At 43.4% G+C, this 117,757-nt stretch overlaps 3 protein-coding genes across 10 annotated transcripts; 1 reads left to right on the forward strand and 2 right to left on the reverse strand.

Annotated features, from left to right (window-relative positions):
- Positions 1–24,001: 24,001 nt before the first annotated feature.
- On the reverse strand, positions 24,002–82,855 carry srl (sarcalumenin). 5 transcript variants are annotated; one of them, XM_055651530.1, is made up of 8 exons: positions 82,441–82,855; positions 50,536–50,646; positions 47,626–47,751; positions 47,168–47,263; positions 40,026–40,058; positions 29,433–29,549; positions 28,242–28,475; positions 24,002–28,053 (listed from the first exon to the last, which is right to left on the reverse strand). In XM_055651530.1, the coding sequence occupies exons 1-8, from the start codon at positions 82,496–82,498 to the stop codon at positions 27,242–27,244; spliced, it is 1,587 nt and encodes a 528-aa protein (XP_055507505.1). In that variant the 5' UTR covers positions 82,499–82,855; the 3' UTR covers positions 24,002–27,241. The 5 variants fall into 5 exon arrangements, with proteins under 5 accessions (XP_055507505.1, XP_055507508.1, XP_055507507.1 ...); XM_055651533.1 differs by lacking the exon at positions 50,536–50,646; XM_055651532.1 differs by lacking the exon at positions 40,026–40,058.
- Positions 82,856–91,497: 8,642 nt separating this feature from the next.
- Positions 91,498–110,027, reverse strand: tfap4 (transcription factor AP-4 (activating enhancer binding protein 4)). 4 transcript variants are annotated; one of them, XM_055651539.1, is made up of 7 exons: positions 109,802–110,027; positions 99,955–100,120; positions 99,273–99,371; positions 98,059–98,229; positions 96,013–96,156; positions 94,312–94,479; positions 91,498–92,232 (listed from the first exon to the last, which is right to left on the reverse strand). In XM_055651539.1, exons 1-7 carry the CDS (start codon positions 109,888–109,890, stop codon positions 92,056–92,058), a joined length of 1,014 nt encoding a protein of 337 aa, XP_055507514.1. In that variant the 5' UTR covers positions 109,891–110,027; the 3' UTR covers positions 91,498–92,055. The 4 variants fall into 4 exon arrangements, with proteins under 4 accessions (XP_055507514.1, XP_055507512.1, XP_055507516.1 ...); XM_055651537.1 differs by having other exon boundaries at positions 96,013–96,159; XM_055651541.1 differs by lacking the exon at positions 109,802–110,027 and adding an exon at positions 108,516–108,701 and having other exon boundaries at positions 96,013–96,159.
- A 75-nt stretch (positions 110,028–110,102) lies between these two features.
- LOC129706906 (uncharacterized) lies at positions 110,103–116,707 on the forward strand. The gene is made up of 2 exons (XM_055651542.1): positions 110,103–110,190; positions 111,858–116,707. Exon 2 carries the CDS (start codon positions 112,382–112,384, stop codon positions 113,366–113,368), a length of 987 nt encoding a protein of 328 aa, XP_055507517.1. The 5' UTR covers positions 110,103–110,190; positions 111,858–112,381; the 3' UTR covers positions 113,369–116,707.
- The last annotated feature ends 1,050 nt before the right edge of the window (positions 116,708–117,757 follow it).

The following is a 117,757-nucleotide window of genomic DNA, read 5'->3' on the forward strand; positions in this document are numbered from 1 at the left end:
GCCAGAGTGCAGTGGTACAAAGTACGTACTACACAGAACACTGCAGCACAGGAGCAGACTCTTCGCCCAGAATGTCTCTACTGGGCATGATGTCAGGTGAAACTAATCTACTTTACCTACATATCCCTCCATTCCTTGCATATCCGTGTGCCTATCTAAAAGCCTTTCAACCGTCACTATTCTATCTGCCTCCACCACCACCCCTGGCAGCGTGTTACAGGCACCCACCACCCTCTGTCTAAAAAAACATACCCTGCACATCTCCTTTAAACTGCAAGTAAATTGACCTAATGGAACTCATTCTGTCCCAAATCTGGCCATACTAATGACAGCCAGCGTTTTGTGATCAAAGTGATCATCCTCCTCCCTCTTGATCTCTCTGCAGTTTGAGTATGCCCATCTCCACATTTGTCTACACTTGCTGACCCTATTCTTACTTAACCATCAAACATAATAGCTTGATGGTCTGAAGAAGGGTTTTGGCACGAAACATTGCCTATTTCCTTCGCTCCTAGATGCTGCTGCACCTGCTGAGTTTCTCCAGTATTTTTGTGTACCTTTGATTTTCTAGCATCTGCAGTTCCTTCTTAAACATAATAACTTTCCTTTCTGTACTATCTCTTACCATTGCTTGTCTACATGCAATGTGTTGAGTATCTGCTTCCTCAAATAATTGATAACATCAAGGTTTGCTTCATATCCACTGCCTCTGAATTTTCATTGTGCCCATACATCCACTGTCTAAATTTTAATTGTACCTGTACCTCACCATACTTGTACAGATGACAATAAACTCCACTTGACATGAGTTGCTAGATTGTATGCCCAATGCAGCAGTGGATGAAAAGAAATTACCCAAAAATCCAGGAAATAGTGAAACAATCCTGCAACCTGTCCTAAAATCTCGTTTAAACACCATTCACATCTCTCTTGGAAAAGGTCAATTTGCAACCTCAGTGGCACATTGGTGATGGACCTCACAGAAGAAGAAATCATCTAAGATCATAGGTTTAGAGCAAATGATGAGCTCAAAGCAAAGCAAAAGATAATTACTGGTACAGTGTACTGAAAATCTGAAATGAAAAGAAAAAATGTCATAAATGCTCAACAGGTCGTACAGCACATAGAAATAGAAACAGCTAACAACATTGCTAACACTTGCACCCAGTAGAGCAAGGAAAGAGAGAAAAGTTTGTTTTTTAAAGTACAGAAGGTAGCGAGAACGAGATGGTAGAACAGTGAAATTAGCAGAAATGAATTAGCATTAGTTGAAATAAAATTATTGGAGAAATTAAATAGATTGAGGGTGATAATTCCCTTGGATCTACACCCAATTTTGGGAAGGAAATGACAATGGAGAAAGTGACTCCACCAGCTATCATCTTTTAGAATGGCTCTATTGCAAGATAGTAAATGTAATGGGTGGAGTCAAACACATATCAAGATACAACACATGTTTATTATCTGAAGAAGGGTTTCGGCCCGAAACGTTGCCTATTTCCTTCGCTCCATAGATGCTGCTGCACCCGCTGAGTTTCTCCAGCTTTTTTGCGTAACCTTCGATTCTCCAGCATCTGCAGTTCCTTCTTAAACACATGTTTATTAGATCTACTTACAGCATCAATCTGCAGGACATTGCAGTTCCTAGCAGCTACTCATACTGAATGGTGCAGGCAAGCTCTTGTTAATATAAAACGCATTTTAGGCGGAGCCACTACTAACAAGCACTACAATTGGCTAGTAGGAAATAACCAATCTATAACTTTCCTTGAAGAAACAAAAGAAAGCAACGTTACCTAGGAGCATGGCTAAGCGATATAGGTGGCGGAACATTAATAACGCATATGGGGGAGTTTGTATAGTTACACAAAATCATCGTATCTAATGGGTGGCCTACTAACCCGTGTGCGGTACGAATCCGTCTCACCTCCTTTCACTGGAGAAGATACCAGGGAGGGAATGGGGGAAGTGACTGGGGACCCGGCAGGGAGGTGGTGAGTTAGGCGTCGAACGTCGCGGGGAGGCCGCGGTAGAAACGGTCGCTGATAGTGGAGCAGCAGGACCGGCAGTGGGAAGGGATACAAAACACGGGACATCTGGATATGGAGTCGCAGGACGCGGTTCCTTCACTGGAATGATATGTTGACAGTTGCGTCTTGAATGGCTCCGTCCGCTTCAACCAGATAAGAGCGTGGTTCTTTGGCAGGGCCTTGGATGTGACCCAGACGGCCATAGCCCTTGTTGATCTGGAGACGAACCAGACCGAGAGGTTTAAGAGGCTTACTGGATTTATCAAAAAAACGTATCTGAGTATCACGCTTGAATTGTAGTTGTTTCTGGACTGCAGGCGGGGAACGAATTTGTGGCTGCAAAAGCTGCTGGGACACAGGCAGGGGAGCATGGGTTTCGCGAGACATCAGTCGTTGGGTTGGGGAACCCAGTATGGGATCCCTTGCAATGTTCCTAAGGTTGAGCAGGTCCAGGTATACGTCCGATTTTGCAAGGTAAGACCACTCCATAAGTTGTTTTGCGCTTCGGACAGCGAGTTCGGCAAGTCCGTTGGACTGCGGTAACTCAAGGCTGCTGGTAATATGTCGGAAGTCCCATAGTTTTGCAAAGTTTTTGAAAGACTGGCTGGTGAACTGTCTGCCATTGTCAGACAGAAGATGTGCACGGAAACCGTGCACGGAGAAGTGGCACTGCAACTTCTCGATAACCGCTTCAGAAGTAATGGTTTGGAGTAAGTCGATGTCGAACCAACCCGAGTAAGAGTCAACAAGAACCAGATAGTGTTTCCCATGCCATTCGAATATGTCAGTGGCTAACGTGGACCACGGGAGAGGAGAGACTGGGTGCAGCAGTAAAGGCTGCTTCTGCTGATGTGGTGTCAGGCTTTTGCAAACGGCGCAAACTTCGTTTTTTTCGCGTATGTATTTGGTCATACCAGGTCAGTAAAACATGCTTTGTGTCCGTTGTAGGGTTGCCTCCACACTGGGGTGGGCCCTGTGGATGGCGGCGAAGTACTTGTTCAGGAGGACAGCTGGGGCAACTGCCTTGTGGCCCTTGACTATAATCCCGTCCTGTAACACCAATTCGTCACGAACCAGGAAGTATGGGCGGATTGCGAGCGGGGTGTTGTGTTTATCCGGCCAGCCACGCTGGTTGACTGCAGACAGCAATTGTAAAGTCTTGACAGCAGCCATTTGTTCTGCTAGGCTGCTCAAACAATCAGTAGGAACATACGATACCTTCATTACTGAGAACTGGTCCTGTTCAGAGAGTTGTTCATTGGTTTTGCGTGGGGCTCTTGATAGCGTGTCAGCTACGTGCATGTCCTTGCCTTTCTTATAGACAATATTGAAATCAAATCGCTGCAGCTGCATCATCATTCATTGTAGGCGGGCTGGGGCAGCATGGATGGTAACAAATAGTAACCAGCTGGTTGTCAGTTTCTATAGTCACAGACTTCTCAAAAATAATGTCCTTGAATATTGTGCAGGCGAAAACCACTGCGAGCAATTCTTTTTCGATCTGGGCGTAACGTTGTTCAGTGTCAGTTAGTGTGCGAGAGGCGTAAGAAACAGGCTTGTAGTCGCCATCTGTAGTGGTCTGCAGGCACGCAGCGGCAAGTCCGTACTGGGACGCATCGCAGGTGAGCTTTACTGGTAATTCCAAAGCAAAGTAGGCGAGAGTAGGTGCGCTAGCCAGCTGCAATTTGAGAGTGTCAAAAGCTCTTTGGTGCTGCGGATACCAGGACCATGCAGCGTCCTTGTGTGACAGTTCTCGCAGAGGGGCAGAAATGTCGCTAAGGTTGGGAATAAATTTCCCCAGATAGTTGACCATTCCAAGGAACCTTTGTAGACTCGCAACGTCAATAGGAACCGGCATTTTGTTGATAGCTGCAGTCTTTGATGGGTCTGGTCTGTGACCATCACTTGTGAAAACATGTCCGACGTAAGTAACTTCTAGGACTCGAAACTTGCACTTCAGGGGATTGAGTTTGAGCTGAATGTCTTTGGCACAGTCTAGTACTTTCTTCAGATTGGCGTCATGTTCAGCCAGGTCACGTCCGTAGACAATACTGTCATCAACAATCATGGTGCATGGATACTCAGAAAACAATTGTTCCATCGTACGGTGGAAAACTTCGCTGGCGGAGTTTATGCCAAAGGGCATTCTCAGAAATTTGTATCGGCCAAAGGGGGTGCCGAACGCAGTAGGATTGGACGAGTCTGAATCCAGTGGAATCTGCCCAAATGTGCGTTTGGCATCCAGAACATAGAATGCTGATGCGTTGCCTGTTTGAGCAGCAACTTCCTCTACTGTTCGCATAGGGTAGTGCGGGCGTTTGATAGCAGTGTTAAGATCTCTGGGGTTTATGCAGATACGGATCTCTTCCTTGTTTTTCTTTGTTGCGACCACCATGGTGGAAACGCAGTCAGATGGGTCTGTAACTTCGGCAATAACACCTATGGTGACCATCCGCTTGAGTTCATTGTGAACTCTGTCACGCATGGCATGCGGAACACTATGTGGTGCTCGGACCACAGGAGCAACGTTGGGTTCAACAACAATGTGGTATTTGAGGGGCAACTTGCCAAGCTCGTCGTTAAACAGATCTTTGTATTGAGAGAGTACTCGTTGAGTGGGCCCGTCAACGAGAAAGAGTTGATGGACTGCGTGGCCCAAGTATACCAGGCTTAGATCGTGGCATGCATTGATACCAAGCAAAGTCTCTGAATCCCCCTTGACAATATAACATTTTAAGGTATGGGGTTGCTCCTTCTTGACCTCAGCGCAGCATTTGACACTGTCGACCACACCATCCTAATTGACCTTATGGGGTTGGTATTGATGGCACTGCCCTGAGATGGTTCATCTCTTACCTCAAAGGTAGGAGTTTCTCGACTAACATAGGCAACTCTTTCTCCTCCCCAGCTAATCTCTGCTGTGGGGTTCCACAAGGTTCCATCCTTGGCCCCATTCTCTTCTCCCTGTATATGCTCCCACTAGGCCAAGTCATTGGAAGGCACGGCATTTCCTTCCATTGCTACACAGACGATACACAACTCTATCTCCCCCTGAAACAATCAAATCCGCTTAACCTTACCCGCTGCCTCGAGGATATAAAGTGCTGGATGGCCCAGAACTTCCTCCAACTAAATGAGAGTAAGTCTGAGGTCATCCTACTCGGCCCCTCGGACTCAATCAAAATGATAGCAGGCAGTCTTGGAAGCCTTACCCCACTACTCAAACCTCACGTCAAAAACCTCGGCGGGATATTTGACTCAGCACTGAAATTTGACAGACAAGTCAATGCCGTGGTAAAAAGCTAGCTTCTTTGAGCTTCGGACGATAACTAAAATAAAACAATTCCTCCACTTTGATTACCTCGAAAAGATCATCCACACATTTATTTCCTCCCGCCTAGATTACTGCAACTCTCTTTACACTGGCATCAGCCAATCCTCCCTGTCCCGCCTGTAACTGGTCCAAAACGCCGCAGCGAGATTCCTGATGGGCACCCGAAAAAGGGACCACATCATCCTGATCCAGTATCCCCTTCCTGCCTTTTCCCCCATATCCTTTAATTCCGTTAGCCCTAAGTGCTATATCTGACTCGCTCTTGAAAACATCCAGTGAATTAATTGGCCTCCGCTGTCTTCTGAGGCAGAGAATTCCACAGATTCACAACTCTCTGGGTGAAAAAGTTTTTCCTCATCTCAGTCCTAAATTGTCTACCACTTCTTAAACTGTTACCCCTGGTTCTGGAGTTCATCATTCTAAATTCCAGTGAATACAAGCCAAGTCGATCAACCCATTCTTTCATCATACATCAGTCCCGCCATCCCGGGAATTAACCTGGTGAACGAACCTATGCTGCACTCCTCAATAGCAAGAATGTCCTTTCTCAAATTAGGAGACCAAAACTGCACACAACGCTCCAGGTGTGATATCACCAGGGTCCTGTACAACTGCAGTATGACCTTCTTGCTCTTAGACTCAAATCTTTTCACAGTGAAGGCCAACATGCCATAAGCTTTCTTCACTGCTTGCTGTACCTGCATGCTTACTTTCAATGACTGATGTACAAGGACATTCAGATCTTGTTGCACCTCTCCTTTTCTTAATCTGACACCTTCAGCTAATAATCTGCCTTCCTGTTCTTGCCACCAGTGGATAACCTCACATTTATCCACATTATACTGCATTTGGCATGTAGTAATGTTACAAAATTTTGAGATTTAAAAAATCAAGTCTGTAATTTATCCCATCAGATAAAGCATAAAAAGAAGTTTAACTTGACACCTAATTCACTTTCATATCTTCAGTATTAAAAAAGCTATGGCCATTTTCATACTCGGAAATTAGCATCTTGTTTCCTATTGCTTTTCCATTGACTTAACACAAAAGCTGTGACCGAGGACAGTCAAAAGGCCATAACTTTCTTAAAAATTAAGAGAACTGAAATTTCTTTTCAGTTATTGTAGACTGAAGCATTCTGAAACAAATATGAAACAATCTTACTTAGATGACTTGAAATTAAAGCATATAATTAGTTAGTTACCTAATTGTAGCTAATTACAAAATCCAATTACTAGATCTAAACATCAATCAATTTCTTAAGACTAGATTAATAGAAATAACATTCACACAAGAACTCACAATATAACATAATTTTTAAATCTCATTGTCATGGATTTATAGGCCAAATGGAAGGAATTTAATGTTTAATGCCTGAAAATTAATGGCCATTTAAATCATCTTGCGATGGGGTTTTTCTGGAACGCGATCAATTGGAACGTTGCGGTTGCGATGAATTTAAACCCCATATCGGCAGGAAAAATACTGCTGGTTCGTATGGGGGGAAAAATCACTGTTTCGCAACGTAAAATGTGAATTAAAGGCATCTTAAGGAGCACTTTTATACATAAAATAAATGGCTTTCCTTTACCTGTCCCTTATGTGAAATCCGTCCCCGTTGTCGGCGTTGACGGCTTTAGAAGCTGATTTTAAAATTACTCCAGCGTTGAACTTGTCAGACGATTTAAAAAATAAGAAATACACAGAACGGCCGTCGGAACAATTCTTCAGCAAAAGCTTGCACTCCAACAAAATATAATCCAGGACAAGGTAGGAGAAACCTGCGTTTTAACCCTGCCCCCCACCCCCTCAAAGGTGCCAAAATCGCGCACACGGCCAGTGGCAGAATTGCAGCGCCGCTGAAGGTAAGTATTGTAACATACCTACTCATAGCATCCTCCTCGCAGCTCACTCTGCCACCCAGCTTTGTGTCATTCACAAACTTGGGGATGTTATATTTAATTCCCTCGTCTATATCGTTAATATATATTGTAAATAACTGTGGTCCCGGCACTGAGCCTTGCGGCACCCCACTAGTCACTGCCTGCCATTCTGAAAAGGACTCATTAATTCCTACTCTTTGCTTCGAGTCTGCCAACCAGTTCTCTATCCATGTCAATACCCTACCCCTAATACCATGTGCTCTAATTTTGCACGTCAATCTCTTTTGTGGAACCTTGTCAAAGGCTTTTTGAAAGTCCAGATATACCACATCTACTGGCTCTCCCTTATCCATTCTACGTGTTACATCCTCAAAAAATTCCAGAAGATTAGTCAAGCATGATGTCCCCTTCATAAATCCAAGCTGACTTTGACCGATCCTGTCACTGCTTTCCAAATGCGCTGCTATTAAATCTTTAATAATCGATAATAAAACAGTTGCTCATGTTTATATCAAGCAAGTTATTGATTTTCCTTTATTGGTGTTTGAAGATAAAATTATATGGGTGTCCAAGTTTCTTATCAGAATTGTAATTCTGATTATATTTGTCAACCTTGACTCAGTAGTAGAACTTTTACCCTTGAATCAGAAGTTCATGAGTTTAAATTGCACTCCAGTGAATTGAGAAGATAATCAAGACTGACACTTTTGTGTAGTATTGTTAGATCTGTTATCTTTTGGATGTTATATTAAACCTGTTCACAACTGCTTCCTCGGGTGACTAAAAATTCTGTGGCACTATTTTCAAAAAGATCAGGAGATTTTTTTCTTACTGTCTTGGCCAATGTTTCTCCCTAATAAACAGATTATCACATTGTTGTTTGTGGGAGTGAGATGTGTATACACTAGCTGCCATAGGTCCTGCCTTACAACTGTAATTATACATCAAATGTACTTCACCATGGTGGGTACTTGGGAACATTATGTAAATTCATATGTTTGTTATCTTGATATTAATTCTTGTCTAGATTTTTATTAAATCTCATCAGGTACCTAAGGCCATGTGGAAAGGTTCCATGCTGTACTATATTTAAAAGTGGTAATGGTGGTGTTGTTACAGGCATAATGTGATTTGTGGGTTTTACAAACTATTATAAAAATGCCAGGCTTGGGTAATGTTGTGAGGTTGTAAAGGCAGAGCAGGTCTCTGAGATTTGGCAGCACTGGAGAATTGAGTCTTATTTAATGATTTCTGTGGTGCAAGGAAAGAACAGTTTCATAGGTAGAAAGGTGCTTCTTATTGTGATCCTTCTCCCGTTTTACTTAGAATAAGATGGAAAAAAGACTGGTTATTTCTGATAATGATTTCCATGAGAGCAAATAAGCCTGAGCATCTAGCCAATCAGATCAATCGGGTTGGTTGTCAAAAATTACAGCAGGATCTTGATCAGTTGGGCAGGCGGGTTGAGGAATGGTTAATGAAATTTAAAACGGAGAATTGTGAGGTGTTGCCATTTGGGAGCAAAAAACCACCCCTACCCACTTGAAACCACCCCTACCCACTCGAAACCGCCCCTACCCACTCGAAACCGCCCCAACCCACTCGAAACCGCCCCAACCCACTCGAAACCGCCCCAACCCACTCGAAACCGCCCCAACCCACTCGCCCCAACCCACTCGAAACCGCCCCAACCCACTCGAAACCGCCCCAACCCACTCGAAACCGCCCCTACCCACTCGCAACCCCCCCTACCCACTCGCAACCGCCCCTACCCACTCGCAACCGCCCCTACCCACTCGCAACCGCCCCTACCCACTCGCAACCGCCCCTACCCACTCGAAACCGCCCCTACCCACTCGAAACCGCCCCAACCCACTCGAAACCACCCCTTACCACCCAAAACCACTCTTACCCACTGGAAACCACCCCTACCCACTCAAAACAACCCCTCCACACTTGAAACCAACCCTTACCCACTAACATGGGCAGAACCTACACCGTGAACGGTAGGGCTCTGGGGAGTGTTGTAGAGCAGAGGGATCTAGGAGTACAGGTACATAGTTCATTTATAGTGGCATTTCAGGTCGATAGGTTATTTAAAAAGACTTTTGGCACATTAGCCTAAGCCTTCATCAGTTAGAGCATTGAGTATTGAAGTTGGAAAGTCATGTTGCAGTTGTTTAAGACGTTGGTGAGGCAGCATTTAAAGTATTGTATTCAGTTTTAGGCATCGTGTTAAAGCAAATATGTTGTCAAGCTGGAAAGGGTGCAGAGAAGATTTACGAGGATGTTACCAGGACTGAAGGGCCTGAGATATAGAGAGAGGTTGAGCAGGCTAGGACTGTATTCTTTACAGTGCAGAAGGATGAGCGGTGATCTTATATCATGAGAGGAATAGATCGGGTAGACGCACAGAGTCTCTTGCACAGAGTAGGGTAATCAAGCACCAGAGGACAGAGGTTTAAGATGAGGGGGGAAACACTTAATAGCAACCTATGGGGCAACTTTTTCACGCAAAAAGTGGTAGATATATGGAATGAGCTGACAGAGGTAGTTGAGGCAGGTACTATCGCAACGTTTAAGAAACATTTAGATAGGTACATGGATAGGAAAGGTTTAGAGGGCAGAATGCAGAATATAGGCAGGTGGGACTAGTGTAGATGAGAAATGTTGGCCGGTGTGGGCAAGTTGGGCTAAAAGTTCTGTTTCTGTAGGACTACAACCACAACTCAAAATTATTTCCAAAGGCTTCCAATTACTGGGATTTCATCGTGGTAAGAACCTTACTCAGAATCAGAATCAGAATCAGAATCAGAATCACAATCAATTTATTTGTCATTTGGACCCCTGGAGGTCCAAACGAAATGCCGTTTCTGCAGCCATACAATACACACAAATAGACCCCAGACACAACATAATTACATTTAACATAAACATCCATCACATAACTGTGATGGAAGGCCAAATAAACGTATCTCTCCACTGCACTCTTCCCCCCCCCCCGATGTCAGAGTCAAAGTCATAGCCCCCGGCTGGCGATGGCGATTGTCCCGCGGCCATTAAAGCCACGCCGGGTGGTGCGAGGTCGCACACCGGGTCTTGATGTTGGAGCCCCCGGTGTGCGCTCGCAGAGTCCGCGGCCATTCCAGCCGCGCGGGGCAGCGGTGCTAGGCCCCGCTCCAGGAGCTCTTCGACCCCGCAACTCGGGCGGGAGAAGTCGCCGCCGCAGATGCCCCGAAAAGCGGTCTCCCCCCAGGGAGCCGTGGGCTCGGCGCCGTAGTCCACAGACCTGTAGAGAGCCTCAGACTCTCCGGCAGCAGCAGCAGCAGCAGCAGCAACAGCACCAGCAGCAGCAGCGCTCCTCCACCGCTCCGGACTCGGCCAGCTCCGCTACGGTGAGGTGAGTCGACACCTGAGTCCCCGGTCTCTTCCTGTTGGAGGCCGCTCCTCGTTGCGGCCTCAACGACGACTGAGACCCGACGAGAAAAGGTCGGGTCTCAGTGCAGGGAGAGATTCAAAAAGTTTTCCCCCCCCCCTCCCACCCCACCCCCGCCCCCCCACACACACACACCCCAACATAAAATAACACACACTACATAACAAAACACAGACAAAAAAATAATAAAAACGCGGACAGGCTGCAGAGGCCGCTGCTGGCCAGAGCCGCGCCGCCTACCGCCACCTACCGCCTACTCTTCCCTCAAAGTATACATTACTTTGTTTACCAAGATTTAGACTTATCAACCAATTCTTTCTCAAAATCTTTACCAACTATGGTAGTGTTGGGAGTACAGTCAACTCCATTTGAAAATATTTGGTTAATGTCTTATTGCAAAAATTTCAGGACAAATGAACATGCTGAATACATTCATCAGGTCTGGCACCATCTGTGGAAATAAAAACAAAATTTATATTGAGAGTTAATGACTCTTAGATGGAACTTTGAGCTTCTTGTGAATTAGGAGTTTCATTGCGCTCTAGCGTATATTGCAATGAACGGTTAGTACATGTGACATTTAAATTGAATCTTGATTCTTGAATCTGAATCTGGGAAAAGGGGAAAGAGAGTTGAATTTACAGTGAGCCTGGATGAAAAATTGATAGGACAAAGGGACATACATAGATACATATACCATAATAGATACAATCAGTTCAAACTCAAGTACAAAAGATAGAGAAAATAGGAAGACATAGAGTACATAATATAGTTCTCAACATCTAGCACATTGTAGATCATCGGTTCCTTCGACAAAGTCCAATGCCCTCAATGGGGTAGAGATGAATCAAACAGTTTTCTATATAACTCATGAATAGTTTTGCCAGTCAAACATGCATTAAGATCTGACCTCATCTGATATATGCAATGTCATACCACCCACCGACTGCAATTTGTACCATATTGTCTTTTAGTCCTACAGTGCCACCTGTTGATAATTTAGTATAAATACAGCGGGTTCCATATGGCATGGCGTACTATTGAAGGAGGTGCAGCAAGTGCAGAATGTCCAACCTGAAAAACGACAGCACTAAATTTGAGCCTAGATTTATGTGCTTATTCATTGGTATTAATCCCGAAACTTTTGACTTAAAGGTGAAAGCGCTACATTTGACAGTGTATCCAGGTCTTTTAATCACACAAAAAAGACACAAAGTACTGGAGTAACTCATCTGCTTTAAAAATGATTTAATAGTTAACTATGTGGCTAACTCCTCGGGATATCCAATCTTTTCAGATTAACCTTTTCTACAGCGTAAAAAGTGATTTCATGCTTCAAAAGGAAAATTCATCCTTTTGAGAGAATTATTGTTGGACACAGAAGAGGCGATAAAATTTCTAGCTGATAATTGAGTTTTGCTTTTTTGTTAGACAAAGCAAGAAGGCTGAGCTCAATAATGGTGTTCTCTTGGCTCTCTTTCATCTTCCCTCTATTGCTCTCTGCCTTGTGATATCTATATTTTAGCTTGATTGCAGTTCACAATTTTCTAAAGTAAATTCTTAAATGTAGCCAGAATAATCTTATGAAGATTGAAAAGTGTGAATACGTCAAGAAAAATCCAACCATGAAATTCAGCTTTGAGCTACAATAATAATTTCTGACTTTCTCCTCCATTTCATCAACTTATTTTGTGCCTTTAACAGAGCAAAATGCAAGGTGCTTCTTAGTAAGGTTATTAAATGATATTTGATACCAAGTAGCATCATGACATTTTATGCTCATGAAATTAAAAAAAAAAACATTTTATGGAAAGAGAGAAACATGTTGAAAAAGATTAAGATCTAGTGGTATTGGCAGTCAGACACAATGAATTTATTAAAATTGGCAACATTCAAGAGGCCAGAATTCCATGAATATTTACTGTGGGAGGAATAATAATCGGGGTGGAGCGTGATCACAGAAAGATGAGAAAATAATGGTGAGCATTTTGGGGAACAATGTGAGTTAAAGCAACTGGATGGCAAGTAAAGTGGATGTAAACTCGTAAAGGCTGAATTCAGGTTTAGACTTGCATCACATTTAGTGAAGGTAGAAGTCATGAGTCCAGGCAGGAGTGAATTGAAATAACAAATGCATAGTTGCTGGTTTTAGAGGGAGTCATTAGCAAGTTTACTGATGACATGAAAATTGCTGTCATCAACAATCATGAAAAAGGTTGCCTAAAGATGCAGAGGGACATAGATCAGCTGAAAAGTTGTGCAGAGCAGTCGCAGATGGAACTTAATGTAGACAAGTGTGAGGTCATTCATTTTGGGTGGTCAAATACAGGCAGACATGTGCAATAAATGGCAAGGAACCTAGGAATGCCAACGTTCAGAGATGGCTTCGGATGCAAGCTAATAGTTCCCTGAAGATGGTGACACAAGTGGATAGGGTAGTGAAGATAGCATTTACCAAGCTTGTCTTCATAGGCCAAGGCCTTGAGCAGAAACCTTCCAGATGTACAAAACATTGGTTACACCACCCATGGCATACCCACGTACAGTTCTGGTTGTCACGCTGCAGGAAGGAAGTGGTAGCATTGGAAAGAGTGAAAAATGGATTCATCCGGATGTTATGGTGGGCTTTAGTTAAAAAGAGAGATTGAATAGGCTGGATTTGTTCTCACCAGTGTGGATGAGGAATGATATAGAGATTGGGGGGAGGGAAGGGGGGGGGGAGAGTGGAGGGAGGGAGAGGAGGAGAGGGGGAGGGGGAAGGGAGGCTGGGCCTCGGGCGGGGCAGAGCGCTGCGGACAGCAGGCCGGTCGACTGCGTGAGATCTGATTGGGGAACAAGTTTGGTAAAAAAACTCGGGAAATAATGAATCAAATTTTCAGATGAGGCGATTTTTGAGATCATGAGGTAAATCTCCACGGGAATATGTAAAAATGGTTAGTGCAGAGTCACATGCACTGATCACCCCTACACATGCTATCTACCCCCCCGTGATATTATATTAATATTATTCATTAGCTCCTTTTACAGCATAGCCGCCCTATCCACAGACGCATAGCCCCCAACTCGCAGGCGTGTCTAGAGGGGGGGGGGGGGGGGGGGGGAGAGAGAGGGGGGGGGGAGAGAGAGGGGGAGAGAGAGGAGGGAGGGGGAGAGAGAGAACGGAGAGGGGAGAGGAAGAGAGAGAGAGAGAGGAGAGAGAGAGAGAGGGGAGAGAGGGGGAGAGAGAGAGAGGGAGAGGAGAGAGAGGGAGAGAGAGAGAGAGAGAGTGGGGTGAGAGTGAGGGAGAGAAAGAGAGAGAGAGGAGTGGCGGCAAGTCGCGGGGGACCCGAGTGAGCCTGGAGTGATCCGAGGACCAAAGATCCTATTGCGAGCTATAGGCTCTTTGCTGAGAACTGGCAAAAGCTTCCACCAGCGTTACAGATGATCGGGCACCAGACGGAGAGGAGGTCGTCCCCTGTGACGGGTAGAGAGGATAGGGGAGAAGGTGAGAAGAGGAGGAGAGGGGGGGGGGGGGGGGGCTAGTGAGTGGGCTGCGCTTGAAGGGCCTGTCCCACCAGCATGCGATTGCAAGCGTCTAGCGCGACCAAATGGAAGCGAGTGTCACCAAACTTCTGAATTCTCTGGGGTGGAACCCTCTCCAAGACAGACGTGAAGCTCACCGTTTGACCTGTTTTTACAAAATGTTAAGTGGTCAGCTCGACATAGACTACAAGACCTACACCAAACCCAAACCAATTAGGAGCAGACGAGGGCATTCGATCCAATTTGTGATCCCAGCTACAAAGACAGATGTATACAGCAATTCGTTCTTCCCCCGCACAATTAAAGCATGGAATAATTTCCACCCAACTATAGTTACCCAACCAGATGCAACTACATTTAAAGTAGCTCTTTCTTCCCAATAACCCTTTCTGGCTTAAGCCCTCCCTTCACCACCTCCAGTTTAAATTCCATTTGGAATATTTTGGAGGACCAAGAAACCAAGAACCAAGCTGAGTTCACGGTAAGTACGCGCAAAGTTCGCGCGTGACGTAATTTACGTCAAACTAACCAATCACCTGGGCAGAAGGCGGGCCGACTGAATTTGGACGTCGCACGGAGTCGGGCGGTGACGTCATCACGCAACGGCACGCCGGGAGGTGACGTCAGCGCGTAACAGCACGCGCTAGGCGTACGCCGTCAAGACGCTGCGTACGACGTCAAGATGCTGCATACGCCGTCGAGACGTTGCGTACACCCGTCGAGATGCTGCGTATGACCTCAATGCGCCTGTGTGCCGACATGCCATTGGCGTGCGGAGTTTTTGGACAGTGCAAGATTTTTGGAGCCCCGCGCGACATCGGGACCAGCCCCGCACAACTCCATACGCCTCTGGCGATCGAAGTGCGACCGGCCCCGCGAGGCAGTACGCCTCAAGCGACCGGCAGCTGGGCGGGCGGGGCTTCACGAGCTGCACAGGCAGCGAGAAAATCTTCCCTCAAGCGGCGGGGGGGGGGGGGGTGTGGCGGTGCCGCGAGCAAGGGCATTGTGACGTCCCAAGCTGCTGATTTTAAAGAAAAGACTACGTTTTGTGAAGGATTTTATTGAAAATGTGTACAGAAAAATGACTAACTATAATGGGGAGTGGATTTGCGAATGTAAAAGTAAAATCGCTAGTGAAATGGTAAAAATCTCTGCGTTTTTGCGTCTGGTTTTCGCGGAGTAACGAATCAAAGGCAAAATCAAAATGACATACACCCACACACACACACAGAGTTTTAAAAGTATACTAGACCAAGTGCAGACCCGTTGGGTCTGCTCTCCCAACGCAGCCGTTCCCTACCCGTAGACCCCCATGGGAGACGTGGTCCTCCAACTCAAGCGGCTCGGGAATCAGCAGTGCGGCTGTTTTTAAATAGCGTCTTTGAGGCGAGATGCGGGCGCCAGCAGCCGTTATGGTCGCTGGCCAGCAGGAGGCGACAAAATGAGTGGGTGGGGGGGGGGGGAGAAGGATTTTATTTAAAATGTGTACATAAATATGACGAAATTTAATGAGGAGTGGATACTTGGAATGAAAAGTGAAATCTCTACCGAAATGGAAAAAAACGCGGCATTTCTGGGTCGGGTGTTGGCGTAGCAACGAATCAAAGGCTGGCAGCCACAAGTCAGAAACACACACAGCCTCACAGCCAGACACACACAGAGTTTTAAATATAGATAGATAGATTAGTGTAGGTATGTTACAAAACGTACCTGAATCGTGGCTGAGCATCTGCCCCTCCCCTTGTGTGTGATTTTGGAGCTGTTTGGAGGGGGCGGGTTTAAAACCCGATTTTTACTAGGCTGTTCCAATCGCAGATGTTCAGCCTAGTAAATCATTAACGGAGAATCGCTGCAAGACCCGGTCCCAAAAGCTATTATTAGTTTTATAGGCCTCGAAGAGTAGATATAATAAATTTAAAAGCTCTCGTTCATTCCGCAAGCTCTGGCAGCCCCAGGGTTTTATAAAGCAAACAATTAAAGGTATGTACCTTATTTTTACATTAAATGGGGCATGTATATAACCCTATAATTATAATTTTCTATAGCGAGTAGTTCATTTTGGGCTTTTTATATCCCCCAGTATTTTTCTCGGCATTTGAGGGCACTAATCCAGCGCGCTGTCAACATTCTAAACCTGCGCGTTCCACATGAACCCACTAGAAAGCCGATTTAAATGGGCATTTATTTACAGCAATTGACCACTAAATTCCTTCCATTTGGCCTATAAATTAATGTAAATTAGATATAAAAATCATGTTATATTGTGAATTATTTGTGAATAATCTTTGGACACTTAGGCTATTTAAAAATGTTAATCTTTCCTTAAGAAATGTGCTTTTGACTATCAACGATCACAGCTTTTTTGTAATGCCCATTGAAAATCAATAGGGAACAAGATGCTAATTTCCGAGTATGAAAATGGTCATAACTTTTTTAATACTTGAGATATGAAAGTGAATTTGGTGTCAAATTAAACTTATTGTTATGCTTTATCTGATGGGATAAATTGCAGACTTGATTTTTTAAATCTCAAAATTTTGTAACATTGCTAATTAGTGTTTTAAAAATGTTGAGATTCTCTCTCCTGAAGGCACGCCCCTTCCGGAGGGACTATATAACCTGGAAGTGTTGTGTGTCTCAGTCAGTCTCTGCAAGATGGGGGAGCGAGAGGGTCACGTCTCTCAGTCTGAGCTGTGAATAACACTGAAAACATGTCACTAAACTGTGGGATGTTTTACTGACCTGTCAGTGCCCTTAATGTGGTTTGAAAATATAGTTTGGAAATGCTAAAGCTGTGTTGCCTTTGGTTTGGAAATGCTAAAGCTGTGTTGCCTTAGGTTTGGAAATGCTAAAGCTGTGTTGCCTGTTTGCGCTTTATATTGATTTTAGAAAAAACGCTGCCACGTACTGCTGTGATATTTGGCCATCTTACTCAGAGTTCCCATCCGCTCATCAGGTGCCGAGGAATTTTCCCATCGATGAAAAATAAAAGAGTTATTAGTGTTTAAAAAATGTTGTGATTCGCTCTCCTGTCAATCACGCCATGAATGCCACGCCCCTTCTGGTGGAAGGGGGGGGGAGAGACTATAAAACCCAGAAATGTGGGCGTGACTCAGTCTCTGCAAGATGGAGGAGGGAGAAGTCACGACTCGCTGTCTTTAGTTGCCTTGCACCCTGCTTGAAATGGTATGAAACTGCACATGAATTTGGTGGCCTTGCTCATTGCTTGAAGTGGAATTTCAAGGAATAGCTGTGAGTCAACTGCCAGCCCACCAGCCGTGAGAGAATGAGCTGCCAGCACAACAGGCCTGAGTGACCGAGCCGCCAGCCCAAGAATCCATTCGGCCCACAATATCCATACTAGCCCTCTGGAAACCAGTCCCTTCAGCCCACAACACCCATACAAGCCTTCCTTCGCCCCCCCCCCCACTGGCCACCAATATTGGAATTGGTGGAGAGGTGGAATATTGCGTTGGGAGAATATTGCCAACACTTAGTCTAGTATTATAATAGAAGTTGAGAGGCACAGATACAGGGCTCTCGCTTAACTTATTTTCCCTGTTGCCAGCCGGGCAACCTTGGTAGCTTTTTAGGTTGCCAAATGACAGTTTAGGTGGTCATTTAAGATGGCTTGCATGATGCACGCGATCATGTGCTCGGATACAGCGCGTAGTTACCAATCGGTAATTATACTCACATATTATTTCTGCTTCAAATAAAGTCACAAACTAAACATTCACCAATCAAGACATGACATATCCCACAATGACATGCAGCAAAATTATAAGACAGTATCTCAATTCTTTTTACACATTGCAGTTAATGCAATTTCTATTAGTTCTTTCCACTTCCAAACAAAAATGTGTTTGGATTATTCAGCATATGATCAACCTGTGTCATTAAATCCTGGACCATGGTAACATATATGCGTACGTATAATCGTGAATGTTGCTCATAACTACAGTACTGATACTCCATAGTAAGAGCATTGACTTGCCGTTAAAATGAATTCTGTATTAACATGTCAACGGTAGCGGTGACAATCGAACACTGCGGTTTTAATGTTTCACATGTTCACATTTTAATTAATCCATCTTTATGGATTAAAACAAATAATAACATTGGGAATGAAAACACATTTGATTGCATTCCGTTATCAAACATAGCCAATATTCGCTCTGAAGACATTTCCAGGACAATAGGGTCAGGGAAGGGGGTGTGTGTGAATCAGTGTGGGGTGGATAGATGGCCGGTGGGGGGGTTAGAAGGCAGTCGGTGCAGAATGGATGGATTGAGGCAGGTGAATTAGTACATGTTGGTTGTAGTAGGTAAAATTGTGAGGGGAGAGCACGGGGGATGTCAGTGGTGTTGAATGGGGGGGTTCAGTACGGGATGGATGGGGGTAGACAAAAGTGCTGGAGAAACTCAGTGGGTGAGGCAGCATCTATGGAGCAAAGGAAATAGGCAATAGGGGGGTGAGATCAGCACAGGATGAATTGGGGGGGGGTCAGTACAGGGTGGATCGAAGGGTCTGTGCAGGATGAATGGGCATTCACTACAGGATGAATGGGAGAAGGTGCAGGGTAAATGGAGGGTGGGTCAGTATGGGATGAATGCGTTGATTAGTACAGGATGGATGGGGAACCAGTGCAGGATGGATGGGGAGGGGGGGGGGGGGGGAGGAGGGAGAATAATGCGAGGTGGATAGGGTCATCAGCGCAGGATGAATAGATTGGGGGGGGGGGGAGATGGGGAGGGGGAGCACAGGGGATGTCAGTGAGGACTGAATAGAGGCGGGAATGGGGATCAGTGCCGGATGTAGAGGAGGGGTCCCAGGATAAAGGGGGGGGGGGGGGGGGGGGGGGTGCGTACAAGAAAGAGAGAGAGAGAAGGGAGGCGAGGTGGGGAGGAAGGAAAATCAGCGCTCCTCGGACAACATCGCCCGCTGCCTTGGCCGTTGGGATTTCCTCGCCACTGCCTCCCTCCTCCGCCAGCCAACAGCAAGGTGCGGGGCCGAGCGGTGCAGCTCAAAGATCCTACAGCTATAGGATCTATGGTGCAGCTGCTTCAGAAGTGTCGCAGCGAATGACGGGTCCCGCACAGCAGCAGCAGCGGCCGCGACAGCAATCCCGCTAACGGCGAAAACCGCTTTCAAAACAAACCCTCCCGCACGCCGAGGTCTCCCCCTCCCTCCCTCCTCCCGGCCTCGGCGTGCTGGAGGGTTTGTTTTTTAAAGCGCCATTAGTGGCAAAGATCCTATAGCGGAGCTCTGCTTTTAGATCTTTGATTAGAGGGTTTGCAAGCAGCAAGAGGAGGAGATGGAGCCGCTGTTCTGGGCCCGTCATTTGCTGTGACGCTTCGTCACCCTGCACCTAGTATCTCTCCCACGCAATACAGCTGTCACCGCCGACACAAAATGTTGCGTTCCTTCTCTCCAGAGATGCTGCCTGACCCGCGGAGGTACTCCAGTTTTTTGTGTCTATCTTCGGTACAAACCAGTATCTGGTTGCCAAGCCGGGCAAAATGACTCGGTGTTTAGGTTGCCCGACGGCGCTTTGAGTGGTCAATGGCACCCGGGCAACCGTTAATTTCGAGCTCTGAGATAGAGGACATATTCAAAATCTGTTCCCATGTTTAAAATTAGTGAGCAGAATTTTAAGGTGAAAGAGAAATTTACAGGAGATCTGAGTAGTAATTTTTCATACAGCGAGTGGTGGTAATGTGGAGGAAGCTTCCTGAGGAGGTGGTAACATCATTGTTTAAAAAGCATTTGGACAGGAACATTGATAGGAAAAGAATAGAGGGATACAGGCCTAATTAGGATAAATAGGCATCATTATGATGATATGCTCTAAGTATTTTAGTTTTTGCACTATCACGTTTAAGTTTATTTAGTATAACTGATTGTATATTAATTTTGTTATTTTATTGTTACATTTAACGTACCTGTGAAGCTGTAGCAAATAATTTTATTGTTTTGGTTTAAATTGGTATATATGACCAAATAATCTTGACTCTTGAATGCTGGGGTGATGGGCCATTCTCTACTGTACAGCGCTATGACTATATGACCTTTGTTGGCCTCTGCCCGCTGCTACAAATAAGGTGCAAATAAATTTTAAAAAAACAGCTGTTATGTCTAACCTGTTCTAATCCTGTTCACAAATTTTACTTCAGTTCGAATCATAATTTTGTATGTCAACCTTTAACATTGGAACTACCTTTTTCAATACCAGTTTCAGAATCGTACCTTAATATGTCAAGTTTTTTTATCTCATGTTCCAGATTAATTGACAATAAAACATCTTGGATGGCTCTTGCTTATGTTTATTAGTACTGGTACTGCAATGTTAGTGGCTTGTTGTAATGAAGTTCCTCAAAAGATTTTAATTCTCTATAATTTTAATATTCATTCCTGGTTGCTTCTGAATTATGGTAGACGTTCTGTGCTCTCCTAAAATGTCAATATAACTTTAGTAGGTGATCAGCGTAAATTTATTTTTCTTATCCGGGTGCTTATACTGATCTCTTGTCTGGATTAAATGTGAGGAAACCCATTGCAAAGAGATTATTTTCTTAATATACTTTTCTCTCCAATAAGACAAGGGCTCATGGATCTATACTCCCTCTAGTACTCGCACTACAGTGGCAATTCAGATGATTATGAAACTAAATGTACATGATAATACAGTAATGATCACAAACCTGAATCCTGACTGAATTTACTTCACCAGATCAGTTTAGTTTATTGTTTATTTTGTTGCGTGCTATCCAGTCAGCAGAAAGACAATACATGATTACAATTGAACCATTTACAGCGTATAGATGATGAAGGGAATAACGTTTAGTGCAAGGCAAAGCCAGCAAAGTCCGATCAAGGCTAGTCCGAGGGTCACCAAAGAGATAGATAATAGTTCAGCACTGCTCTCTGGGTTGTGGTAGGATGATTCAGTTGCCTGATCACAGCTGGGAAGAAACTGTTCCTGAATCTGGAGGTGTGCATTTTCATACTTCTATACCTTTTGCATAATGAGAGAGTGGAGAAAAGGGAGTGGCCAGGTTGCGACTCATCCTTGATTATGTTGCTGACCTGGCCGAGGCAGCATGAGGTATAAATGGAGTCAATAGAAGGGAGGTTGATTTGTGTGATGGTCTGGGCTGTGTTCACAATTCGCTGCAATTTCTTGCGGTCTTGGATGATGGAGCTGTTCCCAAACCATGCTGTGATGCATCCTGATAAAATGCTTTCTATGATTCATCTGTAGAAGTTGGTGAGAGTTGCAGGGGACATGCCGAACTTCCTAAGCCTTTTAAGGAAGTAGAGGCATTGGTGTGCTTTCTTATGGGCCTATCCCACTTAGGCGACTTTTTGGGCGACTGCAGGCGACTATGCAGTCACCACATGGTTGCCACATGTTCGCGGGTGGTTGCCGGGGTGTCGCCCTCATGGTCGTGAGGAGTTCCGGCATTCTGGGAACAAGTCTCGGCCTCATTATGGTCGCCGTGAAATTTTCAACATGTTGAAAAATTAGCGGCGACTAGAATGAAGCCGCCATGGAGAGTAGCGAGAATTCTCAAGCCGTAGGTGGGTTGTCAGGAGATCTGTAAAGGGCCTGTCCCACTTAGGAGACCTAAACAGCAACCTCTGGTGACCTTGCCCGCCACCCAAAAAAAATCAAGGTCGAGGTGACCTGCAACCTCCTACCATCTGCCACACATATGTTGAAAACCTTCATCGACGATGAAGAAAACCTCCTTCAACCTACAGCAACATCCTTCGACTATGTTGAAAACTGGCTTCGACCATGCACGTTTTACTCGAGGGTGGTCTCTGTTAAATTGGTCCGCAATTGAACAACACCCCCTTCGACCTCAAACAACCAAACTGAAAACCAACAACGACCAGCGTCAACTAGTTACAGCTCAGATGATCACATGATAAAATGATTTCATGAATGCATTTTTTTTCTTACAATAAAAGTCTCCCAGGTTTTTTAAATCATTCTGAATGCGAGCAGGGAAGGAAATAGTTAGAGGGATGTTACAATCTACTGCTGTCAGCAGCAGCCCTTTTGCTTCATCAGCCTTTCAAGAAAGGCAGAAGGGAAAGCACAAGAAAAGGTGTCGGTGGGTGAAGCCCCTCTTGCAAAGAAGATTGAGGTTTGGACAGTATGATAACCTGATGAATGTGTTGCAAGAGGAGGATTTGTCTGCATTTAAAAACTTTACACTTTTGCTGCCTTCAAATGTGGCAGTGAAGGATGGGGTGGTGGTGGGGACATTGACTACCTCCCTGTTCTCCTCTTCCAGGGGTCTCTCGTGCAGGGTTATCAACTCCTGTGGCATGTCCTCCTGCCACTCCTCCTCCTGGGTGTGCAACACATGCATGGCAGGCTTTTTGGAGGGTTCTGCTAAAAGAATTCTCCAACTTTGATTGAGCACACCCAGGAGTGACAGAGGTCACATGCTTATGTTTACATTTACATTTTTTTCAACCAATTTTTTTCCACCCCGGAGGCATTACCTTCGACCTCCCTTGACTACCTTCGACTAGCATCACAACCGGCTTCGACTAGACCTGCGACAAAAAAATTATCGATTTTTAAAACGGCAACCTATTTTTAGTCAAGGCCGGTTTTAATCATGATGAAAAAATAGCAGCAAACTAGATGAAGCCTCGACCACGCGGAAACCACTTTCGACCATTAGGGAGAGTGACCAAATCCTCCTGCGATCTCGTGAAAACCTTGGGTGGTGGGAAAGGTCACCAGAGGTTGCTGTTTAGGTCTCCTAAGTGGGACAGGCCCTTAATGGGTTTCCAGGAGGTCAAAGGTTCTCGGAGGTTCTCGTAGGTTGTAGCCAGTGCTGACCGGTGAATTTCATTGGCTCATTGGGGGAAAAAAAGGTAAGCAGTATTTTTCAGAAGCAAGGATACATTAAATGTCCGCCAAGCTTCACAGCCGTGTTCTCTGTCTTCTTAAAAATTGTCTATACTCCTTCTCCCCCCGCCTCCCCCCTCTCCTCAAGGACTTACCGTACACCGTGCTTTAGCCGTCTTAATTACAGCGCCAACCTTCCTGTTCATCGCGGTGGAGTGCTGCCTAAAAAATTCACACGGAGAAGGAAACAATGTGTTTGTGTGTGTGTTCCACTCTGACAGTCACCATTCCAGTTGCCGGTTTTTCAGGTGACTGCTGGCAACTTTACAGTTGCTGGCAGTCTGCTGAAAAATCGCCTAAGTGGGACAGGCCCATTAGTCGTTGATTCAATGTGGGTGGTCCAGGAGAAGTTGTTGGTGATATTGACTCCTCGGAATTTGAAGTTCAAGTCCAGTTCAAATTGAAGTATCAGTCCAAGGTAGTGGTATCTCAAACAATTGCTCAAGCTGAGATCAGTAGCCTAATGCGTAGCGAATCTCTTACATTTCATAGCGCATTAATCAGTTCAAAGATTTTATTTAGAATTATTTTCTTAATGCTCCTGGTGTATCTCCATCCAATTCATGTGGATGAAGAAGGATTGGATTAATTTGTTAGAAAAATGCACATTTTGTAATCATATGAAACAAAATGCATTCTCAAAAAGCTTTATTTCAAAGGTGTCAGTAGAAATTTTCAGAAAAATCAGGAAATATGTTACACGTAAGGAAAAAAAGTTAGCTCTCAAAGAAACATTTATAGTAAGTCTGATACCTTTGAGACTTCAAAGGAAACCAACTGATGCAATGAAATAAAATTGGACAGATTAGGAGTGCAACAGCATCTGAGGACACAAAAAAAACAAGAACAAAGTGAGGTGCTTGAAAATTAACTTTATTAGCAGGGGCTATGAAGTTTACAAATCAAAGTAAACTGATATTTGATTTATTCTGTACTCCTGGAGTGAAATACAAAAATTCGGAGAGTTTAATTGTAGGATATTTTGAAGCTTTCTAATTTTAGGCTTTAACTCTGATGCAATGCAGCAACAAAATATAAAAGATGAATTCAGGTTCAACCCAATAAAAAATACCCTTCAACCTATGTTAAATCCTAAAAAGTAGAAGGTTCCAACAACTAGCCATAAATAGTTACATTCAGCTGCTTCTTTGCTATCACGAGGGTCCTTTATTCAATCAGCTTATTTCCTACTGTCCTATAGTTTATAGCCTGCAGTTTTCAAATTCAAGTGAGTATATTTTGGAAAAAAAATTCTTAGCCTCAACTTTATCTAATTTTTGATATTTAGCCAGGGACAGGTAACAGACAGAATCGAAAAGCATCGATGAAAGGGCTAGCATCATAAACATTTCTTTGGAACAATCCAACTTTTGGAAACATCCATAACGTCCCAATGTTTCCAATGGTCAACACCCTCGCAAGCGCCATGTAGTTACGCAATCAACTGGAATATTGATTGCATGGATTTTGGAAATTCTCCAAATGGTGAGGAAATCACGAGATACAAAAAACACCAGGTCACCCTATAAACAGTTGCCAAAGCACAGACTTTCACAGGTTGCAAACACCATAGCTGTATCAATCTCTCTGTTTATCCCTCTCTCTCTCTCTCTCTCTCTCTCTCTCTCTCTCTCTCTCTCTCTAACAACTACAATGGCTATAATGCCAACGTTGGTGAGCTCCTGCCAACATCGAGAATCAACATATCATGAGCACGATCATCATATATTCAACACATTGCACTCTTCATCTATAGAAAATACTATGGGCTGTGTCCAATGGAACGTGGTTAGTTACCACAAAGTCCTAAGACCACATGTTTAGTACTATGCTGAAAGGTCCACCTCAAATTTCTGGAGTGGAACTAAATCTCAGTACCTGCGGACCCCAGAGGTGAGAGTTCAGTCAATTGTGCCATGGCTAACCACAAATCTATCAATTACATTACATAGTGTCAGCTTACCAAAAAGAACCAATCATTTACTGAGGTTCTTGGAAAATCATCATGGAATCATGAAATCATCTTCATTGTACAGCATGGAAACAGACTATTCAGCCCAATTGGTCCACGCTGACAGGCATTTCATTTTAATCCCATTGCACAGCACTTGGTCCATAGCCCTTTGTGTTTAAGCAATTCAAGTGTCCATCTAAACACTTTAACCACACTCTCAGTCACAGCATTCCAGATACTTACCACTCACTAGGTGAAGTGGGTCCCTCTCATATCCCCTCTTAATCACTACCCCCTTACTTTAAACCTATGCCTCTCAGTGTTATCTAACTCTGATATAGGGGAAAGGTTTCCCACTGAGTGCCCTATCTGTACCCTTCAATTGTATATACAATTGAACAATTTAAAATGGCCAGCTTTATGTGTTCTATGCTCTTTGGTATTTTGGGATATAGTTGAAAGTAAATAAGGCACTAATTAAGTCAATTATTTTCATTCACTTGGATAAAAGTAATGGTTTATGTATGTGAGGATTAGTTCCCTTCAATGCAGTTTCCAATGAAACAGGTACAACATATTAATTTAGTTAAAATATTTAAATATTGTGCAATCATTTTGCACAATTATTTCCTATCTTCTTGCATCTATTTTAATAGGTTATCAAAGACCACTCTTTCACATTGTCTCATATGTTGTTCTATTTCCCATACTGCATTTCAGTAATCTGCAGAACTGATTTGACAGATTATTGATTTCAGAATCCTGTTAGAAATGTATTTAATGAAGGTGGCGTGTTTAAGAAAGAATTGCAGATGCTGGAAAAATGTCTACCTTTCATGAAGGTGGAGTGGGATTTTGACTGGAAGAAAAAAGATAGTTATCTGTGCAGAGCCTTAGTTATCTGTGCAGGTTTCTTATGCATGTCTGTAGAAACAGAGGGCCAAATTCAAAGGAAGGAGTTTAAAAGAGATAGACAAAGAACAAATAGAAGCAATAAGGTCCATATGATCGCGAAGTAAACTTAATTTTGGCTGTCCTCTTAAATAAATCTACAACTTTTCTGCATGTGGTGTGCACACCATTTATTTTTAATATCTCAAGTTATTTTGCATCCCAATCTGAAATAATTTACAACTCGGGATGTTGTTGAAAACTGTTTCAGAGATGTCAGTGCAACATGCTCAAATGATGCCAAGACAGGATAGTACAGTGTACCTTGAAATACTGCTGTTTAAGGTGACTGATGAATCCCATATCACAGAACAATTCATAGACGATGTATCCATTTGTGTACCTGTTACATATTGAGCGTCATGTCAAAGACAATTGAAGGAAAAAATGGGGCAACAGTAAGAGAAAAAGTATGTTTTATGAAATGATTACATTTTTGATAGATTGTGAAACAATGTGTTTTATATTTTGTAACCAGGCCTCCTGAAACCTGCAATGATTTAAATCAATGTCCCTTTTACTGACCTGAATTTATTCTTCAGATTATACTGAGAAAATCTGAATGATTTGGCAATGATATTAGTCTGAGTTTCTCACCAGATTGCAAAACCACTAAAAACATAAACTTTTACATGCATTCTTGTGCAAGATTTGTGAATTGTTTGCCAATCAGATTAAAGGTGATTCCTAAATATGGGATGGTGGAGAATGGGAAACTATTTATCTGCAAGATGGGTTAGATGAAGGTGGAGCTGCATTTTAGACAAAACAAGCGATTCAAAGTGCTAAGGAATAACTAAAGGAAGAGGGAATATAAGAAAAATACAAGAACAAATTTTAGCACCGGCAAGAACTAGGAGTCAACATGCTCCAAACAGTGCAGAAATGTCATCAAAACTCTATACTAAACATGCACCATGAGACTTACCACCATAGCAAATAAATTAACCCTCTGAGCCCTTTACAAACTTTTCTAAACTGTTTCAAAAATGACCAAGTTGGTGTAACTTTGCTCATTGAATGGCATTTCTTGAAAAGTATCTTATGTACATATAGTTTTTAAATGTCCTTAAGGTTTACAACTGATGCATGAATGCAGAAAGTTCAGTTCTCAAAGGGTTAATGAACCATGGCTTCTTGGACACATAAGACATAAGCAATTCCACCCATAAATAATTTACAAGCGCTTTGTTCAGGGCTTTCTGTATCGGTTCTTTGGTGTTTCTCCACATCCAGTGATGTCACAGGATGAAAGGGGTGGGTTTTTCCCAGCGGAGATAGCTCCCAGCAAACCAGGAAGCTCATGGGCGATGATGCGCTCGATTTTCTCCAGCAGACATCCTCCCATGTACGAACATTGTGCTGACAACAATTTGAAACTATTGATGGGATTAATGCCAAAGAAATCTTTATAGATGCTAGGATTGGGCAGGTCAAACTTGCTGACGTTTGTTTTAGCCAGGATGGATTTAAAGATGTAAAATTTGTCAGGTTCATCCAGTATTTCATTGAAGACCAGCTCGGGATCACTGAAGAAGGTCATTTTGTCCTTAAAAGTCTGCAAGTATCGATCCACAAGCAGGGCATGAATGCGCACACGTATGGCATGCTGGCGGATGAAGGCAATTTTATTCTCTAGTCTGTTCTCAATGACTTGGTTAAGATCCTCCAGTAGGGAGACCTCCTCTTTCAAAAAGAGGTTTTGATTTGTATCGTATTGGTACTCATAGGGCCAGAAAGAGCTAACGTAGACCCTTGGTGGTTCAGTGACATTGATTAGTGGTGCCAAGCTCCAGAAGAGAGCTCCATAGACTCGCATTAGTTCTTGAGTGGCTATATTGTCAGCCTTGTTTAGAATTATTCTGATTTGAGACTCGCGACCTTTCAACTGACGGAAGAGCATTTCCAGTTCCAATCCAACGTCCAGCTTGGTCGGATCAAACACAACAAATATGAGATCAGCTCGGTCAATGAACCACTGGCAAACATCATTGAAAGGATAACCTTTAAAAGATAGAAAACATAAAATACTTATTTTTAAATTGTACATAAAAGTATTCATGTTAATAATCCTCCCAAATTTACATCTGCTTCCCAGTTTGCACTAATTTCCCAATCTGATAAAATTCACAACTTTCCACTCAGCTTACAATGTGAATTGTATTCAGTTATTATAGTTTTATGTTAAATACCTCTCTCTTGCTGTTTACGGTTCTCGATGATTCCAGGAGTGTCTACAACAGTCACTCGTTCCAGCAGCCTGTGTGGAAGCTCGATGCCAACTAGTTTCTCCAAAAAGTTCTGTCCGAATTTTTCCAGTGGAGAAAATGATCGAGCGCTGTCAGCAGCCATGACGATTCCTTCCACAGTCCGTACCTTATTTCCATGCATGAGAACAGTAAATTCTGATGTCGTTGGCTCTGCACCTAGGGGGTGGATAGAAAATATGCCAAAATTAAGACGGGAATATAGTTATTTGATATCTATAACCTACACCATATATTGATGGAGCTTTTTCTAACTTTCAAGGTTAACTTTAATGATCTTACCTTTGCACCTTAATTATTTTTCTTCTGATTAACACGTATTTGCCTCAACTCTATTTTCCTGCATATGCTGCATACCCCATTGCCCTTACTGAAGAAGCAATTCTTCCTGACCCGCTGTCTATTAGGGGTAGACCATTCCAATTTTATTTTACTCTAGAAAAACCATTCTGGGTGAGGTCTGCAAGATAATCATGCAGAAGTAATTTGAGGATCATAAATTGACTGTGGGGAGAAACCTTTGTAAATGTAGTGGAGTGGTGTGTTTTGGTTGTCCTTGGCCAATGGAGAAAAATTTCCACCACTAATGTGTGCATTCACCTGTCAAACCTATAAATTGATCCCATTTTCAGACCTTGGTCAGCTCTGTAGATTATGGTACTTCAGGTACTTATCCAGGTGCTTCTAAACAGTGCCCTTAAAATGCTTGGAGGATTAAAATTCCCAGCGGTATTATAATCCTACTGTCAATACTCAATTCATTCCTTAAAATCCATATTTCTTAGTTATTGACCAAACAGAAATGACCCTGCAGATTCTGGAGCATTGAATTGATATTTTGTTTGGAATAGTTAACAGTGATACAAATACATCGATAGATGCTCCTGAACATATCATCAGTGATAACATGATAACATCAGAGTGGCACAGACTGGAGGTTGGCACATTGCGCAGAATTTATCATAGTAAATTTCACAGATTGTCACAAAATTTAGGTTATATTTTTTTAAATAAGAATAATTTATATTTTTAAACAAAATATCCAATTTCCTTTAAATACATATTTATTTAACAAAAGAAATTGCTGAAAATTGAATCTTTATATCCTCCCAGTACCTGTATACAGTTGGTAAATATTCTCATCCAGTCCCAGGAGGTAGTTGACCATGGTGGATTTTCCAACACTCCATGGTCCCAAGAACAATATCATTGGTTTTGATACAATTTCTCCATCTGGAAGTAGAAGAGTTTACACATACAGTCATAGCAAAAGCTGTTCATTGTAATACATAGCAAGCCCACACTAGTTCACAGAATCATAGAATGGTCACAGCATAGAAGGCCCATTGAGTCTAAAGCAGCTCTACCTTAAAGCAATCTAGCTAGTCCTATTCCATCCCTCTCCCCACTAGGGGACTATGGGGCCATGAGGGAGGAGCTGGCCAAAGTTGACTGGAAAGATACACTAGCAGGGATGACAGTGGAATAAAAATGGCAGGTGTTTCTAGGAATAATACAGAAGGTGCAGGATCAGTTCATTTTTAGGAGGACATGGCTGACAAGGGACGTCAGGGACAGTATAAAAATTAAAGTGAAGAAGTGCAACGTAGCAAAGATGAGCGGGAAGCAAGAGGATTGGGTAATGTTTAAAGGACAACAGAAGATAACTAAAAAGACAATACGGGGAGAAAAGATGAGGTACAAAGGTAAGCTAGCCAAGAATATAAAGCAGGATAGTAAAAGCTTCTTTAGGTATGTGAAGAGGAAAAAATTAGTTAAGACCAAAGTTGGACCCTTGAAGACCAAAAAAGGTGAATTTATTATGGGGAACAAGGAAATGGCAGATGAGTTGAACAGGTACTTTGGATGTGTCTTCACTAAGGAGGACACAAACAATCTTCCTGCTATAGTAGTGGCTAGCGGATCTGGGGTGACAGAGGAACTGAAGGAAATCCACATTAGGCAGGAAATGGTGTTGGATAGACTGATGGGACTGAAGGCTGATAAATCCCTAGAGCCTGATGATCTGCATCCCAGGGTGCTTAAGGAAGTGGCTCTAGAAATTGTGGACGCATTGGTGATAATTTTCCAATGTTCTATAGACTCAGGATCAGTTTCTGTGGATTGGAGGGTAGCTAATGTAATCCACTTTTTAAGAAAGGCGGGAGAGAGAAAACAGGGAATTATAGACCAGTTAGCCTGACATCGTTGGTGGGGAAGATGCTGGAGTCAATTATAAAAGATGAGATAGTCGAAAATGGACAAGGGAGGGCCAGTGGATGTAGTGTACCTGGACTTTCAGAAAGCATTTGATAAGGTCCCACATATGAGATTAGTGGGCAAAATTAGGGCACATGGTATTGGGGATAGAGTGCTGACCAGGATAGAGTGCTGACATGGATAGAGAAGTGGTTGGCAGGCAGGAAACAAAGAGTAGGGATTAACGGATCCCTTTCAGAATGGCAGGCAGTGACTAGTGGGGTACCGCAAGGCTCGATGCTGGGACCGCAGCTATTTACAATATACATCAATGATTTGGATGAAAGGATTCAAAGTGACATTAGCAAATTTGCAGATGACACAACGCTGGGTGGCAGTGTGAACTGTGAGGAGAATGCTATGAGAATGCAGGGTGACTTGGACAGGTTGGGGGAGTGGCAGATGCATGGCTGATGAAGTTTAATGCGGATAAATGTGAGGATATCCACTTTGGTAGCAAAAAAACAGGAAGGCAGATTACTATCTAAATGGTGTCAAGTTGGGAAAAGGGGAAGTACAACAGGATCTGGGGGTCCTTGTACATCAGTCTATGAAAGTAAGCATGCGGGTACAGCAGGCAGTGAAGAAAGCAAATGGCATGTTGGCCTTTATAACAAGAAGAATTGAATATAAGAGCAAAGAGGTACTTCTGCAGTTGTACAGAGCCCTAGTGAGACCACACCTGGAGTATTGTGTCATCCCCTAATTTTGGTCCCCGAATTTGAGGAAGGACATTCTTGCTATTGAGGGAGTGCTGCGTAGGTTTACAAGGTTAATTCCTGGGATTGCGGGACTGTCATATGCTGAGAGATTGGAGCAGCTGGGCTTGTACACTCTGGAGTTTAGAAGGATGAGAGGACATGTCATTGAAACATATAAGATTGTTAAGGGCTTGGACACGCTAGAGGCAGGAAACATGTTCCCGGTGTTGGGGGAGTCCAGAACCAGGGGCCACAGTTTAAGAATAAGGAGTAAGCCATTTAGAACGGAGACGAGGAAACACTTTTTCTCACAGAGAGTGGTGAGTCTGTGGAATTCTCTGCCTCAGAGGGCGGTGGAGGCCATGATCACATTGAATGGCGGTGATGGCTCGAAGGGCCGAATGGCCTACTTCTGCACCTATTGTCTATTGTGTATTGTAAAACCTCACCTTTCTCAGCATTAAATTTCATCTACCACCAATTATACAGCTGTCCATAAATTGTTGTAGTCTCTTACTCTCATCCTCACAATTAACTATGCTTCCATGTTTTATATCAATTGCAAAATTGGAAATTGTTCATCTGTGCCCAAATCTTAATTATCAAGACATATTAAGAAGCACAGTTGTTCTTGTACTGACCCCTACAGAACACCATTGTTCATTTGTGACTAAACCAAAAAAAAGCTTATTATTACTATTCTGTTTCCTGTTCTTAGCCATTCTTCTATCTGCTGCAAAGAAGAATGGCTAATTGTTGTCAGGTCCACTTTAAATCTTTCCCTCTCACTTTAAACATATGTCCTCTGGTTTTAGTCAACCCTACCCTGGGAAGAAAACTGTGAACATCCACCTGATATATGCCCTTCATGATTTTGTAAACCTCTATAACATCACCCCTCAACCTCCTCCACTCCAAGGAAAATAGTTCCAGCCTATCCGATCTCGCCTTAACTCAAGCCTGCCAGTTCCAGCCACATGCTTGGAATTCTTTTCTGCACCCTATGTAGTTTAATCACACACTTCCTATAACAAGGCAATCAGAACTGCACATAGTATTCCAGGAGCATCTCACTGATGTCCTATCAGGCAACACAACGTGCCAACTCTGGTTCTCAATGCCCCGTTCAGTGAAGGCAAGAGTGCTATATGGCTTCTTCACCACTTTGTCTACCTGTTTCATAATTTTCAGGGAACTGTGTACCTGTATTCTTAGATCTCCTGTTCTGTAATACTCCCCATGACCCTGACATTTATTGAATCAGCTATTTACTATTGTTGGAATGGAAACCAAAGAGATGTAAATCTTGACTCGGAGGTAACACTTTGTCTCCAAGTCAGAAATTCATGGATTTTAAATGTCAGTCTCAAGATATGGGCACTTATCTGAGCCTGGTGCATATGACAGAAGCAAGGATGTCTAGCACTGGAAAAGTGTCTTTCAGATGAGGGGTTAAACCCAAGACCCTTTCTGCTCATAGATGTAAATTAACCCATGTAATTTTTGTGAACTATCAGGGAATTCTTCTCTGTTCTTGGACAATATATATGTTCAACCTCATTCAAAAAATTATCCAAATAAAATGGAATCTTTGTTGTTGTTAATTGGCTGCTGCATATCTCTACATAGTATATAAAAAGTATGAAAATTGGCCAGAAGCTTCTTAGGATTCCACTAAGGATATGGAAGTTAAGATACAATTGGATTATCTTTTTTATTAGTGATTGAAATGTTTAAGACCTCATTAAACATCTCAAGGTGCAAATAAATAAAGGAATTGTGCAATTGCATCACCTACCTCAGAAAATCTTCATCAGATTGTTGGTGTCTGACTGAAAACTGCCTATAATTCTTCTATAATTCAAATGACTAGTTGGATGGATACATATGTCTGGGTTATAAGAAAGCAAGGTGGATGCAAAGGATCGCAACATTTGGTTCAATCTATGCAAACAAGTTTAATAGTTTGTAAATTCAAATTTTAGGACAAAATTTCCCAAGTAAAGTATAGAAAAGTAGCCAAAATGAACAAAAGTACAGAGAAATAAAGCAAGAAACCTAGAAATAAGGAAATAAAAGATAAAAGCAGAGAGAAGAGATCAGACAAGCAAGTGATTGCAACTGAACGGGGACAGAAATGGGTAGTATAACAGAACTGAAAAACAGAAAATCTTAGAAATATTCAGCATGTGATTCAGCATCTGTGAAAATAAAAATAAACCTGAAACATTAAATCTGTTTTCTTTCTGTTTTTCACAAATGCTCTCTGACCTACTGAGCATTTTCAGCATTTTAATTATTATTTCAGGTTTCTAACATCTGCACTTTTGCTTACGTCCATAGGAATTGAGTGACTATGCCATAGAATAAGGTCAATTGAAATAAGGGGACTAAAACAGAACAGAGGGAGTTTAAAAGGAAGGAAAAAAGCAGGAGTGCATAACCAGGGCAAACAAATGGTGTTAAAATGGAGAGCAGCAAGTCTGATGAATGTGGTATGTGGCATCTGTGAACCATCAGTGTGCATATTATGTCGATTTATAGAAAATCATCAAACAAGAAAAATAATTTTCAATTTTATAGCACCATTTATATCTTCAAGATGCTCAAATTATTTTTATCCCAAATAAATACTTCTGGTACATTATCATGTTTGTAACATAAGGCTAGACTGTCATTTTGAAGACTGTCAAAATGGCATCATACCTATCTATCTTCTATCTTCTATCTATCTATCTTTAAAACTCTGTGCCTGACGACTGGCTGTCCTTTCTGCCTTTTGATTCGTGCCCAATACTCGCAGATGTCCAATCGGAAACGGCCGATGCTCGCAGATGTCCAATCGGAATGGCCGATGCTCGCAGATGTCCAATCGGAATGGATCCTTTTACTTTCTTCCTTTGATTCACTGCCACGCCGAATCCAGACGCTCAATCTCCCAGGTCTTTTCCATTTTGGTGGAGATTTCGCTTTTCTTTCTAAGTATCCGCTCCTCATTACATTTCGTCGCCTTTAAGTACACGTTTTTAATCAAATCCTTCTCCCCCCACCCCCCCCACCCACTCATTTTGTCGCCTCCTGCTGGCCAGCGACCATAACGGCTGCTGGCGCCCGCATTTCAACCTCAAGAGACGCCATTTAATTCGGCCTTTCAAGGACGGCTTCAGTTCGAGGACCACGTCTCCCGTGGGGGCTGCGGGTAGGGAACGGCTACCGGTAGGGAACGGCTACCAGTAGGGAACGGCTGCGTTGGGGGAGCAGACCCAACGGGTCTGCCATTGGTCTAGTAACTATTAAAACTCTGATCTTGGATGTGTGTGTGTCTTTACATATGTGATTCACATCTCCTCGAAAACCCGACGCGGTAACGGTGATATTTTTACATATTCCGGTAGAGATTTACCTCATGATTTCAAAAATTCCCTCTTCCGAAAATTTGATTCATTATTTCCCGAGTTTTTTACTAAAATTGCTCACCAATCCGATATCTTTATAAAATCTAATGTGCTGAAGCGAGCTGATGACTTTTCTCCTCGCAGCAAGCCGCGCAGTTCTCAACGCGCAGCCTTGAGCTGCGAGTTACCTGGGTAGAGCAGGCCTCTCCACCAGCCGCCCTATCCCCCCCCCTGGCTCTGGATTGAAGCTGTTGAAAACGATCAAGTGGTGCTGCGCGCTCCACTGGGCTCCTTTAAGTTCTACATAATGGCAGCGGCGGTCGTTATTGCAGAGCGGCTGCGGAAAAGCGCAGTGGAAAAGTAGCCATGGCGGCCGTCACAGGGGACGACCTCCACTCCGTCTCCCACGCCCGATCATTGTCACGCTGGTGGGTGGGCTTCCCCTTGCGGTAGCTACGATCAGCCGGCCCTCCGTTGTTTTTCACCGTCCTCAGATCACTCCGGACCTCGCTCTGGACCACGCCAGCCGCAGCCTAGCTCGGCGCCTGGTGGGGAGGCCTGCTCTACGACCTGGGCAAGTGCTGCCTCTACCCCCTTCCCCTCACTCTCTACCTCCTCCCCAGGACAGAGAAAGAGAGAGAGAGGGGTGGTGGAGGGGGGGGGGGGGGAGAGGAGGGGGGGGGGGGGTGGAGAGAGGGGGGTGTAGAGGGGGGGTGGAGAGGGAGGAGAGGGGGCCCTCCCTCTCTGTCCCCCCCCCTCTGTCCCCCCCTCTCTCCCCCCCTCCCTCTCTGCGCCACCCTCCCTCTCTGCCCCCCCCCCTCTCTGCCCCCCCCTCCTCTCTGCCCCCCCCCTCCCTCTCTGCCCCCCCCCTCTCTACCCTCCTCCTCTCTGCCCCCCTCCCCCTTTCTAGGGAGTGGTGAATATTGGGACCTATGGGTGAGTGGTGGAGTATTGCGTTCGGGAACCAGCCCTCCCCTGTGATGTTGCGCCACCCCCACCGCTCAATCTCTACTCCCTCTCTACCCCCTCCCCCTCCCTCTCCACTCCCCCCTCTCTAGCTGCGCCTGCGCAGTTGGGGGTTGTGCGTGAGTGGATGGGGCGGGGAATGGGGTAAAAGAAGCAAATTAATAATATTAATATATCAAAGTTAGTGTGTGTGTGACACCGAAGGCCGCGCCGCCCCCCCCCCCCCCCCCCCCCCTGCAATCACCCGTTGAGGGGACGGAACCCAACAGGTCCCCCTTGGTCTAGTCCAAGATATTTCTGCAGGGTATTATTTCTGTCATCTACCAGGACATATTTCCTCTTTCTGCAAGAGTACATTAGGACTACAGCACCATTATGATCAATTGAAATCTTATGGACAACGCTGAGGTTTCCACATGTGGATGAGGATTCAGCAATCACACTGTGAAGAAAGATTATTTCAATTGAAAAGTTTTAAAGTATCCTAATGATAACTGAGAAAGGAAGTGGGTAAAATTAATTGATAAATGGTTTGGTGCAATGGATTAATTATCAGATATGCAAGTTCTAAAAGATTCTCTGACAGTTTTTTGGAACAGCTTTCACATGGAAGGTTATTGGACCGTAGCTCAAGAAGCAGAGGGGTGAATACCAGAGGTAGACGGGTTTGAGGGAAAGTTTTGTGAATTTGTACCTACAATAGAGAATATTGTAAATCTGTTGAACAGCAATTAATCAAGTCACCCATTTCATCCCAAATGACCCAGTCGACGTTTCAACCTAAGGCATTGACTGTCTATTTCTGTTTGCAGATGTGCTGTCTGTCCTGCTGAGTTCTTCCAGCTGCTACAGATTCCAGCATCTGGAGGCTATCATACAATTATTTTATAGTTTCAGTAGAAGTTAAACATTGCTAGAAAATGATAAAGAATTGAGACAGCGAGTTTAGGAAGGGATTGGAAGGTGCACAATGTGTACAAATATAAGAGCGCACTAGGAGTTTAAGGTTCTTTATAGAATGATGAGACAGGTTAGATGAGGTAAAGATTTCAACAAAAATGTCCCAATTACTTAGCAGACTGCTTCAGGTGTATATAAACGTTGTTCTTTGTATATGTGTGACAAATTTCCAAATTTGCGCCTCCTGAAGCCAGAATTTCTTGCAAACTATGCTTACTCGAATTCCCTGTGCAATTGCAAAGCTACCTTTTGATGATAAACTGATGTCAACTTCGTGATTGAAACCTTCCAATCCTCATTGAAAAACCATGTGTAGCAAGGCCCCGCATGTGGAAATTCTGTCCTTTGGAGGAGTGGACAGGATAAATTCTGTACTGAAACAGCTGAAAAAATTGACAGTTGGCTGTCAAGCCTATCAGAAATTTCAAATGACTCTGAATATCTGTCATTTAGAAACATTAACATTTACAAAGACTTAAGCAAATTATTAAAATAAACACATTTATCCTAAACATGGAACAAATACTAAAGCATTTAAAAACAGAAAAATACATTGAACTAAACACAGCTCAAGAACCGTACATTACCTATTACTTACCTTTGAACCTTGCACCCATTCTTCTCCATTTAAATAGATGGAGATACTCCTGCACTGGGTCTAACCTATTAAAGGTCTTTTGAGCAGTTTCCTCATTATATGTGTTGGATAATTGTGGCAGCTTTATGACCATTCCAGAATTTCAACATTAAATTCATCAAGAAATGGCTGTCAAAGGCTCTCAATACAGGTTGAGACTTTTCTATTCATGCATACCTATCCACAATTCCTTGGCACTTCAATAACTTGGCACTTACACAGGGAAGTGCTGGCAATTCTGCATTTAACCCCAACATCTAGGCCCATATATTGAACGATGGGCTAAATGCAGAAATCTGGCCTGAAAACTCTTGTTTTAAGACAATTAGGGAATTTCATACATTGTCTACATGTATCATGACATCATTCATAGGTTTGTACACAGTGTGTAAGCTTTTTCAAGCTTGCAGAATTTCCAAGTGACCTCAAATTGTTTCCAGAGAGCCACGCCCTTTAATATGTTAGCTCCCAAAACCACATCCACTTTGGTGGCAAGAACAGGAAAGTAGACTATTATCCGAATGGTGGCCGATTAGGAATAGGGGAGATGCAACGAGACCTGGGTGTCATGGCACACCAGTCATTGAAAGTAGGCATGCAGGTACAGCAGGCAGTGAAGAAAGCGAATGGTATGTTAGCATTCATAGCAAAAGGATTTGAGTATAGGAGCAGGGAGGTTCTACTGCAGTTGTATAGGGCCTTGGTGAGACCACACCTGGAGTATTGTGTACAATTTTGGTCTTCTAATCTGAGGAAAGACATTCTTGCCATAGAGTGAGTACAGAGAAGGTTCACCAGACTGATTCCTGGGATGGCAGGACTTTCATATGAAGAAAGACTGGATAGACTCGGCTTGTACTCGCTAGAATTTAGAAGATTGAGGGGGGATCTTATAGAAACTTACAAAATTCTTAAGGGGTTGGACAGGCTAGATTCAGGAAGATTGTTCCCGATGTTGAGGAGGTCCAGAACAAGGGGTCACAGTTTAAGGATAAGGGGGAAGTCTTTTTGGACCGAGATGAGAAAAACATTTTTCACACAGAGAGTGGTGAATCTGTGGAATTCTCTGCCACAGAAGGTAGTTGAGGCCAGTTCATTGGCTATATTTAAGTGGGAGTTAGATGTGGCCCTTGTGGCTAAAGGGATCAGGGGGTATGGAGAGAAGGCAGGTACAAGATACTGAGTTGGATGATCAGCCATGATCATATTGAATGGCGGTGCAGGCTCGAAGGGCCGAATGGCCTACTCCTGCACCTTATTTCTATGTTTCTAAAACAAAATGGCATGAGATTTTCCTGGGTTTCCCTGGATTGTCTAACCGAACCAAGTAGGAAAGTGGATAGATTTATTTCCAATGGAGAGGTCCTATCCACATGTTATTTTTTAATACCTGTTGTGAACAAGCAATTCAGCTTCCTTGGGAAAGATTCTTTTCTCATGCTTTAGGATGTAACATTGTATATACACACCTATGACACTTGCCTTTAACCTTTACATATTGGAGAACATATTGACCAGGTTCTTGTGAATGCACGTAATCTATTTCCAGCCCAAAACACCAAAGTATCGACACCGATGCATCCAAATGAATATTTGAAATTGGAAAGTGTCATAAAGTGACAGGTTACATATATATGGAACTTAAGAGGAAAACTGAATGAAAAGGTAACAAAGTCCGGCAGCAGATCAGCAGCTGCCATGAGCAATAGTGAACTACACATCATCAGAATGTAGATATGACATATCTACATATGTACATATACACTTTGTCTGGTCTTGTTTACTACTGAAAAAGGGTAGAACATTTATTGACGGAACTTCACCCAATGTTCTTGCTTTTACTGAAATGTTGCTTCCTTTGTTTTTACTTCTGTGACAATGTGGTGTTTTACACTTTTCTCACCTTGTCAGTTAAAGATCACAGGTCCAGCACAGCATGGGTTAAATGCAGAGTAAAGCTACCTCTATGCTGTCCCACCATATTCTCTTGGGCAAGTACAGGTGTAGAGGGAGAATAATCCTCCCTCTACACTTCCTAACATTGTTTCTTACCTTCCATCTTGCCTGACTGGTACAGCATTTGTTTTTCACAGCCCAACCACTCTCCAGTTGGCATTCGAGTCTCAACCTGAGTATTGCATCTTTACCTTTCACACCCCACCCTAACACCACCCCCATTCCTACCCCAACATAGGTTATTTTATTATGCAGCAGCTTTTTACTTGTACAATTGCATTCTATGATTTACATCTCCATAATGAGATCCACAATCCGCTGCCTTTCAGACTAACCTCAAGGATCCGTGGCAAAGTTACCATCAACTAAAATGTGTTTTGCTAATGAATGTTATATAATCAGGACCAATTCACTTTACAAAACTTCATTGTTGGGACATGACAAAGCAACTTCTTTAATCTCCACATATCAACAAATTTGCTAATTACATTTTGGCAGTTAGCTGGACTTACTCAATGTTCTGAGCTTTCAAACAAATTATTCCATGCTATTCAACTATTGGCCAAAACATCAAAGCACACCACCCTACGTACTTTGTAGAGACTGCTTAGCATGATCGTCAGTGGGCCTAACAATCAAACAAACACAAAGTGTACACTGAAAATATGACAGATGGAGTTTGATAGCAGAAACCATTGATTGCCAAGCTTTTAAGGTCTGGCCACCTTCCAGTGGCAGGTCTCCAACCAAGCTGCACATTTGCTCAGTTGCTTTTAATTCTCTAACAATTAGAAGGTTGGGCTTGAGCATGCAAGAGGCAGAGAGTGTTACCAACCTTGAAATGAGGTCATGGAGCGTCCTGGATAGGCTGTTAGATGGGAGGGGAAGAAAAAGGCAGAGTGAGTGGAGTGAAGCAAAGGAAAAGAAATGAAGAGAGAGAGAGAGAGAGAGAGAGAGAGAGAGAGAGAGAGAGAGAGAGAGAGAGAGGGAGAAATGGTGATGACAAAATGTTAAACAAATACACAGAAAGTGGAAACTTTTGAGATTAATTTTACTCCTCCCAAATACTAGATTTATCCATGTTTCACTGTGTAATTAGTCTTTGAATAGATTTTCTCAAGAGCTTGTGTTGGAATCACTCAGGCGGTGGTCAGGACATAATGGGCAGCAAAACACGGACAAACAAGGAGGCCATTCAGCATAATGGATTCTTGGCAGCTCATTCCCACACTCATTTTCCCCAGAACTTATTCTCCCACATTCCTATTGATTCTCCCAGTTTCTACCACTTACCTATGCACGGGGCAATTTTAGAGTGGCCAATTTACCTGCCAGTCATTGGGATGTGGAAGAATAGCAGAACAACTAGAGGAAACCCACATGTTCAAAGGAAAACATGCGAACCACAGAGATACGGAGGTCAATATTAATCAGATTACTTTGAGACATCAGCTCTACTGGTTGCGCATTGCCACCATCTTAACCATGGTATTATGTGGCTTATGGGATCCAGCTGACCCTTTAGTTGCTCCCCATCACCATCATCGCAAACCTTCAACCTCATACCCTCACTTCTCTTCTAAGATAGCAGAAAGTAACAGCTGACTGGCAGGTGGCACTTAGGTAAGATTAGGAAGAGACTTTAGAGACCTTTATATTCAGGAGAGATGTTATGTTCTGTCAACAGAAAGCTATGCAGCAGTTACTAGGGGATTGTAGCCAACTGAGGATGGTCCAAACTATTTGTTTCCAATGAAATGCATTTTTAAGAGAACTTTGCATGTTTTCACAGTGTCCTCTTTGCCTGCTCAAAAGACTAGATTAAATTCGATCAAAGGGAATGGTGTTGGACATCAGCAAATGAATCACATAGGTATTTTAAAACTTCCCATGTGATTTCCAATGATCAGTCGTAGATAAATAACTCAAGTAGAATCTAGCTGGGCCTACCGGCAATGTACATGTCGGCTGAATAGAAAAATGTTGTTGGGTGGACAGAGAAGTGAAGGATAATGGGTAGATAGAGCCACATGGAGAAGGAGGGGTGGAGTTGACCACCTATCCCTCTATCAGCCCCAGGCTCAGCCCACCCCCTTGCTTCTGTATAATGGCTATCTTCCCTCTCTATTCTCAGTCTAGATGCAGGGAATTGACCCAAAACGTACAAAATTATTGTCCTTCTATAGATACAGCTTGACCCGCTGAGTTCCTATAGCAGAATGTTTTTTGCTCCAGATTTCAGTATCTGCAGTCTCGTGTTAGCTGTAGTAAGCATGATTACCAACCTGTTGGGAGGGATATTTACATAAAAAATAATTAATATGGTGTAATTGTGCCAAGTCATGAACAGGGCTAGAGTCCGAATTCACGGTGGTTCTGTGGCAAATACACAAGATCAGCTTTGCTGCCTCTCACATGCAATTGAATAAGCAAACGTGAAAGGCATTGCACGAACAAGCTAAATGCAGTTTATTGTAGATACACACTTACCAGAACGATCACGGACTAGCAATGGGAATAGTGGCTGAAATCCCCTGCTCACCTCCCCGCCCTGTAAAATCTTGTGTACCAGCAAAATTCCTGCTTTCAGTGGGTACTCATGTCAACATTTACATGTTAAACGGCATGTAAGCAGTTATAATGGCAATTTTCGAAGGTACCGTGAACTATTTCCTGCCTTAATGCAGTTGTGGTGATGACCAATAGAGCATGAGGGTTTTGAACAGTCTCTTTTGAAAAATTCACACGCATATTTTGTTTATCTCCAATTGTCAGGTGTTTTTCCAGTTTTGCTTTTTCACCTAACAATGAATCCATTTCTCTTCGAGACCATTACAAAACTGAAGAACATCTATAAATTCATGATGATGATAATAAAATGTTAGAATATAGCAGGACATAATACATTTTCTGCAAGACCAATTTGTATGATTCAACCTCTTGCCTTCCTGAAAATGTATGCTGAATCTGTATATTCCTACATTCCTGAGAGTGACAGCCAATCCGCATCAAAAACATAGACATTTCCAACAAAAGTCATTGTAAAAATAGCAAGGAAGTGGAACCTCAGATAATTGCCTCTAACTACATTGAGATAACTAGTTCTCATGTTAGTACCAATTCATTCGGTGTCAGCCAATTTATCTTCCTAGTGAGCTGCATTTCACACAGTGTGTTCCCTACTCTAATCATTAGGGGACTTGCATCATTACCAATCATCAGTTTGTTTTTAAAAACCTTTAGCTGACAGTTGATTTAAAAATTTAGTTCACCATGCTATCATTACAGAGGCAAGAGCTGATGAACAAAGGATTGAAGGAATGCTGAGGCTAAGACAAATATGTGTGCATATGAGCATTTGTGCACATGTTCGTCCATCACCATTGTCTGGACTGTTGTTCTATAATCAACTCTGATTATCAAAATACATCTTTTGACTGCAAACATTGAGTTAGGTTATTCTTGGACCTCCTCCCAGATCTAATCTAAAAATAAACAATTCATTGTTAATACTTTCATCTGTGAAAACCAGAACATACTGTTATAGTTGGAACAACCTTTGCCGAATAAAACAAAGTGGTGTTTATGGCCACATTCAATTTAACGTCAGTAGAAAGCAGCACACTAGAGGATTAGCAAACATAACCTCCAACATTTGGAAACCTGGCAATAAAAGGAAAGTACACCAGAAGGAAAAGATAAATAATGGTTTCATGTGAAGACATTTAATCAGAATTGGAAACGGCAAGGCAAAAGAACTTCCTTATAAAGCTAAGTGAAAGTGAAAAGGGAGGTAAAAGAGTCAGAATTGTGCCGAGATCCTCCCTCCTAACACAATGTCAGCGGTGGACTCAGAGAGTAGCACTTTCATCTGAGTGAGGAGATCCTTAGTTAATGTCTCACTCCACAGACTTGAGTATGAAATCTAGGTTGACCCAAAAGTGCAGGACACACAAAACACTACTTTTGGCAAGGTTACACAAAAAAGCTGGAGAAACTCAGCGGGTGCAGCAGCATCTATGGAGCGAAGGAAATAGGCAACGTTTCGGGCCGAAACCCTTCTTCAGACTGATCGGGGGCGGGGGTGGGTGGGGACAAGAAAGGGAAAAGGAGGAGTAGCCCGAAGGCTGGGGGATGGGAGGAGACAGCAGGGGGGCTGAGGAAGGGGAGGAGACAGCAAGGACTAACAAAATTGGGAGAATTCGATGTTCATGCCCCCGGGGTGCAGACTCCCCAAACGGAATATGAGGTGCTGTTCCTCCAATTTCCGGTGCTGCTCGCTGTGGCCATGGAGGAGACCCAGGACAGAGAGGTCGGAGACGGAGTGGGAGGGGGAGTTGAAGTGCTGAGCCACCGGGAGGTCAGCTTGGTTATTGCGGACCGAGCGGAGGTGTTCGGCGAAACGATCGCCCAACCTCCGCTCGGTCCGCAATAACCAAGCTGACCTCCCGGTGGCTCAGCACTTCAACTCCCCCTCCCACTCCGTCTCCGACCTCTCTGTTCTGGGTCTCCTCCATGGCCACAGCGAGCAGCACCGGAAATTGGAGGAACAGCACCTCATATTCTGTTTGGGGAGTCTGCACCCCGGGGGCATGAACATCGAATTCTCCCAATTTTGTTAGTCCTTGCTGTCTCCTCCCCTTCCTCAGCCCCCCTGCTGTCTCCTCCCATCCCCCAGCCTTCGGGCTACTCCTCCTTTTCCCTTTCTTGTCCCCACCCACCCCCGCCCCCGATCAGTCTGAAGAAGGGTTTCGGCCCGAAACGTTGCCTATTTCCTTCGCTCCATAGATGCTGCTGCACCCGCTAAGTTTCTCCAGCTTTTTTGTGTAACCTTCGATTCTCCAGCATCTGCAGTTCCCTCTTAAACTACTTTTGGCAATGTCATCTTTTAGATGAGACATTAAATCAACAATGCACAACATTTTTGAGGACAGAATCCAAATGACTAACAAATACAGAGCCCTCCATAATGTTTGGGACAAAGACCCATCATTTATTTATTTGCCTCTGTACTCCACAATTTGAGATTTGTAATATAAAAAATCACATGTGGTTAAAGTGAACATTGTCAGATTTTATTAAAGGGTATTTTTATACATTTTGGTTTCACCATGAAGAAATTACAGCTGTGTTAATGCATAGTTCCCCCCATTTCAGGGCGCCATAATGTTTGGGACACATGGCTTTATAGGTGCTTGTAATTGCTCAGGTGTGTCTAATAGCCCCCTAAATGCAGGTATAAGAGAGCTCTCAGCACCTAGTCTTTCCTCCAGTCTTTCCATCACTTTTGGAAATTTTTATTGCTGTTTATCAACATGAGGACCAAAGTTGTGCCAATGAAAGTCAAAGAAGCCATTATGAGATTGAGAAACAAGAATAAAACTGTTAGAGACATCAGCCAAACCTTAGGCTTACCAAAATCAACTGTTTGGGACATCATTAAGAAGAAAGAGAGCACTGGTGAGTTTACTAATCACAAAGGACTGGCAGGCCAAGGAAGACCATAGCTGATGACAGAAGAATTCTCTGTGCAATAAAGAAAAATCTCCCAAACACCTGTCTGACAGATCAGAAACACTCTTCATGAATCGGGTGTGGATTTGTCAATGACCACTGTCTGCAGAAGACGTTGTGAGTTAGTAAGGTCTGGACCCAGCAGCAGTTGGCAGTTAAGTGATGTTCCTTTGAAGACTGCACCACAGTCAAAGGCCACCCTCAAGGTCCCTTTCTTTGAGTGATACACCCCATGGATGGTTGGGTGGAGGTTGATGTAGGACCTGGGTCTTCTTGATATTTAAGGCTAGGCCCATGGCTCTGTATGCCTTGACAAAGGCATTCAGGATGCCCTGGAGGGCAGTACATCTGGATGTACGTTCAGGGCAGTACATTCAGGGAAGTACATTCAGGGCAGTACATCTGGAAGTTGCATCTACAGACACAGACTCCTGCATTCATGCCTTACGAAGATTCATCTGTCGATGAGGTCAAGTTTCATCTTTAAGATCAGACAATGGCACAAATTTTATCCAAGCGGAAAGAGATTTGAGAGAAGCACTCAATGGCTGAAATAAGAACAAGATACAGAATGCTATGCTTCAGCGAGGGATAAGGTGGAACTTTAATCCTCCAGCAGGATCCCATCACGGAGGTGTTTGGGAATGATTGATTCGCATGGTTCGAAATGTGCTGCGTTCTGTTCTTAAACTACATGTTCTGGACGATGAAGGATTGCAAACTTTATTTTGTGAAGTTGAAGCAATTTTAAATGATCGACCCATTACCAAGAATTCTGATGATCCAAGGGACCTGGAAGCACTTACACCAAACCATCTTCTTCTGTTGAAGACAAAGCCAATATTACCACCTGGACTCTTTGTGAAGGAAGATGTATACTAAACGCAGATGGAGACAGATACAATGTATGGCAGACCTTTTTATGGAAACGGACACAAGAATACTTGCCTCTAATCCAAGAACAACAACGATCGCCAAGGGTAAGAAGAAGCTTTCTTCCAGGTGACATCGTTTTGGTGGTTGATTCAACTGCTCCTCGCTAATGGGCAGAATATTGGAGATCATACCAGATGTACAAGGTCTTGTGCGTACAGTACGACTTCAGACTAAGAACAACATCTTGGTAAGACCAATAACTATGATATGTCTGCTCCAAAAAGCCAAACAAGATGCCCAAGAAGAAGTTTGAAGAATCACTAAAGAAGTTTGAATGCCAACACATAATGCATACCTTTTGTTTTTGATAATATGTTAAGCTTTTATAGCTCCTTTTAATGTTTATTGGTAATTGTTTTGTTGTATACGTAGAACAATTAGGGGCCGGTGTGTCGGAGTCATTCATGCTTAGGCTAGTTACTGTTAGCATATTTTATTGTTTTGTCTTGATATTTCTTGCAGAATTATTTGGTACGCTTGGGGGTGGGCTTTTGATACGTAGATGAACGTTACATATATCACAGGAGAGGGTGGCATGATGAGACTGGAACAGGCACGGGAGAAGGAATGCAGTTTTTACCAGAAGAGAGAGAGAGAACCGTCGGTTACAGCTTGTATGAGAATAAGAAATACCTGGTATGAATCATCTCTTCATTTGTACAACTACTTCAATAAAGAGTCAATTAAATTGGAAATAAAGACTGGAGGATCCGTTTCTTTTTATCGTCTGAGTACAATCACTCCTCCTCCCTGCCTGTGTAGTAATGGCAATGGAAAGTTGGACATTGGAAAAGTTTGAAATTGCCATTACAGATCCCATGACACAATTTTTCAAGCTGGGCAGGGCAATTCACCTACTACATTATGCTTGTGTACTCATTTGACTCTTCAAAGAATTCAATAAGTTTGTTTCTACCATTTCCGTTTCACTACCTTTGATTTTATCTTAGTGAATCTATTTGTATCCTCCTTTCATATTTATTTACTCCTAGAATACTAGAACATATGTTATTCTTTTAAAATTAAAGTAGGTACTCAAGAGTGATGTCCAGGATGTGACCTTATTTAAGGCTAATGGTTAGTATTTCCCCCTTTTAAATTCAAGCATGCGTGAATCATTTGATCAGATCATCTCCTTGGAATCACATCGGTGGTGCAGAAATCAGTTCATCAAACATGCATTTCCTTTCAAGAAGATTGTGATAGTTTAGTTAACCTATTTAACTATGATTTATATAATTTATTCATCCCCTTTGAATTGGAAGCAGTCTTGCTATTTGCTGTTAATTCCTTTTCATTTGCCTTTATTTCATTTCAACAAATTAGCATGAGTGTGCATGACATCACAGTGGATTTTTACATTGAGTTTTTTGTATTTCCATTTAATGGTATTGGCTTCAGTTGTTGAAGGCTGTATAACAAAGGCACTGAGCTGACAGCAAATATTTTCAAATAAATATTAATCACTGCTTCATTTCTGAATTCATGTTGTCCCGGTATCTGAATGCTTCCTATTGCTTTTCCTACCTGTAATTTCATGTTGCCTCAGTTCGTTGTATTTATATGCTTGCTCCATGGGTCTGATGGCATTGTGGTATATCTTTCGTAACCGCTGCAACACACCTAGTAATGAAGGAGGGCAGTCAATACATGAAGATAGCAAGAGCACACAGAATGAAATACAATTCAGTCTGCCAGTAACCGTGCTTTTTGTAATGTTTTGTAATAACCCTGTCCTCTGTTTAATTCTACCATACACAATCAACATAAATTCTCCCTCATTTCCAAAATGAATGGAATAATCTAGAAATTTCCCTGTATTTCCAGAACATTCCTTCACCCCATATACCTAGAAGATCTCGTCTCCAAATCTCCAAATAATTCTAAATTCCTCACAATTTAACCTCATGATTGGAAGTGGTGAAAGATGTAAAAGCTCTGTTGGAGATGCCAGTGGCTAAAAATGTAGTTTTATTCATACATACCCGAGTAATCATCAGATGTGGTCTTCTCATCCAGCCGGAGGGTTTTTTCAATGTGAGATCGATCTCTGAAAGGGAGCTGCAACTGAGGCTCCTCCTCTACCTCCACCTCTACCTCATCTCCTTCATCTGCAGGATCAAGAAACAGCAATACATCAGGATTGAAGTGTTAATCTCAATCTTAAATGCTCCATATCCCCAATTTCACAGTTTTGTTGGAATACAATTAGAGCATGAATAATCTGTACCTCTTCCAATTACCTCTTTATAAACCTCGTCCCTGGATATTCCTGTCCAAGAAAATCTGTCCTATCTCGGAAGCTATTAACCCAACAGCTATAATATTTGGAGAGAGAACATTTCAGGTTTCTATTAGCTTTATGTAAAAATGTATATTAGGTCATGATTTCACTCCAGCATGACTTACCTGAAATTTTAAGTTTACACTCATGTGTTGTGGATTCTGTTCCCCTTGGTTGCGCTATCTTTGCTCTGCTGGAACCATTATGGTGAGGGCGAGGAAGGGGTGAAATGACTAAATTCCAGAGGTTTTTCCTTTACCAGCCAGAAATGTGGCTTGACTCAGATTTGTCCTTGTTACATTGCAAGTAACTTTCACTTTGGAGGCATAAGAGACTGCAGATTCTGGAGTCTAGAACATTAAAATTGAAGCTTCTGGAGAAACTCATGCTACATCTATGGACTAAAATTCACAGTTGGCGTTTCAAGTCGAAACCCTTCATGTAAACTCATCCCCAAATATTTCACTGTCCTTTCATGTCACTCACATTTGTAACCTTTGGAAAAATGCAGCTACTTCAATGCAAATTGGATATAACACAATCAAAACTAGAGAACCATTTAAAAGTTACGTTCAAAATTGACAGAGTGTAAAAAACGCTATCTTGGAAAAAAACTATTTTGGGGTAAACAAGTTCCGAGGTGTAAATATCACCAATAATTTGTCCTAGACTAACCACATTGAAGCTACAGCCAAGAAAGCACATCTATGCTTATACTTCTTCAGAGGATTTAAATGGAATTCAACAATATCAGTTCCAAATTGCTGCAGCCCCTTTTCTCCATTGATACAATTGTTTGTATAACATGATTTTCTATTACGCAGGTTACTGCAAAACAGAACTATCATGCTATAACAGAACTGCTTGTAATTCCAAATTCATTTGCTTCTGCCAACTGTTCCTCAGTCTGCACGCATTGTGACTGAACCGTATTGCAAAATCCTATTTTCTGAAATAATCAATACTAATTGCCTCCTCGTTTCTCTGGGAAGCCTGGCCATAGATTGACTAATTAGAAATCTGATTTTCCAGCATCCCCCGTCCACCCCCACGCCATTGGTTGATGAGAATACAATCTACATTGATTGACATCAATTGATATACGTAAAATTCAGCTTACAAAAAAAAACCTAGTTGATTGAGCTACTTTTGGAGTAGTTCAGATCTTTCTTATTAATTAGTGTGATGACAAATGTCCAATAGTAAATTATTCAGCAGATAGGTCACACAGAAAGCATGAAGTCATGCATCATAGGAATTGTTTGTGATGTTATGAATGAATCATTCCAGCTAGTAATTGTGAAGTTAGTGACAACAAAAGTGAAAGTTACAAGTGCAATCACATTCCGTTGGTCAGTCTCACACCATGATGTTTGTTAGATGAAGTTGATGTGCGACACCAAATTAACCCATTAAATTCCGCAGCTGAATGTTAACACTACTGATCTGTGAGTGTTCCACTTGGCACTGTGGCATGGCAAATCCTTGCTGACTCACCATCCTTCTCCTGTTCCTGTACTTCAGAGGTCAGCCTGGTGTTCTCACTGATGTTTTTGGCCATTCTTGCTATAGATTCAGGAGTCTTTTTCCTTTTCTTTTGCATCAGATTCTGGGAAGGGGACACCTGCTCCTTCATCAGAAACAAAGCTTGCCTCATTAATCTCATCCTGGCCAATCTTGACTCCTACACTGAGTCCTTCAATTGTTTGATACATTTTGTTAACTTCCTTTGCAAAATTTTGGGAATTTTCCACACCTTCTTCAGATCCATTATCATTGTCTCTTTTTGCAATGTCCCCACCTTCAGCACCTTCCACCTTTTCTTCAGTAGTTCCATTATCATCCAACTTATCCTGAATTCTCTCATTGATTTGCTCCTCTTCCTCAGATTCACTTTTTTGAATATTAGCTTCCTGCTCCGAGTTTGCCATTTCAGTATTTTCCACCCCACTATCCAGTGCGTCCTCTTCCAGATCTTTGGTCTCGTCTTCCTTCTCTTCACATGATGCCTCACCTGTTTCCTTTGAAGAACTGTCCTTAAGATCTGACTCACCATTGGCATCCTCCTCAGGCCAATGCTGACTTCTGTTGTCATTGTATTTTTCAGTTTCTCCTTCAGGATCATGGTCAGATTCCAGAACCCTATTTTGTGTTGGTTCCATTACCTTTGCCTTTTCATCCCCATGGGATTCATTAACAGCCTTTTCTACAGATTCAATAGATCCCCTGTCCACAGTTGGAGCTATTTCTGTGTTATTGAGACCCAGTTCTTGAGATTTGTTGATGTCCTTATCAATAAGAACATTATCATCATTCTCTGTATTACCAGACCCAAGATTTTGATTTTTTTCATCATTTACAAGCGACTCTTCCAGTTCTCCAGTATCATTTTTGTTGATTTGATATTCCTCTTCTTCTTCAGCCCCCTTAGCAACGTGGTCATGTGCAGTAGCACACTTTGAACATGCTGATGCACAACTGTCACAGTGTGATTGACCCTCTTCCTTCGTACTGGATTCTTTTGTAGGTCTGGATGATCCCAAATCTGAACTACCATCAAATGCTGAGTCTGCATACACTGTGGGTCCAGCATCCACAGCTTGTTGCTTACCATTCACAAGCTCCTCCTCATTCACATCAACTCCTGGGTTTGAGGTCAAGGCTCCGTTCCCTGTTACAGTGACCACATCTTCACTGTTGGCCTTGGTGAAGTCTTGGGGTTCTAAATGATCAGAACATTATGAATCAGTTTACGAAAAGACTGTTTTGACTTGACTTCACTAAATCTAATTCTGGGTAGATGGGGCAATAAATATTGAAAACATTATTATTGTGGGCCCAGAAAGGTACTAATACGCATTGTTTAAAGGGAATGGGGAGATCAAACAGTGTTTGTTAAGGGAGAAACAGAAGATAACTAAAAAGGCAATACGGGGAGAAAAGATGAGGAATGAAGGTAAGTAGCCAAGTATCTAAAGGAGGATAATAAGAAGCTTTTTCGACAAGGTCCCTGCACAAAACTTGAGAGTCTTAATACAAACTTAAAGCACAATGCTTTGGGGTTCAATGCTGGATGTGGATAGAGAACTGGCTGCAAACAGGAACGCTAAGACAGGATAAACGGGTCCTATTCACAATGGCAGGCAGTTGACTCACGCTGCACCGCAGGAGCAACGGGTCCTGGGACCCCCACACAGTCCACCATACATCACATTCCCCCATTCCAGTTTGAAGGTCAATATTCCAAGTTTGACCTCGCTGACACTAAGCTGGGGGGCTTTTTTGCATTGTGAGGATCCTTGCTAAAGGCAAGGAACTTGGAGTTTACCTCGGTGAGTGGGCAAATGTTTGAAGAAATGTCAGTTTATTGTGCTTAATCTGAGGTTATCCATTTTGGTGGCAAAACTTAAAAGCAGTAGTATTTTTTAAATGTTTTCCGATTGGGAACATGGGAGATGCAGCGAGACCTTGCCGTCATGGGCGCCGTTTGTTAGATTACAGCAGCCAAGTAAAGACGGCGATGCATCGGGCTTCATAGCAAGAGCTTCGATGAGTATAGGAGGACCAAGGTTCTACTGCAGTTGTATAGGTCTCCTTCACACCTGGGTGAATGCGTGGTGCACTCTTTCGTCCAGTCCATTCATCTGAGGAAGGACATTTATGCCATAGTTGTTCACGGTTCACTTGCTGACCATGTTGCAATCCGGACTAGATGACAAAGCCATAGTTGATAGACGTGATAAATACTCTCAAGTCACGCTAGAAATTGATGGGATCTCATAGAATGGCGCACAGGGATGTATCTTCTTTACCACGACGATCATGCAGGAAGATTGTTTCCGATTGGGGGATCTGTGTCAGGGTCACACTTAAGGCGACAGGGCAAATACCTTTAAAACCGAATGAGGAGTCGTTTTTCATCACAAAGAGAGGATGTTGAATTTCTGTTTCGGCGCCACAGAGGGTCTCTGAGGCCAGTCCATGACCCATATTTACAGAGCCAGTTAGATGTCCACCCTGGGCCTGTAGATCAGAGGTATCGAGAAAAGGCCAAAATACGGGTCTTGAGTTGGTGATCGTAGACCACCGATCATATTAAATAGCGGTGCAGGCTCGAAGGGCCGATTTGGCCGACTCCTTTTGCGCTAATTTCTATTTTTCTATGTTTCTACGGATTAAAAAGGCACTACCTGGAGAAAAGATTTTCGGTAACAGGTAAGCAAACGGACTTGATATACAAGCACTCACGGTGATGATGAGCAGTCGAGCCGCACGGGTAGCAGGCCTTGAAAATTCAAGGCCATCTTAACACACTGCAGCACATTCTTCAATGAGATGTCCGATTCTTTGAGAATCGCCTCTGCTGGATGAATGCGTGCCTGCAGCCCTATGACCAGTCTATATACAAAAACATCTCCCTTTGCTCACGCTTGAGCTTTAGGATCACGGGCCTTTGCCCCACACAGTCGGCACCAAATTCATGATCGATTGCCCCATTCCTGTTGAACGTCTCCATTTGGTTGAAATCTCGCTTCACTCTTTTTTTTCGACTTTCTTCGAAATGCAGCTGCACAATCCTGTTTTGATTTCAGAATCAAACTTTGCAGTTAGTTCTTCTTTTGAAGTAAATTTCAGTATTTGCTTTATCTTTGCTGGAGATATTGATGTAGCAATGTTACAAAATTTTGAGATTTAAAAAATCAAGTCTGCAATTTATTCCATCAGATCATAAAAAGTTTAATTTGACACCTAATTCACTTTCATATCTTCAGTATTAAAAAAGTTATGGGCATTTTCATACTCGGAAATTAGCATCTTGTTCCCTATTGCTTTTCCATTGACTTAACACAAAAGCTGTGATCGAGGACAGTCAAAGGCCCATAACTTTCTTAAAAATTAAGAGAACTGTTATGATTGAAATTTTCAGACCATGTTGCAATCCGATAGATGACAATGCCATTCCGAAACAAATAGATAAACATCGTCAAGTCACTTGAAAGAAAGCATATATTCAGTCGATGGCGCACAGGGATGTAGCTAATTTACAAACGACGACCATTGTGACAACATCTGTCAGAAACATTACAGAAACGGCGAACTTTAATACCTTTCGTGGGACATGGGCTGTCGTCCGTAACCGAAAGGAAATAAATTACCGGTTCTAGCAATAGAGCAAGATCCGATTCTCTCTGAGATCAGTTGCCTGACCCACTAGCATACATAATCAGCAGCATCATCATACTCCACAGATTGTAACCAATAAGCATCGATGTACACCTTGTTTACCAAAAACTTTTCAATGTTGGTGATTGTAAACTACAGGTTTTTGCTCTTCAAACCACACATGCGATTTGGTTCTGCCCACTGTTTTTCCCATTTCTTGTCTTGTAGATTCCATTTCTTAAGAAAACAAAATTATTATGGAAAAACCTTTTCGGTAAGTATCCAAATAACAACTAACTCCCATTCACACAGCAATTCACAATATAACATGATTTTTAAATCCGCACTGTCATGAATTTCCATGCCTCCCCCCCACGAAGGAATTTAATGTTTAATTCCCATAAATTAATCCTAAAAATATACTCAAAATTATTGGTTTTTGCACAATACATGTGACTCAAACTGTTGTTATTATTTAAGTTAAAAATAATGATCATGGAGAGAGAATAACACAAAATATAGACAATTTAGACGGCTTATGGCATGATTGTCCAAATAAAATGGGCATTTTAATCATCTTGCTTCTGGAACGCGATCGATTGGAACGTTGCATTTGCGGTGCATTTGAACCCCATATCAGCAGGAAAAACACTGCCAGTTCGTATGGGGCCGAAATCACATTTTCGCAACGTGAAATTAGATTAAAGCCATCCCAAGAAGCAAGATTATATGTAAAATTCACGACTTACACTTTGTTTCGTCCTGTTCTTGCGATCCGCCACATTGTAGGTGTTGAGGGTGTTCGAAGTCGCTTTTTATTTTAATCCAAATATTAAATTGTACAGCGAGTTTTTTTTTTTAAATGTAGCGCGAACGGGAGTCGGATCAATTATTCTCCAGCAGCTAGCAGCCCGAGGAAGTCCGCCTCCGATAGGCAGTACAAAACTACATTTTAATCCCCTCCCCTCAAAGGCGCCAAAGTCGCGCACACGGGAAGTATTGTAACATCGCTAATTGATGAACACAAGAGAGCCTTCTTCTTCAGGTCAGTAGTAATTGCCATACTTTCAAAATAAAATTCAGCTTGCATTAAATATGACGACCACCTTTCCCGCTCGGGATCGAAACGATCGAATTGCCGAGACATGTTAAGTACACTACAAAACTGAAAAAAACTTTTTTTTAATCGAAAAATAGATTCTTATCTGGGTATTTGGACGCAATCCAAAGTATCCCACTACTGACACCACTTTCGTGTTCTTATTTCTAGGTCTGCACAAAACTTGAGAGTCTCTAATTTACAACAGAAGTCTTTAATGCTTTACTCAATGCTGGCAGCAAGCCAACTCAAAATGGCTGCACACACACACACACACACACAGACAGGAGAGAACAATGTATAAAACATCTCCCTTTGTTCTGTGCAGCGCCACCTGCTGCATGGGAGGAGCAACGGGTCCTCCCACCCCACACAGTCCACCAAACATCACAGCTGATTTAGGTATGTGAAGAGAAAAAGAATAGTTAAGACCAAAGTTGGACCCTTGAAGTCTGAAAATGGTGAATTTATTATGGGGAAGAAAGAAATAGCAGATGAGTTGAACAGGTACTTTGGATCTGTCTTCACTAAGGAGGATACAAACAATCTTCCTGATGTACTAGCCAGAGGATCTGGGGTGACGGAGGAACTGAAGGAAATCCACATTAGGCAGGAAATGGTGTTGAAAAGACTGATGGGACTGAAGGCTGATAAATCCCCAGGGCCCGATGGTCTGCATCCCAGGGTACTTAAGGAAGTTAGATACATTTGCGGGTGGAAGGGAGGGATTGTATGAATAATGAATCAGGCCTACTAAGCAATTCAATGCCGCCTGGATTGAGGCTGTTCTGACCAGTCTAGTGGAGGTTCTTTAGTGGAGGACTCCAAATTTAATCCCACCATCTGACATCCTCACACAGTCTTGGATTTGTTTTTCCTTATTGTTATTATGAATCCAGTTTTCCATTAGAAGATGCAATTGTACTTGTCGCAGTTATGATAATTAGCTGTTTGCTTTGTGATGCTGGTTCAACCATGATTCAGGCTTCAATTGGAGAGCATCAGATTTTATTCATTGCTCCATAGTCAAAGTACACGAGCTAATCCAGTCGGTTAAGCATTGGCCACCATCTTGATGCAGAGACCAAAACTGCTCTGCAACTGCAGCAAAACTGGACTACAGTCATTCCAGTTTTCTAGCATCTGTTTACACAACTTTTTGTACATCGTAAAATCCTATGAGCCATGTCATAGCTCCATAGCCAGGAAAAAGACCAAATTCAGCAAAATAACTCGTGTTCTTTAAAATTTGTAATTTAGTTCCAAAGGAAGTTCTTGCCGTTATACATAAAGGTACATTGATTGGGATAAGAATGAACCATGCTAACTTCACAACTCAAAGGACATTCAATATCTACTGCATTTCCTTCTCTTTATATTTCCATTTCCTGTTTATCTCCATTTCCTGTAGTCACACCTTAGCTGTGGAGTAGAGAATTCCAAAAAATCACAATTGTTTGAGTGAAGTAATGTCTCTTTATCTTCTTGTCTTGGGACTATGGTCTCTAAGCATAGATTCTCTAGTCAGTGAAAACAGACTTCTGGCACCCATCTGTCAAGCTCTGTTTTCATGAGATCACATTGCATTCTTCCAAACTTCACAAATCATAGGCCCCATTTGACTCCAAATCTCCTTTTAGAATAATCCTCCACTTCCAGCAATTGATCGTGAATCAGTGAATGATTGTTACCCCTCCTACATAATTCTGAAGGCTGAACTATCATCAACGGGTACTTCAGGGCATGGGAGAGATATCACACGTTCTTTCTGCAAAGTTCTCCAAATCTACTGGAACCATATACAAACTATTGTCAGTATACTTCCCAGGTCAACAATCACAGTATTGAGGGCCTAATTCTTCCCAGTCTGCCCTTTGGGCCGCATCATTTACATGCCCAATTCCAGAAATATTCTATTCAAAGTCCAGTGAAGATATAACTAGATGGACAGAATGAAAAATCCAAAGATGTTCTCAAAGCCTCCTTGAGAAAATGCAATAGCTCCACTGACTCCCACTGAGAACTTCAAATCCATGCATTGGGAGTGCACAGATACAGTAAATGGTGGAAGGAATTGGCTTCCTCACCAGTCACTTGTCTGCCCTCTGAAACCTCCTGTCCCATTTCTAGTAAGTTTTGCAGTTCATCAGCCACCCTAGAACGTACAAAGCCAGACAAAAAGATCAATCTCAGAACCATGTTCACAGATGAACATATTCAAGCCAAGTAACCTCTTGCTAGAAATCAGATCTGAGTAGAGAATACTTTGGTGACACCAGGATTCTTATATTTGTAATGAAACCTCCTTAGTTTTATGCCCCAACTACCCTGCTTTGTAATTGATTGCTGCACCTACATATAAATTTACTGTTATCTGTGTGCATAAAGCCCCATACAATTCTATAAACTAATATTTATTAGTATCTCCTCTTTTAAAAATGTATTCTACTTTTCCAGTCTTCCAGTCAAAATTCCCACATTATATTCCATTATATTACTGCCTTCTGTTTCAGGAAAATTGATCAAAGCGAGGTAGAACACACAAATTAATCCCAATTCAACATTGCATGGATTACTGTATATGCAAATGGAGGGCCCGAGGGGGAGAGATTACAAGCCTCTCCGAAATATCTGCATCTTTTTTGAAGGCAACAGGATACAGCCTACAGCATTGTTAGTCGCATTCTATTAAATAGCATAGGATATTTAAGTAGGATCAAGGACTTGATGGGCCGAAGGGAATTCGCTGACAGTCATTTTCCATTTGCAGCACAGGACGCAGACACGGTGTTTGAACGAAACATTTTACAGCGAGACAGATTTTCTTTTCTTTAAGCCAATTACATTTCAGGCTATAATGCACTCTCAGGTGTCTGTCATTCTATATATAAACCTACTAAACCCTTGACTGGATTGCAGCCTTAACTAGCTCCAGGGTATCCATTAATCTATATATAAATAGCACCGCACACACCCGCCCCCAGCTACAACTGTTGTCCTGGATTTGGTAACCTATGTATATATAAAGAAACCTTTTGGGAGTGTGAGGTTGTATCTTGGCAATGCTGTCACAATGCACTGACCTCAGCGACTATTTGAACAACCACGCAAGATATGTTAGAAGTCATGAACATTCCAGCAGAGACATGTGGATCTGCAGATGTTCCTAGACTGGGTGTGCAACCTTGACATGTTTCTTTGATACTACAGCGGAGGTGGATAACCTGATGTCTTCATAGAACATAGTGCAGTCTTCCTGATCGTTATCCCCGTGATTTTTCCTTTGTCAGTGTGTCTTTATTTCATGAGGTGGCATCACTGAAGCTCCTCGGCAGCAAGGCCATCCTCCTGTGCCTCATGTGGAGGGGTTGGAGTTCTTTAGTCATCGCATTGGATGTGATGTTCCCCAATCCCCGAATGGCCTACTCCTGCATCTATTGTCTATTGTCTAATCTCGTTACATTAAATACTTACTGGCAAGATCATTGTAGTCAGACAAGACCAATTATTTTTGCAAACCCCCTGGTTCATTGCTGTTCTTCAGGAGAGGAAAATCTGCCCTCCATTCTCATTCTTGCTTGTATCACTCCAGTGATATGAACTAACAAAGATGAGTGGGAAGTAAGATGAACTAGCAAAGATGAGCGAGAAGCAAGCCGATTGGGTAATGTTTAAAGAGCAACAGAAGATAACTAAAAAGACAATATGGGGAGAAAAGATGAGATACGAACGTAAGCTAGCCAAGAATATAAAGGAGGATTGTAAAAGCTTCTTTAGGTATGTGAAGAGGAAAAAAATAGTTTAGACCAGTGGTTCCCAACGTGGGGTGTACGCCCCACAGGGGGGCAATTTGATTTTTAAGGGGGGCAATTGAGCGCGACTGAGGAGGTCTGGGTCCAAATTTTCGATTTTTATTTTTTAGGATTTTCCATCAGGTAAACATATGCAGTTTATGTTTCAGATGTTATTTTGAGTAAATATTTTTTTTGGGGTAAAAAAGGTCTTTATTGTGTAGTTATTACAACCAAGGTATTGGCGTTTTAAGCTTCTTCAGCTGAAACGGAGTTCACTTTTTAAATTATAAGAATTATATATCACCACATGGGGGGGGGGGGGGGCAATCAGGATTTTAGAGGTGATTAGGTGGGGCATGGCCAAAAAAAGGTTGGGAACCACTGGTTTAGACCAAAGTTTGACCTTTGACCTTTGAATACTGAAAAAGGTGGATTTATTATGGGGAACAAGGAAATGACAGATGAGTTGAACAGGTACTTTGGATCCGTCTTCACTAAGGAGGACACAAGCAGTCTCCCTGATATAGTAGTGGCCAGAGGATGATGGAGGAACTGAAGGAAATCCACATTAGGCAGGAAATGGTGTTGGGTAGACTGATGGGACTGAAGGCTGATAACTCCCCAGGGCCTGATGGTCTGCATCCCAGGGTACTTAAGGAAGTGGCTCTAGAACCCGTGGACGCATTGGTGATCATTTCTATATGTTCTATAGATTCAGGATCAGTTCCTCTGGATTGGAGGGTAGTTAATGTTATCCCACTTTTTAAGAAAGGTAAGAGAGAGAAAACGGAATTATAGACCAGTTAGCCTACCATCGGTGGTGGGGAAGGTGCTGGAGTCAATTATAAAAGATGAAATAGCGGCATATTTGGATAGCAGTAACAGGATCAGTCCAAGTCAGCATGGATTTACGAAGGGGAAATCATGCTCGACTAATCTTCTGGAATTTTTTGAAGATGTAACTAGGAAAATGGACAAGGGAGAGATGAAGGGATTCAAAGTAACATTTGCAAATTTGCAGATGACACAAAGCTGGGTGGCAGTGTGAACTGTGAGGAGGATGCTATGAGAATGCAGGGTGACTTGGACAGGTTGGGGGAGTGGGCAGATGGAGTTTAATGTGGATAAATGTGAGGTTATCCACTTTGGTATAAGAATAAGGGGGAAGCCATTTAGAACGGAGATAAGAAAACACTTTTTCTCACAGAGAATTGTGAGTCTGTGGAATTCTCTGCCTCAGAGGGCGGTGGAGGCCAGTTCTCTGGATACTTTCAAGAGAGAACTAGATAGGGCTCTTAAAGATAGCGGAGTCAGGTTATATGGGGAGAAGGCAGGACGGGGTACTGATGGGGATGATCAGCCATGATCGCATTGAATGGCGGTGCTGGCTCGAAGGGCCGAATGGCCTACTCCTGCACCTATTGTCCATTGTCCAACTCTTAGATCCAATGCAATAGGGGTGAACAATAAATAAAGTATTAACACTGTGAACAAATTAAAAATAACACCTTAGACCAAGTTAGCAAAAGTGTCTTAATGTCAGAGATAGTCTGTCAGATTGTAGGTGACCTCAGACAACCACTGCACAAGTTAAAAGTTTGCCCTATATCTCAACCAACATTTGTTCCACAACCACTGTTGCCCTAAATAGACCAACTGGTCATCCTTCCCATAGTCGTTTGTGGATTCATCCTGGAGCACAGCAATGTTAATAAGTCATTTACTAAATGTGAAGGACTTTGGGATTTCCCAATGCTCCAATTTAGAGCAATATCCACGAGGTTTCAATTGCTTTCTTCAATAGCTCAGCAAGTTTTATCTCCATCACATTGTGCAGGTGTTGCCTGCTTCATGCCTCTTTTTAAAGTAGATTCTCTAGTTTTGTATGAAAAATCTCACTAGTCGACCCAGGCATTGACACCTGCTCCATGATGGTGGTCTCTGAACAAGGGAATGAAAGGATATCCACACCACGCGTATATGAGCACCAGTAAAGAGGGTCTTGGATTCTCATCAAGATGGCCACATGATCCAATAGCTAATTAATCTAAACACAAGATTTCTTTGGACTTAATATACCAGGGAAGTAGAAAACAGATATTCCAGAATCAGAGGGCCAAAGTTCAACAAAAACCTTGCATCTAAATGTAGATAGTAGATGGAAAGAATACTGGAGATCCAGAAATTAGTTAATAATCCTGCATACATTCATCAATACTGTCCATATAAAATACTCAAGGACCCATATAGTGAGGCGGCATTTAGAGTATTGTGTTCAGTTTTGGGCACCATGTTATAGGAAAGATGTTGTCAAGGGTACAGAGAAGATTTGTATACATCCTCACCAACACATAGGCTTTAACTGCTTAAATAAAGGAGAAGCATTCAGGAAGGCACTGAGCACATTGAGGCTCTGGGTGAGTAATGGAAGGAACATACTTGTGGAGTAATCTTCAGATCCCACCTAGGATTTTAACTTATGCCCCTGTCCCACTTAGGTGATTTTTTAGGCGTCTAGGCTGTCGCCGGGGTGTCACCTGTATGGTCGTGAGTAGTCTCCTCAGTCGCCCAAAGAATCGGAGCATTTGTCTGGTTGCCGCTGGATTTTGAAATGTTTAAAACTTTACGGCGACAGTTGGCTTGACTCCAATGAGCGTAGCTTGACTTCCCCTGACGTAGTTGCTGTCGTAGGTTGTCGCCAGGATGACGTAGGTTGTCGCCGGTGCTGACTTTGGTGAATTCCATTGGTGACTAACTATGTCAACCGGCGACAGGTACCAGTGACTGAATTGTCTTACCTTATTGTAGCTTGTCGCAGGTGGACGTAGGTTGTCGTAAGTGTGGTCGTAGCTGGACATCCTAATGGGTCGCCAGTTGTCGGTAGCTTGCCGTAGCTTGACGTCAACTAAGTGGTAGGTTGTTGTAGACATTGTCGTAGACTTTAGCGTAGGGGGGTCCAGTCGCGGGTTTTTCGGCGACCTGCTACGACTATGACAGTCGCTGGCAGTCGCCCAAAAAATCGCCTAAGTGGGACAGGCCTATTACGCTCAGATTCTTGGTTACAATCCTGGCATGCTATCAGTTGCTATGAAAGATAGAATTTTAATAGTTTTTTTCTCCCAAAATATGCTTTATTTATAAAAGTTACAAGTATATAACATGGAATATTCACATATTACCATTTGCTGTACAAGAAATACTATTCAACCCTAAACTAAACTAAAAGCGATCGACGTTTCAATGTCTCTGCATTGTCTACCCTCCAGAAATCTCATTTAATTCCAAGTCTCACAGCTCCCATCCCCTCTGAGACCAGAACAAATCACATTCCTTTCAGGCCAATTCTTGTCAAGACTCTGTTCTGCTCCATGATCCCATCTCTTCCCAGGTAATCTCCCACGACCCAGCCCAGCTCCTGCAACCATGAGGCTGATCATTCTTTCCAACCTTTGCCCTAACCTCCCCACTAGTTCACTGTGCTGCACTATTTTCTCTCATTTCCGCAAAACTTTGCCTATGTTTTCAGTTACATGTGATGTTTTCTTGAATATCAGTGATTACTGAATTAAATTATCCATTTCTGCACATTTTTATTACCAAGTTTAATGCACAATTTTTGTTTGTATTCTCTTTTAATTTAAGTGGTCAATGAGTATAAAAATCGTTTAGAATGTTAAGAGGATTCCATAGGGTACATACAATTAAACAATTTGCTCTCCTGGGGATCCCTCACCAGGGATCAATCTGAAAATTAAATGCAGGCCATTTGGGAAGGAATCAGGAAGCAGTTATTACATCGAAAGAAACAGTAATCTCAAACGTTCCTCTTAAAGTCTGTTGAGCTGGGTATCAATTGAAATTTTAGAGACAAGGATGAATAAAATCTTAAATTAGATCATCAAGGGATTTTTGAAGCAAAAGCAAGGGAAATCTGACAGATGGGCAAACAGGCTTAAAGAACTCAACAGCCTTCTGCTTCCCTGAAGCAACACTGTGCCATAATAATGGGAGATCTCTTTTGTCTATTAAATTAACGTTGATGCAGACATTAAAAAATGTGTAAAAAGTGGAGTAACTCAGCAGGTCAGGAAGCATCCCTGGAGAGCATGGATAAGCGACATTGCAGGTCAGGTCATCAATTTATTGGCACTCATTTTATAATTAGTATCACATTCAGGGCACTTTGTAGTGTGACTGATCGTAAAAGGCTGTATGTAGTATGTCTAATCAGAGAGAAATAGGAGATTGCAGATGCTAATATCTTGGGGAAAAAAACAAAGTGCTTGAGGGACTTGCAGGGGGGGAAATGGAGAATCAGCGAAGAAGGGTCCCAACCTGAAATGCTGTCAGTCCTTTTCCTTCCATTGATGCTGCCTAACCCACTGAGTTCATGGTATAGATCACCAAAGGTTTGGGAGTGGGATATATCAGACTGGAGAACCAAGATTGCTGACTCTAACACATGAATTAAGACAAGCATACTTCCATGTGATGGGCTTCAGGGGCAGGAGGAACAAATGTTTTGGAACATATTTTCATTTGGCAAAAGCAATGGGTACATTTATCAGGATTAATAGCTTTACTGTTACATTACAAACTGATAAAGGCTATTTGGCCAGTTATTAATACAGTGTATAATCGGTTGTCTGCATTTGCACTGTCAACAATATCATCATATTCGGGATTGTGAAAAGTATTGATGAAACCTTTTGTGACAGAATTAACAACTTTTGCACTCAGTAACATCGATGGAACTGGAAGATCTCATTCCAATTTCATGATGCAGATTGCTTGGCCTTGGCTGCTTGCGTTCCATAAATTATCCTGGCAGCAATCCCAGCCGCACTTAGTCATATTGTTCACTAGGGGCATTAAATAAGTTTGAGGTCAGTATGTGTCCCTATAACCTTCAGATTCTTGTGCTTGTGCACCAGGGATGTCTAATGCCTATGTTTCTGAGTCATCATATCCATTTGGCCTTGACTCAATGAGTAGCTCTCTCACCTCTGTGTCAGACATTCACAGATTCAAGTTACATTCCAGAAATTGACCACAGCATCCAGACCAGCATTCGTGGACAATTGGATACTTTGCTTTCAGATGAGACAATAAACAGGCCCCTCAGATGAACTTAAAATATTTATTATCCTTTTAAAGTCAAGGAGTCAGAGTCATACAGCACAGAGACAGGCTCTTTGGCTATTATATCCATGTCAATCATCTATACTACTCCCATTTACCAGCACTTGGTTCGTAGCCTTCTATACCTTGATAATTCAAGTGCTCAGCTAGACACTTGTCAAAAGTTGTGAGAGTGCCTGTCTCCATCACCACCCCATAAATTCATAGTCATATGGCATGGAAAAAGGTCCTTTGGCCCAACTTGCCCATGCCAACCAAAATGCCTCAACTACATTAGTCCCACCTACCCACCTTTGGCCTATATCCCTCTAAACCTACTAGGCAGTATGTTCCAGATTACTCCCATCCTGAATGTAAAAAATAAGTTATTCTTCAAATCACATCTTAATCCTTACCTTGACTATATTCTCTAATTTTGGACAGCTTTTCTGTGGGGCAAGGTTCTACTTATTATCTCTGTACCTCATAATTTAGTAACCCTTTATCAGGCCCCTCTTCAACTCCGATGAAAACAACGCCTAGCTAAAACATATCTCCCCTCATAACTGAAACATTCCAAAGGCACTATCCGTGTGAACCTCGGCGCTGCAACCAGAACTGAACACAATACATGTTTTGCGGCTTAAGGTTATGCCGATACCTGATTTTGTATTCTGTACCCTGTCTAGTGAAAGCAAGTATCCCAAACACCTTTTTCAACCTTTTTCTATGCTACCAGCCTCAGGGGTCTTTGAACCTGTACACCATGGTCCCTTTGTAGCTTAGTGCTAGCAAGGGTCCTACCATTCATTGCGTATGTCCTACCGTTAATAATTCTACCAAAGTGCATCACCTCACATATCTGGATTAACCAACATCTGTCCTTGTTCCATGCATCTTACCAACTGATATCATTCTGTGGTCTAATACTATCCTCCTGACTATCAACAACATGACCAATTTTCATATCATCTGCAAACTCACTAATCATACCTCCAACGTTCAAAGCAAAACCATTAAGTATAATACAAACACTGCGGATCCCAGCATTGATCCCTGTGGCATACAACTCAGCCTTTTTAATAATAACGTAAAATTTCACAGTTGTCTTCCCTGAATTCTTAGCTACAATTTTGAAAGGGACCAGAGGACTTTGTTATTCTGGCTGAATATATCTCTCAATTATAGCCATGATCAGATTATTTGATACCAATAATGCAAAAGTGAAACAATGATGTCAATAATAATAGACTGGATGAGGATATAAATAGGATAGGTTTAAAGTGATATATTTGGTTTTAAGTGCAAGAGGAGACAACATAACCTAAATGACACATTTCTGAAGAGCGTGCGAGAGCTGAGGCCCTATGTAAATTATAAATCTTTGCATGATTCAGGACATCTTGAGAGATGGACATGTAGGACAAAAGCAAGTAAGTTTTATTATATCATTATGAGAACAATGGTCACACTTTACCAAGGATGTGAATGAACTAGAGAGAATGTGGAAAATATTTACTGGAGTGTTTCCAGAGTTTTGTGCTACAAGGAAATACATATTCTCCTTGCAGCAAAAAAGGCTGAGAGAAAGCTTGACAGATGTCTATAATTGTGTTAAATTTGGATAAGGAAATAAAAAGAACCTATAACCATGATAAATAAGATAAAAAGACCAGGGAAATGGATTAAAAGTGATGACAAAAAATGTAGGGACGATATGTGAAAAAAAAATGATGCAGAGGATCTTTGTGAAGTGGCACTGACTGAGGGGGGTAGAAACAGAATCATCAGGACTTTTAAAGAGGAAATAGAGGAAAGTAACAGGGCGATGGAAATTTGTAAGGGAATGGGGCAAATAGGTTGTTTTTGTAAAGTGCCAGCGTGGATTCAATACACTATTGTAATTCAGTGATACAAAGATTACTGTTATTGGGACCTCGATGCACATACATTTATTGCACCATTTCCTATATTACAATTGTGACTTTTAGTTTTAGTTGAGAGATACAGCGTGGAAACAGACCCTTCGGCCCACCGAGTTTGCACCAACCAGCGATCCTGCACTATCGCACTATCCCACACACACTAGGGACAATTTACATTTATACCAAGCCAATTAACCTACAACCCTGTACGTCTTTAGAGCGTGGGAGGAAACCGAAGATCTCGGAGAAAACCCAAGTGGTCGCAGGGAGAACATGCAAACTCCATACAGACAAGCACCCATAGTCAGGATTGAACCCGGGTCTCTGGCGTTATAAGGCAGCAATTCTACCGCTACGCCACCGTGACTTCATCAACCCCATTAACTTCACACTGCCTCGGGAATGCAGCCAATATAATAATATATTATCACACCTTTCATTCTCTTCTTTGCTCTTCCGTCGGGTAGAAGATCCAAACAGACCGAAGAACAGGTTCTTCCGCACTATATCAGACTCTTGAATGAACCTCTCATATGCTAAGAATTTCTGATTTTCTAATCTGCCTCATTGTGGCCCTCACACTTTTTTAATCTGCACTTTCTCTGAAGCTGTTACATCTTATATTCTGCACTTTGTTCATTTTCTCTTTTGAAGTATCTGATGTGCTTATGTATGGTATGATTTACTTGGATAACATGTAAAATAAGTTTTTCACTGTATCTCGTTGCATGTGACTAATAAGCCAATATTTAATAATTAATTAATTGTTTGTGAAGTCCTTTTGTAATGTTCTTGGGATATGAAAAGTACAGCTCACAAATTATTTTGTCCTTGCGGTTAATTAAAATTTATTTTTTAATCTAACAGTACTTGCAAAAAAACAAAAGGCTGGAGGAACTCAGCAGGTCAGGCAGTATCTGTGGAAGAAATGGACAGACGATGTTTCAGGTCAGGACCCTTTTTGCTCAAGGTGCCAGCATCTGTAATTTCTGAGACCTGTTGTTTTGATTTAAAAGGTAATGTGATCAGAATAGCTTGTCCTAATGATATCATTGAAACATGGAAAAGCAGCATTTAAACTGCAATACTGTATTGTGACAGTGATTATTCAAAAATACTGTCATCCTTCAGGTGAGATATTAAACCGAGATCCCATTTGCATGTACCAGATTAATATGCAAGGTGAATGTACAAGATTCTGTGGCATTATTTCAAAGCAGGCAGGAGATCTTTCATATCTGTCCTGGCTTAAATTTAAAATGCTCTTTGTGGGAGTTTGCTATTTACACATTGGCTGCAGTCTTTCCTATATTACAGTGGGATCTACACTTCTAAAGTAATTCATTGTAAGGAAATCCCATGGGAAATCATAATTATGTCTTATACACTGGATGTTCAATTGGAGCTCTCTCTTCCAAATCCCATTCCCCTGCCTTTTTGTGCATTGTTGTTTACATACTTTGTAGGGTATTGCATGTAAACACTGGATTGAGAGGATTCTCCATAATTATTGGCACACAGATATGGGGACCCCCCCCCCCATTAAATATTGACACACTCCTGGCAATCCCTTCAAACGTTGGCATACTCGTTATGGAAATCCCTGCGCATGTTAACACACTTCTGGGGATTTCCTACATGTATGGGCATATTACTGGGGATTGGCTCCCCCTATTGACATATACCTGAGCCAACTTGCCTCAAGAGGATAACACCAGCAAGGAGTGGAAGAAATGCAGAATCCCACGGGGGATGAGTACATTCTAAACATTATTGTTCACAGCTATGTTAAAAGAGAGAATGCCAAAAATATTAAAGCACACCTGATAGCCAGGGTTAATGTGCCTGCTATTATCAAGCCAACATCCTATTAACCAGCTCTCCTTGGATCTCAATGTTAAAGAGGGAACTGCAGATGCTGGAGAATCGAAGGTTACACAAAAAAGCTGAAGAAACTCAGCGGGTGCAGCAGCATCTATGGAGCGAAGGAAATAGGCAACGTTTCGGGCCGAAACCCTTCTTCAGACTGATCGGGGACCGATCAATCTGAAGAAGGGTTTCGGCCCGAAACGTTGCCTATTTCCTTCGCTCCATAGATGCTGCTGCACCCGCTGAGTTTCTCCAGCTTTTTTGTGTAACCTCCTTGGATCTCATGTGCCTTAACTTTCTGGACCAGCCTATCATGCCTTTTAAATGTGTTACTGATGTCCACATAAGCAATGTCTACTGCCCCACCTGCATCAGTCTTCTTAGTAATCTCTGTAAAATCAAAAAGACTCGATCAAACGAATGAGGTAGTATTTAAAACAGCAGCTGTACAAATCAGCAAGAGTTTGTCAGGCTATCTCTATGTCTCATAGAAATTGCCTGACAAGATGTTGTCCTTGGGATTGTATAACATTTTAGACTGAGTTTTTTTTGTCAAGTTCCTTAAACTGAATAGCCTTTATACAGCTAAGTTTTAGGTAAATTGTTACACCAGAGCAGATAGGAATTTGGGGTTTTTGAACGGACTTTAAAAAAAGAGACGACACGATGGCAGCGTCCATGGGGTACATCGGAAGCCTTGGCACTTTTGACAAGAGTAGAGAGCCGTTCAGCTCCTATATGGAGAGAGCAAACATGTTTTTCACGGCAAACAACATAATGGAGAGATAGTGACTGAAACAAATAAGGCCGTTTGCAAACACATGAAAGCGATTTTGCTCACAGAGATCGGTCCTGAAGTGTACGGCACACTTGTGAATCTCCTTGCGCCCATAAAAACAAAAGACGTGCCATTCAATGGCATTATGATGAAGTTGGAGGAGCACTTCAACCCAAAGCCTCTGGAGATTGCAGAAAGATATAAATTTGGCACTAGAAACCAGAAGCAGAATGAGATAATCAATGAGTACATAAGTTTGCACTGTAACTTTGGAACTTTTCTCCGACGCGCACCACGCGATTTGTTTGTGGTCTCGTGGATGAACGAATTCAGTCCAAACTCATGAACACTCCAGATCTTACATTTGAGAAAGCATGCAAGATTGCCACCACAATGGAGATGGCATCAAAGAATGCTCGCGAGTTTCATTCACCACGGACTGCAGTGGCCGTTGACAGTCACAAGGCAGTGCCTATGGCCAAACCAAGAGGCACTAAACCAAAACCAAAGTATGGCGGGGAGCCGTGTTCAGCCAGTTGTTATCGTTGCAATGGTAATCACTCATCCCAATTTGTCAGTTCAAAACGGCCAAGTGCTATAAATGCCAGAAGAAAGGCCATATCACCTCAGCTTATTGGGCCAAGCTTAAAACAGGAAACCAACAATCTGCGGGAATCAAACAACAACACCAGAGATGAGTTCACAACTTGGAGGTGAACCCAGATGGAAATGAACTTGGGTTGTACACCATTTATGCAACCAACATCGATAAGCCTACAACCAGCCAAGGCAAGGACTTTTGAACTAAACTATTGATAAATGAACAGTTAATCGATATGTGTATTGATACGGCAGCAGATTGTTCGGTCATCAGCAAAGACCTGTACGGAACAAAGTTCCCACAGACACCATTATTTGAGAGTAAGGTCAAACTGAGAAACTACTCCGGCGAAGTTTTGGAGACATGTGGACAAATGAACTGTAAAGTTCAGCATAATGGTCAATCAGTAACACTGCCCATCATAGTGGCCAGCTACAGAAATAAACCAACCCTCCTTGGAAAGGATTGGCTGAGTAGAATAGAGTGGAATAGACTGGAAGAACATTTTAAGCGTCGATTTGTCCAAATCACATCTTGAAAACGTCATAAGCAAACATGCAAACATTTCTGCCGACAGTTACACGGGAATAACAGGGTACTCTGCACACATTCGACTTAAGCAAGATGTGAAACCTGTGTATTGTCGACCAAGACCTGTACCATATGCACTAAAGCAACAAGTCGATGAAGAACTCGATAGGTTAGAGCAGAATGGAGTACTCGTGAAGATAGACCAGAGTAACTGGGCAACGCCAATTGTGGCCGTACCCAAGGCCGACAAAACTGTTCGACAATATGGTGACTACAAAGTCACAATCAACCAAGCCGTTGTTGACGAACAATATCTGTTACCAACCTCACAAGATCTGTACGCAGAACTTAGCGGAGCAAGAGTCTTCACTAAACTGGATTTGTCTCACGCTTACGCTCAACTCAATGTCGACAAGGAAAGTCAGCGGTACTTGACTATCAACAAACATAGGGCTTGTATTCATATACAAAGATGCGCTATGGTGTGAAATCCTCCCCGAATATTTTCCAGTCTGTCATGGACAAAATGTTACAAGGCATTCTGCATTGTGTGTGCGACCAGGATGACCTACTGATATTCACAGAGGGCATGGTAGAACATCTGGAAATCCTCGAGCAAGTTCTCACACGACTGAACTGCCACAATGTCAAACTGCACCAAAGTAAATGTGTATTTGCACAGTCAGAGGTGGTCTACCTTGGACTCAAAGTTGGACTCGTGGCCAACGGACTTTGCCCTGTGAAGGCGAAAGTGGAAGCAATAGTGAATACTCCAAAACCCAACAATGTGTCAGAGCTACGATCATTCCTTCGGATGGTGCAGTTCTATGCATGATTCCAGATTTAACAACTGTGCTAAAGCCACTACATCATCTGCTACAAAAAGATGTGAAATGGATGTGGGGAAAGGAACAGCAATGTGCATATGGCATTTGCAAGGAAAACTTGACAAGTGACGAACTCCTTGTTCACGCGAGATGAAACTTGCTTGTGATGCTTCAAGATATGGTGTAGGTACAGTGATCAAGAAATTCCACCAGTATCTTCTTGGCAGACCATTCACCCTAGTGACTGATCACAAGCCACTACTAGTGATAGTTGGTCCCAAGTCAACTATACCTTCCATGGCGGCATCAAGGATGCAGTGCTGGGTAATTTTGCTGTCCCAGTTTGACTACAAGGTTGAGTACAGAAGCTCCAAGTGCAATGCAGTTGCAAATGTGGGAAGTGAGAACTCAATCTACACACTGCAAGTTGTAGATGAAGACTTTTCAGTGACTGCAACAGAAATAGCAGCAGAAACAGAGAAAGACACTGTGCTGAAGTGGGTCTATGAACAGACATTGAATGGTTGGACTGAAATTGATAGTGGATTGAACTCAGTTCTGAACTCTATCCATAATCGACATCATGAATTATTATGTGAGCAGGGATGCATTAAGTGGGGTTACAGAGTGGTTGTACCAGAGTCTTTGAGAAACAAAATTATGAATGAACTTCATGCCGAACATCCTGGCATAGTAAGCATGAAATCAATTGCCAAAAGTTTTGTGTATTGGCCTGGTATTGACAGTGACATCGAGTCACTGGTGAGCAAATGTAGCGTCTGCCAAAATTGCCGGAGTAAACCACCAAAAACACCACTGCAACCCTGGTCATGGCCAAGTAGACCTTTTCAGAGAGTTCAGGTAGATTTTGTGATGATCACTTTCTGGTACTAGTAGATAGTCATTCCAAATGGATTGAGGTAAAGCATATGGAGTCAAGCACTACTACTGAGCGTACCATAGATGAGTTGAGATCCATTTTTGCATGCCATGGTTTACAGGAAGAACTTGTTTCTGATAACGGGCCTCAGTTTTGTTCAGAATGGTTCAAAGAGTTCATGCAACGGAATGGTGTAAAACACACTTGTTCCCCCATACCATGCAGCCTCCAACGGGACAGAGGAAACGTCTGTTAGAATAGTCAAAGATGCTCTCAAGAAACAGGTTTTGCAGGATAGTTCGAAGCTCAGCATGAAACATCGTTTGGCTAGTTTATTGCTGAAGTACAGAACCACACAACACACAACAGGTTACTGACCTACAGAACTGTCGATGAAGAGAAGGCTAAGAATACGCCTAAGCCTAGTTCAACCCAATTTGGCTTTGAGAGTTGAGCAAAAACAGTTAAGTCAAAAACGCCATTTTGACTCCCACAAAAAGGAGAGGTACTTCAAGCCAGATGAGCAAGTTCGTGTTCTCAGTCCTCCCAACAAGTCCAGTCGAGACAAATGGATATGTTGGGAAAATGGTGGAAGTGTGTGGAACAAAAAGATACTTAGTTGAAGTTGGAAATAGGATCAAGTGTTCATGGTGATCAAATGATTCCAGCCAAAGATGAACCAAAAACTGAATATGAAGTCCTAATCCCCAAGTTTTCATCTGAAAGTGAGTTGGAAGAGACCACTGTGATTGAAACACAAAGTTCAGTTAGTACAGACAAAGAAACAGATTCCTCTGGTCAAAGTCAGGGTACCAAAACAGAGCCAAACAAGCCTACAGTTGCGTCAACACCTACAATACAATATACAATACAATACAATTTATTTGACATTTGAACCCCATTGAGGTTCAAACGAAATGTTGTTTCTGCAGTCATACACACAAGAAAGAACCAAGACACAACACAATTTACACAGACATCCATCACAGCGCATCTCCTCCTCGCTGTGATGGAAGGCAAAAACTTATCTCTCCCCTGCACTCCCCATTCCCCTCCCGATGTCAGAGTCAAAGCCCCCGGCGGGCGATGGTAATTGTCCCGCGGCCATTAACGCCGCGCCGGGTGATGCAAGGCCGCGCTCCGGGTCTTGTTGTTGGAGCCCCCGGCGGGCGCTAGCAAAGTCCCACAGCCATTCCAAGCCGCGCGGGGCGATGATGTAAGGCCCCACTCCAGGTACTCTTCAACCCCGCAACTCGGGCGGGTGAAGTCGCCGTTGCGGAAGCCCCGAAAAGCGGTCTCCCAGCAGGGACCCGCGGGCTCCCGGTGTCACTGTCCACCAGACCTGCGGTAAGCCTCCGAATCTCCGGGGTCAGGTCGCAGCCGAGCGCCACCACAGCTCCACCCTCCGAACTCGGCCAGCTCCACGATGGTGAGTAGGTCCGCAGTTCCGTGACTGGAGCCCCAGGTCGTTCCTGCTGGAGGCCGCTCCATGGTGCTAGGCCCCAACGACAACGGAGACCCAACAGAGAAAAGGTCGGGTTCTCCGTGCAGGGGATAGATTTTAAAAGTTTCCCCCACGCCCCGCCCCCCACACACATACCCACACACATACAAAAAAAAAAATAATAAAAACTACATTCAAACGAGACAAAAAATAATAAAAAGACAGACGGACTGCAGAGGCCCCTGCGACGTGAGTCGCGCCGCCCACCTAAACCTGTTACACCTGCTCCTGTTAGACGATCAGGCAGGATCCGTAAACCAGTAGTCAGATTAGGTTTGTAAATTAAGTAACTCACTGTATAGGTAAAATAAAAATGTGTAGATATGTAAATTAAATTTATTATGTTTATCATTTAAGATTTCATAAATACTGGTTTCAAATCAAGTATCACAACAACAAAATTGTAACTGAGTACTTAGATTTAATACTTTAAAAAAGGAGAGCAGTGTAATGTATTCGTACATATTCATGAATAGGTTAATGAGTTGGTGTTGTCTATAAGCAGGGAATGTTGGGTTATAAATCTTTCTCGTGATCCAGGCAACCTGCGCGTAAGTTGTTATTCATTCTGCCGTCCGGAATATAACAAATGGCAATTGAGTGTGTCGGCCAAGTGGTAGGAAAGGGATGTCCTTTTCATTGTAATTAGATATGGTCTTCTTCTTCTTGTGTTTGAGGCAGCAGAGGTAATGTAACCCCTCCAGGCGTTGGATATGGTGACTTAGTTGTTCCTCTGCTGACCTAGGTAGCTGTGTTTCCCAGGTAGTTAGCCGCTTACTTTTAATTTCTTATTAAGTACATAGAAAAAAATCAAAACCACGACTGGCTCAAATCAATTATGCTCTAGTAGCACCACACTCACCACGCACAGTATGAAAACGTACAAGAATGTACAAGAATGTACAAGGGTCCGATGCACAGTATGTGAATTCACAAGAAAAGATTTATAGATAATGGTGATGATGCATACAAGATAAATCTACAAGCTTTAAATTTTACATCTGCAAGATGTAAATTTATAAGCTTGTGGAAGTCTAGCATGCCCAAATCACGAGTGCTGGAGTAACTCAGTGGGTCAGGTAGTATCTCTGGAGGCCATGTATAGGTAACATTTCAGGTCGGGACACTTACAAGCGTTGCTCCAGCACTTGGTGCTCTAAATAAGATTCCAGCATCTGCAGTTCCTTGTGTCTACAAGAACTGTGGGGTGGAAGATTGTAACCTTCACGTGATCCGCCATGTTTGGACGAATGCAATCAACCCGGCGTGCACAATCAAATAAGATCAAGTAGAACAAGTTGTCCTCCAACTTTATGCTGTGCACAACATATGCAAGAAGAAGAAGAAGACAAGAACTGTAATAAGTCAGTTACAATCTGAGAGCAAGAGTTATAATCAACGGTATCGGTAGAAGTTGGTATAACGTGTCAGATTATTACCAGATTGTACCTTAACACTGCGATATAACATAAAAAATGAGTTGGCGTTTAATTTTCAAATGGTATATCCATGTTCCCTCCATGTGAAGTAAAGTGGTGATCTGGGATGCTGCAATGTGTAATATGTAAGTTCACTGTACTAGGCTCTGGTTCTCAACGCCAGTTTTTTCAGTTTCCTGAGGTGGCCTATTACCAACATAGTAGTTGCAAGTGGAATCAAATGAGGAAAAGATTGGTGACTCATCATTTGGATTTTAACTGTCCATTATCCATAAGGTTGCAGTTTACAGAATGTTTGACTGGATGGGGCAGATGCAACAACATTCAAGAAATGTAACCACAAGGACTGAGCAGGTCAGTGATTGCCACTCCTTGCACTTGATTCAATAACCACTCACTTATCACTGGCATCCTCTGGCCCTGAACCGCAGAACCCAACGTGTTCTTTTTCATTTACAAACCATGGGTGTGGTTGGCCAGACTAGCTCCAATAGCCCTTGAACTGAACAGCTTTCTGTGCCATTTTTGCAATGTGTTGGGTTTGAAGTCACAGCTCTAAAACAACCGCCACCAAGGAGCACTTCCCGCAGATCCCAGCCACAGAATGCCAGTAATGGATCCATCCTGTGGTGGTTATTGAATCCAGAGGCAGGAGCGCCAGTCACATAAATTGGTCTGTCCTTTTTGGGATGACCTGCATTGAGATGACCTGCCCCAGATATAGAGGACAGACTCCCTTCCAAAAGGAACTTTGACTAAACAGCTAGATTTTGATGACAATCTGGTAGTTATTGTGGTCATTTTTGCTAACAGGTTAGAATCATTACTGCACAGAACAACCACACCTTGGTGGTTATTTGTAGAGCAATCCACACTATCCTAATCACATTCCCCTGCACTTTTCCCACAACTTTGCAAAATTTCCCTGTCCAAATATTCTATTTTTAAAGTTCTAACTGATTCTATCATCTTAACGTGGATTTTCAGATTACTGATAACAATATCTGTTGTAATTTCTTCATTAACTTCACATGAAGTCATATAGAATGGAAACAGGCCCTTTAGCCCACCATGTCCATGCAGATCATTGAGCTTCCATGAACACTAATCCCATTTTATTCTCCCACATTCCCATCAGGTCCCTGACATTTTTCCAACACCTACACACTAGGGGTAATTTACATGGGCCAATTCATTTATCAGCCCACATACTTTTGCAATATAAGATAAAACCAGAGCACCCAGTGAGACCCTTGTGGTTAAAGGGAGCACATGCAAACCACATAGACAGCATTGTAGGTCAGGATTGAACCTGGGTCACTGACTGTGCCACTGTGCTTCCCAATCTTCTTTGATCAAAGGGTTGAATTAAATTAGTCAAACATGATTTCTCTGACGACTTTTCTTTATTAAATCAAACCTTTTCAAGTCTTCTTCTCAAGCCAATTTTCCCCCCACTGATTATAGTTTCCAAAACTAAGATTAAACTGCTCTAATTTTACCTGCCAGACACATCCTCACGCCATTTTTCAAACAAAGGTGTCACAGTTGTCATTTTCCAGGATTCTGGCATTTCCCATCTATCTAGGGTGGGTTGAAGATTATGACAATATCTACAGCCATCCTATCTGGACTGTTATTTGAAACTCAGCCAGCTTTTCCAATACCAGCCTTCCAATTAATTTTATCCCATCCATCTACTTACCTTGTCTTCTATTAATTCATCGTTTTCATTCTCAGATATAACATACCCCTCAAATGTTTCTGTCCTGATCTCTTTCTTGACTCAGACGTCTCTCTTGCTCCCCTATTGGTCCCACTCACTTGCTATTTACATGCCTGTGGAGGCCTCATACTTTCTTTGTTTATATTAATTGCTATTCGATTCTCATTGTCTCTCCTTGCACATTTTGCTTTCCTTTTCATCTTTGTCTCAGTTTATAATTTACAGTCTGATTCACACGTGAATTATCTGGTTGACATATTCCATGCACCTTTCTTTGTTTCATCATGTTCTTAATCTTGTTTGTCATTCAGAGGGCTCTGGATTTTATTTTTAGATACCAGATCTATTTAATTAACAATTTAAATTCCATCCAGAACCCATGGTGGAATCTGCACTCAATGGATCCTGGATTGTTAATTCAATACCAGTCATTATAACACTGTAACCCATAATTATGCTGCACCTTGTCCTCCTGTATTTTTCACCATTAAAAAGAAAGAGTAAAAGTCACAGTAGAACGGAACTTTTTATTGTTACTATTGCTAACATGTTAGAGTCACTGCTGCACAGAAGAGCAACAACACATGGCTGGCTCTCTATAGAGCAAACCGATTTATTCTGAATCCTGCCAGGAGTAACTGTAAAGGCGGAGATAATAGTGGCATTTGTGACCCTTTTAGATAGGCACATGGATATGCAGGGAATGGAAGGATGTGCATCACATGCAAGCAGATGAGATTAGTTTACCTTGGCATCGTGTTCAACACAGATATTAAGGACTGAAGACCCTGTTCCTGTGTGATACCTTTTTATGTTCTATCTATATTACATGAATGGTAGGGCCCTGGGAACATTGTACAGCAGAGATATCTAGAAGAACAAGTACATAGTTCCCTAAAAGTGGTGTCGTAGATAGAGAGCATGGTGAGATAGGCAAATTGGCCTTCATCAGTCAGGGAATTGAGTGTAGACGTTGGGACATTATGTTACAGTTGTACAAATGTTTTATTCAATTTTGGTCACTCTGCTATAGGAGAGATGCCATTAAGCTGAAAAGAATGTAGAGAACACCTACAAGGGTGTTGCCAAGACTCGAGAGCCTGAGCTATAGGGAGATTGGGCAGGCCTTGGGGGCAGGAGCTGAGAGGTGATCTTACAGAGGTGAATGCACACTTTTTCCCAGGGTAGGGGAATCTAGAATTAGAAGGCATAGGTGAGAGGAGAAAGATTTACTAGGAACCTAAGGGGCATCTTTTTCACTCAGTGGGTGGCAGGTATATGCAACAAGCTGCCAGAGGAAATCATTGAGGCAGGTACAATGACAACATTGGTAAGTTTCAGAAATATCAGGGAATTGAGGAATTGTGAGGTGTTGCACTTTGGGAGGTCAAATGAAAGAGGAAAAGTATGCAGTAAATAAATGGCAGGACCCTTAACTGTATAGATGTACTGAGGGATCTAGGGGGTCCAAGTCCATTGCTCCCTGAAAGTGGCAACAAAAGTAGTAAAGAAGGCATATGGTTTGTTTACCTTCATCTGTCCGGGCATTGGGTATAAGAGTCAGGAAATCATGTTGCAGCTTTATAACATTTTAGTTAGGCTAAGTTTGGAGTATTGTGTGTGATTCTGGTTGTCCATTGCACCGTCCACACCCAGGAGGATGTGGTGGCTTCAGAGAGGGCACAGAAATTTACCAGGATGATGCCTGGATTGGAGGATATTAGCTATACGTAGAGGTAGGATAAACTTGGATTGTTTCCTCTGGAGCATGAAGGCTGAGGGAAGACCTGATAGAAATATATAAAGTTATGAGATCATAGCTGGGGTAGGCAGTCAGAGCTTCTTCCCTAGGTTGGAAATACTAGAGGGCATATTTTAAGGGCAGAGATACAGATTAAAGGAGCTATGCAAGGCAAGTCATTTTTTACACATAATGGTGGTGGGTGCATGGAATGCACTGCCAGGGATGGTAGAGCACTCAGGACAGTGGTTTTTAAAAGGTACTTTGAAGGCATATGAACATGCAGAAAACAAGGGATATAGTTAACATACAGGCAGAAGGTGTTAGTTTCATTTGGTAATATGGGCCGAAGGGTCTGTTCCTGTGCTGCACTGTTCTATGTGTGATATAATAGAGGGAACTAGCCTAGAAGAGATGAGGCATGGGGCAGATCAGTCATGTTGAATGTAGGGCATGTTTGAGGGGCTAAGTGGCCTCCTCCTGCTCCTATTTTCTTGTGCTTTTGAGCAGGAGGCTCACTTCCATTTTCTCTCTGGGAAATAATGTGTCCTGTTTGCTTAACCATGTTTGCACAAAAAGCAACAGAAAGTCTTGTGCAGGAGAGAATAAAAAATGTTTCTCTCACCACAATCATTGAGCTGTGCAAATTGGAGCCAGAGCTCCCCTTGTTGGCTGAACATCAACAAGGCACTGTATCAGACAGACTGGAGTCGCGGTCAGTTCTGACTCACTTTAACTTTCAGAGTCTCTAAAAAGATGACTCAGGAATGTACTGCTTCCCCCAGCCTGACTTGTGACAGTTCCAATAACAAGAAAAAAATTGTATATAAACCAGCGATCAGTTAAGAATGTATCTGATTGCAGGATCCACTCTCAGAACTTTCCCTTGGTTTTGTACAATTTATAACCTCCTTCTTCTTAAATAAATTTATTCCCATGCATTTTTGGCCTCTTTCATACTTACTGGAATTTTATTTTTATTCTTATCAACAGTTACTAAACTTCAAAAGTATATCTCTGTGCGAAAACAATTTATTATCTTGATGTCACAGCACTTCAATTATTATACTGAAAACAGCATTACCCTAGACCTTCTTCATTCTGAGTCCCAACCCAAAATGTCTCCTATTAATTTTCTCCAGAAATGCTGCTTGACTCACTGAGTTATTCCATCACTTTGTGTTAATCAGCTTAGACAATCTTCTCTAGCTCTGGCACATTGTCAATAATTTCCATGGCACCCTCACTGGTGATACCAGACTCTTCCTGAAATGTGGTGACAAGAACCTTTGCACTTCTGTAGATGTGGCCTTGCTGGTGTTTAATACAGCTCCAGCCTAATCTATATGCCCTTGAATTCCTTGACCAATTCAAGACCATAACCCATATTTACCACCTTATCCACATGTCCTTACATCAGCAGAGATCAGCAGATATGTATTCCAGGGCACACATTTCTCTTTATCTTGCCTTGTTTGCCATCCTAAGGGCTTTGTTTTGGTTGCACTACATACTTGAATTTTGCACTATTATAGTCTGGAAACCTGGTATTACTGATTATTAATTTATGGTATTATTGCTTGCCATAGATTTATTTGCATGTTATTGCGTTAATAGGCCTGTGAAACTGCAGTAAGAATTTCACATGACAATTAAACACTCTTGATCCCCATTACATCACCTCACATGTCTACAGATCAAATTCCACTTGAATGCCCATCTGACCAATTCATTGATATCTTCTAGCAGTGTACAGCTTTCCTTCTCACTATCAACCAATATCTGCAAACAATTTAACCATGGATTTCACATTCAAATAAAAATCATCGATGCATCTTAAAAAGTAATGAACCCAACACCGAGGCATGCAAACAGATCACCAAACTTCCTTTGTTCTCAATCACTGTCGATCCTGGATGTATGGCATTATATTTTTCTGTCCAAATGTCCAGGTGTGTACACTTGCTATAAAGTCCAGATTGAAGTTATGAGAGGCATAGATAAGGTAGACAGTCAGAACTTTTCGCCTACGTTGGAATGACAAAGATTAGAGGGCTTAGCTTTAAAGTGACGGGAAAAACTTTAAAAGGAGATGTGCGAGGTAAGTTTCTTTTACACAGAAACTGTAGATGGGTGCCTGGAACGTGCTGCAAGGGGTGGTGGTGGATGCAGACACGATAGTGACAGATAAGAGGCTTTTGGATGAGCATATGGATATGCAGGGAATAGAAATATATGGATAACTTACAGGCAGAGATTAGTTTAACTTGGCAACACATTTGTCACCAACATTGTGGGTCAAAGGGCATGTTCTTGTGTTGTTCTATGTTCCATCCTAGCAACACCAAATATGTTACCTTCATTAACGCTCCTTACTGCTTCTCGAAAAATTCACTCAAATGAGTTTGACACAACTGTGCTAATTATCATCGATAAATCTATGCTTTTCTATACAGTGTTCTACATTAGCATTCTTCCAGTCCACTGATCACAGCAGCCAGACTGTTCAACAATAATGTGTTTAAGAAAGTACTGCAGATGCTGGAAAAATCGAAGGCAGACAAAAATGCTGGTGAAATTCAGCAGGTGAGGCAGCATCTATGGAGCAAAGGAACAATGATGGCCAGATGACTTCCTCTCGAGCTGCTCTTAACATGGATGGAAGACATTTCATTCAGACCTGCCAATTTTTCTGTTTTATATAATGGTTAGTAACAAGAAGAAATCAGAATGATATTATCGATTAGGCATTGTTCGAACAAAGAAGAGTAGGGGTATTATTTTTTCTCATAGTGTTAGGCGTTGGATGTCCAACAGAAGCTTCATGGGAGGCAAAGTATGTGCTGTCTTTTAAATAAGAAATGAATGGATATTTGAAAATAATATATGGGAATTGATCAGTAGATGACTCTCGGACAGCTAGACAGCATGGTTAATCAGGGCCGAATGAAATATTTTCTTAGTCAGGAGAGGAGATTGGTTTAACTTGGCATCATGTTCAGCCTGAACATTGTGGGTCAAAGGGCCTGTTCCTGTATGGTTCTATGTTCTTTGTCTTGTTTTTCCTTTGAACTTGATTCATTTTGCATTGCTGCACCCTTGACACCACCTCTAGATTTCTGTCTGATACAGTTCAGTGGAACTTTGGAATCCTTCAAGCCGATTCCAGTGGATACAAAGCACCCAAACAATTCATAATCAAAGACCAGTACTGCTGCTGCAAGAACAGATGTGACCCCAAAGGTTGCTGGATATATATATATATCTCCAAGATTGATCCACTGTGACATACACTCTCAGCAGGAAATTATTTGCCCAATGACAGCAGGAACAGATATGAGAGGGCTATTACATGGAACCTTCAGCTGAATACCCAGCCAGAATGGTTCTATGATGGGAGCAGAGAACCACAATGTTCTCCCCAGAATTCCAGATAAAAACTCTTGGATGGGGCTGGAAACAGTGTTTGTCTAAAGTTATTGGGTAGCTTACACCCCAGCGGTATGAACATTGACTTCTCTAACTCCAAGTAGCCCTTGCTTTCCCTCCCCATCCCCTCCACCTTCCCAGTTCTCTGACCAGTTGTACTGTCTCTGACTACATTTTAACTCTGTACCGCCCACTCCCCAGTCTGAAGAACGGTCTCGACCCGAAACATCACCCATCCCTTCTCTCCAGAGATGCTGCCTGTCCCGCTGGATACTGTCCAGTATTTTGTGTCTACCTTGTGTGAAGCTAGCTCTGTTGTTAGTTCATCAAAGCCTTCACATCCCACGTTGCAAGACAGCTTTATTGAAACAGATTGCCAGAAGCAGGTTGCCAATTATGTGTTAAAGGGTTTGTTGACTTCTTCTCTGATTGATGTCTGCTTTGGTTTAAAAATAATGGAAAAAAATGAGGCCCATTCTGCATCTGAAGGATTGAGACCAAGTTGTAGGATGTCTTGGAATAAAGAGTTATTTAGTTTAGTTTGGTTTAGTTTAGTTTATTGCTAAATAGGAAAGAAAGCCATCCAACTATTCAAGGCTACCGTTCTGCAATCTTGCATAAAGTGTATTTCAATAAATTACATGGGCAATACTCAGTCAATGAAACATGCATAGGATGTGATAGCATCAAAAGCAACTTAGACCTTCACTACAGTGTGCTGAGCCCACCAACTACTAAATAAGCATCAACACTCATTATTCATAGCACAAGGCAAGAAATACAACCTAAGTTGATTTGTTTTAAATTAATTTGGCTACATTTTGCAGCTGTTATCTCAGCTGTTTGCTTGACAGTTTATTGGTTTCCTGTATCTTTGGAAATCTAAAGCTAACATCCCTGCTTTACAGACTGAGACCATAACTGGCAAATACTTCAATGCTAAGCTGAGAGAGTGCATACTTCTGGAGATGCTGTCAGGCAATAAGCTAAGGTCCTGGTCACTCTTCAAAGAAGATTAATTTTCTTGGTTTAAAGACCAATGTTTATCTCTAAACCAAGTCCTACAAAAATGGATTAGATGATTTATCATCACATCATTGTTTGCAAATACACATTGCTTCTGCATTTAATACATCCAACAGTGACCATACTTGTTAGCTGTTATGGATATTCAAAAATTCTAGAAAAAGGCAATGGAATGAAGCAGGTGTTGGGGAGGTTGGGACTTTCACATCAACTCTATTCTGTAACTTCCAAGATAGTTGCATGGAGAAAGGTATAAATAAATGACTAAAAACCACAATTTCTTTAAGAACAAAGTTTCATATTCTGCATATTTCAGAATATGTGGGTTTTCAGGTGTATTTGAGGAGGCAATGCTGGATTCAGTTGTTCAAACATCTCAATTCTCTCAAAAAATAAAAGATCTCCTTAAATGGTCAAGAAGATGGGATAAATCTCCTGTGTGATAGCACATAAAGCCAACAACTGCTGATGGCATAGCATGGCAATCAGCCAGGCTGGTGTCCAGTTACAAAGCCATTTCCATACTTAGTTCCTTTACACCCACCCAGAATACTCGAACATGAGCCACAGCAAAATGTCTAGATCAAATTAACCCAAGGGCACACAAGGGTATCTTCTCCTCCATCTCCGTCCATCAACCCGCCAGAAAAGTCACTTTTATGTTTAATGCAGAGAATTAAATTCTATTATGTAATCATTTAGTCACTTTGACTAATCACTTTTGCAAACTCTCGGTTCATGGCTTTGCAACCTGACACTCTTTGAGAAAGCAAAAATTGGAGAGCACAACAAAAAAAAAGGTTTATAAATCCCAAATTATGAGCTCAGACTTCAAAGGTTTCAGCGAACCCTCGCTATATATTTTCACAGGAACAGTTGGTTGCAAGCTTATAATTGCAGCTGCTGCTTTCTGCTCCACTGGTTAGAGATTGAATCCGGACCGTTCATTCAGCTTTAATGTTCCTAGTTTGTAGATACCATGCAGAGAGTTACAGTTCTAAAATAATACGTTAGCCCAGGTAATGCTGTCAGCCAACCACCAGTTAAATAAAGAAGAACTTACCTGGTGTCACAAAGATCAGAAGAGAGAGGAAGATACTGAATGAGACCAGTCCCTTCATTTTGACTGTCAGAAGCAACCTGCCAGCGATCAGTAATATATAGGGGAGAAGGTCAGAGGTTAGAGAGTGACCTTAAAAGGCGGAATCAGAGGTCAGAAGTCCGCAGTGACAATTGGCATTTGATGAGATCACTGAGCGACATTATGGTTGTTCTGCGTTCTTTGCATTAGTCACAAGCCAATACTGTAAGGCTTTATTCGGACAGTTTGTTAGTAAAACTACTTTTTTAATTTATTCAGCCTCGTGGGTTTTAAGACCTCAGGATATATGCTTTTGTCTGAATGTATATTCCAAATCAGCAATGATTTTTAAGTGTAGATAAATTTCCCAAGAGTTGCATTCATACAAGATTACATTTCATACATAAATTTGCTCTTATTAAATATTTTAATACATTTTCTTTAAAAACAAATATTTTATGAAGTAAGAGTGTTTAATTGTCATTTGTACCAACAATGGAATGATGAAATTCTTACCTGCTGCAGCTTAGCAGGCCCGTAAATGCAATACAAACAGATGAAAATATAATAATGTAAAAAATCAATAATTTAATAGCTGTAAAATTAGGTAGCCGTAATAGTGCAAACAGCAGATTCTGTTGTGCAACTAAATTCACTGTCCATAGAACTTTATAGTTGCTGAGGTTAGAGTAATGCTGTGTTTAAGAGCTTGATGGTTGCTGGGAAGAAACTATTCTTGAATCTGGTGGTTAAGGGTATTCAGGCTGCTGTACCTTCTTCCCGATGGTAGTAACAAAATGAGAGTGAGGCCAGGGTGGTGTGGGTTTTTGAGGCAGCACTTCTTGTAGAGCCCTTCAATGTTGAGGAGATCAGTATCTGTAATGGACCAGGCAATGTCTACCGCTCTGTTAAATCACCTTCTTTGCTGGACGCTCGAGTTGCCAAACTAGACCATGATGCCACCAGTCAGTATATTCTCTACTGTACACCTGCAGAAGTTCAATACAATATTCCTCTTCACCTGTACACCTGTAGAAATTTAGTAGAGTATTCGTCGACCTGCCAAATCTCCTCAATCTGCTAATTAGAGAAGAATGAAGAAACAAGAAACTGCAGATGCTGGTTTACAGAAAAAGACACAAAGTGTTGGCAGTATCCCGGAAAACATGGATGGGTGATATTTCTGGTTCAGTCTGAAGAAGAAAGCAGAGACATTGACGAGGTCTCTTTGAAATTGCATCAATGTGCTGGGCCCAGAAATGTAGCCAAAGTAGATATTTTAAATGAACTTTCCATCTAACCATCTCTTTTCCCTGTCACTGTATAGCAGACTTTTAAATTGCAATATGATTCCTTGAATAAGAGCAAACCAAGTTAGACTGTCTCCCACCATACAGAGATGAAAGTCAGCTCTTCGTTCTACTGCTACCTTGTTATCTTTTTCCAGTGTCATTTTGTTCTGGTCTTTGTTTTGCTCCATATAGCCTGCTCTGTTTTCTGTATTTCTATCTCTCTTTTTCTATTGGGAATTTACTCAGTTAATATCTGGCATAATAGATAGTATAAGAGTGAGTCATGAGCTGGAATCAGGTGGTTTATATATATTGTAGATTACTGGCCATGAATGAAAAACTGGACTCGCACTGAGGTATTTTGTTTATTCATTTTCTGGATCTCAGCATCAGCGGCAAGGCCAGCATTTACCGAACATCATCTCTACTTGTTCTTGCGATGGTAGTGCTGGGCTGCTTTCTTGAATCAATGCCGACCTTTTAAGAACATAGAACAGTACCCATCAACAAGAACGGGCCCTTCGGCCCTCAATGTCTGTGCCAACCATAGCACCAAATGAAATAAACCCCATTTGCCTGCACAGTGAAGTTACCTTTGGTGAAGTTACACCCACAGTGATCTTGCAGAGGATTAGACTCAGTAACAAGGAAGGACCAGGGATATATGATTTAGATTAGATTAGATTAGATTAGATTCTTTATTTGTCATTCAGACCTTTTGGTCTGAACGAAATGTCGTTGCCTGCAGTCATACATATAATAATAAACAACAAAACACACAATAAACACAAATTAACATCCACCACAGTGAGTTCACCAGGCACCTCCTCACTGTGATGGAGGCAAAATCTTAAAGTTACTGTCTCTTCCTTCCTCATTCTCCCTCTGCGCTGAGGTGATACCCCACCGGGCGATGGTAGTCAGTCCCGCGGCTCAACCGAGCTCCGCGAACGGGCCGTTTCAAACTCCGCGGCCCCGGGTGGTCGAAGCCGCCGCCCTCCAGTCCTGCAGACGCAGCTGTTGCCGCGGGAGCTCCGGAAAACAGGCACCAGCCTGTGACCTGCAAGCTCCCGACGATGTCATCCACTGGCCCGCGGCCGAGCCCCAGATTCAGGTCGCCGCTGCCTCAGCCACCGGAGCACCGTCTTAGCCCCATGCCGGGCTGCCCTCACCAGAGCGCCGTCTCAGCCCTGCGTCGTGCCGCTGCCACTGGAATGCCGGAACGCCGCCGCTGCCGCTGCAGCTCGAAGACGGCCAGCCTCGCGCTGGTGAGTCCTGGCTGGCTCTGTTTCCTTAGCCTCGAGGTCGGTCGCAGTTGGAGGCCGCCAGCTCCGCCATTAGGCCTCGGCGCAGACGGAGGCAGAGAATGGGGGAATACGACAAGAAGAGTCGCATTCCCCCGAAGGGAGAGACAGAAAACCACGTTTCAGCCCCCCTCCACCACACATAACACAGCCTAATAACTAAAATTTGACTAAAACAAGACAGAGAAAACAACAAAAAAAAGTAAAGACATGCGGACTGCAGGCGAACCGCAGCTGTTCAACAGCGCCGCCACTTCCGGATATGGATATATTTCCGTCGGAATGTTGTGCTACTCGGGGGAGTAAGTTGCAGGCAGTGGTGTTCCTGTGAAGCCATTACCTTTATTCCTGGTGGCAAAATGGCTAGTTCATGAGCTATTATGACTATTAGACAGTTGCTTCACTGGCCTTTGGACTATCTCTCTTAAATAAAGACCAGTTCCCAGTGGAACTTTGCATGGCTGACTGGACATGTTTGGTGCCTAGGCCGATGCTAAGTGATTCTGCTGGCGCTGCATTTGAGCTTAGCAATGAACTAAGTGCTAGTGGGTACAGCTAGTGCTTCAGACGGAATTTCACAGTCAACCATATAGATAGTTCTGGAGTCACATTATAACTGACCGAGTTAAGGACAGCAAATTTCATCCCCCAAAGAACTGTAGAGAACCAGGTGGATTTCTCAAACAATCTGATAATTACATAGTCTTCCTTTTAACAACCGTGTGGTGATATTTCCACCAACATGCTAAATTATTCACTGGTTAAATTCCACAGCTGTTAATCCAAGTAATTGAGTCATACAGCAGGACAACTGGCCCCATGGCCCAACTCATCTGTACTGACCAAAGTGCCCATTTAGTCCCATCTGCCTGCGTTTGCTCCATACCCATCCAAACTGAAAGTCATATATTAATTGTGGCAGTTTATACACCGTGCCGCTACCATACACATAGGGTTTAATGTAGAATTGCAGATAGAGACTTAAAGTGGAGAATCTGTCAAAAAACACAGCACAGTATCTGGTAATCAGGACAGCAGAGGCCTGCGCCATGTACCTCCAGGGGTGCTGGGGCGATGGCTGCCCTGCCGGAAGTCTGTTCGTCTTTTCACTCTTTTTTGTTATTTTTTAGTTTTGTTTTAATGTTCTTCGGTTTGTTTTACGTGGGTGAAAGGGGAGGAGATCGGGAGAAACTTTTTTTTCAGGTTCTTACCTTCCCGGAGGTGATCAATTTTCGGATCACATTCTCCGGGCTCTGCGGCCTTCCATCGATGGAGCTGGAAGCCTCCTCGGACTGTCGTGAGCCCCACCGTGGGGCGTGGACTTAACATCGGAGCTGATCCCTTGCCTGGGATCGCTCCCACCACAGCCACCGCAGCCACTGCGGACTTTACCATCAAGAGCTTGCAGCCTCGGGTGAGGCCAAGTCAGGGGCTCCAATGCCACAGAAGGTTCGTCCAGCCCCAACGCGAGGTTCGATCGCCCGGCGCGGGGGAGCTGACATCCCCCTGATGCAGGAGCAGATCGCCTCGATGCGGAGGGCCCGAACGCCGCCGGCTACGGGAGTCAAGATCGTCCCGTCAACGGGGGCTCGAGGCCCACGACCGAGGAAGAACTAAGGGAAGGACTTGAACTTTATTTCACCTTCCTTCACAGTGAGGAATGTGTAGGAGTCACTGTGGTTTATGTTCATGTTAAAATGTGTTTTTGAAGTGATCTGTTACTTTTAATTGTATGACTGACCTGGCCAATGAAATTCCTCGTATGTTGCAAAACATACTTGCCGAATAAAGTGTGATTCTGAATCTGATTCTGTTGTGGCAGCTCAGTGCAAAACTAACCGTGGTTAGTGACCTCACCTTCCACATCGCCTTCCACCGTGTCCCACTTGGATAGGAAAGTAACATCAGCCAGGGGTTTCTGTATTGTCAGGCAGTGGACATAGTTTATTGGGAATTAGTTGACAATTATCTATCAATCTATCTATATATTACTAAAACTCTTATCTTGTTTGTTTCTATCTATCTATATATCTATCTATGCGCGCGTATCCACGTGATCCAGGAACTACTGCAAAACAGTACATGATAACGTAAGATTTTTGCACCGCTTTACTCACTGTGGTGGTTTGTGTCAAGTTTAGTTAAGATTTATATTATATTTCATGTTATTAACATTTTTAGATTTACAAAATCCCAACTTGAGAAAAATTTCTTCCCTGTAGCTATGATGTCACAATGGGATTGTAGCCCTGCTCACAACATCTTTGCTGTCCAAGTACACTGAGTCCTGCTAGCCCTAGCAAGTCCAAATGCATTTTTTAAAAGTCACAGTACACTGAGTTCTGCTGGCTGGCAAATGCAATTGCATTTTTTTTTAAGTTTAAAAATGAGGGAGGGTGAATAAGACAAAATAAGCAGCCCCTGCACAGGTGGGGTCTATGGGTGAGTGGTGGAATATTGTGTTGGGGGAACGGGTTGCGTTGGGGAAACGGGTTAGTGGTGGAATATTGCCTTGGGGAACGGGTTGTTTGAGGGACCAGGTCTCCCGTGGGGGCTATGGGTGAGTGGTGTAATATTGCGTTGGGGGAACGTGTTGCATTGGGGGACTAGGCCTCTCGTGTAACAGGGACCCAACAAGTCCCACTTGATTTCAAGAGTTCAAGAGAGTTCAGGAGGCATTTATTGTCACTTGCACCAATTGGCACAGTGAGATGTGAATTACCATACAGCCGTACGAATAAAAAGAACACAATACAGATTCAGATTCAACTTTAATTGTCATTGTCAGTGTACAGTACAGAGACAACAAAGTGCAGTTAGCATCTCCCTGGAAGAGCGACATAGAATATGATTTCAATAAATAAATCTACACGATAGAATCCAACGTGAACATCCCCACAACAGAATCAACGTTTCCCACTGTGAGGGAAGGCAAGTTCAGTCCTCTTCTTCTTTGTTCACCCGTGGTCGGGACCTTCAGGCCCTCTCACCGGGATGATCGGAGTTCCGGCTTCTGAACGGAGAACACTCTCAGCAGCTTAAGTCCACAGGCCGAGCTGGACGGAGCTCCAACACTGGCGATCCCCGGCGAGAGGTCCTAGGATGTTAAGTCAGAGCCGCTCGCGGCTGGAAGCTCCGCAGACCACAGCTCCACGGGGTTAGACAGCAGTCCCAGCGCTCCGGAGATCCGGCAATACACAGTAAGGCATCATCGTCCCGCTCCACGATGGAATCCAGTGCTGCGCCGCTGCTGAAGCTCTGGCTGGTCTCCAGACAGTTGGTAGGGAGGGGAGGCGAAGACGCGGCTCGGAGAATAGACGCATCCTCGACCATGTAGTGACTGAGAAAACAGTTTCCCCCAACCCCCACATAAAAAACCCTCCAGAAACATACTTTTAGAGACTAAAAATAACAAAAAGGGTGAAAGGACAGACAGCTGCTGGTGAGGCTGCCGCATGCAGCGCCACCCGATGACGTACGACGGTCTAGTGTATTTTATTAAAACTTTCATCTTGTCTGTCACTGTGTGTGTGTGTGTGTGTGTGTGTGTGTGTGTGTGTGTGTGTGTGTGTGTGTGTGTGTGTGTGTGTGTGTGTGTGTGCGTGTCTGCCTACCTGTGTGTGCATGTGATCCAGGAGTGGAACCGGGGGCAAGGATGGGGTTGGAGCCCGCGCGGAGAGAGAGAAGATCAGCACCCCCCCCCCCCCCACCCCCCTCCCGTCGCCGACATGGTGGAGAAAAACAGTGCCGGCAGTGGTTTACATCAAAATCCTGGGGAGGTAAGGTGGGAGACTGGGAGGATTGAGGGAGAAGAGGGGGTAGGGAGGGGAATGTGGGGGAGGTGAGGAGGGAGAGTGGGGGGGTGGGATAGGAGGGAGGTGTGAAGTGGGGAGGAATGAGATAGCAGGAGAGGAGGGGTTTTGGAGGGAGTGAGTGAGGGTAGGGGAAAGGCAGAGGAGGGAGAGGTGAGGGAAGGAGTGGGGGAGGGGAGGAGGAGAGGGGAGAAAAGAGGGAGGGTGAAGAGGAGGAGCGTCACAATGGGGATTTCTGACATCACAACAGGAACCCGTCAGCCACGCCTGCGCAGTTGGGGGCTATGAGTGAGTGGTGGAATATTGCGTTTGGAGACCAGCCCTCCCTTGTGACAGGGACCCAACGGGTCCCACTTGGTCTAGTATAAAATTAAAAGTCTTATCTTGTATGTATGTATGTTCCTGAAATACAGCCAAAACGGTACACGATAGCGCAACAATTTTAGGGGTGCCTTACTCACATTCGCCTGCGGTGTGCAGTAGCAAGTTTTGTTCGTTTTATCAAAGTAATTCCCTTTATGAACTCTTTAATTAACTTTCTACCCACTGGGCCTTGTGCAGTGCTCTCCTGGCCTGTTAGCCACACCTGCACAGCGGTATCCGTGCGTGCGCAGTTGAGGGAGGGTTGCCGGGCCCACCGACATACTCAGATCGCCATTTTGACTGGCATCACAACAGGGATCTCTGGTCTCACAGTGGGTCCACGGGTAGTCTCTATAAACTTTAATTAACTTAATTAACAGATGACCCAGCCATCTTCCCATTTCTGTCAGTAAGAACCATCTGTGAGGAAATTGGTAATCACATTTTCTAAATTAACCCCACTTCAAAAGTATCTAATTTCAGTAAAGAACTCTCTGAAAGGAATGTTAAAAGAACTATAAGAATGCAAAGAGAGCAAGACTCAAGGAACTGCAGACACTAGAATGTTGGCAAAACACCCAGTGCTGGAGAAGCTCAGTGGGTCAAGCAGCATCTGTGATGGGAATGGATGCTGTGTCTTGTGGTAATGCTTTGCTCTGGAACCCTACTTCAGGTCACTCAATGTGAACACAAAGCTTCCTTCTGTGAGTCAACCTCAGGGAAAAAATTGAGAAGAAAATGTCACTGTTTTGCAATGCACCTCCCTGATTTTCAAGGCAAAACCTGCATGTCAGTTTATTTTGCTAATTAGAGCAATCTTGGATGTTCTGTTATTTGAATGGCATTGGTGGGCATGCGTGTCAGTGCAAACTTCCCTCTCTCCTCTGACACCTCTTCTCCTGCCTGAGCTGCAAACTGCAGTGATTGGGGGTGGAGTGTAGGAGTGGGGGTGAAATTGACAAGAGCTGGGAGTCGTGCTTCGGCCCCCACTGTACCGATGGCAGACATCCACGGATTAAACATCACCAGCTTGAGTATTTGCTAATGTACAGGGAAAGGGTTGACTCCCCCTCGACAAGCAGCACCTGCCACTGCTGTTAAAACAGCAGATGTATTTGCCGAGGGCAGAGCTGGAGGGGATTAGCACCACGTAAATAGCAGTGGATGCCGTTATTCATCGTACCCATGACACAGGATTGCTTCTCCTCTCTGGCATCGCAGGACCAATCATTAGCTGCCACAAGCAAGAGAAAAGACCCATGTGACCTGCTGCTGGCATCCTCCCTCCCACCCCCACTAATCCCCTCAGCAGACAGGCCAGCAAAAAGACACCATCATTCCTTTTATTTCCTTTGCTTTTCTGTACATTACCCACCCACCAAACCCATCTAACATTAAGCTGTGCCACAGATATACCTTGATGTTTAAATTATCTCAATCCTCCACATCCCCAAGTTCTTCAGACCTCCGATATCCTCACATTTCTCAGCCGCAGACTCATGCCATCCAGAATTTAATCACCTTGCCAGCTTTCATTTGCAAAGGCCTTGAGTTTTGCACTTTCTTCCCTAAACCTCACCACCTGTCATCTGTGATACAGATTCAAAACCTTCCCGTACCATTTACATAAATTCCGTTTATGAATTTTCACTATAACATTATTGATATTTTAGGTGCATGTAGTGGAAAATAGATTTACAAATAGCATGCCACTGCCTGCTAACTGGAAATGTCATCCGTAATACATTTTGCTCAGTCACTTTAATTTAAATCAAATTCTTTGTGTCCTTTTTACATCTCAAGTAATAGCTGTTCCGCAATTTGTCAAATTCAATAAAAGCATCATTGGATGTTTTGCCGCAGTAATGCACTATATTAAGGTACTGTCATGCAGGTTTCGGGTCTGTAGATGGGTCCCGACCCGAAACCTCACCTATCCATGTTCTCTAGAGATGTTGCCTGACCCACGGAGTTATTCCAGTACTTTGTGTCCTTTTGGGTAAACCGGCATCGGCAGTTCCTTGTTTCTCCACCTTTTATATTTACTGTATAAAGTCTAAATGTTATCGTTGCCTTTAATTTGACAGTTCTATTTGCAATTTCTCTATTCCATTTAATGGAGGAATTCACTGGGTTTAATCTAGAACAAATGATATCTGGAAACAAGTTGAGTAGTGGGATCTATCCAAAATAAAACAAGTAATATTAGAAATAAAGATCTCACACGCATTTAGATTCACACTCGTGTAATCAGACACAAAAATATCATTAAAATAAAAACAAAGTACAAATTTTATTTCTCTCTTTGCATGGCAGGTGCCTTTTTTTCCACTTTCTTTAACAAAATATAATAGTTTTTCCATGAACACAAACCTCGTCTCAACTTATAACTCAAATACAGATACAGGAAGAGATGGGAGGAACTAACAAAACAAACTACATGAAAGGACACTGCTTAAAAAAAAGAACTACATCAGTACAATAAAGGGGGGTGATTACTGAAGTGGTTGCAGTCACACCGAGGACATCCCCTCAGTGGACTGAACAAATTGGTAAGTGCTTGAAATTCCACCCCCCTCCCCCAGAACAAAAGGTTGCTAAAATGTCCTTCAGCAACTCTTCAGCTATGGATTCCAAGGTAGTCATGAGAAAGGATGTTGAGATCCCCTCTGGTATGGTCCAGATTTCAATAGCCAATCACTCCCGGCTATTACTGTTTACAGTATTGGGAAAGTCCAAAAGATACTCCAACTGTTTAATTCCTTTTTCTGAGAATAACACAGGGAATGCCACCTGGATCGATCCCAGTGTGGTGCAGCTCCAGTGTCACGGGAGCACCCTCTCCACGGGCCCCTTCTCCTTGCCCAGCTTTCCATTTTCTGTTGCCTCATTCTCCTCCCTATCTGACTCAGTATCAGACCAAGCTCGGCTGGGCTGGACAATCACTACTCGTCGCTGCTCCTCTTCTGGCCTTTCCTGAGTTCCCTCAATGTGCTGGATCGCCTGCCATTTTAAAGAAACCCATCATTAGTCAAATGAAGAAAGAAATCCTACAACAGTCCATGGTGGTGGTAATTTACTTGCAAGATCTCAGGCTGATCCAAGTCCTACTTTGGGTGCTTTTTCTCCCTTGGCCGGCGACAGCAACAAACAGGTAGATTGTCTCTGCAGAGACATGGGTGAAGGGCAGGAAGGGCCAACAACACAATGTAGCATAGTGTAGAATCTTGAGGCACATCAGGGGTAATGTTTAAAGGTTTCAAGGTCAGTTTATTGTCACATGTACCAATTATGGTGCAGTGAAATTTGAGTTACAGAGAAGATGGCAATGCAGTGCCAATTAAGGTCGGCATCACATGATGTACCGGAACACTTCAAATAAAGCTATATGGATACACGTTCGGAACAAAAAGTAGATGACTTTGTTGAGGATACACTTCAGGCCTGGCGTGTCCCCATTAGTGTGAAAGGCAAGGACAATAAGTTCCAGGAACCTATGACAAAGTTCCTGACAAGTATAGGGAGTTGAAAATTGGGAAGCCCTTCAGGATTACAGAAATGGGGGATACTCAAAGACATTATGAAATACTACTTTTGTTTTCTGTCCTCTAATCAATCCTATGTTCATTCAAAATAATATCCCCAACCATGGAGCCATTTTTTAGTAATAATCTTGTGTGCGATAGTTTAACACACCCCTTTTGAAAATGAAGATAAACATTTGCTGATCCCAAAAGTCAGTCTGTCCGTTCTTTTTGTTATATTAAGTATGTGTTAAAAGTGTGTTTTAGTGTTCCTTGGTTTGTTTTATGTGGGGGTTGGTTGGGGGGGGGGGGGGGGGGGGGGGGGGGGATTGGGGGAAACTTTTTTTCAATCTCTTACCACTACAGAGATGCAATCCGTATCGTATCTCCGTCCCCACTGCGGCCTAACATTGTGGAGTTGGCGGCCTTTCCTGGAGACCAACCCGGTGCTCCAAGCCACAGGACTTTAACATTGCGGAGCTTGCGTTCCCATTGCTGGGGATCGAAGTTTCAACGCGGGGCCCGTGGACTTTAACATTGTGAAGCCCGCGGTCTCTGGAAAGAGGAGGCCGAATCGGGAGCTCCATGCCGCGGAGAGAGTTTCAACCGTCCCGACACGGGAGTTTCGATCACCCCGACGGGGGCTTCGGTCGTCGGTTGCAGGGGCTTTGATCGCCCCGACGGCGGATGGTTTGACTGCCCCGACCGTGGAAGAAGAAGACCAAGAATATTGAACTTTATTACCTTCCATCACAGTGAGGAATGCGGAATCCACTGTGATGGATGTTTATGTTAACTTTTATGTGGTTGTGGGTCTTGTTGCTTTTCACTTAGTATGGCTGTATGGGTAACTTAAATTTCACTGTACCTTAATTAACAATAAACTTGATCTACCCACATGCTGATCAAACACTATTTCCTTTCATATCAGCAGAAAAACTATTGAATCATTTTCTAAATGTCCTGTTACCATATCCTTAATAATAGATGCCAGTACATCCTCTAAAATGTTTAGCAAAAGTTCCTTATTCTCCCTGTCCCAGCTAATAGCTGCAATTTTCTCAACAGCCTTATTAGATCTGCATCCTCCCTATCTGCTAGATCCACTCCATGCACAAGTGGACTGTGGAAGATCAGCACTAATAACTCTGCTAATTTTGCATTTGTTTCTTCAAGAAACCTAGAATATAGACCAGCATGTCCAACGGACCTGTCAGTTTTTAACCCCCTTAACCCCCCTTCAATGTTGGTAGATCCTTGGTGTCCCAGCATTTCCAGCACAGTCCCTACATTTTCTACGACATGGCAAGTACTGATATTTTTTCAAATAACTTGATCAAAATCTATCCTCCCCATTTTTAATTCTCCTGCCTCTGAACACTCACAATTATTTCTATTTGCAAAGTTACAGAATCTTATTTTATATTTCTTGCTAGTTAACTCTAATATTCTGCCTTTCTCCTCTACAATCAATTTGGGGTCACCTGTTGCTGAGCCCTGTAACTGGTAGTGCTTTCCTTCCCCCTGGTCAGTCACGGGAGCAGGGCAGCAGCCTCACCTGCACAATGGTGTCGAGGTTCTGTCTTGACGTAGTGGAGGAGCTGTTGATGACTGAGGAAGGTCCCATCGTCACCACAGTGACTTGGTGCGAAGGCAGCGGAGGTGGAGTCTGCACTATAACAGTGGGGTGGTGGGTTGGTGCTGGGATGATGTGTGCCGGCAGCAGCTGAAAGACAATGAGGGGAAAAGTAGTTTGCAAAACGTTAACTGAGAGTTGCTCACTCAACTTTAGCAGAGGCACAAAACAGAATGTAGAATTGTCCCTTGTGTGTAGGATAGTGCTAGCATATGGGGATCGCTGGTCAGTGTGGACTCCGTGGGCTGAAGGGCCCGTTTCCATGCTACATCTCTAAATTAAACAGCACATGAAACATAGAAAATAGGTGCAGGAGTAGGCCATTCGACCCTTCGAGACTGCACCGCCATTCAATATGATCATGGCTGATCATCCAACTCAGTATCCTGTACATGCCTTCTCTCCATACCCCCTGATCCCTTTAGCCACAAGGGCCACATCTAACTCCCTCTTAAATAGCCAATGAACTGGCCTAAACTACCTTCTGTGGCAGAGAGTTCCAGAGATTCACCACTCTCTGTGTGAAAAATGTTTTTCTCAGGCCTTTTAGCCCACAATATCCATGCTGAACATGATTCCAAGGTAAACTAATCGTATCTGCCTACATGTGATCCATATCCCTTCATTTCCTGCATATCAATGTGCCTATCTAAAAGCCTCTTAAATGCCACTTAAATTATTGAAGCCCATTCTTAGGCAGTGAAGACCAATCTGAGCATATACTGTAGCTCTCTAATGCAGCCACCATCCTGTTTGTTAATGAATTAATACTGCTGTTTGCTCAGTTAGATTCTGTACTGGAGACAGAAGGAGCTGCGGATGCTGGAATCTTCAGTAAAGCACAAAGTGCTGGAGTAACTTAGTGGGTCAGACAGCATTACTGGAGGTTATGGATAGAAGATGTTCAGGTCAGAACCCTTCTTCAGAAGAAAGGTTCCGCCCAATATGTTGCCCATCCATGTCCTGCACAGATGCTGCTTGACTTGCTGAGATACTCTAGCACTGTGTTCTGCTTAGGTTCTGTAGTGACGCTCAACATTCTTTGGATTTGGTCTTCACACTGAAACATGAACTCTATTTCTCTTTCCACAGATGCTGCCTGACCTATTGAGTGTTTTCCATTATGAGCAAAAAACAACCTGTTGGAGGAACTCAGTAGGTCAGACAGCATCTGTGGAGGGAATGGACAGACTGAAGACAGGTCCAATTAGAAACACCGTCTGTCCATTTCTCACCCCCCAGATGCTGCCTGACCTGCTGGGTTCCTCTAACGGTAAGATTCCAGCATATGTAGGCTCTTGTGTCTCTATAGATAAGTACTATTTTTATTTAGAATCGTCAACCTATTTATGCCTTGCATTTATCCTATTTTTCTGGTGGCTGATATTTACAAGGTCTAATTTTGGACTCTTCACTTGGAAGCATCCTCTAAATTAACATTTTTTGGCACAGATCAAATACCAAATTTCCACTCCAGAGCTCCTCCTGGTTTTGGACTAATCGAAGTACCACGGTCACCCACGGCTCAGCTCGGGACCCGTGTGGAGATGAGAGGTACGTTGGCCCTAGTTGCAGCTCTGCATGCTACAGAGGGAAGCAGTGTGTCGGGGGCCGAGGGCTGACCTGTGTCATGTGTCGGGGTTCAAGGTCCTGCAGCTCGCCCTGCTGAAGCACCTTGGACTGTTCCAGGTGCTGCTGTTGCAGCTGTACGTGTTGCGCGATAGCCTTTAGCTTCTCGGGGTAACCGTGGGCCTCCAGCGAGCGAACCTGCTGACAGATAGACCTCATCAGTCTTGTGGGGGCAGCACACCACAGGAGGGATTCCCCACATGTTAACGTAAAGAGGTTGAAGCCTGCTGCCCAATCAATGTCCACGCTTCATTGGTATTGGTTTATTATTGTCATGGTTTATTATTGTCACGTACCAAACTGGATGCTATCCAGGCAGATCATTCACGTGTACATCAGGTAGTGCAAAAGAGAAAATAAACAGAGAAAGTGCAGAAAGTGCAAGGGTCACAACAAGGTAGAGTGGGAGATCAGGAATTTGTCCCCACGAGCGTATGAAAGGTCCATTCAGTAGCAGTGGGGAAGGAACTGTTCTTGAATTACATATTAGTTTATTATTATCATTTGAATCGAGATACTGCAAAAAACATATCTGGTGGTATGTGCTTCTAAGCTTCAGTACATTCTGCCCGATGGGTGAGGGAAGAAGAGAGATGGCTGGAGTGCGAGTTGTCCTTGATTATATTGGCTGCTTTCCCAAGGCAGCATAATGTGTAATGTGTAAATTAAGTGGGGGGGGGGGGGGGGGGGGGGGGGGGGGGGAGGGAGAGAAAGAAGGCTGGTCTGCGTGATGGATTAGGCTACATCCATAACTCTCTGCAATATCTTGCGGTCTTGGATAGAGCAAGTGCCAAACCAAGTTTAGTGCATCACAACAAGATGCTTTTTATGGTGCATTTGTAGAAATTGAGAAGAGTTGTTGAGTACAAGGAGGATCCTGCTGTTGGTCCTTTTGTTGACGAGCTCCTCGATACCCCATACATTAGCAGCTCTGTGTCCAGCAGGGTGCAGCTCTTTGCATATTAGAGCTGAGACTGAATGAAGGGCATGTACTGGATTGCCACAATGCACTGCACCCTCTCTCACCACTCCTAACATCATTCTATGGACACCAACTTGTCCATCACACCTTGATCAGGGATACAGTTTGTCCTCACTATGGGGAGGTTCAATCATGAGATCCACTGGGTCGAAGCTCTGATCCTGCCCACCATCCACATCCAGACAAATGCTAATAAATCCCATCCCTTCCATCTGCACCTCACACTGCCTCGGCAAGGCCACAAGCATAATCAAGGACCATTCTCCCCCTGGTCACTCCCTCGTCCCCTTTCTCGCATCAGACAAAAAATACAGAAGTGTGAAAGTACATACTTCCAGATTCAGGGACGTTACTTCCCAGCTGCCATCAGGCAACTGAACCATCTTATCACCAACTGTAGTGGTCCTGAGCTACGATCCACCTCATTGGAGACCCTCGGATGATCTTTAATTGGACTTTACCTTGCACTAAACGTCATTCCCTTTATCATGTATCTGTACACTATGCATGGCTCAATTGTAATCATGTATAGTCTTTGCTGACTGTTTAACACGCAACAAAAGCTTTTCACTGTAACTTAGTACAATAAACGAAACTAAACTAGTGGGCGGTACGATGGCGCAGCGGTAGAGTTGCTACATTACAGCGCTTGCAGCGCCAGAGACCAGGGTTCGATCCCGACTATGGGTGCTGTTTGTACGGAGTTTGTAAGTTCTCCCCCTGACCGTGTGGGTTTTCTCCGAGATCTTTGGTTTCCTCCCACACTCCTAAGACGTACAGGTTTGTAGGTTCATTGGCTTGAGTGTGTATACTTGGTATACGTATAAATTGTCCCCTGTGTTAATGTGCGGGGATCGCTGGTTGATGCAGACTCGGTGGGCCGAAGGGCCGGTTTCTACGCTTATCTCTAAACGATAAACTAAACTAATAAAACTTAGGGTACGGTTTCCTATCTCTCATTCAAAGTGGCCCAAGATTAAAACTGTGCCCTCCTGGTCTGCTCAATTTAACACTGGTGGTCCTGTTAATGAAACCGTATCAAGCCAAAGCTCACCAACCTGTTCCTCCAGCATCATCCTAACCGAGCGTTCTTTATCCAGCTGCTGCCGCAGTTCGATCATCTCCCGTTTCAGGTCCTCTAGCTTCTCATCCTCCCACACATCAGGGGAGCCAATTCCTTCGTCTTTATCCTCTGCACGCCTCCGTTTGGGAGAGGAGCCGCTGTACTCCTGTGTTCCAAAGACAAAGCTCAATTAAACACAGTGGCAGTTAGACCAGGCACAAAGTCTTCTCTTATGCAAGAGTACACAGTGCTGGAGTAACTCAGCGCGTCAGGCAGCATCTCTGGAGAAGAAGGATCAGTGACGTTTCAGGTCGGAACCTTTCTTCAGCAAGATGCAAGAGGGCAGCTTCTAAACCATCTGTCTTTGAGTTTAAAGGCTATGAGTTTAGGTTTAAAGGTTTATTACAAGATAATAGAATGACAGGCATTAAACAAAGTGCTGGCGAATGCAGACTATGGGCATGTCAATGCTGGTTTACAAAAAAAGTGCTGCAATAACTCAACGGGTGAGGCAGCATCTCTGGAGAACTACCCACTACAATCAATCTGAAGAAAGGTCCTGACCCAAAACATCACCTATCCATGTTCTCCAGAGATGCTGCATTGACGAGACCACAGCTAGAACACTTACACTTTGGTAGGACAAATACAAATGCAGCTTCTTCATTAAAGGCAGACCACAAAATATTGCTGTGCAGAAGTATCTGACTGCCGTTTTATACTGAAGAGTGTTGGCGAGACCGTACCAGGACAGTACATGGCTGTTGTCCCCTTATTTAAGCAGGCATTTGCTTGTATTGGAGGTGGATGGGATATGAATGGTGCTGTCACAGACCTATTTGACAAGGAAAAGTTGAGCAGGATGGGCTAATGCGGTTTAGAAGAATGAGAGGATCACAATATTCTCAGGGCCTGACAGGGCAGATGCCGAGAGGATATTTCTGCTCACGGAGTATTCTAGAAATCTAGAGAAAGGGGGCTCATGCCCCTTGCTAAAAAAATTGTGCTTTGCAGCCATCTACTGCACATGATAATCTCTAAATGACAGCCACCAGGTGAGCTCTAGCACCCCGTTCCATCAACCTCCCGTGACTACGCCCACTGGTGATGAACAACAGCACTGCGCTCACCTAGTCCCGAGGTGGGGAAAAGGTAGTTGCCAATGGCCACAGCCATGCCATCCATCTCCCATCTCAACACTGTGCTCACCTGAATGAAACGCTTCAGCTGCGAGTTCTGTTGAAGTAGCCGTGTTTTCTCCTGCTCGAGCGAGAATATATATTCTGCAGTTTGCTGCAAAATGGCTGCCTGTGTGGAAAGGACAATAGTGAGCATGAGTGGGCTTCACCACTACATCACCCAGCCCAGGGTAGTCACTTCTATCAGGAAGCATGCGTTTCATAAGGAGCTGATCAAGTATAGGAAATCCCACCACCAAAAGGTTTCCTCATAGTACTACAGGACTGATCTTTCATTTTGCATGTCAGATTGTCCACTTAAATGACTTAACTCACAGGAGTCGTTAATCCAAATGGAAAAGGAGAATTATCTAAAACAAAGCCCTCTCCCAGAGAATTATCTGAAACTCACCCCTCCCCTGGAGATAGATACAAAAAGCTAGAGTAACTCAGCGGGACAGGCAGCATCTCTAGAGAGAAGGAATGGGTGATATTTTGGGTCGAGACCCTGCCCTGGAGAATTATTTGTAACAAAGCCCTCTCCTGAATACTAACTGGTACAGTCCCATTCCCCCAGCTAAGCAGCCGAACCGTACAACCCCCATCCCCCCCAGCAGATGAGGTTGCAAACCATTCCGGGACTCTCTGTTGAGTGCTCAACTGTTCTCCCGACCGACCTGTGGGGAGCACATGAATAAGAGTTTGTGCCTGACCTTGCTGAGTTTCTCGCCATCTGTGTGTGGGATGAGTGTCTTCAGGGACTGAAAGCCGGCGTTGATGCTTTGCATTCGACGTCGCTCATTGCTGTTAGCGATCTCTCTCCGTATCCTCCTCTCCTGATCTCTCTGAGATTCCTGGGACAGTGGAATGTTAGCCAAGCTGCAAGAAGAACAGGGACCCTTTTAGCTTTAGTTCACCAAATCCTTGGACAGTATGGTCCCTGCCGAAAAAAATTCAAACCTTGCCCAATAACATGAACCGCACAGGTGCACTGATTGGCCCAAAATGATTACCATTTCAACAGCTGATCCATCAGGAGGTTGGTTTAGTTTAGTGATACAGCATGATGCAGCTCTTCAGCTCACCGAGTCTGTACCAACCATCGATCACCTGATCACACTAGTTCTATGTTACCCCTACACATTAGGGGCAACTTTAGAAGCCAATTAACCTACAAACCCACACAAAGTCTTTGGAATGTGGGAGGAAACTGGAGCACCTGGAAGAAACCCACACCATCACAGAGAGAACATGCAAACTCCACACAGACATCACCCGAGGTCAGGATCAAACCTGCATGTCCTGCGGTTCTACCAGCTGCTTCACTGTGCTGGTTTACAGTCCCCCATGTAACCACTTACAGAAAAATCAATATTCAGTCATCTGCAAATTATTTGTCATGTGGAAGGAAGCGACAGAGGCTGGATAACTCAGCCTTCATATTTGTTACTACGTTCTACATTAATGTGAACGCTGGTACAAACGGACAGGTTGTACTTACAACCTCTGATCAACAGTGAGACTACTGCTCCACTAGGGGGGGCTGCTGTGTGATTCATTTAATAGGTGGGTTGCACGTAAGGTCATCAGGTCAAAGGGCATGACGTACGGAGTAGCTCAATCCTTCTGGAGTACAAGGAATACACTAGTAACACATGAAACACATACTTTCTTTCCTGTTAGAAACTGCAAAATTGTAGAAATAGGGGTAACCGTGAGAGAAAACCGCCAAAATCACTGCAGCTCACTGATTGCGGATTGAGGGCAAGTCCCGGCCCACGACCGCCCGGGGCTGGAGTCACCCTCCAATCGAAACCCGAGCACCAAGGTGCTAATGACGGTTGGAGTGGATCCCTCGGGACATAAAGACCTTTTTTACCCAAAAAAAATTATTTACTCAAAATAACATCTGAAACATAAACTACATATTTTACCTGATGGAAAATCCAAAAAAATTAAAATCGAAAATTTGGACCCAGACCTCCTCAGTCACGCTCAATTGCCCCCCTTAAAAATCAAATTGCCCCCCCTGTGGGGCGTACGCCCCATGTTGGGAACCACTGGTCTAGTCCCTCCGCCCACCCAGAGACACTGACTGCGCTGCACTGGCACCGGACCCTGACCCCCACACCGGGGTGATTCACCCCCCCGCTTCACCCCCCCCCCCCGGACAACGACCCCCACATGGGGTGATTCTTCCTCCCCCGGGTGCCAGGCGTTTCACTGCCAAACACCGGCTGTGGGGACAGAAGGCCCGGGGTCCGCGAGTGTGGAACCAGTCAGTGTGCTGGGACAGAAGACGGGCCCGCTGTACTGTCAGCCATAGTAAGTGTTTACCTGCCGTTCACCACTTGTACTCCAGAAGGCGTTGCGTGGCAACAGTACGGATAATGGGTCGTGACCTCGACTGCCATGCAATCTCCCTATCGGAACAGCTTCCCACCACATGCCGTACGTGGCAGAGTAAATTTAGAATGGCAACCATTGTCAGGAAGTGCTTGCAGATGTACGTTCTGAACTGTTTTTCAACTTTTTTTATATGCAAATATTGGTTTCTGTTTTTATCAATGGACTTAGAAAAACAAAAAAATCAGTTACTTCAGGTTGGCAGCTTTGTAGGCTCAGCCTGAAACTGATACTTTGAATTGCAGAATTACCAGACTCAGTATCAGGTAACAGTGACTTGTCCAAGTCTTTTCAATTAACCCTTTCAATTCTAGAGAGGCAGAATGAACCAGTAAATTTACAGGTGCACCATTGAAAGCATTCTGCAGGTAATTGCAGACAGTCGTGCATGTAGCCCAGTGCATCACCCCAACCAGCCTCTCACCCCTCCACCAACTCCATCTACACTTCATACTTCCTCGGGATTGTAACCTACATAATCCTGGACCACTCAGACTTCGGTCATCCCTCTTCTCCTGTTGGACAGCAGACACAAAAGCTTGAAAGCACGTTCCACCAGATTTAGAAATAGCTTCTTCCTCGATTAAGTCAGACTATTGAACGGACATTTCCCAAGTTAAGCATGTATTCCTGATCTGCCAATCAACCTCATTGCACTTGTTTTCTTTGCACTTCCTCTTTAGTGTAACTATATTCTGCACTCTTCATTTTCTATTTTGCACTACCAGTTATAGTCATACCAGGATAGCATGCAAAAAAAACACCTTTTCACCATAATCTCAGTACATGTCACAATAATAAATCAGTATAGAATGAACAGCACTGTCAAATACAGTATTGTACAAGTATCAACAAGGTGTGCATTAAGTCAATGCACTTGGCACAGACAAGTTCAATGCAGGAACAGGCAGCAAAAACTATACATGTCAAAATACAAAACACGCACAGCCCAATAGTGTAAATGCAAATACCAGGAGCACAACTGAATGTGTCAGTGCAATCAAATACCACACATGTAGCTGAACCCAATTAAATGCTGCACAATGTACATATCGCACAAGAACAGTTCAGTATTGTACAAGCACAGATATGTACGAACACAATCAACTACTGAACAAGCAGCTCAAATACAAATATGATATTGGTACAGGGTACAGATACCTTTATAGCACAACCAAATACAACTGCGGTCTCTGAATCTCATGGGAGTGAAACTACTATTTAGCAAAATTGAATCTATTAAAGATTGTCATCCTACACCGCCTGCTCGTGTAAAATCTTTAAAAGGGCAGTCAATGAAAATAATAAGCACAATTGTCAAATGTACATGTCCAGCCACAGGGTGGAATTTGGTCGATTGATTGAGAGATACAGCATGGAAACAGCCCCTTTGGCCCACTGAGTCCACGCCGATCATCAATCACCCATTCACACTAGTTCGATGTTATCCCACTTTCCCATCTGCTCCCTGCACACTAGGGGCAGTTTTCCGGGTAAGTGCAAAGGAGGTAACAAAATGTTGACCTCCACTATACGCAAATGCAAACCAATGGGTTGTTCGTAACTTCAGGTTATCATTTTCGTCAGGGGAATGAGGCTGAATGTGGCCCATACCCCCAACTCCTGGTCCATCTCTGACAGGGCAAACACAGCAGAATCCTATTCTTCTTTTCTCCACAGGACCTGCTGAGTTCCTCCAGTAGTTTGTAGGAACAAGGAACTGTAGATACTGGTTAATACACAAAAGAACAAAAAGTGCTGGAGTAACTCAGCAGGTCAGGCAGCATCTCAGGAGAACATGGAAAGGCGACTTTATGGATCGGGACCCTTCTTCAGACTTAGTAGAAGGTAAACCAGCACCTGCAATTCCTTGTTTCTGAAAGATTGGATAAATTGGGGTTGTTTTCATTGAAACACAGGAACACATGTACATGATAGTAACCTTAACTCAACTCCTGCATCCTCTGGTCATCCTTTACCAACTACTTACCAATAATTTATCTGCCAATACCTTTGAGAAGGAGAGTTCCAAAGACCTCATGGGTAAACATTCACCTCATCCCCCTATTTTTTTAAACTGCTTCCTCCAGCTTAAAATTTTGCCACAAAGAAATATTCTCTCCATGCACATTGTATGAAAATCTTCAGGGTCATAAGTTACAATCAAGTTGCCTGTCACTCTTCTAAATGCCTGCAGGAGCAACTCTCAGCCGTCCAACGTTTCCCTGTAAGACACCCTGCCCAAAATAGGTTTGTCACGGGCATAGTCTATTTCCCAGGGTAAACTATAGGGGCAATAGATTAAGGTGAGAAGGGGAAAAGATTTCAAAAAGGGACCTGAGGGAAATTTTTTCCACAGTGGCGGATGTATTCATGTAACGAGCTGCCAGAGGCGGTTGTAGAGGCATGTACAATAATAGTTCAAAACACATTTAGACAGGTACATAAATATAAAGCTCAAATAGGTATATTGGTCAGAATGAATGAGTTGGGCAGAAGGGCCTGTTTCCAGGCTACGTAACTCTATGACCCTATAACTTTCTCTGAACGACTTCCAACATATTTACATCCTTCCTCAAATAACAAGAACATTACTGTACATTAGACTGCAGATCTAATCTCATCAATGCACTATATAACTGAAACATAGCCTTCCCTCCTTTTCTAGTTAATTCCTCTTGAAATTCTTAAACAGTTTAATTACAAGTAAATAAATACGTGTTATTGGCAAAAGCACCTAAAACCAGCAGCATAGGTTTAAAATGATTGTGAAGGGATTAAATAGAAAAGGAGGAATTATTTTTATCCACCAGAGAATGATGGGCATGTGGAACTCTTGAAAGAGCAGCAGGCACAGATACTCTTGACACGTTTAAACAAGCACTTGATGAGCAGTAATCTGCAGGGGCTCTGGACCTGTTGCTGAAAACTGTGATTAGGTTAGATAATTATTTTTTGACTAACATTGATACAATGGGCCAAATGGCCTCCTATGTCATAAATCTTCTACAATTATAATGTAAACTAGTTAGCATTTGCGCATTTAAGGAGAACTTGATGCATGGTTAAGAGCATCTCGGAAAGCATAAGAGGAAATTCCACAGTGTAAACATTACCATTGTCAACCTAGACAAACCACACTGATCCCAGTCACGAACGTAGAGCAGCGCAGCTGGTAGAATCACTGCCTCACAGCATCAGAGACCCTGGTTCGCTCCCGACTACAGGTGCTGTCTGTGCGGATATTGTACATTTCATCCCACCTTCCAAAGACGTGCAGCTTTGTAGGTTAATTGTCTATGTAAATAGCCCTTCATATGTAGGATGCGAAAATGATATAACATGGAACGAATGTACAGGTGATCGATGGACGTCGTGGGCTCGGTGGGCCTGTTTCCACGCTGTATTTCTAAACTAAACGCTTCTACTTCCTCAGAAGACCGAGGAAATTCGTTATGTCTCCTATGACTCTTACCAACTTCAACAGATGCACCATGGAAAGCATCCTATCCGGGTGCATCAAAGCTTGGTTTGGCAACAGCTCTGTCCAAGACCACATGAAATTGCAGAGATTGTGAACACAACCCAGTCCATCACACAGACCAGCCTTATCTGCCCGCCTGGCCTTTAACTTCATTTACACTCACATTGCCTCAGAAAAGCAGCCAGCGTAATCAATCACCACTTACATGCCGGTCATTCTATTTTGTCCCTGTCACTGTCTGAAGATGGTACAGAGGCTTGAAAGCATGTACCACCAGATTGCCGAACAATTCTTCTCGCTGATATCAGACTCTTGAACGGACCTCTTATAGATCAGGATTTATTCCTGATCTTCCAATCTACTTCATTACGGCCCTGCACTTCCTTTATTTACCCTTTCTCTATTACACTATATTGAGCACTATGTTTATTTTCTCTTTGGTGCTATTTGACCTACTCATGACCTACTCATGAATTTCCTGGATAGAATGCAAAATAAAGTATTTCACACTCTCTCAGTACATGTGACAATAATAAACCAATACCAAAACAAGAGGAGTTTAACGAACCACAAGCACTGGCTTTGATCATATTAGCCCTACGAGATGTTTGTAGGCTGTGATCTGTATTTTTATTTATTCAGTCTCCAACAATGGTGTTGCCATTGGCAAACCTGAAGAGTCCGAACTGCATCTGGCTACACTTCGTGAGTACAGATTGGGTAGAGTGTAGGAGGAACACCACAACACAGCCTTGAGGTGCTCCTGAATAATTTATATTTATTCAGTGTCTTTGACAGTGATAGAATGTGATGCTGGTCCCAGATGAGGTGTTAACATCTCAGACAACCCGTCCTGGACCCAGCATGTTGATAGAAATTTGAAGAAGGCACGTCATCTCTAATCTCCTACATTTTTAAAGATATTCGGTATGTCACTGAATAGTCTAACAAACTAATACAGTTTGAAATGATCCTGACAGGTTTCATCATGGCCTCATACAGAAATTACAAGGTAGACAAAAGTGTCTCAGCGGGTGCAGCATCATCTATGGAGTGAAGGAAATAGGCAACGTTTCGGGCAGAAACCCTTCTTCAGACTGATGTAGGGTGGGGGGGGGGAGGGGTGGCGTGGAGAAGAAAGGAGAAAGAAAGAGGAGGAGCCAGAGGGCTGAGGGAGAGCTGAGAAGGGGAGGAGACAGCAAGGGCTACCGGAAATTGGAGGTCAATGTTCATACCGCTAGGGTGCAGACTGCCCAAGCGGAATATGAGGTGCTGCTCCTCCAATTTCCGGTGGTGCTCACTCTGGCCATGGAGGAGGCCCAGGACAGAGAGGTCGGATTCAGAATGGGAGGGAAGTTGAAGTGCTGAGCCACAGGGAGATCAGGTTGGTTAATGCAGACCGAGCGGAGGTGTTCGGTGAAACGATCGCCAAGCCAATGATTGCTTGGGTCCTTGAATGAGTTGAGGGGGGAGGTAAAGCGACAAGTGTAGCATCTCTTGCGGTTGCAAGGGAAAGTGCCCGGGGAGGGGGTGGTGTGGGGAGGGAAGGGAAGAATTGACCAGGGAGTTAAGGAGGGAGCGGTCTTTGCGGAAAGCAGATAATTAGCATATGTAGAAAGCAGACAAGGGACGAGATGGGAAGATATGGCCAGTGGTGAGATCACGTTGGAGGTGGCGAAAAAGATGGAGGACTATTTGTTGTATGTGGCGGCTAGTGGGGTGAAAGGTGAGGACTGGGGGGACTCTGCCCTTGTTGTGAGTGGGGGGATGGGGAGAGAGAGCTACGGGGTATTGAACAGACCCTAGTGAGAGCCTCATCTATAGTAGGGGAAGAGAACCCCCGTACCCTGAAGAATGAGGACATTTCCGATGCCCTGGTGTGGAACAGCTCATCCTGGGAGCAGATGCAGCGTAGACGGAGGAATTGGGAGTAGGGGGATGGAGTCCTTACAGGAAGCAGGGTGGGAAGAAGTGTAGTCTAGATAGCCATGGGAGTCAGTAGGTTTATAGTGGATGTCGTCAGAAGTCTATTACCTGCGATGAAGATAGTGAGGTCAAGAAATGGTAGGGAATTGTCAGAAATGGTCCAGGTGTATTTGAGTGCCGGGTGGAAGTTAGTGGTGAAGCGGATGAAGTCAGAGAGTTGTGTGTGGGTACAGGAGGTAGTACCAATGCAATCGTCGATATAGCGGAGGTAGAGGTCGGGGATGGGGCCCGGGTACGTCTCGAACAAGGATTGTTCGACGTACCCTACAAAGAGGCAGGCATAGCTGGGACCCATGCGTGTGCCCATAGCTACGCCTTGTATTTGGAGGAAATGGGAGGAGTCATAACGAAAAGTTATTAAGGGTAAGGACCTTTAATTACAACAGAGGCTATAGAGAACGGCACATGATGGATTGGGCTGAGCACAGGTCAACCCAATCTATCATCCATTGGGTTGATACAGCTGTCCCCTCCTTCTAAAGCATTTACACAAGGTGCAAGAAAGTGGCATCTATCATCAATGATCTCCACTATCCGGGTATGCCCTCTTCTCACCACTACCACCAGTTAGGAGGTACAGAAATCTGAAGGTTCAGGAACAGCTACTTTCCTAGAACTGTCAGGTTCTGGAACTGACCTGCACAACCCTAATCTTACCTCGACAATTGAACACTACAGATCACCTCTTGTACTATCGTGGATCAATTTTTTTTAAATTGTATTTTCCACTGATGTCTTGTTTTTGCAGTCTTTTTCTTTTCACTGTCCTGTAGAATTTAACGTGCATTTTATGTTTTGTGTTGTTTAAGTCTATGTGCTTGTGATGCTGCAACAAGCAAGATTTTCATTGTACCTGTACCTCACCATACTTGTGCTTCCGACAATAAACTCGACCTGAACTTTAGACACAAAAAGCTGGAGTAACTCAGCAGGACAGGCAGCATCCCTGGAGAGAAGGAATGGGTGACGTTTCGGGTCGGGACCCTCTCTTCGACCTGAACTTGACTTGACGTGTTATTAGTCACCCGGCAAGTGAGAATACAGACAGTACAGGAACAGGCCCTTCGGCCCACAATGTCTGTGCTGAACATGATGTCCAAGTTAAACTAATCTCCTCTGCCTGCACTTGACCCATATCCCCTCCATATCCCTATCTAAACGCCACTAATGTATCTGCCTCAACTACCATCCCTGGCATGTTGCAGGCACCTACCACCCTCTTTGTAAAAAAATTATCCAGCACGTCTTCTTTAAACTATCCCCCACTCACCTGAAAGCTACCCTCTAGTCATTGACATTTTCACCCTGAGGAATGGTTCTGACCCTGATCCCTCTGAATTTCACTCAATTGCTTCCCATTGACAGCTGTATCACAGTCAAACAGCCCGTACTACCCACCTTGTCACAGTATCAGATGCTGTCTTCCTCCCTTTGGACAGCTCAATTGTAATCATATGTAGTCTTTCAGCTGACTGGGTAGCACATGCCAAAAAAAGCTTTTCACAGTACCTCAGTACACGTGATTATAAACTAAACTAACTTCTCAAAGCTGGCTCAGTGGCACAGCTAGAAGACCCGCTGCCTCACAGCACCAGATTAAATCGTGAGTTTGGGTGCTATCTGTGGAGTTTGCCCGTTCTCTGTGGGTTTCCCCCCCCCCCCACATGCCAACAACGTGCCTGATTCGAGGTTAATTGGCCCTCTGTAAATTGCCCCTACTGTGTATGGAGTGGATGAGAAAGGTAGAATGCCATAGAGCTAGTGTAAATGGGTGATCAATGGTTGGTGTAAATTCGATGGGCTGAAGGGAGTGTGCCGTATCTATCAATCAAACATCTCGAAGATAGACACAAAAAAGCTGGAGTGACAGCGGGGCAGGCAGCATCTCTGAAGAGAAGGAATGGGTGAGGTTTCGGGTCGAGACCCTTCTTAAATATCTCACCTAGGATATTTAAGGTATTGAATGGGAGGAAGAGAGGAGGCTGAGTGTTTCAGTGGCAGCACCTGCCGCTGTGACTGGGTGGGAGTAGTTTGTCCTGAATGCTGGGGAATCCTGTCCTGTCCGGAGCCCGCAAAGGGAAGCTTCACTCCCAGAGTTCCTCGGGGCGCCTCTAGAACTACAACTCCCGGCTTGCCTGCGTCCAGCGCCGCAGAGAGCCAGGCAGGCCCGAGGCGCCACTCGGCCTCATCTTCCGCCCGACCCGGGCTTTCTGAGCGGCGGGGTAACCCACACCTCACGCCGCCTCCACAGAGTCACTTTGGACACTTTCTTCTCCCGCCCCCGCTGCTGGGCTTTTAAACCCGGTCTGACCGCCTGCAAACTCTCCTCCCCCCACACACCCACTCCCCGGACAGTGATCAGACCCACGTGCGCCCCGGGGTGAGGGGGATACACCGTGCACGCCCCCGGTCCCGGGCCCCGTGCGCGCCCCCGGTGCCCCCCACGTGGCCCTGTGGTGGAAGGTCCGGCCGCAGCCGCCCGTTGCCCTGGAGCCGCCGCCGCCGCCGCGCGCGTCCACGTGCGCGCCCGCAAGCCCCGCCGCTGCCGCTGCCGCCCCCGGGTCCTCCCGCCGCCCCCATCCCTCTCCTCCTCCACCAGCGCGGAAAACGGAGCAGTGCTCACAGCAAAAAAAAACCCGATACATTAAAAAATAACACACAGAGGGAGATAGAAAAGTACACACCTACAGAGACCTCCTATCACTTCTTTCTCACTCTTCCTGAATTCCTGGAATGAAGATACCTTCTGAGTGGGCACCACGAAATATTCCATGCCTTCCTCTCGGAGTGGGAAGGGAAAAATTCCTCCCCCCAAAAATAATAATAATAGCAGCGATGAATAACGTGCGGGCTGCGTGCGTGTGTGTGTGTTTCCAGCTGATCGCTGTATCAGATGGTTGTAAATGGCGGGAAACAGCTGGTGCTTTCGCAGCACCGCCGCCTCCTTCCGCCGGCACCGGGATTGCATGTAAACAAAGAACTATTGTCCAGTGCCCCGCACCAGGCTGCTGCCGAGTTAGGGGCCAGAGCTCGGCGGGTTTTGGGAGGATCGTTATGCACTACAAGTACAAGGGTAAAGAGGAAAGGAATGGTTGAGGGAATGGGGAGGGGGGGTGTGTTGCAGGAGGGAGGGTGACGGGTGGGTTCTGCATGCGCCTCTGTGTGTGGGGGTGAAGCGGCTCATCAGCTGACGGCTGGCAAAACCGAGAGGAACAGCAACAGCTTAGTGACATTGGAGCAGCTGAGAGCAGAGAGGCGCAAACACAGCCCCACACGCCCACTCCGTCCGGCCCCGCTTTAAAGAGACAGTCTTTAAACGTTGCAGGCACCCTGCCCTGTGTTAGATGCTGAGGTTCCAGTGATACCGTGGGCTGTGGTTGTAACAGGAGCGACAGAAACCCCCTGAGCTGCAGGAAAACATGACATGGCTGCTCTACGGTTAAAGTGTAATTATATTTATTTTTCGCCTAATGTAAGATGACAGGAAACAATTCATTAATTTCGCGAGGGATGATAAGCGGATGCAAAGACGTTGGAGGCAGATCAGAGAAAACTTACTGGCCCGGTGGCTGGAAGTGAGCGGGTTGTTTCGTGAGGTAATGTTGGCCGAGCTCGGTTTTGTATACCTTCGATCTTCCAGCATCTGCAGTTCCTTCTTGAACACATATCGGTTTGAACCCGCTGGGGTTTAAAATCCTGAGGGGAGTCAACGGGGCGGATGTAGAAAGAATTCTCGTGTTGAACTAGGCATCATTGTTAAATAATGGATTGCTCATTTATCACAGGGATAAGGCATACATTTCCCCTCAGAGTTGTAAGTCATTGGAACGCTCTTTCTCAACGAGAGGTGGAAGCAGTGCTCCTTGAATATAAGGTAGATAAGTCATTTGAGACACAAGGAACCGCTGGAGGATCACAGTGGGTCAGGCAGCATCTGTGGAGGGAATGGAGTGGTGATGCTTCAGATTGGACACACTGATAGAGAGAGAGGGATATTTGATGAATAATCAGCTGTCATATATGGATGGTGGGGCAGGCTCGAGGGGAGAGACATAGAAAGAGACTCTGCATTGATTACTCTCAAACTATAAACCAGTTCACGGAGCTTGATGCATATCCATTACCTCGTATGGAGGAGATTACATCCATATCAATACATTTGCTAAGTATAAGATATTCTCTACTTTTGACTTTAAAAGTGCTTACTACCAAATTCCTTTGAAAGAATCAAAGAAGAAATCCACTGCGTTTGAAGCAAATGGGAAATTATACCACTACTGCAGAGTTCCTTTTGCTGTAACTAATGGTGTGGCTGTTTTTCAGAGAGAGACGGACGAACTTGTTGAACAGGAAAACCTTAAAGATATTTTCCCTTATGTTGATAATATAACTATTGCAGTAAAAGACCAAGCTGAACATGATGAAAATGTACAACGGTTTTTAGATGTTGTACATTCTAAAAACAAACATTAAATGAGGCTGTCAATAACATCAGTGTCATCAATTAATATTCTTGGTTATTGGGTTGGAAATGATATAATAAAGCCTGATCCAGAAAGACTCCAGCCACTCAAAGAGATACCTGTTCCAGCTACATTAAACTCTCTACGAAGAGTTCTTGGGATGTTTGCATATTATGCTAAATGGATACCAAATTTTTCTGACAAAATTCAACCTTTGATTAGAGAAAAATCTTTCCCCCTTGACTCTACAGTAATTGGTGCCTTTACTTCTTTAAAGAAACAATTAGAATCTGCGACATTACACGCCATCGATGAGGATCTCCCCTTTGTTGTTGAATGTGATGCAGTATCAGCAACATTAAATCAAGGAGGACGACCAGTGGCTTTCATGTCTCGTACTCTCCAAGGTAATGAATTGCACTACCCACCCGTCGAAAAGGAAGCTGCAGCAATTATTGAAGCAGTGAGAAAATGGAGTCATTTCCTTGCTCGCCAACACTTTTCACTTTGATAACAGATCAGCGTTCAGTAACTTTTATGCTGGATAATCGGAAATGAACGAAGATTAAAAATAGTAAAATTCATGAATGGAGGATTGATTTATCTGCATATAGTTATTCAATTGAGTACCGCCCTGGTAAGGATAATGTTGCTCCGGGTACATTAACTCGAGCATTTTGTGCCTCTGTTCATTCTTCTGCACTCACTGATCTTCACAATGGGCTGTGTCATCCTGGAGTCACTCGTTTGTTACACTATGTTCGCTCCAAAAACGTACCTTTCGCTACAGAAGATGTGAAGATGACGTGTGCTTCATGTAGAATCTGTGCTGAATTAAAACCAAGGTTCTTCCATCCTGAAGAAGGAAGATTGATCAAAGGTACTCAACCTATGGAACGTTTGAGTATTGACTTCAAAGGGCCTTTACCATCCTCCTCTCAAAATGTTTATATACTTACTATAGTTGATGAATATTTGAGGTTTCCATTTGCCTTTCCTTGTCCAAATATGTCAGCTGCTAAGGTTATCAAATGTTTAGATCAACTGTTTTCATTCTGTGGATTTCCAAGTTACATACATTCTGATAGGGGCACCTCATTCATGTCAAAAGATTTAAAAGACTACCTTTGTAATAGAAGAATTGCAATAAGTAAAACAACACCATATCATCCTATTGGAAATGGTCAGGTTGAGAGGTATAACGGAATCATTTGGAAAGCAGTGAAACTGGCTTTAAAGTTAAATGACATACCAGATCAGCAGTGGGAATGTGTTCTACCCGATGCATTACACTCCATCAGATCTCTACTGTCAACTGCTACCAATACTCCTCCACACAAGCGGTTCTTTAACTTCAAACGGTGTTCTTCTAGTGGTACTTCTCTGCCATCATGGTTGACTAGCCCTGGGCCTGTGTTGCTTCATCGGTATGTCCGATCAAATAAGAATGAGCCTTTTGTTGATGAAGTTGAACTGACTGATGTCAACCCTTCTTATGCAACTATCAAGTATCAAGACGTCAGTCAACGGTCTCACTTTGTGACCTTGCACCATGTCCGTCTTCTCCATCAGCTCCGTCACTTCTTGATAACATTAATCGAGAACTTCCTCCATATGGAAACTTCTATAAGAAATTCGAAAATTGTAAATGTAAATAACAATATGAGTGAAGTTGATGACCAAGCAATGCATGTACCACCAGCTATTGAAACACCATTATCTCCTGAAGCTCCAGTGCTGCGACGGTCATCAAGACGTACTAAACCTCCTTACCGTCTCAACTTATAAATAGGAGGGGAGAATGAAGTGGGCGCATGTGCGGGGCTTTTCCAGAGTGTGCACATGTGCGGGGTATTTCGGGCAGGAAATACCTCGCACGGTATCTGCCTCCAGGGATATGGATCACATACAGGTAGATATCACTTTATCTTGGCATCATGTTTTACATGAACATTGTGGACCAAATGGCCTGTTCTTGTGCTGTACTGTTCTGTGTTCTATGTAACATTGCCTGTCCATTCCCTTCACAGATGTTTCCTGACCCGCTGAGCTCCTCCAGCACTTTGTGTTGTTCTTAAGTCTGTACACATTAGTTGAGGAACGTGTTGGAGCTTGCACCATAGTAAAGGCTCTGCTTTGTAACCATCTGTTTTGTGATATTCAGGAGCCTTCGTGTTCTTAATTAAACTTCAGTCACTTTTGCAAAACCCTAAAATCTCGGTTTTAGAGTAATAATTATATGTTGCTCGGTACAACAAGAGGAATAATACAAAAACTCAGATTGACAGAAGTGTAGCAAAAACAAAGCATCTGCTCCTGGAGATATATTTTTGAAGGACTGGTCATGTGACATTTCAGCGTGGAATTCCACAGCTCCTGACATGAACACCGTCATTCCACCAGCCTACTCCATTACGTTGTATAGTTAGACATCTGTCTGAAGAAGGGTCTCAACCAGAAACATCACCCATTCCTTCTCTCCAGAGATGATGCCTATCCCGCTGAGTTACTCCAGCACTTTGTGCCAAATTTCCAAATCCATCAGCTCCTCAGCATTTTTTGGCTCTCTCCACTAAGAAAATATTCCAATCTGGTTTTTTTTAATTGACCCAGTGTGGATATCGTCACACTTCCATACCTCTGCTCTGAGAACATAGAACAGTGCAGCATTCTGGTAAATCTCTTCTGCCCCCTCTCATAAACCACCAAATTCATCCTTCAATGCGGCGACCAGAACTGCACGCAATACTCCAAACGCAGCTTGACCAAAGTCCTATAAAACTGCAACATGACTTCCTGACTTGGGAGAGTTTAGTCACTTACTTTATTTGTCTGTGCCTCTTTATATCCTTCTAGTCCCACCTTAGAGTCATAGAGTGATTCAGTGTGGTAATAGGCCCTTCGGCCAAACTCGCCCACACCGGCCAACAATGTCCCAACTACACTAGTCCCACTTGCTTGCGCTTGTTTCACATCCTTCCAAACCTGTCCTATCTATGTACCTGACTAACTGTTTCTGAAACAATGGAATAGTCCCAGCCTCAACTACCTCCCCTTGCAGCTTGTTCCATACACCCACCACCTTTTGTGTGAAAAAGTTACACCTCGGATTCCTATTAAATCTTTTCCCCTTCACCTTGAACCTATGTCCTCTGGTCCTTGATTCCCCTACTCTGGGCAAAAGACTCTGTGCATCTATCCGATCTGTTCCTCTCATGATTTTGTATACCTCTAGAAGATCTCCCCTCATCCTCCTGTGCTCTATGGAATACAGACCCAGCCTACTCCACCTCTCCCTATAGCTCACACCCTTTAGTCCTGGCCACATCCTCATAAATCTTTTCTGAACCCTTTCAAGCTTGATAATATCTTTCCTATAACATGGTGCCCAGAACTGAACACAATATTCTAAATGTGGTCTCACCAACGTCTTATACAACTGCAACATGACATCCCAATTTCTATACTCAATACTCTGACTGATGAAGGCCAAATTGGCAAAAGCCTTTTTGACCACCTTATCTACCTGCGACTCGACCATCAAGGAACCATGTACCTGGACTCCTAGATTCCTCTGCTCTACAACACTACCCAGAGGCCTACCATTTACTGTGTAGGTCCTGCCCTTGTTCGACGGCCTCAAAATGCAACACCTCATACTTTTCTGTATTAAATTCCATCAACATTCCATACATTCCTCCACCCACCTGGCCAATCGATCCAGATCCTGCTGCAATCTTTCACAACCATCTTCACTATCTGCAAAACCACTAACTTTTATATCATCAGCAAACTTGCTTATCTTGCCCTGTATGTTCTCATCCAAATCATTAATGTAGATGTCAAACAGTAATGGGCCCAGCACTGAACCCTGAGGCACATCACTAGTCACAGACCTCCAGTCCGAGAAGCAACCTTCCACCATCACCAACTGCTTCCTTCCATGAGCCACTTTGCTATCGATTCAGCTATCTCTCCTTGGATCCCATGTGATCTAACCTTCCAGAGAAGCCTACCATGCGGAAACTTGCCGAATGCCCTACTGAAGTCCATGTACACAACATCTACAGCTCAGCCCTCATCAATCTTTTTGGTCACATCTTCAAAAAGATCAATCAGGTTTGTGAGATGACCTCCCACGTACAAAACCATGTTGACTATCCCTAATCACCCCTTGCCCATCCAAACGCCTGTATAACCTATCCCTCAGAATACTCTCAAGTAACTTACCAAGTACAGATGTTAAACTCACCGGCCTATAGTTCCCAGCATTTTCCCTGCAGCCCTTCTTGAAAAGGGGCACAACATTTGCCACCCTCCAGTCTTCCGGCACCTGTACTGTATTTAAGGATATATCTGATCAGGCCCTAGAGATTTGTCTGCCTTCAAACACGACAGTACCTTCAGTACTTCGACAGTAACCCTGACTGCTCTCAAGATACTTCCAGTGCGTCCTCCAATTTCCTCCGTCCTACTGTCTTTCTCCTCGATAAATAAAGTTTTTCCTCATCTCCGTTCTAAATGGCCTACCCCTAATTCTTAAACTGTGGCCCCTGGTTCTGGATTCCCTCAATATTGGGAACATGTTTCCTGCCTCTAGCAAGTCCAATCCCTTAATAATCTTAAATGTTTCAATAAGAACCCCTCTCATCCTTCTAAATTCCAGAGTATACAAGCCCAGCCTCTCCATTCTATCAACATATGACAGTCCCGCCATCCCGGGAATTAACCTTGTGAACCTGCGCTGCACTCCCTCAATAGCAAGAATGTCCTTCCTCAAATTTGGAGAACAAAACTGCACACAATACTTCAGGTGTGGTCTCACTAGGGCCCTGTACAACTGCAGAAGGACCTCTTTGCTCGTATACTCAACTCCTCTTGTTATGGAGACCAACATGCCATTAACTTTCTTCACTCCCTGCTGTACCTGCATACTTACTTTCAGTGACTGATGAACAAGGACCCCCAGATCCCGTTGTACTTCCCCTTTTCCCAACTTGACACCATTCAGATAACAATCTGCCTTCCTGTTTTTGCCACCAAAGTGGATAACCTCACAGTTATCCACATTAAACTGCATCTGTCCACTCACCCAACCTGTCCAAGTCACCCTGCATCCTCATAGCATCCTCCTCACACTGTCACTTCACACTGCCACCCAGCTTTGTGTCATCCGCAAATTTGCTAATGTTACTTTTAATCCCTTCATCTAAATCATTAATGTATATTGTGAATAGCTGCGGTCCCAGCACCGAGCCCTGCGGTACCCCACTAGTCACTGCCTGCCATTCTGAAAGGGATCCGTTAATCCCTACTCTTTGTTTCCTGTCTGTCAACCAATTTTCTATCCATGTCAGTGCCCTACCCCCACTACCATGTGCTCTAATTTTGCACATTAATCTCCTATGTGGGACCTGTGCAAATGCTTTCTGAAAGTCCAGGTACACTACATCTACTGGCTCTTCCTTGTCCATTTTCCTCATTAATCCTCAAAAAATTCCAGAAGATTAGTGAAGCATGATTTCCCCTTCGTAAATCCATGCTGACTCGGACCGATCCTGTTACTGCTATCCAAATGTGCTGCTATTTCTTCTTTTATAATTGACTCTAGCATCTTCCCCACCACCGATATCAGGCTAACTGGACCATAATCAGGATCCCTATCAGTTCGCCTACCGCAAGAACAGGAGTACGGAGGATGCCATCTCAACGGCACTTCACTCCGCCCTCTCCCACCTCGACAACAGAGACACTTACGTAAGAATGCTGTTCATCAATTACAGCTCAGCATTCAACACCATTATACCCTCTAAACTGATCACCAAACTTGGTAACCTGGGCATCGACCCCTCCCTCTGCAACTGGATACTGGACTTTCTAACCAACAGACCCCAGTCTGTTAGGTTAGACAAGCACACCTCTTCAACCCTCACCCTGAACACCGTTGTTCCACATGGTTGTGTGCTGAGCCCCCTCCTCTACTCCCTCTTCACCTACGACTGCACACCTGTATATGGTACTAACACCATCATCAAGTATGCAGATGATACAACGGTGATTGGCCTCATCAGCAACAACGATGAGTTGGCCTATAGGGAGGAGATCCAGCTCCTAGCAGCATGATGCGCTGACAACAACCTGGCCCTTAACTCCAAGAAGACCAAGGAGCTCATTGTA

The sequence above is a fragment of the Leucoraja erinacea genome, chromosome 20 (assembly GCF_028641065.1).
Source record: "Leucoraja erinacea ecotype New England chromosome 20, Leri_hhj_1, whole genome shotgun sequence".
NCBI lineage: Eukaryota > Metazoa > Chordata > Chondrichthyes > Rajiformes > Rajidae > Leucoraja > Leucoraja erinaceus.

Coding starts and splice junctions, on each gene's coding strand:
- srl (XM_055651530.1), bottom strand. CDS start 82,498: ATGAAGGGACTGGTCTCATTCAGTATCTTCCTCTCTCTTCTGATCTTT. Junction 47,264..47,625: donor CACATCTGATGATTACTCGG/GTATGTATGAAT, acceptor CTTCATTACTAG/GTGTGTTGCAGCGGTTACGA. Junction 28,476..29,432: donor TATTTACCAACTGTATACAG/GTACTGGGAGGA, acceptor TCCACCCCCTAG/GTGCAGAGCCAACGACATCA.
- tfap4 (XM_055651537.1), bottom strand. CDS start 109,890: ATGGAATATTTCGTGGTGCCCACTCAGAAGGTATCTTCATTCCAGGAA. Junction 99,372..99,954: donor ATGGCGAGAAACTCAGCAAG/GTCAGGCACAAA, acceptor CTTTCCACACAG/GCAGCCATTTTGCAGCAAAC. Junction 98,230..99,272: donor AGCTGAAGCGTTTCATTCAG/GTGAGCACAGTG, acceptor TTTGGAACACAG/GAGTACAGCGGCTCCTCTCC.
- LOC129706906 (XM_055651542.1), top strand. CDS start 112,382: ATGACGTGTGCTTCATGTAGAATCTGTGCTGAATTAAAACCAAGGTTC.